Raw genomic sequence first — 144,179 nt, 5'->3', positions numbered from 1 at the left:
AAAATCGAAACATATGGCTTTGTTCAACTTTATGCAAATAAAGTTGAAACACTTAGGAAAATGAAATGGGTATTTTTTTTTTTTGAAATACATTGAATATCAAAATCGGCCTCACTAGAGTAGAAACTCTAACTAGACCACAAAAGAGACAGAACTAAATCCTCAGAAGAGCGGCAGGCCCATCCATAATGGAATGCAGAGGACTGCATATACTCTGCTAACTTGGAAAAGAGACGTGAGTCTCTGACCCATATAGAAGTACCTGCTGACCCCTGTGAGGAGGGCAATCTGGTGAACAGAGAAAGGAGGAAGAGTTTTCACAAAATCCCCTTTGGACCTGAAGAACTTCTTTTGCATGTGTAATCTGGCCAGTCGGGTGGTTTCCTTCTCACTCCTTCTGTACAACCGGGTGCTGTGCTGAGGGGATCTTATGCAGGATCTCTTTTAATCCCCACGTGACATTTAAAAGAAAAGGACTATGGTCATCTCAGCTGCATTCTCCCAACAGTTTACTCTCAAGTACACATTTATCAGAGAAGTATTAATTGACAAATCTCGAGGTATCTAATACACATTTCTAATACGTCTTATCACATATATATATATATATTTATATTTCTACGGAAATATAAATATATATATGTGATAAGACGTATTAGAAATGTGTATTTTATATATATATATATATATATATATATATATATACTGGAAATATAATATATATATTTCTACCGGAAAATTAATCTATATGCCAAAAATAAGCTGAGCTTTGAAAAAAGTAGATGTATTTCTTGAACTTGAAGTTCAGATAGTGTGAAGCAGATTATTCATGCTGGAGATCTTGAGTTAAAACTTACTCTGATTTCACAGCCCAAATATTCAGTAATAAATTTTATTTTTTTTAAAGATTTATTTATTTCTTTATTCATGAGAGACACGGAGAGACACAGAGAGGCAGAGACACAGGCAGAGGGAGAAGCAGGCTCCACACAGGGAGCCCGACGTGAGACTCGATCTCGGGTCTCCAGGATCAGGCCCTGGGCTGAAGGCAGGCGCTAAACTGCTGAGCCACCCAGGGATCCCATAAATTTTATTTTAATTTATATTGATGTTTTAGAAAATAAAGTAAACTGGGCTTTAGTTTTTGTTGTTCTTTTTTTCATTAGCAGACTTATTTTTAAGCAGTTTTAGTTTTTGAGAAAATTGAGAAGAAAATACAGATGGTTCTCCTAGAACCCCTATACTCCTAGTTTCTCCTATTATCAACATCTTGCATCAGCGTGGTACATTTGTTATAGTTGATGAACCAATATTGATACGTTAGTATGTTAAGTTTCACTCAGTATCGTATACTCTATGGGTTTTGACAAATTATAATGTCAGGTAGTCACCATTACAGTATCATACAGTATCATACAGAAAGATGGTTGCACTTCCTTAAAAATCCCTTCTATCCCACCTAGTCAACCTTCTCCTCTCCCCAAACCTCCGATAATCACCAATCTTTTTATTCTATCCATAGTGCTGCCGTTTCCAGAATGCCATAGAGTTGGACTCATATAATATGTGGCCTTTTAAGACTGACTTCTTTCACTTAGCAATATATATATATAATATATAGAAGTATATAATTATTATATTATATATAATATATATAAGTATTATATATAAGTATATAAGTATTATATTTATATATATATATATTTTTTTTTTTTTTTACCGTCTTTTCATAGCCTGATAGCTCGTTTCTTTTTATTCTTGAACTGGAGTCTGTTGTCTATGTGTACCTCAGTTTGTTTATCCATTCACCTACTGAAGGACATCTTGATTGCTTCCAGATTTTAGCAATTATGAATAAAGCTGCTATAAACATCTGTTTGCAGCTTTTTGTGCGGACACGTTCTTAACTCATTTGGACAGATATCAAGGAGTGTGTCGTGTCAGTCTCAGCCTATTGATAGTGATGCTGTTGCCTAGGAATGCCCCACAGACACTTCCTCCGCCAGTCAGTGTGGCAGCTAGACCGTCCTTGTGGTTCTTAATAAGATGGCAGGATGCGCTTTAGCAATTACCCTCAGGGAACTTTAAGATTCATCCCTCACAAGTCATAGGGGATACGTAGCACACCTTAGGGTCACACAGAGATGTCTCTGATTGAGAGAGAAGGTTGGAGAATAGACCGGGGTTCTGCTTTTATTATGGTCCAGGGGTAGGGTATGTAGTTTCCCAGGCTCACTATTGGCGAATTTAAAGCATATGAGTGGAATTAAAGTGTAGAAAGGGAGAAGCGGGGCCACTTAAGTAGTCAGTTATTTAGGTTGGCTTTCCTGAAAGGAAACTCCATGGGTGAAAGTGGCTTTATACCTTACCTAGTTGCCTTCCTAGTAGCTGTGTCTTACAGCTGGCAATGCATTTGTTTGAGAGGTTGCCTTTGAACCGGATGCTTCAGCCATCAGAACCTTAATGTCAGACACTTGCATTACAATAAAAAAAAAAAAAAAAAAAGCAATGCTGGGCATTTACACTGCAGAATGAGATCGCTGAACTGCAGGGTAAAATCATTTAGCTACTTCACTGTACCAGTTTGCATTTCCACCAACAACGCATGAGAGTTCCTTTTCCTGAACACCTTTCCCACTGTTTTGATTTTAGTTATTCTAACGAGGGTAGAGCGGTATCTCATTGTTTTAATTTGCATTTCCCTAGTGACAGATGATGTTGAGCATCTTTTCATATAATTATCTGCCATCTGTATATCTTCTTCAGTGGAGTTTTCTGTTCAGATCTTTTGCCCACTTTTTAATCAGGTTATTTTCTTATGGCTGAGCTTTAAGAATTCTTTGCATGTTATGAATGTCTATGCTTTTAATAGCCTCTTTTAAAGAGTGGAAATTTTTCATTTCAATGAAGTTCCACTAATAATTTTTTCTTTCACTAGTCAAGTTTTTGATGTCATATCTTTTTTTTTTGATGTCATATCTTTTTTAGATCTTGTTGCAACCCAATGTTACCTAAATTTTCTCCTTGTCATATTCTAAGATTTTTATAGTTTTGCATTTAACCTTCAGGTCTATAATTTGTTTTTAATTTTTGTAAAAGGAATGAGGCTGATATTTAGATCCTTTCTTTTTTTTTTCTTTCTTTTTTTTTGCATATGGATATCTAGTTGTCCCAGTACTGTTTGTTGAAAGACTGACTTTTCTCCATTGTATTACCTTTGCCTTTTTGTCAAAGATCAGTTGACCATATTTGTGTAAGTTTATTTCTAGGCTCTCTATCCTGTTCCATTGATCTATTTCTCTATTCCATCACCATAACACTGTCTTGATTCCTATGGCTTTACAGGTAAGTCTTAAAGTTGGGCAGCTAACTTAATTTGAAGAATTCATTTAAATTTTATTTTTTGCCTGTTGCTGATCATAACAGCCAGGGGCATAGGATAAATGAAAATATTCTTTTCACAAGGAGACAAATATACTTTATCCTCACAATTTTAGGGACACCTATTGTTAGAGAAACTACTTTACAAATCAACAAATGTAGGGGTGCCTGGGTGGCTCAGTTGGTTAATGTCTGACTTTCCGTTTTGGCTCAGGTCATGATCTCAGGGTCCTGGGACGGAGTCTTGCATGGCACTCTGCACTCAGTGTGGGAGTCTGCTAGAGATTCTCTCCCTCTCCCTCTACTCCTCCCCCTCCCCCCACCCTCACCTCTTTCTCTCACAAATAAAATCTTTAAGAAGAAAAACAACAAACGTATATTCTCTTTGAGTAATTACATGGAACTTAGAATGCTATTGTCTTTTGATTTTATCAAATCAAAATTTTAAAATGAAGTATCTCCTCAAAAAAAAAAAATATCTGTCATTTTTGATGTGGAGAACAAAAGTAAAAGAAATGTAAAAAAAAATTAAATTTCCTTACCACTTACAGACCATTGACAAGTACTTGAGATAGGCAGAATGACTTTCCTTCAGGAACTCAACTGCTTTGGTGTTAATATTTTGCTAGAGGCAAAAGGCAACTTTAGCTTGACATTAACAGACTTCCAGGATCCTGTAAGTCTTCTTTAGCATGAAAATCCCTTTGGAAACTTCCTTTATCATTACTTCCTAAGATATATGTTAGCAGTCATTCTCCAAACATAGAGCCCACTGATTTACATCTCAAGGGTCTCATTCATGACTAAGGGTTTACTGGACCATAGTAAATGACACCTCAATGTCTTGGAAACCTTAGAGACTTCCAAATTCCTTAGAGAATTAAACTAACTTTAACCCCCTCGCAACTTAAAAGTGTATATCCTCACAATCCCAGTGCAGCTCTTCTGCTCATGGGTCCTGTCCCTGTGCTTTAATAAAATGGTCTTTGCACCAAAGACATCTCAATAACTCTTTCTTGACCATTCACTCCTGAATCCCAACATCTTACTTCAATTTAAGTGTTGGCCCCTTAAAGGCTTAAAGTGTAAAGTGAGCACAATCTGATCCCATCTTAATTAATTAGAAGCCTAAGGCAGAGATTTTAGGTAGATCTGACTTTTTAATTACATTTTATATGTTAAGCAACTTAACACACATTGTGAATATGTATGATAATGAAGTATGAGATTTTTTTTTTAATTCAAGGAAAATCCAACTAATTGAAAATTATTCAATAAAATCAATTCAATTTAACTTGCACTATTAAGCCATATGTCAGTCATCATGTCAGTCTGTGTGGGAAATTAAGAGATGAATAAAATATAACATTTGCCTTCAGAAAACCTACAATCTAATGACCTAAATGATTCTACCCAATTTTCTAATTAAAATCTGAAAGCTAGTTGCTACTGTTTTGTTCCCCTCAAACATTAAATAAAAAATTAATGTGCATGTGGTACAAATCTCTGGAAAAGTTTATGGTATTAACGAATAGTTTATTAGTTAATAATAATATACTAGCTTATGGTCAGCCATAACCGAAGAATAGAAAGTTCTCATCTTAATCTTTTTTAAGACATATACATAGGAAAGTTTGGAAAATTGACAGCTGTCTTTTATAGCTACCACTTGGGAGTTCATTGTTTCATTTGTTCCTAAGTATGACATGTTTGGGAGCTCAGGGAGTGTCGGGAAACAATTGTGTTACTGGCTTTCATTCTGTAGAGATGCCTGCGGGAGGCTCACTTATCACAGGCTGGGATGGGTTCTGTTCCTGCTTTACTTGTCTTGTACTACTTGCTAGGAAAAAAAAAAAAAAAAAACCTCTTCCATTATGCTCTTACATTACCCTGACTCCAGTTCCCTGTGTCTACCCTCAGATTTCGGAAAACTTCTCCAGATAGAATCACTAACTCTTCCTTTGTCAGGAAGCCACCCAAATTCCATCTTTACCCTAAAGCCTGGTGAGAAAGTAGAAGCACCTCTCTATCTAAAATATTCTGCATTCTCTCAACATCCTACAATATATGCTTACTGTTTTCTTATACACAAAGTTCATATGTTTCAGTTTATTTAATATGGTTTGTATAAAAGAAAACAATAGCTCTGTGTTCTAAAGTAAGTAAAGAGAGGGAAATATCAGAAACCTTAAAGTTCTAGCAGGCTTATAGAAGAAACAAGTTCTGTTCCTAAATTGATCATGTCCTGGCCATGGGATGAATGAAAATATTCATTCACAGGGAAACGGTAATTCTTCATTTCCAAAAATCTTTGAGGACAGAGATTTTTAAGAAAAAATTACTTCTAAAAATAAGTTCATTGCATGAAGGAAACCTAGATGAATATTCTAATGAGGAAGATCTTAATTTTATATACATTTTGGTCATAGTTTTGAAGTTGAATGCAGATGTCCTTCTAAAAATACACATTAGGATTGAGTTTCACACTCTGGAATGATTAAGATTTTCGCCAAATACCCAACCATCTAAAAATCCCCCAATTTCACATCATTTCCTTCCCACTAAGCATACCAAAATACCAATGATCAAACTTTCAATGGTTAAACTTTTAAAATTTTATTTATTTTTAAAGATTTCATTTTTTATTTGAGAGGGAGAGAGAGAGCATGCACACAAGTGAAGGGGGAGGAGCAGAGGGAGAAAGAGAAGCAGATTTCCCACTGAGCAGGGAGACCAATGCAGGGCTTGATCCCAGGACCCAGAGACCACGACCTGAGCTGAAGGCAGGACGCTTTTCCAACTGAGCCACTCACACTCCTGGTTAAAGTTCTTTTAAAGTGTGATGAAACAGCATGAAGATTTTGAGCTTTAGAGTTAGGCACATCACCTGGAATTTAGACCCTTCTCTACTCTCTATAAACAATAATGCTGGGCACAAAAGTCTTCATCTTAATCAGCTTCATAGCTTGTATATGAAGGATGTTATGTTAGACAGCAGACATCCAAAAATGGAAAGCATAAGCTCAATCCTTGCATGAAAGAGTTTACAGTACAGTGGGGAAGAAAGGTGCAAAGCCAGTCTACAAAGGTAGTGGTCGTTACAAACGTAAGTGCTCTAAAATAGACGGCAGGGAATTTTATGTAACAGTAGCACTGGGTCAGAGAAGACTTGCCCCTATTAAAATTGCAGGATAATTGATAAAACCCAAAAAAGGACTTTTTCATGTGACACCATGGCCACATGACAAGATAGACCTTTTACCTCAATATACAATAGAGCTTGTAGGGGCCAGGACAGGTAAGGCTACTGATTTTGCATGTCTGGGCATCATGTCAGCAACAGACAGGTGGGCCTTTCACACACATACCTGAGGGTTAAGGGAAGTCACAAAGGCTTCCCCAGGCTTGTTTTGTTCAGGAAAACTCAGGTGATCCCAGACACTCATCCTGAGTATATCTGCCCTATTCTCATCAAACCATAGATTCCAAATCACTCTTACAGAAAATGCAAATTTATTAATAGCTTTGCAGCAATTTTCTTCCTCATGTTTTTTCCAATGTTTTCATAATTTACTCATTCTATTCTGGGCTGAATTATTCATATGGTGAATTCCCCTCAAATTCATATGGTGAAGCTCTAAGCCCCAGTATCTCAGAGTGTAACCTTATCTGGAGATAAGGTCTTTGAAGAGGTGGTTCAGTTAGAACGAGGTCATTCAAGTGGTCTCCTCTCCAATACGACTGGTCTCCTTATCGGAAAAGGAAATGAAGATACCAATATATGCACAAAGAAAGACCGTAGAGCAATAAGACAGCCGTCAATAACCCAAGGCCAGAAACCTCAGAAGAAATCAACACCTATCTTGGACTTCTAGCCTCCAGAATTGTGAGAAAATAAATTTCTGTTCATGCCACCTAGTCTGTGAGGCTTCTTATGGTAGCAAACTAATATATATTTCTTTTAAAAATGTGTTAAACAGACACTTACCTACCACCTACTAAATTAGCACAATTTGTACTCGTAAACACATAATTGCCTATCACTCTGGAGGGTATAATTTCTGCAACAGGCTTTACTAAATAGAAATCATATTTCATTTTGCTTCTAGATCAAATGTCACCTGAGCAGCTATCTCAAATAATTTTATCTGGGCATTCTGGGTTGAAATTGTATTATAATAACAGAAAAATATCTGTTATTCAGCAAGGCATCCCAAACTGGAAAAAAAAAACACTAATATGCTAATATAATTTTCTGTAAAATATTTTAAAGTTTATTGTATTCCTCTTTTTTATCTTAACATTGTTCTACAATGGAAGTGTATCTCTTTTTTTTAAACTTGAAGTGTGAAATGATTCTGCATGTGCAATGGTGCCATGTGACAGTATTTCCTGGTTATGAATATATATATAGTCCTTCGTAATTTTCTTCAATTAGACATTCGATAAATTTCAGTTGTTTTTAAACTCTTGGCTCTCAGGTATTCTTCTTCTACCTCACCAGCGTGGCCTTATTCTGTCTCATGTCTCTTATAATTAAGCCATCCAGCTTGGGTATATTATTTCCAGTTATAGAAAGCTTTATACTTAGAGACACATTTTTAATCAGTGATGCACAAGAAGTGTTAGCATTTTCTTTTCTGTTTTGACATTTTCTTATCATCCTGGCAGTTCTTTCCATATCCCCCGTAGATCTACTCTTTGCTGTCTTTGGAAACATTTGGAGGAGAAAAGAGACACTAAACTCAGCAAAACCAAGTTGAACGTTTGATGGCTCTTCCCCTCCCCTTCTAGGATCTTAAGACAACACCCAGCTCCAGCCTGAAGATCATACGGAGCCCTGCTTCCCCAAGCTTTGCTTGTTTGTTTTGTTTTTGTTTTTATTTTTTTGCATTGTACTGATTGACCATCATGAGCACTCTTTTCTTCTGGATTTCTCCTACCTTTTTTTTTTTTTTTTTTACATTTGTTTATTTTAGAGGGACAGAGAGCTTGAGGGGATGAAGGACAAAGAAAGAGGGAGATAAGCATACTCCCTGCTGAGCAGGGAGCACAATGTGCAGCTCTATCCCAAGATCCTGAGATCATGACTGAGCCAAAACCAAGAGTCAAACACTTAAACGACTGAGCCACCCAGACATCCCAACTACTCCTGCCTTCTAATGGAGTACTATCGTATCCTAGGACCAGCCTGGGGAGTAGAGGGGACCCTGCACGGCAGTCCAGTGACATGTCGGCGGCCCAGGGCACCTATGCTGCAAAGCAAGACAATAAATAGATCTGAAAATATTTTATCGCTGGCCTCACCCCATTTTCCGTAGTTTGGGTTGTTCTCCTGGAGGGTGGGTGGAGAATGAAGTGGTCATATAACATACAAAGACCAGGCCTGAGATAAATTCCCACCTCAACCTCTTCATTATTGTCTCTGATGCTTGCTTGCTGCCTCCACCCCAAAAACAAAACAAGAAAATTGTGTAAAAACCTTGCTTACTCCTCCTTCTGATAGGAAGGATTCTATCCTGTCTTGTTCACCTGTTTCTTTTCTCTTACTTCCATTGTTTTAGAGGATGTGCCCCACTGCATCAAGGATATACAGTTTTACAGAGAAGAGAGGACCTCAGAACACAAACTCTATTTATCTAAGGCGAGTTTTAGGTGCACAGTCTCCAATTACTTTCTTTGCTTGTCACGGTCTAAAGCACTAAATCATTCCTTAACAGTCCCCCACAGTTTGCCCTTCTCTCCTCTCACCTCCACCCATGGGACTCTGGAGTCTCAGACTCAGCTTCCCAGTCTCCGACCCTCTTTGTTCTTCAGGCTGTGTGAATTAAGTCAGCCTCTCCAGAGAAACACTCTGACCAACTTGGTCCTTTGCTCTGGATGTTCCAGGTCTCTCTCTTTTTCTTCTTCTTCTTTGTCTTTATCATTGTAGAAAGTGAATTTTACTTTATTCCTTTTTTGATGCTGTAACGCACTAGCTAGTTACAAGCTTCTAAGGGAACAAATATGTGAAAAGTATGTCTCCATGCATAGCTTTTCAGAACCACGTTGTTGTTCTGCTCCACTAGAGCATCCAGCTTCTTGTCTATTCTTCCAGAGATATTCCATGAACACGTAAACAGTGGTAGCTTCTTTTGATGGAACTGGAATTTTCATGTTCATTGCCATCTACAGGAGTCAGAAAGCTCTACGAACATGAAGCGTTAGGTGACAGTGTAACTGTTCATAGTAGGAACACAGGTTTTGTCTTACCATTTGGTCTCAGGCACGCACCATCAGCCTCGTGAACCTCATCAATAAAACAGATGGCTCCACTGACTTTCTTCATGCCACATTTCACTCTGTAGGGTGCCCAAGGGTATAGATTCCTGCATGTCCCTTGGCCACAAATATTAGATCTCGTATGGCTTGATTGCTCTCCATTCCTGGTGCACAGCAATCATTATTAGATACATATTCACCATTTTCTTCCACCACACTCTAGAACTAGATCTCCAGTTTTTTTTGAATCCAATTTATTTCTTTTTGTTTGTTTATTGGCTTTATTTGGATGCGGGGTGGGAGGGGACACATTTCCATTACTTCTTTTAAAAAGGGTGTTAAAGGATATCTTTCCTCTCCCACTGAATTGATAGTTTGGGAATAAAATTTTAGATTGAAAATCATTTTCCTTCAGATTTTTAAGAGTGTTGTTTCTTTGTAATCTTTTACCCAACATTGCTGTTGGGTAAAAAATTAAGCTGAAATCTAATTCCTATTCCTTCCTTCTAATTTATTGGTGGTGTTGCTGCTTTGTTTTGGTTTTCTTTCTGAAAGGTTTTAGGATATTTTGCCCTCATTGTTTTTAAATTTCAAAATGATTTGGCTTGACATAGCTCAATTTTCAGGAATTGTTTTGGCGCTGGTATTTTCTTCACCTAGAAACTTACGTACCTCAGTCGTAAGGAATTATCAAAATTCCTTTATTGATTTTCCTCCCCTTTATTTTTTCTGCTTTTTGGAAATTCTGTTATTTGAATGTTGGACATATAATCTTCATAAATTTTCTTTCATCATTTTATATATCTTTGTCACTTTGCTCTACTTTTGGTACATTTTGCTCTACATAACTTTATTTTTTAAGCTTTTTATTACTTTTTAAGTTTCATTATTTTACTAATTTTTTTTTTTTTAATTACAGGAATGCCTGGGTGGCTCAGTGGTTGAGCATCTGCCTTTGGCTTAGGGTATGATCCTGGAGGCCCAGGATCAAGTCCCACTTCGGGTTCCCTGCATGAAGCCTGCTTCTCCTCCCTCTGCCTATGCCTCTGCCTCTGCCTCTATCTATGTGTCTCTCATGAATAAATAAATAACATCTTTAATTTAATTATAAAATACATGTAACAAATTTTGTCACCATACCCATTTTTAAGTGTACAGTTCAGTGGTATTAAGTACATTCATATTGTTTTTGCAACTGTCACCACCATCCATCTCCAGAACTCTTTTTGTTGTGAAAGACAGAAATTCTATATTTATTGAATATGAACTCCCTATTTCATCTTTCCTCCAACTCCTGGAAACCCCCATTCTCCTTTTTCAATCTCAATGGATTTGACTACTCTGAGAACTTCGTATAAGTGGAATCATACAGTATTTGTTCTTTTTTTGACTGGGTTATTTCACTGAGCATAGTGTCCTCAAGTTTCATCTGTGTCATAGCATGTGTCAGAATTACCTTCTACTTTAAGGCTGAACAATGTTCTATTGTATGTAAACATCACATTTTGTTTATCCATCACCTATCAGTGGAGGCTTGGGTTACATCCACATTTTGGCAATTGTAAATAATGCTGCTATGGACACAGGTGTACAAATATCTCTTCAATAGTCTGCTTTCAATTCTTTTGGGTTTATACCCAAAAGTAGAATTGCTTAATTATAATGTAGTCGTATTTTTAATTTTTTGAGGAACCTCCATAGTTTCCATAGTGGCTAAACTATTTGCAACTCAGTGCGTAAAGATACTAATTTTTCTGTATCCTTATCAGTATTGTTGTTTTCTGATTTTTTTTGATAGTGGTAATTCTAGTTCCTTAAGTTCTCAAGTTAGCTTATTAATTTGAGTTTTTTCTTCTTTTTAAAATATCAACATTTATTGCTATAAATTTCCCTCTCGACACTGCTTTCACAGTGTCCCATAAGTTTTGATATGTTGTGATTTCATATTCATTTATCTTTAAGTATTATCTAATTTCCCTCATGATTTTTTTCCTTGATCCACCAATTTCTTAAGAGTATACTGATGAATTTCCACAAATCTATGATTTTTTTCCAGTTTTTCCATTATTAGTTTCTAAGTTTGTCCTGATATGACCAGAGAAGACACTTGGTGTGATATCTATCTTTTAAAACTATTTAAACTTAGTTTGTGGCCTAAGCTATGATCTATCCTGGAGAATGCCATGTGTGCTTGAGAAGAATGTCTCCATGGACTCGGCTGAGGTGTTTCAGTTGCTCAAGCAGCTTCAGTCACATGCATCTTTCAGCTGCAGGTAATTTCCACGGCACATAGAACTACCAGCCGTCAGTGCCAGTCCTGCCCCAGAATGGAACAGTTGCTGGGATGGTTGACCAGAAACTGTGGCCTGATCTCTAAGCTCCATTTCTCTTTGTGTATCCATCACTTTACACTTAGTGTGAGTATTCAAGTGCTTTAATGTTTTTCCAGTGTTTCATACCATTTCTCAAATGTTTTCAGTTTGGCCAAACCCCAAATGTATTTTTGCCAAACTTCTCCCTCTTCAATCTGTCTACATTTCAAAGAAAATTTGAGCCATCTGTTTCTGTTTCACTGGCTTCACTGTTCAGAATTCTCTTTGGTAGAAACTAAGTGCAAGAAGTCTTTTAAATCTTTGCTTAAGCCTTCCACGCCCTTCTCTGAAGCACTTCATAATAAAAGGGTCTGCAAAATCAAGTTCTTTTTTGAACCTCATTTTGACTAAATGTCTTCCTCATTTCTATTCACATCACACACCTGCTCACCAGTGAAATGTTAATTGGTAGATGAGTCCAGGAGGGCCAGGGCCCTTTTAGAATGGGTGAGTCACTGCTCTAGATTACCTACTTCTTTTTCCATGCTTAACCTACTCTGTGTTGCTTAGGGGATTTATTTCAGGATAACAGAGACAGCATTTCTTTCCTACATACTTTTCTGTGTTTGAATAAATGCTACAAAAACAGATGCCATTTATTATTATTATTATTAAAATGAAAAGCAGAAGAATATAATGATAGTGTAATTTAATTCTCATTTTAGGCAAAATAAGCACAAATATATAATGAGAAGTACTTTGTTTCCAATTGAGTTAATATCATTTATTAAATATAGAAGGAACTTGCAATAAAAAATGTACATATATTTTTATACCCTGAATTTTCTTTATTCAACATTGTATCATGAACATTTTTATTAAATCTAATCTTCAAAAACAGAATTTTATAACTCTGGTATTTAATTACACAATTATCCTTTTAACTGTTCCCAATTTTTTATCTTTATAAATCATACTCTGGAGGCATCCATGTGTATAATCCTAACCATATTTCTGATGATTTCCAGGGAATAGATTCTTAGAACTGGGATTCCCTGGATAAAGAATTTAAATTTTTATCAAATCGCTCTTCATAAGGCTCATTATCTGTTTTAAAGCTGTTACAATAGTTTATTTAACAATTTCTGTAAAGATTGGACATTTAAGTTTTTGTGAATTTATCCTACTACAAATAACAAGAACTAATTTTTAAAATACATTTATTTTAACCAGTGATACAGCATAAATTATGTCTATTTTCTTATTCTCTCTAGCATATATAAGGAAAAAATTAAAGAGAAACAATTATTTGCATTTAAAAAGATAACTGATGATCTCCAATGAGGAAATTGACCCTGTGATTAGGTGACAAAAAATAAATATGCCAGGGAAAAAATTAATGTCTTTATCTAGTAATATATTTCAAGATGGAGCTAGAAACAGGGTCCTGGGATTCATAGACTTAAGATTCAGAAGGGCTTGTGTGAGATAGAAAAGTTTACAATTACATGGAGACAAATGACACAGAAGAAAAGGAACAATCCATAAACCAAAGTAGTAGAATGCAGTTTTAGAAATACTACTAACAATAATAATGCCATAGTTGTTCATAAAATTTATTTGACAAAAAATAAAGAAGATAATGATAGAAAATGATAGAGTAAACAGAAATGAGCAAAAACCAGAATGTGAACTTCGTGTGTAAATACTTTTACATGTAAAATTCAGATTTTGGCAACGTATATCGTGAAACCTAGAGGGTAACAGGTAGCCAAACATTTTAATGACTGAAGATTCAGAACAAGGGTTCATACACAAAAGAAAAGCAGGGTGACTGTTTTCCTGAAAGCAAACCAACAAACACAAAGAGTTATAGCAGAGCAAGTCTGCCTTTAGATTCCAGCTATATAACAGCAAAGGAGGAAAAGGAGAAAGAAGGGATACTATGGAGCTAGCACTAAATTTTAAGTGAAAAGAACAAGATCACAGCCTTAAATCCTTTTTGGCACATGACTTAACTTTTCTGAATCTCCATTTTTAAGCTTGCAATGTGGAATTACTAAAATCTACCCCTTGTTTCACAGGGATTCTGTTAGGATGAAAGGATTTTGTAAGGATTTTAGTGCCACTTCAATATAAACTGTTTTCACGTCTCTCATCTGAAGACCAGGGACATCTTTGGGAGTTACTAACACTAAGAGTCTTTAGATGTGACCCAGAGCCCAGAGTTAGCTTTTTCAGTCTTTGAATTTTGTTGGCCCAGACATAAAACTCAACAACCTTTTAAATTCCCCTGAGTAACCCATTATTACAAGAGTATCAGTAAACCATGTCCCCTTATTGAAGATCCTTGATGCTGAAGATGAAGGTGAGCCATCCATCCCACATCAAACAGCCTCTCAAATCCTGCTGCAGTACTTCTGTCACCAGGTTCTGTCTCGCTACTCATAGTATTGTCCCTCCCTCTTCTTCCCTCATTGCCTGTCCTATTGGGTCTTCCTCTGGCTCTTATCCCCTTCTCCTCTCCCTGTGTCACCTAGAGCAACTCAGCTTTTTCCTTTACTGCTCCCAGGATGATATACTGAATCCCTGCAAGATGCTCTGGAGTATCACACCATTCCCATGAATGGGATGAACTTTCTTTAGAAAGCAATTGTTAATGAAGCAGAAACTAATAGCTAATAAAAAAAAAAACTTTTACACAGAAAACAAGACACTAGAAATTTTACTACTTTATCAGAACATTATACAAGTAAACAGCTTATTAAACAAACTCTCATTGATGTCCAGAGGAGGAGTAAAATAATCAAGTAACACAAGCAAGGGCATTAGAGGAATGACTCATGGCTGATCGAAAGATGAACCTTGACTATTTGAAACAAAAATCCCTGAATCTAAGAATCTCAAGGAGTTTTGTTTATGAATATATATTTTTGTGGGGAATAAAAACGTACATAGGTGAAAGTAAATGAACAAAACATGTGTGAAATAAGATTTTTCAAGGCAGAAAGTAAGAGATATCAAAAAGCAGTACCCAACTCTCTGCATGAGAGCCATGAATTAGGAGTATGAGGAGATTGTTATGAGCGGGGATCATGAGGAAGCTTCATGGGAGAGGTGAGTATAACCAGCACATGAGTGAGCAGTGAATGAAAATAGGGAGAAACAATTCTGTTAGGAGGCATGATGGGAGAGAAATCACAGACACAGGGAAAACCTGGGGCTAAAAAAAATGTGGGAATAGAGTTTTAGGTAAAGGTTTCACCTAGGGAGATGCAAGAGCTAAGATTAAAGTTTCACACTGGAAAGTCTTGAATGTCAAGCTGGAGCTTATCCCATAGGAGGCTCCAAGTCCTCACACAGTGGATTATCAAAATGACCACAAGGGCCTGAGGAAGGCTAGCCTGACAGAGGGGTGCAGAACGGATCTAAGCAGGGACCTTTTGGAAAACAGGGAGATGAGTCAGGAGGCAATTATAATGCTCCACGCATGAGATGAATAGGGCCTGGATCCAAGTGAGTGATGGCAGAGGAAATAGAAAATATAAAAGGAAAATTTGTGAGATTTGGCAATTGGTTCTTTGTGAATTTGGCGAGATAAAAAGTAAAGAAAAGTGTCAAAGATCACCCTGGGTGATGAAAAGTGACAGTATCATAATTAGAAATAGAGGTCTAGGAGAGGGATGGAGTTGGTAAAGAAAGCTGACGAACGAGGCAGTGGTTGTACACCCAATGCATACAGCAAAGTTTGAAAAGTAGGAAAAAAAAAATCAGGAAGAAAATCAGAAAAATATGTCCGGGCCAAAGATCATAGCATGTCTTCACAGCCCCGCCCTTCCTGAATGAACCATCTGAAGATTTTCTGCTAGAAAATACAGACATCCATGTGAGTCTGGGGTGCCCATACCAGCCTGAGACAGAGGCTCCTCGGAGACTCCACGTGGCTCATGGCTTGCGCGGTGACTCGAGGTCAGGGTGCGGTAGAGCCGGCGTGGTCTCTGTGACCTCAGGCATCCTGTGGGAACTGCCAGAGCCCGGGCCCTTGAACCTCCCAGTCAAGCTACTTGGAAACTTCTCCCCATGAATGCACTGTGGGTTCTGCAAGCCGAGGAGGCCAAAAAGGACAAGGAGCGAAAGGGGAGATCACCTGACAAGTTGAAGTATTGCGGCCCAGAACTCCAAGCCTTATGCCCAAACTTAGGAGGAGGGCAAAGGGATTAATCCATACGAGGGTCACTTGTGCTCAAAGCTGTTGCTTTTTCCTTTTACTGAAATGAGTCCAGAGGCTCTTCCCGGGCAATAGTATTGTGGTGAAACCTGTGGGGCTACAGTCCTGTGGAATACTTCAAAGGGACTTGAACCCAGGTCAATGGCCTTCTTAGAATGCCGTCACTTTGAGTCCATATCCTGGGAAAGCCACATGACTACGGCTGCCTCTTTTCAGTGGAAACAGAGTGAAATACCACTTGGTCAGCTAAATCATGCTGCCCTAAACCACCACGCCATCTCATGCAACCACTCTGGCATGCAAACCACATGGACAGTATTCTAGTTACTTCAAACATTGATTTTTTATGAACCAAAGAAAAATATCTAAGTTTGTAAATAAAACTAATCTGCTGCTATAACATGCCTATTCTATAACGAGAGTAGCTACTGTTTAATGGAGCATTTATGGTTGTTTTAATCATTAAAGCATGTCATTTCATGAAAGTGCTTTTGAAAGTAACAGCCCATCGCTGGATATTTTGACTCCTTTCTTTTTGACTTATCACGTTTACTAAACTGATATAATTTTTCCCTCCCCTTCTGTTTCAACTTAATGTTGTCTGGAAGGACTTAGGACACCCTTACGAGTTTGTCTTTAATAGAGGAAAAGAAGTTAAGGAGGAGCATTCTCTAGACGGCAGAGATGAACGATGATCACACAACTCACAAAGAACAAAGCAACAACTTGGCAAGATGAGTTGTTGGTCTGCACAAGCATGAAAACAAACTATTAGTGCTGTAACAAAAATAGCATCATATGTAAATGGCAAAAACACCCAATCTTGGCCACTCCGGGCATCTCGATGGGCACAAGAACATGGTCTTCAAGGATCTGTAACGCCCTGTCGCGGGGAGTTGTCAGAATGAAAAATCCAGCCTCACTTCTTCAGTTCAGAGAACGCTTGCCGTTCTACCCTGGGACACTGATGCAGAAAGGAGATACCCACCAGCTCCCAGGCAAACAAGACGGGATTATTTTTACAAGTCATTGCATGTGAGCATGTTTTAATGATTTGATAGGAGAAGAATTTTATAACTAATTATGTCTAACTGTTAAAAACCTAATTTTACATTTTAAACCTCTGCCAATTTACCAGTAGCTAAGAAGGCAAACATGAAGACAGATATATAATCATGTACTTTTAAATTATAATAGTATAGTATTAAGTTATACGCAGCATATATTATGATACATTCTCAGAGCTTTCTATTGCTTGTTCCTTACACACCATAATTGTAAATTAATCCCCCCTTTAGTTTATTAGCATTACTATCAATTAAGATTATTAAGCCTCATTTTTTCCAAAGAAAGTCACTCCCTGCTTGTAAAGAGAGCCCGTTTGGAAGGTGAATTAAATGTGTTTTGCCACCAGGGTATGATTTACAAGTGAGTGGTGCAAGTGAGTGAGTGATGGTTACCCTGAGTCAGATGGGGTTAAAAGAATCATTCTGATTTTTTCAGATGGCTGAAAAAACCAGAAAGAGTCTTTCATTTACTAAGAGACTCTAGATCTGTACTGTGTAACAGAAATAGAACAAGAGCAAAAATGCAAGTTACATGTGTAATTTCAAATTTTCTAGTTGCCACATTTTTAAAGACTAAAAGGGAAAAAAGTAAACTTAGCTTAAATAGTATGTTTTATTTAACCCAATATATCCAAAATACTATCATTTCAGCATATGATCAATTTAAAAATTATTGGTGTGCTTTACATTTAAAATCTGTATTTTAAACATATCTCAATTTGGACTAGCCACACGTAAGGGGCTCAATAGCTACATGTAGCTAAGTGGCTACCATAATGGACAAATTATCTCTAGATCAACCAATCTGCTCTCAAGAATAGACATAACATAAAAATTACATCAATCGTTAAAACTATTGATTATTATTTTTTTATTTATTCTAGGTAAACAATCAGAATAGAGTGATAAGATATAAGATTAAATATAGTTTAAATATTTTATTCAATTATTATATTAGAGGAAGGCCATACTTGGAAATACAGCATAGTGTTAAATTTCTTTTTTTAAATAAATAGAATGTTTATTTTTTAAAAAGATTTTATTTATTAATTTATGAGAGACCCACAGGGAGAGAGGCAGAGACACAGACAGAGGGAGAAGCAGGCTCCTCCCAGGGATCCTGATGCGGGACTCGATCCCAGGACCCGGGATTACACCTTGAGCTGAAGGCAGATGCTCAACCGCTGAGCCACCCAAGTGGCCCATAACATAGTGTTAAATTTCTAATAACAGAAACAACTTGTTGGAGGTAATGATTGCTGTCATATGGCTTTCATACACAAACAGAAAAACTATACGAGGAAGCATCTGATCAGAATGACTTGCACGCAATATTCTTTTAAAGTTTCAATTTAATCAATTTTTAGGATAGCTACAATTTAGTGGAAAATTTCTAAAGTCATAAGTATCAGCAAGATGTTTCTCATTCATGCCTTGAGACACAACCTTGAGAAGTACTGGATACCATCATATCTATAGGAAAAAAATTAGACTGTGATAAAAATGAAATAATAAATGAATAAAACATAATCTTAGGAATAGAGTTTGTGCAAGATGGTCCCTCATTTATATTTTACCATATTAAATGGTAAATTGGAAGGGTTTTATTCCTAGGCCTCTACTCAGCACAGCAATTGTCTAAAGGAGAACACATCAGCCACTGGATCAGAGGAGAACATCTTTACTCTATCTGATTTATAATCTCTTCACTTAAGGGGATGGCTTAGCGAGTTAGAACCAAAGATTGGGCCCCTGTAAGGTTGGCTCAGTTCTTATTCACCCCTCCCGTTTCCTATCGAAAGTCTTCCAGATGAGACGGAAAACTGGTCCCTAGTCCACTGCATGTTGTTAAAAGTCAGGTCTTACGCTGCTTGTAGTAGGAACAGAGTGAGTGAGTCTCTGGATGCTTGTGTACATTTCAAATTCTTATGTTTCTGGAGATCACTAGACCTAAAAGAAAAATCCGATCAATTATGTCATCACATTGGTATTCCAAAGGACAAGTAAGGAAAGGAAACTATTGCTCCAGGCCCCACAAAAACCCCAACCCTCAGTATAGGGTTCCTTCCCTTCAAAGGCAAAATGACTCATTTATAAAAAAGGCACTGTTAACAGTGAGACCAGCATAGTTTTGTCATTTAAACAGACTTAGGTTCACATCCTACATCTGTTATTCAAAACTTGCATGACTTTTAACTTTAGTGTGATCTGACCCTCAGTTTTCCAATCTGCATAACAAAAATAACACTGATATCACGGAATATTTAGAAGGACTAAATGAGATGACATAGGTAAAGCATCCAATATACCACGTAGCACACAGTAAGCAACTAATAAATGGCAGCAACTATTAATTATTCATTAATGAATCCAATGAACCTTAAAAAGTTATTTTCATACTTAAAAAGTGCAGTAAAGCTATATACCAAAAGACAAAATCCAGTTCTGAAAAAGCCAATCAGAACAGCTCATTTTGCCAGTATCTATATTCGATTTATTGTTAGTGTTCGCCTAGTTTAGTGTTTGGGCCTACCAAATATCTACACTCTGTGCAGCACAGTGCCATTCCCACATTTGGTCTGAATTCAGGTAATCTAATGTTAGTGCCTGGGGAGGATGTATGCAGGTATTTCCTGATACTAGATATTTGGAAAGCGGGTGCTTGTTTCTAGGGGCTACTCCATGAAAATAAGTTGACATCTACTAAGGATAGATGCACTGTTAGGCGTCAGATATGCGTTCCTCTAAGCCAGCGCGTTCGAACAAAAGCCATCGAGTTGTCTTGCTTTATAAAAAAGGTATCTTGGGGGGGAAGTTTGAATGCAGCAATGACTAAGGGATTGTGCCCCACTCTGCTTCCATTTTCTTTCTTAGATTGACTTGGAAAAAAAATAGCAAGGGGTTTGTTTTAGAAACGGTGTGCAATTTATTGATGATTATGATTACATATACCCTCAGATGAGGAAGCTGCAGTGAAGGTTTGGTTAGGAAAAGGCACATCGTGAGGTAGTGCTCTGTCTCTGCCAATTCATTGCATATTTGTAGAACTAGCACCAGCCACTGTTGCATGAGGTTTAGAGAGGAGGTCAAGAACCTGCCTGCATGCAAGAAGCCCTCTGCTTTGCTTGATTCTTGGCTGTACCACCAACTAAGCTTACAGCTTTGGGCAAATCCTTTAACCTTCCCTAACGTTTCCTTTTAGAATTATACAATGGGTAAATAAAAGAACTCACCTGTCACCATTGTGGAAAATTAGAAAAGGTTTATTATAATACCCGCCATACAACCAACAAACATTTTCTGTGAGCTATTTTCTAGAGATTGAGAGATTAAACAAATTTTTTTTTCAAATCTCCGAATGAATCTATAGCTATCCAATGTAATAATAATAACTCCCAATCTTTAGTTCCTATTACTTGAGTTCCATAAAAAGGAACTTAGAAATTAGTCCAAACCCAAACTCCTAGTTCATGACAGAGCCAAGGCTGGGACTCAGGGATTAAGTACCTTATATCTACTTGATATGTTTAATACAACCACTGATGGGAATTTCTCTCTTGCAGCTGAGGAAACTGAGGCTCAGTATATGGTAGTGTTGAGAGTAGATGGTTCAGCTGAGGTTGGAGGTTGACTCCAAAATCCACCTTTTAAATTTTTTTTTTTTTTGACACAGCTCCTCTTTATGACACTGATCTTTCTCCTAAAGAAATCCAAAAGATGTAGCTCAAAGGGACATGAACTGAAGATTGCATTGGCCAACATTTTATCCATATTGTGAGGGCTAAATCTTGCTATATTTTGAGTATCTTTTTTTTTCTTTTTTAAATATTTTGAGTATCTTTTTTTATAAAATTATCCAGAAAGTTCTCTCTCTGAGGACGTTTCAGTGGAGAAACTTTAATGTATAAATAGGAACTACAATAGATGTAATTTCTCTACTTCACAGTGTGATTGCTGTGGGTAATAAGTGTTCCTTCCTTCAAAGAAGCAAACTTTATAAGTTTTTTTTTTAAGGTTTTATTTATTTATTTGAGAAAGAGAGAGCAAGAGCAGGGAGAGGGCAGGGAGAGAGGGAGAAGCAGATCGCCCGCTCAGCAGGGAATCAGATGTGGGGGCTCAATCTCAGGACCCTGAGATCATGACCTGAGCCAAAGGCAGACACCTAACCCACTGAGCCACCCGGGTGCCCCCAAGCTTTATCAGTTTATAGAGAAAATAAAACTTATTGGCCTAAGAAAAATTAAAATGGTGAGTAAAAAAATAATCAGAAAAACACATATCATTTCCACCCTCCTAGAATCCTCCTAAAGACCAAAACATTTTCCTAGAAGAGACCAGGCAAACCTAGTTAGAGACCAGGTAAGCCTACTTCTAAAATTTCATCATATTTACCTACTATTAGTGGACAGCTTTTGAGGAAGATCCTAAAAAAGGCAGTTTCTACAATGTTCAGCTGGCGCAGACCTGAAATAGTGCTTTTACCCATGTGTTTCAGAAGCTGTGAGTCAGGTTATTATTTTAAATATTTTGTTTCTTTTTCTTGTTTTTTTTTTTTATTTTTTTATCTAAATTCAATCAGCCAGCATATAGTACATCATTAGTTTCAGATATAGCGTTCGATAATTTATCAGTTGCATACAACAGCCAGTGCTCATCACATCAAGTGCCCTCCTTAACGCCCATCACCCAGGTACCCCGTCCTCCCCCCCCCCCCCCAGCAACCCTCAGTTTGTTTCCTAGAGTCAAGAGTCCCTCATGGTTTGTCTCCCTCTCTGACGTCTCCCCCTTCAGTTTTCTCTCCCCTCCCCTCTGATACTCTGCAGTCTCATATTCCACATATGAGTGAAATCATACGATCCTTGTCTTTCCCTGTTTGACTTATTTTGGTCAGCATAAGTCCCTTCAATTCCTTCCACATCAACGTAAACGGTGAGTGTTCACTGTAATCATCAAGACAGTGTGGTACGGACACAAAACCAGACACAAAGATCAATGAGTCAGGTTATTAAAAGTGCCCTTAAAGAAGTAAATTTCTCACCCTTCTCAGGTAAGTTATTTCTTTAAGAGCACTTAACACTCATAAAAGATTCCTTTATTGATCAGCTCTAGTGATCCGCTCAGAAACCCATATGTCTGAAGCCTTCCTGGCCCTGTATTGGTTTTCTATTGCTGCTGCAAGGAATTAATCGCAAACGTGGTGGCTTAGGAACAGTCCACATTTATTGTCTAACAGTTCTGAAAGTCCAAAACCCAAAATGGGTTTCATTGGGTTAAAATCACAGTGTTACCCTGGCTGGCTCTCCTGAAGGCTTTTGGGGAGAATTCATTTACTTGCCTTCCCAGCACTTAGCAGCTGCCCGCGTTCCTTGGATGCCCCAACCTCTATTTTGGTCTGTATTATAGTCACATCTCTATCTGACCCTCCTGCTTCCCTCTTATAAGGACACCTGTGATTACATTGAAAGCCCATCTGGATACTCCAGGAGCATCTTCCCATATCAAAAAAATCCTTAAGCTGATTTGCCAGAAAAAGTGACAAGTCACAAGTTCTAAGGATTTGGATGTGGGCATCTTTGGAGACAATTGCTCAGCCAAACACAGAGCCTGGAGGAGAGGGACCAACAGGCTTCGGATAGTGAGGTCTTTCTGGACTTTAACCTTACCCTTCCTTGCAGTATTTGCCTTTCTGGTGGTCCCACATTTACCAGCAATCAGAGAAGCACGATGAAGATTTTGACTTTATGCAGAGGAGGAAATGAACAACTGACAGAAAGTCACTCACTTTTAAAAAGAATGCAGAATAAAGGATAGATATATAAACTATCTTGTGATTTCCAATGATTGAACATTGAATTCATTTTTATGTTCATATATAGGGGTTTCCATTAGGGGCATTTTGTTGACTCTGACATTTTCAGAATGATTAAGTTTGTTTCCACAGCTATTTTTCAAGGGCCAATAAGGAAAAGCAATAGAACTTAATTGAAAAATAAAACAGAATTGAGCCCAGAACATCTCAGTTAATGAGCAATAGAAATCATATTGATCTCATTTTATAAATAACATTAACCCTCAATAGCAATTAATGTGCGGACAGAATGTTTGTTCAAGTTATCTGATAAGGCAGGCTCATACACTTAGAGTATTAATCTAAAAAACGATACTAGTATCCAGGAAGTCATCGATTTGTTCACCAGAATTAGAGTTGATAAAAACCCTTTCCTGCCTGCACATTAAACCCCAAGCTGAAATCTGAAACCTTGTTGCAACTAAAGGAAAAAAATTCTGACCAAAAGGAAATATTTTAAATTGGTTTTCCTGTTGCAGAACCCATTAAACCTTTCATATTAGCATATCCATTCTAGAACATTTATGGTTATAATCAAAAAGAGAAGAAAAGAAAGACTGTTATAGTCAGCATTTGAAAAATAAGTTCAATCATAACAGCAAAACCACAATCAACCAATGTATGGATGACAGTTTGAAATTTACCATGGAATGATCTTCTCCAAAGACCACATAATATCCTACTAGTATAATGAAAACCATTCAATGGGTCGACTTGTAATCTTTATTACGAACCCAGAAGTCACTGTCATTTGCTACCTCTTGATATTTCCAGTTTCTCCGAAGGACTCATGGCTTAATCGCTTGTTTGTAAGAGTTGACCATTTTTAAGGATGAAGGGAAATACGCAATCAATTGACCATGCAAAATAACGAACCTTAGTTGTTTCTGTTCTTGGATCCTCTGAACAGAACATTTTCAAGCTTCTGCCCTTCCTGGCTACTAAAATGTTTTACATCTAAGCAATGGATCAGAAATGGGATGATATGGTTCTTCAGGCAACGTAAATATTCTGCTACAGATTAAATTTTATGGATAGCTTTAAAGGATGACCAATGAATTCACAGAAAGCCAATACAAATCATCACAACCTGAGCCAGGCAAATAAAATACTACTGAAAACAACACACAAGCATGTAGAACAACACAACAAACATGTTGAAGCCTGCATTGCATGCTGAAAAATTGGGTGTCGCTATCTTTTGGCTGGCAAAAGTGACATAAGGATGATCTATTCACAAATATTGACCTCAAAGAGCTCAAAGGAAAATATAATCACATCGACAAGTAGATATTAACAACATGGTGGCTACTTTAGCAAAAGGGAAGTCCAGTTAAGAATTTTTGTGGTCTAAGGAGTCGTATCAGCTGTGAAAAGTACTGACGTATGAACTGATGTTGAAAAACGAGTTTCCAATGAGGAAAAAGGAAAAAGAAGTCCATCAAGAGAAAAGGAATGAACACAATGAGAGGTCGTGGAAGAGACACAGTCTGTGGTTTGTGTGGCATAGGCATGAGGGATGGCTGGAAATAACTGTACATCGGGGGAGTTTAAGAAGGAAAGTTTGAAGGCAGGGACATTGGTGGTGGGAAACCAAGTTAGGAATGTGGGAGTACGGACAAGCTAGACTCCGGAAATGGAAGTGGAAAGAGTGTGATGCAAAAAACACTTTGGTGTTAGAGTAAACAAAGGTAGATGAAGGAAGGATGATTTTCAAGGATGATTCTGAAGTTCTGGCTTAGGAAAATTAGATGGATGGAAGCACCAATGGCCAGGGTAGGGAAGGCAAAGGGAAAAAACAGAAAAGAGATTTAGTTGTTTGCAGAAGGTGTGGGCCTGGATATATCAGCCAGAAGAAGTAGCCGTGGCCATGGGAGCAGAAGAAAACATATGAAAGAAATAACTGTTGAATTTAATAATCATTTACCTTATACTGGGAAGGAATATAGTATAGTGAAAAATACATCATCCTAGAATTCTTGTGGAAATACCTATAGGGAATTCTTAAGTACAAATTTCTAGAAAGTATGTTTTCAAGACGTATCAAGAATCTTCTAGGAATTTCATTTCTAAGAATTTATCCTAAAGAATAACCAAAAAAATATGATCAGAACTTTACTTTGAAAAAAAAAAAGACTATCACAAACATTTTAATAGCTAAATATCAGAAACCACGTAGATGGTCATAAAAGGGATGGCTAAACTTTATATACAGTAAAACATTATACCATAGCTAAAAATCATGCTTTAAAAAAAAAGATTTTATTTATTTATTCATGAGAGACACAGAGAGAGAGAGAGGCAGAGACACAGGCAGAGGGAGAAGCAGGCTCCATGCAGGGAGCCCGATGCGGGACTCAATCCCGGGTCTCCAGGATCACGCCTTGGGCTGAAGGCAGTGCTAAACCACTGAGCCACTGGGGCTGCCCAAAATCATGCTTTTTAAGTGATATTTGAGACCATGGAAAATCCTTATGATGATAATTGTGTGACGTGATATAGTTGACTTACTATGTAATATTATTCAAGCCTAGAAAAATTGTTAAAGTAGAGTCATGGGTAGCTTTCATTTCCTTCTTTACATTTTACATATTGACTACATTTTATAACAAAACCACAATTCTGTTCATGAACAGGGAAATAGTCTTTAAATAAATAGACATAAGTATATATGTAGTTACAAGATATGAAGAGGAGGAAGAAAAATGAAATGAATGCACTCAGAAGAAATGTGAAGATACCAACAGGCATAAAAAAAAAATAAAAAGGCAACAGAATGAAATTGGATCAACAAGCAGATAGAGGTCTAATTTTTTTCCCTGAGTTTTCAAATTTTAAAATGCACATATTATTGTAGAATAAAGACATCTATTCCAGTGAAGTTTAACATAGGAAGAAAATATGTTGGCTCTACCTACACACCTGAAGCAGTTATTTTATATTAAATAAGTACAAGTTGCCATTTTGAAATTTAATAAGAAAAAGAAAATAAAAAGAGGATAAAACCACCATCCTCAGATTCCTGACTAAATCTGATATCCTTTCATGGTAATTAATCAACACTGATTGCAAGACTGGTGAATATTTGCTGACTATATATTGGCAAATTCCCATTTACTATTTGCTAAGTCAACTGAGAATATTCCAGTGCCTAAATATCATAAAATGAAATGATCTGTGAAAATTTAACATTCAGATTTGGATAAAGTTTTCCCCTCCCTACCTTAAAAAAAAAAAAAAATCTGATTACCTTTATTATCAGTGGCGCCAGGCTACATTAGAAGGAACTGAGCCAGGACAGTGAAGAAAGTGGTTCATTTTTGCTGACAGCTTTCTTATGTTTCATAGTCTCATGTCCAAGAATACTTTCGATTTGTATCTCTTTTTTGATATTTCACATGCAATTGCTTCCTCTTAGATTTTATTTTCTTCTTATAATCCAACAAATAACTAATTTGCATGTGTTATAAGAATAGACGAACTAGTTAGGCAAGATGTGGATACTAAACAATTGGAGGACTATGTCAAACAGAACCAACCAAGTGCTTAGAAAAATCTTTCTTCTTCTACAGAAGACACCTCTGTGAACAAATGATTAAACGTAATACCATAATATGTGACCTGAAAATAGGTATCGTGTGTTCTGAATTAGAGGAGACAGGTAGAAATAGAGGATAAAGGAGTAATGGAAGTTCTTGGGCAGGATTTGCAAAAGTAAGATGTCACGCTAGGTGACAAAACAGTGTTGAGCAAAGCTCAGAGGCAGGTCATGTGGAGACTCCCTGGGACAGCGACTTATGGTGAAGAGTGGGAAAGGTGAACCTAAATAAATGAACTAGTTCTCCCTTTAAGGTAACCTAACCTGGGAGGCCAGGACTTTGCGGTTGAGAAGTAGGTCATTGGAAAGACACTGGAAGATCTTGAACAACAAGATAAGATGCTAAAGGCAGCATTTGGAGAAGGTAGATTGAATTGGAGCCAAAAAGAGGTGGAAGATAGAGACGGGAGTGAGAAGACTTACCTCCCCACCTAGGGCAGAGATGAGGAGAGCACAGGCTAGCACTGGGGTCCATGTGAATAAGGCAAAACACGGGGAGATGTTTAGAAAGGAGAATGAGCTGATTCTTTTATTTGGATATAGGGAATAAAGAGAACGTAATAGAGAAAATGCTTCCAATTTTCGGGTGGGATTTCCTAGAACAGTTATAATTTACTAAGTGAAGAAGTTGCATAAAGGCCGTATCAGGCTAATCATGAGTTCAAGGGTGCCAGCAAAGTGAAAGAACAATATTTTACAAAATAACACAACAGTTTAGAAGAAAACAGCCAAGGGGCTATGTGGGGAAATATTAGAACTTAGACTTTCTCATGACTACTTATGCTTAAGTATTTAAATCGTTTCCAATTGCAAAGGGTAGGTAGGGAGGAAGGGGTCAGTACTTCCTCATTTTTAAAAGATGCTATAAAGCCCCAGAGGAGCAAGTATGGCACAAGGTAACTGGACCTGAGACACAATGAGTTGAGATGAGAACACGGATATTCAGTTAGATCCAGCAGGCCATTGACCGTAGGGTTCTAACATGTGTCGGAGCTGGAGAATGTAAGATGGATAGACATTTTATTTTCAGAGATAATAACTCCATCATGAAGAAAATATTATTTTATATTTCACTTTACTCTTTGATTATATCTATTCATGTGTTTATGGTTGTAATAATTATTGCATAGAATATTGTGTAGGATTTTGTATTCTGCATTTTTTTTCTTTATGCTTTCTCAAGCACTTCCCCATAAGTCTATAGTCTTCACACAAAAAATTAATAGCTGCATAGTAGTCCATCAAGTTGGTGGATCGCATAAATAATATTTCACTTACCTGGTCTATGTCCAGTTTGTCTACACCATAGAGGATAATGCTACATGAAACGTCATCATGCATATTTCATTTTTTTCTATTGAGTTAGCATTTATGATAAGTTACCTGAATATCAAATGCAATTATATAAACAACCTGTAATTCTTGATTTCTATGTTGCTTTTTAAATTTTTTTTTCCTATTCATAAAATAGGTACATGGACTTTATTCAAATATACTTTCTAGCACTATACAGTGGAGAAAAACGTATTATTACCTTAACTCCCAAAAGTGATCACTGTCAAAAACTTGTACTTGTCTGCCAAATTACTTTTTCTTCTCTATACATATGTTAATGTATATTATAATTATTTATGTATATGAAATTTTGATCATGATCTATTCACATATCACTCCTTCATCTTCCTTAGTGGAGGCATAGGATGTCTCATCCATAATTTATTTATCCATTTCCCTCCTGATGGATAATTGTTTGTAATTCCTTGCCACCGGAAACAATGCTGTAATAGATGTATGTGCCCACACATGCATATGTGAGTGTTTAAATGGAATTCACAGATGTTGTATTAAAGGGTATGATGATATTTAAATTTAATAGACGATGTGAAATTGTGTTAAAAAACATGCTAGTTAAGAGAAAGGAGCCAGTCACAACAGACTATATATTGCATGATTCCATTTCTGTGAAATGTCCACAACAGGCAAATCCATAGTGATAGAAGTAGATTAGTGATTGCCTGGGGCTGAAGGCTGGTAGGAGGAAAGGCTACTGATGAATACAGGGTTTCTTGTTGGGAAGATGATTGCACAATTCGGTGGATTTACTCAAAAGCATTGAGTTGTAAAACACAAATGAAAAACTATATCGCTTTTCAAGTGATTTCCAAAACTATGACGAACACTTTTTTCACCATGTTCTCATGGAAGTCTGTCCCTTCCACAATGACTTTTTGTGGCCCTTTCAGAGGTGGCTTTTTTTTTCTTCCATTACCTCTAATATAATGGGACTGCAGATGTATGTCGTCTTTGCTTTTCACTCCATTCTAGTCCTTTCTTCCTCTTTCTTAAAAACAAACAAAGCAGAGGCACCTGGGTGGCTCAGCTCATTAAGAATCTGCCTTCATGATCCCAGGTTCCTGGGACCAAGTCCCACATCAGGCTCCCTGCTCCCAGAGAAACGGCTTCTCTCTCTGCCTCTGCCCCCCACCCCCACCCTTAGAATTTAAAAAAATAAAACAACACAAACCAACAAGCAAAAATAAGTCATCATCACTTTGTCCAGCACCACTTCTGTCCTTACTCTTTGTGATTTCTACATCCACGGAGAAGATCCTTCCAATGCCTTGGTTTCTCAGTTTTCTTCTTTAATGATTATGTCCTCAACTTTATCTCCTAATTATGTCCTAGACCTTGTCATATCAATAGTTGTTATCTCTATGTAATTTCAAGTTCAAATATCCCACTCTTTAAAGTGGGCTGTCTCCCTAACTCCCTCCAAAACCCATGATTTCAGTGACTTTCAACCTCAAAGGAAAAGAAAAAGAGCCTTTCTCCTTTCTCTACCCCTTGCCATTCCTGCCTTCCATCCTCTTTTCCCCAGTATAAATGCCTTGTTTCTAGCATTATAAGAATTGCAAAGCATTTCCTTAACCCTTAACATCTTTGTCCTCAGAAAAACCACAATTCTACTTAAATACAATTTACCGTCTGCTTCGAACTTTGTGCTCCCATCCCTTCCTGGGGCTGAAATGATGACTTTGCTATTACATTGAGAAAATAGAAGACCTCAGAAGAGAACTCCTTGGTGCTCTCATATAATCTCATGGCTTTAAAAACAAGCTTATGTCTTCCAAATGCCACCTCCCAATGAGTTCTTTCTGAATGTCCTATTTAAAAGTATAATCTCACTCCCTCCCACATCTTGGCACTCCCTACCCCCACTTCTTGCTTTAATTTTTGCCATATTTCCTATCACACAGACTTGTGTTATTTAGTTTATGTTCTATCCCTCACTTGACTCCATTGTAATGTAAACTAAATGAGAACAGGGATTTCTTATGTGTTCACTGATTTATCTCCAGTGCCTTGGAAAGTTTCTATTATAGTATGTTCTTAATAATTATATGCTAAATAAATGAATGGATGGATGGATGGATGGATGGATACTAAGAGCAATGTATAATTGTGCCAGTTTCACTATAATATTACCAATTCAGAGTGCTCCCAGTCTTAAAAAAAAACTTTATTTAATAAATTTTTAAAGATACCTCCAGTTTCCTAATTTGTATTTTTTTTAAAAACTGTCCGTTACTTAAACTGTTATTTGCTTACTGTGCCTATTTAGGTCTCAGATTTTGAAAAGCAGCAGGACCATTTTCCATTTGTTTGCCATGATCTCCTATAGCAATCTAAAACAGTAAATGTGTAGTGAAGAATCTGGTGTTCCTAAAATAGAAAACAGTGTACACAGGAATGTTCTATTATTAATAGCCTAGATCCAACAAAAGCTTTCTCAAATCTTGAAAATCAAGTATGATTTTCAGCTCTTTGACTAAAGGGAATGTTGACTTTGTTTTCAAAAATAAAATGCATAATATCAGCACTATTTAAAAGTTCCAGAGATTCAATTATGTTGGGAGGACTTACACTATCCGTATCTGTTGCTTTTCACCACATGCTGCTGATAGTAACTGAGATTTATAGCAAATGTTAAATATCAAATTTTGAAAACTTAGCATGAAAAAAGGTATGACTTTTTATTAATATGTTGATTTCTATTACATGTTGATATCATTATGATTGGAATACAGTGGATTAAATAAATACATGATTAAGATAATTTAAACTGTTTCTTTTTTATTTTTTAATGTAGCTACTAGAATATTTAAAATTACATACATATGTAGACAGTGCTGGTTCAGATATAAAAAGACTAAAGAGACATAACAGATTTTGATGATCCTAGATTGGATCCTTATTTAGAAAATAAACAACCTTAAAAACATTTTTAAATAATTGGAGAAATTTGAGTATGGACTAGTTACCAGATATAAAATTGATTTTCTTAGTTGTGATACTGATATTATAGTCACATGGAAGATTGCTTTCACTTTTAGGACAAACTTCTTGGAGTAGTTGAATGGCTAACTTATTTTCAAATATTTAGTGATACATATATGTTTATAATGTAATATTTTATAACCATAATATTTGTATTTTATTTACATATTTTATTTATATTATATTAAATAATATATTTATATCATAAATATAATTTTACACTTTAGGTTTACATTTACATATATTTATGTATTTACTATAATTATATGTATATGCATATCTATGTGTATACATAAAGTAACAGAGTAAAAACTATTGAACCTACACAAAAAGTAAATTGGTTTTTATTGTACAATTCTTTCAACACCCATTCTATAAGTTACAACTTTTTATAATAAAAAGTTTGTGAAAAGTTTATGACTCCCTTTGAAAAAATCTTTTGACTAAAACCAAATGACAAAATTATACCACAGTGACAACCATTTGGAAGACAGCTTGTATAAAGCAGCCACAATTCAGAGTAAGACTATAAGTGACTATTGTAAAATAATGTATGCATTTATATAAGCTTACAAAATAATTTATCTCTAAATATATCAAAACTCCCTTAGCTGCTTTCTTTGCTTTAAAGAAGCAACCCATTAAGGAATATTCTAAACTAAAGACAGAATTTTACCAATTGGAAATGGCTATCTGTCCCTTGGAGAACAGATGGGTGAGTTTTCACATTCTGTGGATGATGACCCTTGTCCAAGCTTCTGGTATCACATATACATCTTTGGAACCACACCCATGGGCTACATTCCCATCATGGTAATCTTTCTCAGTTTGATTGACAGCTCCAATTTTCACATTTACACCACTTCCAGAAAACATAATTGATGAGTTAGTCTTAAATGCCTGGAGGGTTTCTTTGGGATGGTTATTAGGATGACATGCAAAACAAGATTTACACAGTACAAAAGACTACTGACACTGTATTTGACAGGTTCAGAGATTGAGTAACAGTAGTTGTGAAACAGAAGTCAATTTTTTGGTAGCATCTTTATTTGGGAGCAAAGTTATGACATTACCATATTACCTGACTCAGAGAAAGACTCTCAACAACATTGCAAAACATAAAATGGCTAAAGAGAACACTGCATTCTTACAAGACATTTGTTTAAATTTCTTCAAGCACATGCAGATATTTGATGATCTTTTATAAGAAAAAATTTTTTAAAAAAGAAAAATTTAAGGTAGCCTCAAAAAATGTGTCTTTATGGTATCATAGTCATCAATTTAATTCCACGGTTCTAGCTCTTGGGCCTTCATGAGATCATACTGGAAGTCCACTCAAAGGGAATGGGATAAATCTGATGCCCTAAAGAAAATTCAAATGTAATCAGACTGTTTGGAAGGTAGTAAACATGTAAATCATATGTTCAGTATAAAATGTCAGCATTTTGTTAGGGTTACCCCAGCACTCCTATCCATCCTGAAGTACCCATCATTCTGTTCCTTGTGCCTCTGTGATGCTTTCCTCTTTCCCCAGTAGGACACTGGGCACTGGATGCATGTCAGTTCCTTCTGTCCACCAAGCTTGCCCTAGAGCAGAGCTGAGCTTTTAAAGCCCTGTTCTTTGCACAGAACATGACTCATCATAAGTTCTCAGCAAACGCTTAGAGAAGTGACTATCAATCTGTTTTGACTGAAATTCACAGTCTCAAATACATTTTAAGTACAACACAGTAGATGCACAGGGATGACTCTGTATAAATTGGAACAAAATTTTTGTGAAAAAAAAAAAAAAGTTAATCTTTCTATGTACCATCCATAGATATTTCCTAGTTTACTCTGTTTCATTTTTTAAAAATATTGGTCAAGACCATTAAATTGATTCCAAACTTACTAACTATGCTTTTAAATTGTAGAAATTACCCAGATTCCAATGATCAGTTAATTGGCTTACTTAGGATTGGTACAATACAAAAATAACCTTTCGAATATTGGTTTCCCTAGAATCTGTTATGGTTACTGTTGGTAGGTAAGAATTATTACTATGAATGTTCCATCAACTTCCTACCAGCCGATTGCCCACTTAAGAAGGCAGGACAGTGTCAGGCCCCACATTGTTTATTCCCTGCTGTCCTCTACAGTTACCTGTGTTAGTCCCTTGTACTCTCTGAAGATCCTTAGGCCAATTCTGAAGAACAAAATGAACAGAAACTTTAACCCTACCATTCAGTAGGACTGGAGACTAAATCCTCCACCTCAGATCCCAGATTAAGAGCCCCGGTCTCATCCCTCCCATGTCCTCTGGGCCCAAATAGCCATTCATTCCAAATGTTCACAGAATCCTGCCTCAGTACCTCCCTTGATCCTCTGTTCTTTAGATCTTGGGACCAGTCCTGGGGGCCAAAGAGTAGCTAGGAGCCCAGTTAAGTGCTTCCAGCCCTCCTGTTACATAGTGTTCAGTGTGTTTATGGCTTTCTGCTGCACGGGCAATGGAGTGAGGGTCAGAACCCTCCTACAGTGATTTCACTCATAGTAGGCATCTACTGGTCAGAATATGGAGCTCCTGGGGCTGACTGCCACTCAAGCTGGTTCCCATGTACACTGCTTCCTAGGGTCCTGAACGGGCACATTTCACTCAACCTGACCACTTTTGGCTGTTGCCTTGCCTGACTAATCCCTTGCCTGACTGTGGCTTGAAGAACCCAAGCTATCCTTGGACTCTGCCCATACAAAGCCCCAGGTGTGGATGTAGGGTCTTCCCAATTTTGTCCCGTGCCTACAGAATTTGTGTCGTAGGGTCTCAAGCCAGAGGCGTAGCCCCAGGACCAAGGGATGAGTGATAGAATTTCTCCTCCAAATCCTCTGGAGAAAGAAAAACAAGGAAAGGAGTGATTTCTGAAAAGGCCCATGGCTACATGTGTTTCTCCAAGAGAAACTGTAGGTGAAAATACCTTGCTTAGGGCAAGATCATGAAGTCAGTCCTTTCTGACTTCAGTTTTTTCCTTTTAATACTGGTTAAGTGATTAATGTGGAGGGGGACACAGCACAATGAGCGTAAACTCTGGATCTAGATTGTGTGGCCTGGATCCCACTCTGCCTCTTGCTCACTCTGTGACCTTGAGCACATTACTCAAACTCAGTTTCCTGACCCGTGATAAGGAGAAAAATGGTGATTACCTCATTGGCTGCTATCAGAATAAGTAAGTTAAAGAGCTAAAGGACTTAGAGCAGGACCTAGGCAGGGAAGCAAGTGACCATAGAAACCTCAAAGCAAAAGGCATGTCAGGGGCAGTTTCACATATGAGGATGCAGAGGCCCAGGGAGTAAATAAGCCCAAGGCTTTCCTCACAAAGAAAAATGAGAAACACCAGGAAATTTTGATCCTTTTCTAGCTGGGGTTTTTCCTTCACTCTCTTTTGTGTACTTTGGAAGCATTTACTAGGTAGGACATTCATTTAATCTGGTCTGCAAGGGACAGGGGAGAAGAGAATAAAAATATGCTAGAGGTGCAGGAGAGAGCCTCCTGTATTGACTGCTCTACCCTTCCTCACCATAGAGCAGCTGGGGTGTGTGTAGGTGAGGGTGGTGCCCCGTTCAGGTGTTCCATCTGGAACATGTTCAATAAAGAGGAGGGGAAAACTAATATTAATTGGGCACTTCTGGTTGGTCATCAGTCAAAATCTTCAAAGTAAGCCTTGTAAGAGAAATACTAGTTTCATTTTACAGATGAAGAAATTGAGGCTCACAGGGTTACAAAACTTGTCCAATACAGGCCTGCTTCATCCTTTACAAATAGATACTGTGTTTTCCATTCCATCTAGGACCATTTCAGAAATATGAGGGCACCGTCTCTCACTCATTTGAGCAGGAGAAGTTTATGATTTATCCTGTTAATAAGAAAAGGAGCAACAAGAAATTTTTCTATGTTTTTGTCATTCTTTTTTTTTTTTTTTTATTCCATGAGTGATTTTTGAGAAGCTTATATACTGTCACATCTGGAAACTATTAAAGATTTGGGAAAATCTAGCTGATGGCATTAGCTTTTGTCTTTAGGAATGAGCTCCTACTTGTGGCGTGAGATGATTCCTGGCATTATAGGAGAATTTTCTAGAAGGCAACCTTTAAACAGAAAGCTTACCCAGTGTGTTTGAAATATGGTTGAACTTCCAAAATCTGATTTCTTCACGTAGCTCTCCAGGGTCATCCCCTAGTTCTCCTAACTCCTCTGATGAGGAATCTGTACCAACCAGTGGCAATTGTGTCTCTTGATTTTCAAGGTGAGAAACAGGCCCTCTGGGCATAATGCAGCTATGAACTCAGGCATTGATGTTTGTGCCCAGGCACTGTCCATCTAACCACCTTCTGAAGCAGTGGATGAAGGCCCTTGAGGATTCAACTGCACCTTCTATCTTGAATTTAGCCTAGCCATAGACACAAGCCCCAAAGGGACCATCAGGATGCATCTCACCAGTGCAGACGAGGTGGTGGGGCTGAAGTCCTATCCAAGCTCCTCCTTCTATGCCTTGAACCTCTAGAACCATCTCAACGCAATCCAGCCTGTAGAGAATCTTAATTTTATGTACTAGTCCCCACATCCCCACACTACCTATCACTTTGGAAGAATGAGTTTATGCTATAAGTAATGGGTCTTTTGTTTTCCATTTCGTTCCTGCTGTCCCCATGTGGGGTATCTCCCCACACATTCCACGTAGCCCCATCTTTCTGGTCAGCACCAGGCTAGCCTCTGTTGTGAAGACACCATCGAGCCCCTGATGCGGCTGAGCAACTTAGGAGCCTTGACTACCCCTACCACTCACCCTGGGCTGGGGATGGGGTCGCACGTCACTTGCATCTACCATCCTCTCTTCTGAGATATGGCTGTCCTTGCCCATCCATCCTCATGAGATATCTTCTCAAATGAGACATGACTGAGTGGGTTAGGGTGAACTTTAGGTTGAATTAAGGCAAGGAAGGGTTTGAGAACCATTGAGACAATTTCTGTGATAAGCCCATGGCTGTGGGACACTGGAGCAGCTTTGGGACGCTTGTGGTTTCCAGACACCTCCTGGGGTCAGAGTGTGAAGACCCCTGCCCCACTCCTAGCCAGGCCTGAACTCCTCTCCCTCAGTGAGCTCATCGTAGAAGCAGTTACCTGAAGCAGCCCCCTTCTCCTCCTAGTACTGGGGAGGAAGACTAGAAAGAAACTACGAGGAGGAGGAATTGGCTCACCGAGTGTGACCACACCAGTGAGAGCAGCTTTGTTCCCAAAAAGCACTAGCAGCTGTTGCTTATGAATAAGCATAGCTCCCACTCCCGGCCGGTTCTCAGTAGCAATGGGTGCTGACCACGGTCTGGCATTATTCTAGACGCATGCTGCCGCGGTCATGAGGCAGGCCCCGGACACTTGGACACAGCAGGCTGCCTGGACGTACATCCCAACCACCTCACCTCATTTCTTCATCCATACCGTAGGGCCTACGTCACGCTTAACTGTCATTAAGTTAGTGGGTGATAGCATTTAAGATGATGGTACATTGAAATTGTTCAGTAAATGTTACTTCTTATTTTTTCCTTCTCATCTTACTGACAAAGGCGCTGAGGCCCAGGGAGGTTAAGTAATTTGCCTGAGAGCAAGCACGCAGCTAATAAGAGCAAGAGTGAGGCTCCGAAGCCAAGCTTGTCTGGCCCATTGCTTATGGTCTCCATTAACTTTCTTTTAGCTGCTCCGCCCATGGAGCCCATGCCTTCTCTTGCTCTACTCCCTTGTCCCCTGGCAAAGAATAAGCAGCAGCTTCACTCTCATTTGAACCCAGGTCAGTTCTGTCCCGAAGCCTCCTGTGCTCACAGCGGGGCAGCTGCCTGTTTAAGGTAATGGTGAGGGAAGAGATTATTCATGTCAGGCGCCTGAGTCCAGGGTGGAGACTGGATGACTCAGGTTCAGGATTGCAGCCCCCACCCAGCTCACATTAATCGAATGGAATTTAAATTAAGAGCCCAGGAGATTAAAGGTGGAAAAAGCTGATTTTGAAGTGACTTTTCTTTTCCCCCTTGCACCAGGACGTGGCTGATGTGTAAACGCCCTCCTTCAAGGAAAGCAGCTCTGGGTGCACGGCTAGAAGTGTGGCTCATCAGGTCCCCGTCAAATGCACCAGAGGAGAAACCTGCCTGGGAGCCATGGAATGGCCCAGGTGGGGCCTGGTCTGACACGTCGACTAATAAGTGTCAAGACAAAGTATTTGCCAATCTGGGCGTGTTCTCAAATACACTGTATTGGTAGGAAATTTGGGTACAGTAAGGCCAACAGGCAGGATGTGATCGTCGTTGAAAAGAGAGCATGTCAGTCTCGGGTCTCAGGAGGAGGGCCAAGCTGCATCAGGCGGGGCCCCCGGAAAGCACCAGCTTGTGGGGAGCTGCAGGAAGCAGGGGGAGCATCAGGCTTTATTGCAGCTTGTGAAGGGAGGAACGGGACAGCAAGAGTAAGCAGACTTATGGGCGGTGGCCTGAAGCATTGCAGCGGCTGGGGACGGGAGGGCAGCCCTGGCTGTGGGTAGGCCAGGCACAGGGGGACATAGGCCGTGAAGCCTGACAAGGTGGCAGGGCTCTGGCCCGGTTCCTTTCACTCAAGCAGGCACCGTGGTTTTGTCTCTAGGAACGGAGTAGCCCTGAGAGGGACGGAGCTTCCAGGGTGAGCTCGGCCCTGGCGGCAGAGCATCTGATGCAGATGATGAAAGACACGGTCAATACGTGGGCATTAGAACAGGGCGCCCGTGGCTTGGGGAGTGCTCTGGGGGGAGAGTGTGAGGCTGCAGTCTGCTGAACATGGACAGCTTCTTCAGAAAAAAGGCGAAGCCCGGGGGAGCACATTCCCTCCGGGTGCCTAATGCCTCTCATGTGGGGGAGGACAAATCCCAGGAAGCCCACTCTGGAAAGCTCATTTGTCCAGTGCCGTGGGCCATGGATGATGCCCTGTGCATGGAAACAGCCAGAATGTGCTTAACAGGTTGCACACATCTTCTCTGGAAGAGCAGCTCACATAATGTTTGCTATTCCAGCACTTTCCACCTCGTGTTGCTAACGACACAGGAAGGAAGCCAGCGAGCCGGGGCCTGCGCTGCGGACACACACGCACGCTGGTCGTGGCTGCCTTGAGAACAGACATCAACCATCACTAGCGATTCCTCCTTAAAAAACAGGGCAACATGACACGGGAGCAAGAGTCCTGGCCTGGACCCAGGAGACCGGACTCCAGCCGCAGGGCTGTGGTAATGGTGGACCTACAAGCTCTGGATCTATGTCCTTTTCTGCAAAATGAGCGCCCAGGCAGTCTCACTCTACACTCTTGAGCCTTCTGCTTGCAGAAATGTGGAGTGTTCTAGTGCAAAAGGTATTTAGAAAGACACAAAAGTAGCTTCAAACACCTACTTGGGAAACAAAAAGTTTTCCAACCTCCTTTTTCTGCAATGTACCAGCTCTTAACTCCTGCAGAGCTGATCGTAACTAGAGATTGTCACTAGCTGCTTTTATAAAATGTTGTTTCTTCAAATGAGAGCTCAAAGTCTTCCAAGGTTAAGTATTATCCCTTTAATGTGATCTCTCCCAGAATAAACTCATTAGGTTTTATGCATATGGGCAAAAATTTTTGTCGTTACTTATTGATATGATAGGATCTGAGCACAGGATCAAGTTCAGAAGGTTTTTAAAAAATATCCAAGGGTGATATGTCCTGAAAAGGCCTTTTCTCCACCAGACTTCGGAAACTTTCCACCCATTCTTAGCAGTAATCTGGTCTTCCTTCTACTTCAGCGTCAGGATGGTTTATTTGGGTTTGTTTGTTTTCTGGCTTTTGTCACTCATCTAGTCAGTGAAGATTCCTGAGATTTGATGTGCAGAAAAAGAGTCGTGGCTTTTTCCTCCTGATTTACATGCAACAAATGCTCTGGCAAGACAGCAGCTCGTTGCACGTGTGAGGAAGCTGGTCGGTGGGTCTGCATCTCCTGCACAGGCAGTGGGAAGCTCAGGATGGGACAAGTGTCTGACCGCCTCGTCCACAGCTCCCCACCTGGCACCTTTTCCAAAGTAATTTCAAAGAAAAGAGGATTTTGAGTAGGCTTGTGATAAGTAGGACCAGGGCTGTCCACTTCAGAATCGCGGTGGACTTTGAAAGCTCTCCAACAAGTTTCCGGAGCAAGTGACCCTGGTCTTTAAAACGTCACATGCCCTCCTGGCCCCCATGAGACCAAGCCGCGCACCCTCCCTACAGGCCCAGTGCCTGAAGGCCAAGTGAAAACATCTTGAAATTTCATAGAGAACATGTGAATCTGGAAACAGAACAAGCCAGAGAGAGAGAGAGCAGGAGAGAATGGTGAGGGCCCACCTGCCCGTATGCCAATTCCTGTCTCTCTTCCTCAAACCTGGAAATACTGTATATCTTGTTTCTTGAGTCGTTTCATTATTATTTACCATTAAAATGTAATTGCCTTCGGAAAAGGCGAAAGTATGAAGGCAGTGAAAAAAAAAAAGAGGTTGGTGGCTGCCAGAGTTTGGGGGGAGGGAAAGATGACAGACAAAGCGCAGAGGACTGTTAGGGCGGGGACACTGCTCTGCACGTACTGGGACGATGGGTACGTGTCATCATACGTTTATCACAGAATATCCTGGACACCGAGAGTGACCCCCAGCGTAGACTGATAACGACGCGTCCGCGTGGGTTCAACGCACCACTGTGGCGAGGGATGTTAATAGCGGGGAAGGCCACGTGTGTAGGGACAGGGGCTAAATGGGGAATCCGTGCTCGCCCCTCAATTTTGCTGTGAATCTAAGCTGCTCTTTAAAAAAAATTATTAAAAATCATTTAACTAATAATAGTTATTTTAATTGCCTAATAATGATGTCTTCTAATTCTGGGTAATCCCTATCCTACTATGAGTCCCCCAAGACCAGCAGACACACAGTGTTTCTCGTCTTTGCTCCGTCAGCCCCTAAGGAGCGTTGTCAGGGGCAGCAGAAGGAAGGTGCCAGGCACCGAATGTGTCCCCACAAATCTGTACGTGATGCCAACATGCTGGGATTAGAGAGGGCGGTCAGGGTTACACGGGGTCGTGGGGTCACAGTGTTGACACGCTCACAAGGAGATGAGGCGGCCAGAGCTCTTTCCCACTGTCACGCGGGGGCTCGGGCTGCAGGGAGGAAGAGGGTGCTCAGCAGGGTGCAGATGGGCGGCACCCACACCCCGGCGTCCAGCCTCTGGAACTCGGGGACGCCTTGTCCAGCTCCCGCGGTCCCTGGTACTTCTGTGCCCGCAGCCAGAGGGAGGCCGGAAGGAACCAGCACCCCCAGGACACCAGAGCAGAGCCCCGCTCCCCCTCCCAAGGGGACTGAGCTGCAGCACCTCTGAGGCCAGGAGCCCGGGGGACGGGGGAAGGCGCTGGGGCACACACCCAGACGGCAGAGAAGTAGGCCACGTTCACCACTGCCCGAGCACTGTCCAAGGAGCCCGTGCTTGGGTTGCCCGTGGGCTTGCACCGTGTGCGCCTGGACTAACAGGGCCGGGCTGGAGGCTGCCTGCCTCTGCTTCCCAGCCCGTGTGCTCTGGCGGGGCGGCTCTCCCAGCAGCGCAGGCCCACCTGTAGGGCAGGGGGCCTGCTCTCCTAGCTCCCTGCCTCAACCCCCCCCTCCTGTTTCGCTCCTCATCCCCCCAAAGCCTTTCCTGTGACAAGTCACAAACGCTCCACTAATGGAGGAATTCAGGGCATAGATTTGAGGCCCTACAGGTAATTTTCCTCTCGACGGCCTTGTACGTCGTAGGTGACCGTGCACACCCTAAATCCTCAATGTGGAGAGTAAGTTGTGGGGTCAGGGTGCCCCGTCCACCTGGCACAACCCTTGCCACCCAGAGGGGCCCCCTCAGTGCTGATGCCCAGCAGTCCGGACAGGGGTCTGTGTCCACAGTCTTCCCTGCCCCTACGGGTCTGTCGGGCCGGCACTCGCTCATCCTGTAGGATCGGGATCTCCCCAACCTCCCTGGGGACACCTCCCCTGCCAGCCCTGGACGAAGCTCCTGAGCTCTGACCCGCACTCCCGGATGGCTGCCACCCTGAGGGTCCCGCTTGTGTGCCGGCCAGACCCCAGGGATACAGATGACGACACCCTGACTTTCGAGCCTCGAGGCCCCAAGTACGACGTGGACTGCACAGAAACTGTTTTCAGAATAAATAACTGTTCCTAAGCTTTTGCTTTTGAAGATACTTCACTTCCTTAGTTATTAATCATAACAAACTACTTGCTTTGCATTTTTTTAAATTGTAAAATGTGAAAAAATTCACATTTTTTTGAATTGTGAGACATCTCAAACACAGAAAACCATAATAATGTAATGGGGCAACCACTGCCTTCCCCGGACATGGAGCAGAAGCTACCTGTTTCCCCACCTCCGTCCCCTGCTCCCTCGGTCAGCACCTGCTCCACACCTCCCGCGGGACACAGACGGACTCCACGGGGCCCCATTCTACTCTGCATTTGCTGAAACTTCTCATACATTCATTGGCTATTTGGACTTTGGACTCTGTGAATTCTCTTTTTATATCTTTTGCTCATTTTCCTATGTTTATTTTTCCCTTTCTTATCTTTTTGAGAGCTTTCTAATATTCTGGGCATTTGTCAGCTTTATTTATTACAAAGAACTTTGGCCACTTGTGGCTGGTGTTCCCGCTTTGCTCACGGAGTCTCTTATGTAGAGGCGTCATTTTTAATATAATCAATTTACCTATATTTCCTTTATGATTTATGCCATTTGTATCTTATTTAGGAAAACTTCTCCTAACGTGATATCAACAAATAAGTTTTGCGGTTCCATGCAAATTTTAGGATCATCTGTTCTAGTTCTGTGAAAAATACTGTTGGTATTTTGATAAGGATTGCATTAAATCTGTAGATTGCTTGGGGTAGTTTGGACATTTTAACAAGATACAGAAGCAAGTGCCCATCAATAGATAGATGGGTGAAGAAGATGTGGAATATACATACATATATGCACACATGCTGTGGAATATATATACACACACACAGACACACCATGGGATAGTACTGAGCCATCAAAAAGAATGAAATCTTGCCATTTGTAATGACATGGATGGACCTAGAGGGCATAATGCTAAATAAAATAAGACTCAGAGACTGAGTGCCGGCGTCGTGGATCTACTGGATCGGTTGGAAATGGCAGAGGCTGAGGAGACGCTGAAGGACTTCAGAGCCAGAAGGGAGTGCAGGGCATCATCGTGGGGAACACAGAAGGCATTGCCATCAAGAGCGCCATGGACAATCCCACTACCACACAGTATGCCAACCTCATGCACGACTCCATCTTGAAGGCCCGGAGCACCGTCCATGAAGTTGACCCACAGAATGACCTCACCTTTCTTCGAATTCACTCCAAGAAAATTGAAATCATGGTTGCACCAGATAAAGACTACTTCCCGATTGTGATTCAGAATCCAACTGAATAAGCCACTCTCTTGGCTTCCTGTGTCATCCCTTAATGTAACAGCACCTAAGAGTGATAATATTTATCAAGTCGACCAACTGGCAGGTGGAAATCACCTTAGAGCCTACATAGACTGATCCAGTGCCCAAAGTCATCAAAGTCATCCCTCTGCTGACCAGTCACGCTTGAATTCTTGGGGGGACCTCCTTTCCTCACCTCCAGATTTTGGAGCAAGAGCTTTGAGCAGCCCACACACCCTGCTTCCTTCCATCTGACCTTCAGTTCACTTTGTCACCCTTGGAAAAGTCTGTTTTTAACTAAAAATAACTAAAATGCTTTAAAAAAAATAAGTCACTCAGAGAAAGACAAATACTCCAGGATTTCACTCATATGTGGAGTTTAAGAAACAAAACAAATGAAGAAAAGAGAGAGAAACAAAAAAAAAGGATTCTTAAATACAGAGAACTGGTGGTTGTCAGAGAAAAAGCGGGGGATGAGTGAGTGAAACAAATACAGGAGATTAAGAGTGCACTTACCTTAATGAGCTTTGAGAAAAGTATAGAATTGCGGAATCATCAGGTTCTACACCTGAAAGTAATATAGCCCTGTATGTTAATTACGCTTGACTACAAATAAATCATCTCTCCATACTATCTGGATTTTTGCTTTCCCATGTTCATTTTAGGATGAGCTTATTCAGTTCTATGAAAATTTCTATTTTGCTGGAATTGCATTTAATTTGTTGATTGGCTTGAGAGAAATCACTTATATTTTGATAACGATTCTTCCCATTCATGAACATTTATCTTGGGCCTACTTCTATGTGCTTAAGCAATGATTTGCAATTTTCCCCCACAAAGGTGTTATATGTATTATACAACCAGAAGTGTATCCACAGAGGTGGGTACGTTATAATTTTTTATGGGATTACAGATGGAATATTTTTCCTGTTAGCTTTTCAAATTTTCTGATTGAAATTGGTGACATATGGGGATTATATTTGTTTTTTAATTCTGTTATATTCTCTAGCAAATTAGTGACCTCAGGGAATAATGTCTTATTGCTTTTCAGTTGTTATAATTCTTATTTTTTTTTCTTGTCTCATACATTGTGACAAGGACTTCAATATAATATGACACATGAGTTGTAACTGTGGACAGCCTTATACCATTCTTGACCTTAAGAGAGAAGATCCTAAAATTTCACCACTAACTATCATGTTTGCTACACTTTTGATAAAGACCACTTTCTAGTTTACTGTTATGTTGCTTTTTTTTTTTCTAGGAATTTTCTCATTTGTTTTTTGTTGTTGTTATCACAATAACTTCTATAAGATTTGTCTACGTTTGCTTATAATTTCAGGGTGCCTGGGTGGCTCAGTTGGTTAAGCATCCGACTCTTAATTTCAGCTCAAGTCATGATCTTAGGGCTGTGAGATCATGTCCCGCATCAGAGTCCCTGTTCAGTGTGGAATCTGCTTGGGATTCTCTCTCCCCCTCTGACTCTCCCCCTGCTCACTCTCCCTCTCTCTCTCTCTTATAAATAAATAAATAAATAAATAAATAAATAAATAAATAATATTTAAAGACATATATTTGCCCATAATTTCAATTTCAACCGTGTTTGCACTTCTCTTGCTCTTATTAATCCCAATATTTTTATATAGACCTTTGCTCTTCCATCTTGATCAGCTAATGGTTTGAACATATCAGGAGCCTATTCACTTTTTCTTTTTTTAAATTAATTTTTTAATTTAATTCAGTTTGCCAACATATAGTATCACACCCAGTGCTCATCCCATCCAGTGCCCCCCTCAGTGCCCATCACCCAGTCACCCCATCCCCCCCACCTCCCCTTCCACTACCCCTTACACATTTCCCAGAGTTAGGAGTCTCTCATGGTTTGTCTCCCTCTCTAATTTTTCCCACTCAGTTCCCCTCCTTCCCTTATAATCCCTTCCACTATTTCTTATGTTCAGGAGCTTATTCAAAACAACAGCTCTTCAGTTAATCTTTTATACTATCCTTTCTGCTTCTATTTCAATGATTTCTGTATTATTATGATTACTTTCCTTCTAGTTTTTTGGATTTGCTGCATTGTTCTTGTCCTGATTTCATTATTTTTTTCAAATATACTTATTTGAGATGATAAATATTCATTTAAGTATTGCATTAGCTTTATATCACAGGTTTGTTATGTAATACATTCATTGTGGATCAATGCTAAATACGTTAAAATTCCTCATGGCATTTCTTGTTTATTCTTCCTTTTTTTGTTTGTATTGAGTTAGATACATACATTGCTCATGTTGCATAAATTTTAATTATATAGCTTGATGGATTTTACTTTCGCACATACCTGTATAAAAACCGCTGAGGTCCGATGCACAATTTCCAGGGCTTCAGAAGTTTTCCTCATGTGTCTTCCATACCCACATCCTGATCCCCTAAGGAGACTACCATTCCAGTTCCTATCAAAAAGTATTAATTTTTGTCTGTTCTTTTCCATTTCTATATAAATTTGAGAATCTACTTTTAGTATCTAAAAAATAGCTGGACATTTGATTAGGAATTGTACTGAATATACAGATCAATTTGCAGAGATTGGATCTCTTAACAATAATGAGTTTTTCAAAGCAAATGTACTATATTGCCCCACTCATGCAGGTCTTGTTTAATTTCTCAGCAACCTTTTGTATTTTTCAGTATAGTAGTTATGAACATCCTAATCGTCAGTGTCCTTTTAAAAAAACATATACTGTAGGTCGGTAAGATAGCAACTGTATAAAATTGCTAAAATAGATTTTAGTAAAAGGCATAAGATTTATACGATCTGAAGAGAAACCAGAGTATAATAGTGAAAGGGAATATAAGGGAAGGGAGAAGAAATGTGTGGGAAATATCAGAAAGGGAGACAGAACATAAAGACTCCTGACTCTGGGAAACGAAGTAGGGGTGGTGGAAGGGGAGGAGGGTGGGGGGTGGGGGTGAATGGGTGACGGGCACTGAGGGGGACACTTGACGGGATGAGCACTGGGTGTTATTCTGTATGTTGGTAAATTGAACACCAATAAAAAATTAATTTATTAAAAATAAAAATAAATAAAATAGATTTTAGAATCATACAGTGTGTCTCTTGGTTCATGTTCCAGATCAGACTGATCTTTGAAACTAGCAGTTTTTAATCAAAGCTGGCTTTATAGGAGGAGTATAATGTATGCACTACTGTTTTAAAACAATTAGTGTGTGTGTGTTTTTGTATGATTGAGCCCATTCATCGTAAGTCTAAACTCGTTAGCATTAATGTACCCATGTAGACTAGCAAAATAGTATGTAGATGTGATCTCAGTTGTAAATAGAAAAATCTAATTCAATAAACTCTGTATCACCCCTGAAACAAAAATTTTTTTTGGATTTACCCCTATATATTTGATACTGTTGTAAAATCTACTTTTTAAATTTAATTTTCCTATTGTTTGTCACTAGAGTATAGAAATACAAATGAGTATTATATATTGGTTTTGTGTCCTGTAAGTTCTCTAATAAATGTATTCCATCAGAAGCTTTTTGTAAATCCTTCGTAATGTTTTATGCACATAATTTTGTTTTCTGTTAAAAGGCAGTTTTAGTTCTTCCAAAACTTATTTCTTTTATATCTTTTTTCTGCCTTAGAAATGATCATGGTAGACATCATTGCCTTTTCCTAATCTCAAGGAGAAAGTATTCAACATATACCTTAAATGATGGTAGCATAGAAGTAACCTTGCCCCTGGATTTGCTGGAAGTGTGTAGTATGAACACGTTTTTAATTCTGTCAAATGCTTTTTCTTTCCATCTACTGAGATGACCAAATGGTTTTCTCCTTTGTTCTGTTAATGTCTTGAGTTGTGTTAATAGATTTTTTAATATTAAACTTAGATTCACATTCATAGAATAACTCAACTTGATCATGTTGCACTATCTTTTTTAAAATATATGTTGCTGGATTTGATTCTGAGTTGACAGTTTGGTTTTTCTTTTTAGCACTTTAAAGATATGATTTCGCTGCTTTCTGAACTCCATTGATGCTGATGAGAAATCATTCATCATTTGGATCACTGTTCTTCTGTAGGAAATGTGTTTTTCTCTGGCTGCTTTTAGTATTTTCTCCTTGTATTACATTTTCAGAATTTGACTATTTATGTACGTAGGTGTGATTTTCTCATATTTACTCTGCTTCTTGTTTGAAGAGCTCCTCAGACCTAGAAAAATTGATGTTTGTTAAATAAAGTAGGGTAATTTCAGTCATTATTTCTTCAAATATTTTTTCACCCCCTTACCTCCCCTGTCCTTCCCGTATATGTTATACTACATGGTAGGTCTCCAACATCACAGAGGCTTGTTAGTTTTCTTAATCTTCCTTACATTTTGTTCCCCAGATGAGATCATTTGTATTGATTGTGTTCAAGTTCAGTAACCCTTTCTTCTATTCTTTTTGGTGTGCTGTTAGGACAGTCAGTGCTTTTTAATTTTCAAATATTGTACTTTTGAGCTCTAGAATTTCCTTTTAAAAAAAAAAAAAACTTTCCCTTCATCTGCTTTAAGTCCCCGAACATATTTGCAGTAGCTGCGTTCACGGTCTTGCCTAGAGTTGCATGTGTTTATTTCATGCTGGACATGGTAAATGATATGTTGCCAAGATTCTGGAATTCTGGATGATGTTGTTTCCTTAATGGGTATTATAACTTTATTCAGGCAGGTAGTTAAATTTCTGGTTGTGTCTCATGAATTTGTCAGGCTTTGTTTTTTTCTTTTTTAGAGTTGCATGATTCAGTTTTGCCCTTAATCTTGCCTGAAGCGTGGTCCTTGCTCCAGATGCTTCATATGAATGCCCAGCATGCTCAGTGTGGTCTCTGCCCTCTGGCTGGGCCCAAACTCTTGCATCTCCCACCCTGGTGGGCCCGTCAGCCCTTTGCCCCAAAGCAGCTGCTCACACTTGCTTGGAAGCCTCATGGAATCTCATCCTGTGTGAAGCACAACCCAGCTCTGACACAGTCAGCTTTGCACCTGGGCCTCCAGGCCCCTCCTCAGCCTGTGCCGAGTATCCCAGGCCATTTATCAGCTCTCCTTCCATGTCCTCGGGGCAGCAGGAAGCTGTGTTCTCTATGCTCATCTGCCCATGCTGCAACCCAGTAACAGCCAGGGTGTAAGACAGCCAGGGTGTCGGTGTGCTCACTGCATGTTCCCCTTCTTCTCAGAGTCATAGTCCTGCACTGCTTTGCTGTTCAGCAGCTCATGCATTTTTGTCTAGTTTTATGGTTTCTTACTGCATTCCCAGTAACAGTGACTCAGTCAAGGCCGAAAGTGCCAGACCTGAGTTTTTAACCACCAGGTCACACACTTCCTCCCCGCTGTCTCTCTTACAGTCAGACCGATCTACTCTCTCTGTTCCTGCTGGGGACGTCTCTTCTGCTTCCCTCCAAACATATGTCAAAGCTCAGCTCGTGTCTCATCCTCTCCATGAGGGTTTCACTCATTATCCAAGGCCGCAGCACTGCTCATCCTCTAAGCACTGGCCTCTCTGTCGGGGCACCTCATCTAGCACTTGATCACATGCTGAGAAATGGAGTGATGTAGGGAGCACATGTGCTGGGTTCTAAGCCTGCCTCCACCTAGGATGTCTTAGAGGTTGTAGTTGATTACTGCCTCAGTTTCTTGGGCTCTGAAATGAGGGTGGTAATAACATCTAACTCAGGATTGTTGCAGGCATTAAACAGATGAATTTTATAAGATCTTAGCACAGGGCCAGGTACAGAGCACCTTGCTAATTATTAGCTGTTACCATTTATACCGCCTTACACTCTTGTCCATATATCTGTTTTCATTTCAATTTTTAAAATAACATTTTTATTTTAGAATAGTTTTAGGCTTACCAAAAAACTGAAAATAGTACAGGGAATCCTCTCCAGAGACCTTACATCAGTATAGTTGGTTTGTTATAATCAACCAATATTGATGCTTTTTAAATGGCTCTTGCCCTGGCCTCTCCTCCCACCAACAAAAGGGGAAACGTAAAAGGTGAGAATGTACTAATTCATTATGACTTTCTCATGACCAGCATAGTGCTATGCACATTCAGTAAATACCTTTTACACTAATTAACAAGAATACAGAGGGGCAACTCCCTTCTATAGAGGAGAAAGAGATAGGCTGTCATTGGCGTCTGTCTCAGAGTGAGTTCCCCTTACAGTGTTCCTGCTCCCTGGTAGCCACTGAGTGAGAATTTATGAAACTGCCATTTCTTACCCTCCAGTTTTGAGATAAGACCTGCCAGTGACTATTTCCAGCTCTGAGTCTAACCCGATGCCAATCTCAGGCAGTTACTGTTGGATATAAGAAAAAGAAGGAAAGATAAAAATTAATAGGAGCTCATATAAGTCGCCACATCTTACTGGGTCATAGAATGTTGCTGGAATATTGCTGGAAAATATTTGAAATTTCTGTAATTCCATCTTGAAAATACCCCTCTATTTGCTGTTGTTGTTTCTTTTTTTTCCAACTAATCATCATCTTTAATGGACTCTCTAAAGAGCTTGAAATATCTGCTTCTCCTTGACCTTACTATGAGGGAAATTAGAACTGGAAACAATTATTAAATACCTGGAAAATTTCCATTGGGATTTGTACCCTTAAAGCAACTGATCACATTTAAATAGCTTCATCATAGTGAAATTTTGCTCCATGATCATGCATTTTAAAAAGTCCAGCCAGAGGCCCTGAAAGTAACTCTATAACCCATAATGGTCCTCTGCCCATTAAGTCACGAAAATGTGTTACGGAAAATGTTCAAGAGAAATTGCTCCATGTTTATTCTTATCTAAAAATAAGTTTATATAGCTAGTATTTTTAAACCCTTTTTAAATTCTTTTATTATCTTTAATATCATAATTATCATTATTATCATTATATCATATCAAACTATTTCCAGCTTTTATCCACTTAATAAAAGCTTAAAGATTATTTCTACTCAGGATAATTTCTATTTTTTGTCCTTGTAAAATAACCCAACTTGACCATTCCCTTTAAAACAGAAGAGATTTGTACTAAGGTGTGTGGCAGGTGGGGGAAGCCCTTGGTGGAACATAAACCTATTTCCCATCTTGTCAACGGTTTCCACTATTTCATTAGGCATAAAAAGTGGTGAAGACGATACTGCGATCTCTGAAGGACTCTGGTGCCATGGATTCCTTCACCTACAAGAGCCCTGCGAGTGGCCCTGAGAGGTAGAAAGGCGGCTTATCTGCAGAAATTTTTGGTCTTCTGGATCTCATTATGTAAATGAGCCATTTCAGGGTAATAAATGCCGTCCAAATGCCCTGCAAGAAGTACTGCAATGGAGAGAATGTTGTTTCATTTTGTTTTGCAAACCAACTTTAGAGAAAAAAAAAATGTGCTTTCATGTAAGAAAATGCTCTTTAGATAGAAAAGAAAGCTCTGGAGAGAAATCCATCAGTAGGAACAGTGATTAATTAGCAAACCCAACTTTCTCTGCTAATTTTTCAGCTCACTGCAAGACCTCTTCCTCCACTTGGGCCCCAGGTCCACTCATGGACCTAGATATTTTCCTTTAGTATGAATTAGTCTGCTATTTCAGAAATGAAATGTAATCTTGAGAAATGGAAGGAAAAGAAGCACAAAAAGCAATGTCCAGATTTTTTCCAAATTTAGGTAAATCAATAATTCTTTTTTAGAAAAAAAGGTGTTGAAACTCCACTCTCATTCCACTTTTATTATTATCAGGCTTAAAGTATCAACTTGAATGCTCTCTCCCCCTTGCCCAGCTTCCTTTCTCCCAGCATTTTGAGCACAATTTTGCTTCCTGGGCACCAGGGAAACTACTTCACTTGCATTTCTTAATTTATTCAAAGGAACATTTTGATTTTCCAAACCAGAACCTTTTCCTGTGTCTGAGGTGGGAACTCAACTTCACACTCATTTCCAATTGTCCTTATGGAAAAACAAACTTTCAATGCACCTCAGTTCCCTTTGTGATGACCCCCAGTGAGCAAGGTAGCTCTTCCTGGCTTGGGTGATCATCGACACACACACACACACACACACACACACACACACACACACAGGAGAGAAGGAGAACTGCAAATTCGACCCATTCCAGGTGCACAATTTAATAACATCTTAGCTACGTAATAAAAATAATATGCATACAATAAAAATTTGTACATATATAGCCACAGAAGATATTTCCTCTCACACCTGCCTCAACTGCAATAATGAATCTCACAGCGGCACCGTCTAGAAACAACGTAAAATACGGCCTGAGTAAAGTGAATAACAAGTGAAGTATTTAATTAGAAATTGGGCAGGCGGTTAATTTTGTTTAGCCTTAAGGTCTAAAAGACAGCGTAAAAATCTCATGACTAAGAAACTTTTTAAACTACACAATTCACTTACTTTTCACCTGTAGCGTCGGGCCTGTGGTCAGTCTCCGTGTGCCCCGCCGGCCTCCGGAGCCCTGGCAGGGGACAGCCGAGCCCCACTCGAGGTTGGCAGGCGGGCCTGGGGTCCTGGGGCCTCCTACCTTTCTCGGGCTAAAAATCTTGCAAAGGCGCATCCCTCCTTGTGATGTGCATATTCCCAAATGTTTCGCCCCAATCTTCCATCGGATTCTCACCTTCAGATTCCGATCTCTGTTGGCAGCCAAAGCGCGGAGATTGAGCAGGCCCGGGCCGGTGAGTAGCTCAAAGCCAGGAAGGTGAGGCCTCCTAGTCTTGACCTCTCCGCGCTGCTGGAGACCCTCTTTGGTCACCCTGGTTGCTGGATTTCCTGCCCCACCCGCCTCACCGCCGCCCACAGCCGGCCTTGCTCTGTCCCTTGCACACCCCACACCTTTCACGCTGGCGTCTGGCACACTGTGGGCCTGGCCCTCTAGGCTCTTCCACGGTGCCCCTGGCTTCCAGGCCGGGCCTCAGGGGCACTCTTGCTCCACCTGCTGCCTTCTCCCCCCCTTGCTGACGTGCTGCTCACCTCCAAGAATTCCCGGGAGCATCAGGTGCTTCACTTACCTGCCCAGCCTCCCAAGGCCCACGCTGCCGTCCCTAGTCTGTGCTCGGGGCCTCCCTGTGGCCCTGCGGTCCTTGGCCCGGGTCATCACGAGCCATAAACAGGCCACTGGTTGTCTGTGGCCCCTGCTGGGCAGGGGCCCCTGCCGCCACCCTTGACCCCCGTGGCTGCCAGAGCTCTCGCCAAGCCAGGTAAGCGCCCAGGTATTTGCTGAAGAAAAGAGCTGGAGAGGACAGAACCTGGGAGCTGATTTTTGGCAACGATGGGCCGAGTGGATTCCAGGAACACTGTGGGCTCTCAGGAGGCCCCTGGGAACTATGCGACACCTGGGAACAAGCAGCACTGCGGAGGGGGCCGACCGTCAGCGTCACAAAGAATATTTCCATAGGACTATGCACCTAAAACTCCCTGCCTCACCCTCGCAGGGACCCCAGAAGACAGACAGGGCGGACGTTATCCCCACTAGACAGGTGTAGACACCGCGGTTCTGGCTGCTTAAGTGACTGACAGGAGGTCATACGATATAAACAGCTCACAGGTGGATAAAGAACACAAGTTCTTACCCGTGATCTGGTTCTTTTTCCAAAATACCTTAAAGACAACTTTTTTTTCCTTGAGTAATCTGAATGGAAAAGAGAAAAAAATGCCAGAAGTGGTAAAGTTTTACGCACTAACGCAGAGTAACTTGACGTATTTCCTGTTAGAGGGTCCAACTTTCCACGACCGAGAAAGCTGGGCAAAACAGAAACATCATTATGGGCCTTAAGAATGTCTTTGTTTCACAAATTATTCATGACTCTAAAAGTCTGGGATATTATCACAACTGCCACCTTAAGCTTCTAGAAAGGTCGCATGCAACTTGGCCTGAGGTATTCAAACCTGGTCAAAGTGAGGGGCTCACGTGGTGAAACAGCAGGAAGTGGGTTGGGGGACGTAGCTGGGACGGGGCGGGGGCATGAGGAGGGCAAGTTACACGAGATCAGAGGTTTCTTGTAGCTGAGTTGTCGCCCAATTACCTGGCTGTGTTGCTGCCTCCTTGAAGGCGTTACCCTACTTTGGATCGTGGAGACCAGAAAACACTATAGGAAACACAGAAAAGTTCTGTGAGGTCGAATTATTTGGTTGAACCAGAGCATTGCATGGACGGTAGAGCTCAAACTAGGTCACTCCCCAACCTTCTTGCTTCATAGAATTGCTTTTCTGTCAAGGTAACTTGATATAACACAACAGTAAGAACTTTAGCATCATCAAAATCTCTTCCAGGTGAATAATTCAAAGCCAGTAAGATGAGGAAAGGAGCGTGTATAACTGAAGTACGATTTAGGGTATTGCATGGACAGAAGGCACACTTCAAAAAAAGCAATTAAATACCCAGGTGTCTTGGGTACGTTGCATGCGTGTGAGACGGTGCTGGCCTGGGAGTGTCCGAATGTGGTCTCTTTCTACTCATTTGTATTCAGAGACTACCGGACATTTTTAACTACCGGAGATTTGAACATAGAACTGTTTTTACATCTCGAGAGCGACCATGAAGAAGAATGGTTCCAAAGAACCTACCATAAAACAGTTTCCACGTCCTATAATTTGGTTTCTTTGAATTTAATAAAAATCCTGTCCAGAGAGATAACAAAGCATGAAGAACAAAGAATAAACGCAGCCCAAGAAATATGCATCATTTTTTTAAAAATTAAAAAAATAATAAAAAAAAGAAATACGCGGCATTGTCATGTGTTTGTAGACGATGGGTAACCGAACAGCTTTAAATGATGTAAATTAAAAAAAAAAAAAAAACTAAAAAAACTAAAAAATAAATAAATAATAAATAAATAAATAAATAAATAAATAAATAAATAAATATAAATAATGTAAACTTAAAATGTTCAATCTGATGAAATGGCAATTAAGAGATTATAGGTTGCTTACCTACGAAGAGTTACCGACAGAGAGATCATTTAGGAGGTTAGAAGACAAACCGGAAATTTTTGCTCTTAAATGAGCAGAATTTGTGTTCTTACAGTCTCTCATTTGTTTGAATGGGTTAATAATTATTGTTTTACCATTTTTCTCTTTTCCATTCAAATCACTCAAGGCCCTGTGCTTGGCACAAGGAATGTCACGATGGATGACACCACCTTTGCCTTAACTTAGCATCACTGACCAAAACCACTGTGGCAGGTAAGACCAGAGGTGTCACCAGCCGTGGCTGGAGCCTGTGGAATGGCCCCTAGGTCGAGGCCCCCACAGCCCGGCTGCCAGCACTCATCACTGGGGAAGGGGCTGCCCCTTTAGCTCAGGGACTCAGTGGGAAGATCCTGTTGCTTGACCTGGGAAAAGCCCAGACGGAGCCACCCCTGGGCCAGGAAGACGGCCCAGGGGGGTTATAGGAGTCAGGGAAAGCAGAGCAGGACCCCAGCAGAATTGGGAGAAGGTACAGGATAATGGTTAGCTCTGGCCTCTCACTCTCAAGACCTAGACTCGAACCTCAGCGGACCCACTCACTAGTTGTGACTTCGGGTGGTTTAATTTGCTTTTCTGAACCTTTGCTGTTCCAGCTAAGAAACACTGTGGTCCGGGATCCCTGGGTGGCGCAGCGGTTTGGCGCCTGCCTTTGACCCATTGCCCGCTCCTGGAGACCCGGGATCGAATCCCACGTCGGGCTCCCGGTGCATGGAGCCTGCTTCTCCTTCTGCCTATGTCTCTGCCTCTCTCTCTCTCTCTCTCTCTCTCTGTGACTATCATAAATAAATAAAAATTAAAAAAAAAAAAAAAGAAACACTGTGGTCCTAATTCCTCCCTCCCAATTTGCTATATCAGCAGACATCATCCGCCGCGGAAAGCAGTCGGCACAGTACTTGGCCCAGGATAAAATCTTGCTAAGTAGTAGCTGCTATTAGTGGAGAGCGGGTTTTTGAGGTGAGGACAGGTCTTAAATACTTTTTTTCCCCCAAGGCCTCATTCACCTGTTCACCATCTTACTCCCTGCAGCGTCTTCTGCTCGGTAGGGGGGCCCGTCTCTGTCCTCACACGCAGTCATTCTCTCCGGCCCCCGGACCTTTGCGTCACCTGCACTCAGCACCCCTCATGTCAGCTTTTGATTTTAGTTTAATCGCCGGTGTCTCGCCCACACCGCCCTGAGAACAGCCCCAGCGCAGAGCGGCCGATGGTCCACGTTTGCACTCTTAGCTCATGTCATATAGGCGCGTAGTAAGCAGTAAATGCTCTTGAGTGAAATATTTGTGTAGCAAAAAGAGTTTGTAAGAGTCATAAATTCTGTCGGATTGCTGAACGAGTGAAGCATTTGTCATCGAATATTAGCTACGGCAATAATTGTGTGGTATCGGGCGTCATCAGTCAAAGGCGCTACCCCCTCTGGATCACGTAGACCAGAAGACACGCAGGGACGCCTCCTGTTTTGCCTTTTAGGGAAGTCAATTCATCTATTTTCCCAGCGAGACCCTGCGATAATAGAGACGAACGGTGATATCCTGGGAGAACAGAAAACGCCGTGTAATTTAGCTTGGAACGCTGAAATCAGGCTGAGTTGTCTTTTTTTCTTTTTCCCCTGCCCATTTTAACAAGTGAGTGACTCTTCAAATTCGAATCCTGGAACAAGACAACCAAGTCTCTAAGTCCTGCAGGTAACACAGCGATGCCGACCCAGAGTGGGTAACAGCGACCTGGATCTCAAACCGCTGCTGTCCTCTTGTGGCCTGGCGGATGCTCTGCCTTCAGGTTGCAGACCCGCCTGGGCAGGGACAAAGCTTGCGGGGCCACCTGCGGGTTCTCCGAAAGGCACCGCAGGAGTTGGGCCCGGGGTTACGCGTCACTGAGACTGGGTCGTGGAAAGGAAACAGCTGCTGGGATGAAATCAGCCGCATTCAGGAGGCTCGGGGTCCCCGTACAGCAGGGTTCTTGGACGGATGCATGGACACTGGCAGTAAGCGGGGCTGGTAGCATGTGTGGCCGCTCAGCTGGGGGCGACACGGCGCGTCTTGGCCCCCAGCACCACCGGATAGAAGCAAGGAGCTGAGCGTCTTCGGTCCGAATGCCCCCTGCCCTGAAACTCCGGGATGCAGAGAAGGGACCATATCCTGCCGTTTCTTCAGAAGCCACAACTGCGGCTGACTGGGCCTCCCTTGTTTGGGGCGCAGCAGAGCACACCGCGGTCATCCCCTCCTCGCTCAACAGGTGCGCTGAGCGGCCACGCAGCCTGTGCCGTTCACTTTGCAGGCGGCTGGAGGCCGGGGCGGGCACATTCACCCCGTCCTGGGGCTGACAGTCCAGGTAGCAGGTCTGTCTTCTCGTCACCTGCCTCTGGTCCCGCGCGGGGAGCACAGCGGAGCTCCCCGCAGAGACCCGCCAAGAGCTCGCTTCTGTCTGGGCCAGGCTGAAATGCCGGCACATACCATGGACACATGACTTTTACAAGGAAGCCTCAAGTCTCAGAGAGTCTCCACTTTGGGCAAAAGAGGGAAGAGACCCTCTTAAGCCAGAGGGAAGAGGCACTCGGGCTCTGCTGGATGCTGTGCGGGAGCCTGTTTCCCTAGAAGTGAAAAAGAGCAGTTGCAGCGCAGAGGGGCCCTGTGCGTGGGGGGCTCATCTCTCCTCGGGGGATGGGGAGGGCCGAAGGGTCAGTCCACCGAGCTCCTGGCAGTGTTATGTGGCTCAAGCCCTCGGGGGCCATCTATTCCTTCAAACTATTTTCTTTGCTTTTATTTTCTGATTTGCAAAATGATAACGGCTGGATATAGAGCTCATAGAGTGAGCTGTGAGTTTTCTAAAACATCTAGCCCCAGGCTTGCCCACAGTGGCTCTACTGGGACTATGTGGCTGCGGCATAGGTGGCCCTGAGACCCAGGAGAAAGGTCACTCCCCAGAGGGCTGCTAACGAACGTGATGAGGACAGAAGTGCTCAGCATGCGGGGGCCAAAGAACATGTGGCTTTTCTAGGGCCCTTCCTGTTAGATTACTTGTTTTCTCCTCCGGAGTATACTGAGCGTTCGTTTAATGACCTTCCAACGTGGAGGACAATGATCCAGGAAAGTGCTTGGGCAGGGTCCCAGGGAAAAGAAGTGCATGCAAAGTGGAGATAGAAGGTATGAATCCCCTTCCATCAGGGCCTGTCCTCGGGAAGCAGTTTATCTCTTCTAATGGAAAAGCCAACCTGACCCTGGTCCAATCCCAGTAGTACCATCTAGCTGTGACCCTGTATGTTCCCTATCATAAAAGGAGTATAATAAACCCCATAGGATGGTAGTGAGACTTAAGTTAACTTCCACAAAGTGTCCTGAACAGTGTCTGCTGCATCGTAAGTATTTGGTAAACAGCAATAGTAGTGCACATTGTGTTTTTGCCCAGGAAATAGGAGACTTTAGGGTCCTTAGGGTCAACAAAGAGGAAAAGAGAATGCCATCTTTATTTAGAAAAGAAAGAAAAGAAAGAAAAGAAAAGAGGCATCTGAGGATATAGTCAAACTGTCCACTAAAACGTGCGAGTAGAATTCAGTAAAACCCAATAAATGATGAGTGAGGTGCGGTAGGCACAACTTCTTCCACGCACTCAATGTGCCAGATTGAATGAAGGAAAGAAATACATGGATTTGTGAACACATCAAACACTGTCTTTGCAAGAGGGAAGAAAAAGAATTCATAAAACCTAATCTTACTGTGTGTCGCATAAAGGAGAAAGTGCTCCGCTATCCGTGCGGGCCCTAGGCGCACACTAGGGCCTTGTGGAGAGGCAGGCTGCATCGTGGTAGCGTGATGGGTTCAGCCCAGGAGGAGCATCCCTACCTGAAAGGTGCAAGTTCCAACACTCACTTGGCCCTTACAATAGTCCAACTGCTCGTAATTAATCAACATTTATAAAAAGCCATCTGGAAAATGTCCACTTTTATCCTTTCCCTTTATAATTTACTACCCAAAACGCTGATTCTTTGCAGAAGAGGTGTTCGTGGTTGTATCCCCACCAAAGACTTTCTCAAGGTACAGGAATATTCACCTTCCTCCAACCTCACTGACCTCTGGACCCTTGGGATATCACTGATCCACACACAGATGGAAAAGAGCTGCAGACGACCACTGCCGGCGGGGTTCAGGCGGCTCCCGGGAGCTGCTGGCAGGTGTAGACGAGAGTGGCTTCAATGCTCCTGAAGATCGTCTACGTTCTGTTAAGCAGATTGTGAAGGACTAGCCAAGGGAGGCCTTACCTTCCAACCTACTGCTCCCTGATCCAAAGTGGACCCTGTCTCTTGGGAAGGCACGACCCCTTCTCGGGATCTGGGCTTTTTGGAGTCCCACCCCGGTTTAACATGTGCTTAACTTCGCAGAGGCGCTCAGAAGGCTGCCTCCCCCGGTGTGCTAAGACAAAAGCTTATTAGACAATCTCCTTTTTTTCTTATTTTAATATTGACCCACCCAACAAGGCAAGGTAAGGAAGTAGGGCAGGTAATATTTGCCCATTTGCAGAGTTATCTGTCCAAGTCCGTGGAAGGAATGAGTTGGGGGCTAAGGGGGGTTGTCAGAACCACTGCCCACTTGCCCCTCAGAGGCGTGGGAGCTGCGTGAAGCACATCATTATGGTAGAAAGCATTACGTGAAGAGCAAGGATTTCAGTGCTAAGTCTTTCAAGTAGATTGGCCAACTCAGAGGAACGTCTTCGGCTGCCCCAAGCACCAGTCGTTGTGTGTGTGTTGGTGGGGGGAGGAATTTGCTTCACTTTTATTTTTTTGTTTGTTTCTGGCTTCTTTAAGAGTCACGTAAGATGTGAGGGAAACACGACTTGATCCTCAGTTTTCAGAACTCTTTGAGGGTGTATGACGAATAGCACACCTAAAGAAGTGAATGAATAGATTTGATAAGATGAGGAGGCCATAAACGTGGTCAAGGTCACACTGTCATCCCCAGGGACGTGGGTGGCTGGGGGGCCCTGTGTGACGCTCGGGGCCCTCGCCCCCCATTCTCGGGCCAGCGCCAGGGTAGCATCGTGAAGCAGGATGAGGTGCTTGGCATGGAGACCAAGGTCCCCCCCGCGGGCATTTCTGTATCCACCTGCATACTGCATACCGGGGCTAGCACCCACCGCTGGCCTGCATTTGGGGGGTTGGCAGATTGTTTGAAAGATGCTATTCAAAGGCGGTCCCCTTGTGTGGTGTCTCAAAGGAAGTCACAGGGGCACAGGGAGGGGTGACTCATGGCTTTGGCTTGGGCGGATCTGAGAGACCGATCAGTTATTTTGTCTACACTGTGCAGAGGTTACAATAAGCTGATGTCATTGTGACGGGCATCGGTCTACTCCTGTCTGAAGGAATTCATTTTCAGCGGTGGGGGGTATGCGTTAGATCTTTGTTTATCTTACAGTGGAATTCGCAGCCATGTTCGTGCTTTACATCAACACATTTTGTAAAATAATCCAGAGGATTAAAGAAATTTCTTTTTTTTTCTTTCTGATACAAAAAAAAAAGAAAGTCAGGCTTTTATTCACAGAAGAGAAAAATGATTTGTTCCCTGAATATGTTCTTTAATATTTTCAAATATATCTGAAAGAGGGAGAGCTTTAGTGGCTTCAACAATTGAAAGAAATAAATGGTATTTCCCATATCAAAAATATTTCACAAAAGGTAAGCACAGTGCTAAAAGGGATACTATAACTTATTCTAGTTGAAGAATTAGCCTGTTTACTAAAACTATGCATGAACTATATATAAATTAATGAGATTTTAAAAATAAAGTGCAGCAAAATAAACATACAAGTGGAAAAATGAGAAATGATAATAATATAATATACCTTGAATGTACATTTTACCTTTCTGATCCTTTTGATTTCTATGTAAATAGGAGTTTAATGTATCAGTAATATAAATAAATCAACAAATATAGTCAAATTAATATACCTCAAATATACTCAAAAATAAGTAAAATGAAATGTAGTCAAGTTAATGCTCTGATAACAGAGAAATTAAAATAAAAACACATCTCAGAGGCTTAAGGCCAAAAGAATTATTTTCCACCATATTTGTTGAGCAGAATCAATGACTTGCCCCCATAATAAATCTGTATCTATCAATACGAGCCTAAATAATTTTTTACAATTTTAGAATTATAACTATGTTTCAGCTTTCTTATTCAGAAACAGCAAAATTAGCCTGGCAGAGATTGCTAATTGCCAATTCATTACCCATTGTTCTCTTTCTTACTAAATGAGGTCTTGTCAGTAAGTAGACGACGGTCTACTCAGCCTCATTTCCCAGCCTCCTTTGCAGCTCATAGTGGCCACAGGACGTAGTTCTGGCCGGTGAGGGGTAAGCAAAAGTCCCTGCGTGAAACTGCCAGGAAAGTTCTTTGAAAGTAAGCAGATTTGGCTAGCTTCTCTCTGTCGCTCTTCGCTCTTTGTTCTTTTTTTTTTTTTTTTTTTTGAGCCAGGAACATGGATGTGATGGCTTGAGTGCCAGCAACCATCTTGTGAGCATGACAAAAAGGCTCCAATCTGATGTATAAACCCCTTACGGAGCTTCAGTTAAAGACAACCAAACAAAAAACAAAAAAACAAAAAAACAAAAAAATAAAATAATAAAATAATAAATAAATAAATAAATAAATAAATAAATAAATAAATAAATAAATAAAATAAAAATAAATTTAAAAAAAGACAACCAAACAAAATTTCTAAACAATTCAGTTATGTAAGTTAAGGAATAAACTGCCAAGACGATAAGAATATTAATATCATGTTCTTATGGCACATTTTGTGTTCATGATTATTAGATATATCCAGAAAAGGACATACATAAACTCTTGGGAGAGGTGGCTCCAAAAAAAATTTGTAGATGCCATCTTGAGCCAACGTCTTTCACATTTACTTTTTCTCCACACTTTTCATGAATGTCTATCACTAAGAAAAAAAGAGATAGCTAGATGATGGAGAGATGGATGGATGCTTGCTCAGGCACAAGCAATATGATAGATAAATCATAAACCATGGAGAATAATCCAACCAGTGGCTTAAGAAGGAATAATTATGGGACCAGAATCTTAAGAAATGAAACCTTACTGCTCCCCTAGGTGTTCTGAGTGGCCCTTTACCACCTCTCATGCTCAGTCTCCTCCTCCAAAAACCGCCCGACGTCATGGATTTTATGTTCATCATTTCCATGATATTCTTTTTTTTTTTAACCTAAATCCTACAATAACTAAGTTTTTTTTTAATTTTTATTTATTTATGATAGTCACACAGAGAGAGAGAGAGAGAGAGGGAGAGACACAGGCAGAGGGAGAAGCAGGCTCCATGCACCGGGAGCCCGACGTGGGATTCGATCCCAGATCTCCAGGATCACACCCTGGGCCAAAGGCAGGCGCCAAACCGCTGCGCCACCCAAGGATCCCTCCCTGATATTCTTTATACATACATTCCCATCGCAGTATTGTTTAGTTTTACAGACATTTTATACAGGTGATATCATGCTCTTTGAATTTTTCGTGACCTCTTTTTTACCCAACGTGCCTCTGAAACGCGTCCACATCAATGTGTCCAGCTGTAATCCATTCTTTCTCACTGCTGTGTGGCCTTCAGGGGTAAGAATATACCAAATACACGTATCCATTCTCTGTATATATTTGCATCGTTATTTTCAGTTTAGGATTTTTGCAAATACTACTATGGTCATTTTTAAAGTGCCTCCCAGAGCCCATCTCCACGACCTTATCTGGGGTAAATATTTAGAAATTGAATTGCTAAGTTGCCAAGTTGTAACTGGTTTCTGGAAAACTACGTAGGCTTCCACCAGCAATATATATAAAACTTTCTAATGTCCCACATGGTCACCAATGCTCACTTCCCTTTACCATACAGAACCTACCATGGGGAACTAGAACTTGAAAAAGCTGGAGATGCCAACTTATGATGCTTCTAGACTAATTTGCTATGGACACCCGGTCAGGCCATCTGTCAACCTTAATTTGTCAACCATTCAACAGATTTATTTTTTTCCTATGAAATCCCGTACCTGTCTCATGACGGAAAAATATAGATACAATTTTTTTTTTTTTTTTTTTTTTTTTACAAATTGAATACAGTAAAAAAAGAACCTGGTATTGGGTCACAAGTGGCAGATGCAAATTCCTGGTCACTTTCTTTTCATGGGTCTGAGTATCTTAACCTGCACAATAGGATGTCAGACTTCAGCAGACTTCAGACAGCTTCTAAGGACTCTGCGAGCTCTCAAATCTTGAACGACCGTAATTCTACTTTATAAAGGAGGAGGGAGGTTTATATTTGACAAGCTGCGAAACTTATTAAGATTCCAAGAACTTCTTACCACATAATCCTTTGATTCAAACTGTGAAGTCTTACTTCCAACTACTGGTTTAAAAATAATATTAACTTTTACTTGAACTTGGCTACAGGCTGAAATTAAAATTTGTACTCAGCGGTGACTCGGTCATTGACCATTATTTACTATGAAAACATTCAGCTTTTTAACTTACTCTGCGTTTGAGGCTCACAGTTAAAATAATTAGGTTTTTAGAGTACGGCTTCATGTGCGCGGGACCTGGGCAGCAGCAGGTGCCCCAGGCTTGTGTTAATGGTGGTGTCCCTGTTTGAAATTCTTAATTGTTTGAACAAGGACCCTGAATTTTCATTTTGCTCTGGGCCTGCAATCATGTAGGTGGTCCTGGGTATTTTGTGTGTGAATTGTCACGAAATTCTCCACAATATGCAATCACAGCAAGACCAAAAGATAGCAGGAGTTTAAGACAATGTGAGCAATATTTCCATTCTCCTTTTTTTTCTTCTCCTCCCTTTTTTTTAAAAAAAATATTTTATCTATTTATTCATGAGAGACACACAGAGAGAGAGAGAGAGAGAGAGAGGCAGAGACCCAGGCAGAGGGAGAAGCAGGCTCCGTGCAGGGAGCCCGACGTGGGACTCGATCCCGGGTCTCCAGGATCACACCCTGGGCCCAAGGCAGAGACCCAACCCCTGCGCCACTGAGGCGTCCCTCTCCCCTTTTCTTCAATTGCAAGCCACATGCAGAAATATTTCTTTGCAAGATTTGGGAAAGAAATTTAGCCTTTCCCTCATCTGCACCCCAGAGAAAGCCTTCCTTTCCCGAGGGTCTGCCCCGAGACCCTTCAGACAGCAGTTTGTCCATCCACCTCCCGTGTGTGTGCTCAGGAGAAGGAGAGGACAGAGGGGAGGACAGGTGAGCTAGGGAGCCCACATCCGGAGCCACCTGCACCCCCACGCACCCCCACGCACACACAAACATCCCACACACCAAGAGCTTTCTAGCTGCAGCATGCTTAGGAGTTTTTAATGTGATCCTCAATATCTTATGGACAGTTTATGGAAAGAGGGATTTTGTTACCTCTTTTATAGAGCATTAAAGACTCTTTTTAAAAAAAAATGTTGCTGTATATACTGGGCAAGAAATTCCAGTAATTCCGAATTTGTTTCTGCTTCAATTTAAGATGATCCATTAAATAGAATTTCTTAAAAGCTGCACGTCAATGTGTTTGACTTAAAATTAAAAGAACACCGTAATTCTTTTGATTTTGTTAATATTCCAAAAATAAATATTTGACTCATAAAGGTTAAGGAAAATTCATTCCTGTTTACAGTCTCTGCACGTGTCCTGCACTGGTTCCAACTCTGTCAGCCAAACAGCTGTCCCTTTCCACCGGGGCCCCGGGGCCAGCTGCACGCCCAGGGTTGCTTGAAGACCCGTTAAAAAGCGTTTAAGGACTTTCATATAGACAGGTGTCCTTGCACAAAGCAAGGCTGCCTCCTAAAGAATGTTATAAGGATCATGCATCTACCGCCATAAAATATCTTAAATTGATTTCAGGTAATGAAACAAAAGGAGAGGCCAGGCAACTCGAACAATAGGTGACTTCTCTGCCAAGTTGCCTTTTGCCTTTGGGGGGAGGGTGCCTGACTCGCTGGGGTCCCGCCTCTGGGCGCTCGCCGGATCAGCTGTCCAAGCCGGGAGAACCTGAGGCCTGGTCCTCCCTGCAGAAGCATCTGCGGTGGGTGTTCGGGGCTCACCTGCACCTACTCGGAGCCACACGGAGCAGCTCCCACCTGGACAGGCCTTCGATGCCCATCCGTCTTGATAAAAGTATTTAATGGGAATTTCTCCCACGACAGTGTTTAAATCATAGAAAATAGCTGTTGCTCCTTCCCCGCCAGGACCAGGCGCCTGTCGCCTTGGCACAGGACAGTCCTGGCTGGGGGCGGCCAGCGTGTCGGAAGCAGGCAGGCGTGTCCATCGGTTGCGGTGCTGGGCCTCGGCGGTGCAGATGCCTCTGCGCACACCACCGGCTGCCCACCCTGGCCAACCAGGCAGGGGCGCAGAGCAGGTATGCAGAGGCTTCTCTCGGCCTTCTTGACTTTTATGTTGAAATAATTGCAATACGGAAAAGCTGCAAGAAAGACCTTCCATCTACCCTTCGCGCAGACTCCCCAGCTGCTGCCTGTTGTCACGGCCTTAACATTCAGGTGTGTGCGAGCACGTCCCGGAGTCGCCTGGGATATGATGCCCCGTCACTGAGCGCTTCGTTGTGCACGTCCCACAATAACGTTCTTCTATAAAACCACAGTACAGGGGCGCCTGGTGGCTCAGTTGGTGGAGCATCTGCCTTGGGCTCAGGTCGTGGTCCTGGGGTCCTGGGATGGAGTCCCGCTTTGGGCTCCCTGCTCAGCGTGGAGTCTACTTCTCCCTCTCCTTCCACCTTTCCCCTCTGCTTTTGCTCTCTCTCTTTCTCTCTCTCTCAAATAAACAAATAATCTCTTTAAAAAAAAAATACAACCACAGTACAACTGTCAAGAAATTCACACTGATCTAACAGTACCACCAGGTCCCCAGTCCTTCTGAAACTCCTCTGATCACTCCACCAATGTCCTTTCCAGGACCAGGACCCAACCCACATCATCCCTTGCATATAGTTTCACATTTCTAGTCCTGTCCAATAAAAAACATTCCCTTAGCCTCTTGTTGTCTTTTATGATCTTGACTTTTTCTTGAAAAATACAGATCTTGGTAAAAATGTTCCTTGCCTTGTGTTTGTCCGATGTTTCCTTGTTTTTGTGCACTGGGGACAAGACCCCAAGGAAGGGATGCTCTCTCTGTTCTTCTCTGTGTACCATGTCTGGGGCCACACAACCTTATTACTAGTGATGTGAATTTATCACTAGTGAGGATGGTATCTGCCAGATTTACTAGCTAGCCAGTAAAGTTACCTAAGTTTCTTATATTCATTCACTGATAAGTGATCAATGGGGATTTTGTGGGGAGAAACTTTCAGCCTTCTACTAGAAGGTCGGACCTTTCCTTTCTCTCCCATTTATTTATTTATATCACTATGAATTCGTGAATTCCTACTTTGTCCAAAGAACTACAAACCATCATTATTTACTTTGATGCTTCGATGCTCCATGTGGCCGGTGGGAGGGCCTTTGTACTGGCTCCTATCTTGGCTTCACACATTCGCATCATTTGTTTGTCATTTCTCTATTGTGTGGCCCCAAATAAGTGCTCCAGGCTTAGCTTGTATCCTCTTTGACCAAACACGGAGTCAGACATTTCTCTAAAAAGGAGAGGGTAGTAGCATTTGGAATTCAAGCTCTGGACACTAGATGTGCTTACTGTTCCCAGAGTATCCTTGTTCCCAGGCCCTTCTAGCATAGATGAGTCAGGAAATATGCATACCTACATAGGTTACATCTACGTATGCCCATGTTATCATTCATGCACGTACTATGATATGTATTAGATATATATATCTATGTATATGAAAGACTGAATTCACAAAAATACCTCCCATTCCAATCTAATAGCATCGGGGTTATTTTTAACCATTCCTTTTTGCATGTTATTTCCTTTTCCAATAGTGCGGCCTCCCACTATCCTCAATGGACTTGTTTACTGGCGTGATTTCACCTGTGGGGCCAGTTTTTCAGCTAAACTGGCTAAAAGTTACATCCACCAACCAGATCCTCTTCCTGGCAAGACATAGAGACAGAAGGTTGAGCCAGTGAAGGGAAAGGGGAAGGGAAAGGAAGGGGAAGAACAAAGGGAAGAGTGAAGGAGAAAGCGAAGGATGAGGGTGGAAGAGAACACAACGAAGAGCCGAGAGGAGGGAGCAAGGCCGTGCTCCTCACCGAGCAGTGTCTGTCTGTTGAATCCAGTGATAAACCCGTGGGCTGGTATTTTGTACGTCGTCCTTTCGTCTTATTTCCTAGTAACACCCTTGATTGTATTTTAAAAATTTTTGGTCTACAAAGATTTGAGGAGGAACAAGAACACAAGTCTGTCACCACGAGTAGTGCTCTGACCACATTTCCTTCTTCAAGGGTGGAGGTTGGCAAAGCAGGGCGGGGGCCGATGCAGCCTTCCCAGCAGTTTATGCGTCCTCTCTAGCTGCTTTAGCCACGAGGCACAGTGGCACAGACTGCGAGGCCTGTAAAGTCTAACATGTTCATTAGTTGGCCTTGATCTGATATTAATATATCACTTCTTTGTGACATACATAGTTCATTCTCTCTTCCTACCCCCTCCCCCAACTCTAAAAGGTGACTCCATGAGGACGGGTACCTCATCATTATTTCCAGATGTGCCCCAGCACCTGGCAGAGTGCCTGGTGATAGAAGTTACACAGTAAATACTTCCCAAATCCCAATTATCCAAAGAACCTTGAGGATCATCAAAGGCGCTAGAACTCAGGTAGGTTGAACGAAGGTGATGACATTTAATGATGGATCCTGGAAGGGACTGTTAGCTCTGCTGTGTAAGTGCCCGGACGGGTCCACTGTCTACTTGCTGTCCCAGGCTAATATGGAGTCAATTCATCCCACAGGCTTCCTGCATAAATGCAAAGATGGTTCAACTACCTGTAGTTGTTTGAAGTCATTCCTCCATTTCTGTGGCTGTGATGTAATATCTTAAAAGTGAGTAACACTGACTTATCAGAATCCCTAAGGGAAAAAAGAAAGGCTAACGTTGGTGACAATGTGGCTAATGTTGGTGACATCCATGAAACCACACTGACACCGGTCCTGCGTATGTGCTTATATGCAGAGCTGTGACCAGGTTCTCAAGATCCAAACGTACAAACCCAGCCGAGACTGACCTTAAAACACCCCGTCCTGGAGTAGACCTAGAGGACCCTGCCCCAGGGACCGTGCAGCACCTTCCAGAGGTGTGTGACTTTGCTTCCTGTGAACACAGCAAGACTATTTTTCCAAATGTACCAAAGCCTAACGAAATGAGATGTGTCGACCCTGGCTGCTGTTCATTCATCTTCATGGGAGAGAACAGCTGAGGGAGCCCAGGTGAGACTACCACCTCCTCCCAAGGTATTGAAGATGACATGAGAAAAGCTTTCCTTGATTCTAAGTAGTGCCAAGTGTAAAATGCATCATTGATCTAATAGCTTTTTTAGAAAAAAGGACTCCTACATTGTGCACATTAATTACAGAACAGGTTCAATTACAGAGAGATTAAGATGGAGAACAGGAGAGAGAGAGACAGAGAGAGAGGAGAAACTGTATCTCCAGGAGAAGAAAAACCTTACAATTCTCCTTGGGGTCTCCTCATTATCCAGACGCCCACTAGCCACCCTGTGCTCCCTCTAGCCCCAGACCCTGCCCTGAACAACAGAGCCCCGCCTGGTGCAGCTGCAATGTGGGTAACAGAAATGGGAAAGTTGACTGGCCTAATCTGCCATATTTTCCTCTCTCCATTTTTCTCCCTCTGGGGCTCAACATCTATGCAGTTCTTGGGGGACAGTGTGGGAGAAGGTCCAAGAACTGGGGCACAGATGCAATCTCAGGTGCTTTCAGCCTCCACTTATTGACAAATGCCTGCAACACTTAGACACTTACTGAGTGTACACATCAGTATGCTTCGCGCCCTACAAGACGCAGCAACTGGCCTCAGACATGTGGGTGTGGAGCTACCGACAGCCTGGGTTTGTTTCCCTAAATGCCAAGAAGGGGGAAGACTTTACAGCTCTCTCATGTATTGGATTGCTAAATGCAGGAGAGACTGCAGCAAAGGAAACAGATACAAACCCTGCCCTGCCTGAATGCTATATATTTTTTAAGATTTTATTTATTTACTCATGAGAGACACAAAGAGAGAGAGAGGCAGAGGGAGAAGCAGGGGAGCCTGATTCGGTACTCGATCCTGGGACCCTGGGGTCACGCCGTGAGCTGAAGGCAGACACTCAACCAATGAGCCACCTGGGCGCTCCAGTGTTTGTCCATTTTAATCTTAAAATTTATTTTTAAATAATGTTTTTTTTTAAGATTTTATTTATTTATTCATGAGACAGAGAGAGAGAGGCAGAGACCCAGGCAGAGGGAGAAGCAGGCTCCACGTAGGGAGCCCGACGCAGGACTCGATCCCGGGACCCCAGGGTCATGCCCTGGGCTGAAGGCAGCCGCTCAGCCGCTGAGCTCCCCGAGGGCCCTGAATGTCACCTTAGAGTGGAGGAGGAAGTTGATCACAGGAGTCGTGAAGATGCTGGGAAGCCACACTGGAGAGGATAAAGCATTCACGACATTTGCAAAAACAGCAAGTGGCTAACAGCCATCGGGCTAAGGGAACAACCGGCAGACGTGGCAGGAGGTGACATTTCCAGAAAGCCGAAACAGAGACTAACTAGGACTACACCAGAGTCAGGCTGCCAGGGTGACACTGGACTGTGGCAGGAGAGAAGCCGTGACAAAGACACAGGGCAAGATCCCCCAGGGGGGAGGTGGGAGACCCACTAGTCCCAGCCGGAGTCCTCCTACCTGGGGGCCAAAGGACAAGACGGGCTTTCCCTGAACACAGTGGAGTGTGGGGGGGCGGGGGAGCTGGGGGAAGAACCTGGGCCCAGGTAAAGGCAGGAGAGGAGGCATCCACTCCCGAGCCGTCGGTCCCCCAGAGCATCTGGAACTCAGGGTGTGCAGGAAGGGGGTGAGCTGGATGCTAACAATCCCCAGTTACGGGATGGAGAAGTCAGCAGAACGACAGGCACAGCACAGCGAGCACAGCCAATGGCCTTGCAGCGGCAGTGAACAGAACAGATGGCAGCTGCTTGCGGAGGACACAGGATCACGCATGGAGCTGTCAAAGCACTAAGCTGCACACCTGGAACTAATGTGACATCGTGTGTCAGCCGTCCTCAAATTAAAAAAAAAGAAAGTTGAAAGAAAAAAAAATTATGGTTCACACGTGAAATAAGGTAGACTGAGGCCAGATCCCATCAGCATGTTCTTTGCCAAGGTCTGCATTAGGGCAAAATAATCCCAGACTTAAGCGGTGCCAGGTTTCCAAATACTTTCTTCAGATAATTCGGTGTAAACACCTCTAAAAATCTTTGCAGAAAATGTCAAAGCCTGGCCTTGGAGAAGCACTTCCTGCTGCACCTCACACCCGCCGAGCGGGACCTGGGGAGCAGAGGCAGGGCCATCGGGGTCAGCCAGGCCTGGGAGCCCGGAGCAGCCTGCCCGGGCGCGCACAGCAACAGGCAGGCCACGCTTCACGGCGGGCCCGCAGGTGGGAGCCGGGCGCCAAGGCCTGGGTCAGCTGCACCCGCCGCTGCCCGCACGGTCCCGGGCAGAGCAGCAGAGCGGCCCCCAGGCCCCGAGCTGCTGCACCCTCCGCCCCTCACTGGGAAGCCCGGCGCCCCGTTGCTTGGGTTCGCCCAACACTTCTGCATGGATGTCCCTGGAGGAAGGAGGCGTTTTGATGAGAGCGTTTGTTAAAGCTCGTGTAGGGAACGACGGAGTCCCGGGGCCCAGGGGACGGGGGTGCTCTGTGCTTCCAAAGTGCTTTCCAAGCCCTCCGCAAGCCTCGGTCCGTTAATAATGACTATCTGCCGGAGCCCTGCGAGGAGGGGAGGAAAACACCTCTTTGTACACATATCCACAGTCCTAAGTTGGACAATGAGCCGGGATTTGAACCCGGGCAACGATGCTTCATCTGTTCAAGTCTTTTCCTACAACAGTGCCAGCAACGCTGTGGCAGCAGGAGGCTGGGGACCCCTGGGCCTGTCGGCGCCCTCAGCCTCCAGGGACTCTGCTCGCACCTTCTCGGGCCTGCAGGGGGGCACCCAGGCTCAATGTTGATCAACAGAGGAGGTGACGGTGACGACAGTGATTATTTTCTGGGCGATGACGCCGACGGAGCCGTGATGATGGCGATGAAGGACTGAGGTCGGCTTCCCCGAGACAACCTCAGGGCAGCGCTGCAGGATTGTTTGGTGCTGAGGCCCCTTCACTGACTCTCCATAAAGAGGCGAGGCAGGACGGGTCTCTGGGTGGCCCTGGCAGGGCCTTGCATTGCCCTCCTTGGGAGTCCCCCGTGTGTCCGTCACATTTATCTGCAGCTAATCGGCTCTCACTCAGCAATGGTGTCGTCGGGCGGTCCTGGGAGGCTGCTCAACTTCCGTCATCATCTAGATTGCAGCGTGTACAAGCATTATGTGCCCGACGGAGCCGCCAATATTTTGAGGACAGGGAGCAGGTCTATTTTTCTCACCATCAGCTGTGCCCTGGCTGTGCCCTGGCTGTGCCCTGGCTGGCAGCTGACCTTGCAAGTGGTCACCGAATCCTGGCCTAATGGAAACCGACTGGCTAGAGGGCCACAGTCCAGCCCTCTGATGAGAAGAGCTCCCGGGGCACTGGGGGCGGGGGGGGAGCTGGGCCAGGAAGCTGGTAGCCCTGGCCTGGAGCCGTGTCCTGTCTGGAACATGGACAATGCTGGGACCGAGGGCTGTGGCCAGGTCTCACCAGCTTCGGGGCACCGCCTGCGGGGCCCAAAGGGAAGGGACTTGCACCGCCTCGCTTTACCCTGGGCTTCCCCACCTCTGCTGGGACCCAGCTCAAGGGGCGGGGGGGCACGCGTGCAGGCACCGAGAGACGAGCTCGAGAGCGTCCCATGCAGGGAGCCGCACATTGCTTCCAACTGCTTCCCCAGGCAGGTTTCTATGAAAACATCTTAGGATTTTCACAGCTTTTTTTTTTCCCCCTAGAAATGTCTTTCTTCTCATTTCTGTTAACTTTGCTAGTTAAACTGTCAGGCCAATTTTGAAAGGGAATAAAATCTTTGTCCCTGCTCCCATCCTGAAGCCAAAATCTATTTTGGTTCATATAAAAATGATCAAATTACAGCTTTTGGCATGTTCCTTAACTAGGAAAAAATAACTTGGATTAACTAGTGCCAATAAACTAACTATTTCAATTAAATTCCAACATTAGTAAAAATATCAGTGATGCCAGTCTAAATCTCAACCATCCTTAAAACAGTATGCGTAACCCTCAAAGCAGCTATCTGCAAAAACAGTTTCTACTACTAATGAAACTTTAGGCAATAAAAGGAGTTGTTTTGGGACTCAGAGAAAGGGCAAATGTCTTAGGCTCAAAAACAGAGGCTGGGTAGGACTGGACTTTCCATCACAGATCATTTACTTGGAAAGAAAGAGAAAAACATCCTTTCCCCCAGTCTCTGTCTGTCACACAGACTCCTGCTGGGCTCCCAGCGACCTGCAGACAGGCGGGTCCTACAACTGGTGGAGGCAGCGAAAGCAGCCCTTTGGATCTTTTTCAGTTTGCTGGGAAAAGAGGGCTTAGGCAACACATTCTAGCTGCACAAACACCACCCATCAGCACTCACCCACGTTCAAATCCCAACACAAGGGCGCAGAAAGGCCCTGGTGTGTTTATGTTCACACGCTAGGTGCTGCAATGCATTCACCTCGTCCTCTGGCTACTGCCGGGCTGCGGTGGCACAGGAGGTCCAGGGCATGGAAGGCCACATGATTTAGAACCTACCAGGTCTCCACTGTGGGGTGTGCACCTGCCACCTCTTGGTTTGTGAGCACTAAGCTAGAGGTCTTACTCTTCTCATGGAAGTGAGGGACCTGCTAATGACCATGCAGGGTTCCATTCAACAGACCTTCACTGAGCATCTGAGGGGCCAGGAGACATGCCACAATTTACAAGGATTATTGAAGCCAACCTAGATCCAAAGAAGTTCATGGTCTAATAGGGTAGACATTCCTTAACAGATTATCCCAGTGCAGCCTGGTAAGGATTCCAACGGCTGTGTGAGTGTCATGCTCATGAGACTAAGAGGGGTACTTAGCCCCGGAAGAGGAAGGGAGGATTTGCAGACAAAAGGCACAGTAGCTGCCAACAGGAACTAAGGGAAAGGGAGCATGCAAGTGGGGCAAACTACATATATGCACATAGATGGGGGAAGGGGGGTGTCTCCACACCAGACTTTGATAGTGCAAAGTAAAAAAAAATTAACATGCAAACTGCATTAATCACGATCTGTTTAAATTTTAGAATAAAGTTACTGGGTTAAGATCTCATTAGTTTATGAAGGCCACTAATATAAGATTACTTGCACTGAATCCGATTTTAGTTTTCGAGCCAAAAAGGGGGGAGGGGATATGCAAATTTACGTTTGACATTTCTAAACTATGCAGGAGATATTTTCTGCAGTAAGTAGTTAACCTTAAGTTTATGAGTATATGCATTTCAGTGAATCCTTCTTAATCAGTTGCTGAATTTTTTATTCTAATAAATCAATTTCAGATGCTAAAATAAAGGAAAATACATTTGCTTAGAAACAATTTTCAGAACTGATCCACATTTTGCAAGATGACTACCAACCCGGGTCACTCAAATGGTCTTGAATGGCTAATAAAATGCAAGAGTCACCACTTAATGTGTACTTTTAGTGGTAATATGATTGTATCAGTCAGGGTCCAGTCAAGGAAACTGAAATCACACTATTGAATTTGACAAAGGGAATTTAATCCAGGAACTTTGTTCCATAGGTATCTAGACTCAACCGGCAAAAATGGAGCACTTTGGTAACTCAGAGGCAGTAACTGCAGCTACTACCTCCTGGGCTGCGGACACAGAGAAAAGAGTTTGGAGTCCTCAGTACTTCAGAAGCTCAAAGGAAGGAGCCCTACTGAGTTGGGACTTAGATCAAGAAGAGAACACTGCGGGATCCCTGGATGGCTCAGCTCAGGACATGATCCTGGAGACCTGGGATCAAGTCCCACACCAGGCTCCCTGCATGGAGCCTGCTTCTCCCTCTGCCTGGGTCTCTGCTTCTTTCTCTCTCTCTCTCTCTCCCTTCCTCTTTGTCTCTCATAAATAAATAAACAAAATCTTAAAAAAAAAAAAAAAAAGAACACTGCCTGGAAGGGGTTGGGGTTAGTCTACCTGACAGACATAATGAAGTCAGTCTGAAAATACAACAGAAAAGCCATAGGATGCAACTGGCCACCACAGTCAGGGCTGGTGGGAGTGGTAACAAAAAGAATAATTGATCACAGAAAAGAAAAAATCCTATTGCCCTCTTCCAGTCTTACAGTTTCGTTTAAGCACTCCTCGTTGTTAGGACCCACCAGGCAAATAGGAAATGTAGTACCAGCCCTAGTAATACCGAGGGGGGAACAAAAGTAGATTTGAGGTTGAAAGACATGAGCTTAGTAAGGGACACAATGGCTTGAGATGAAATAGCAATTAAGATCTACAGAGAAACAAAAGAATCATTACCAATCCGTTGCAACATGGACTGCAACCTTCCCAACGATGAACTTCTAAATTGTTTACAGACAATTCACTTCAGAGTCAGAAACAAATTATGGCAAGAGACAGAACTTAACTCCTGTTTTCTGCTGGAGACTCCTGATTCTAGATGAATATTCATAAGAATCCCATCTGGTTCATGTCTATAAACTCTTCAACATCTGGTATCAGTTGGGCACAGAGCAGGTATGGCAGGTCCTGCCCAGCTTTCCCCTCTGGTTGTGGGCTCACAGCTGAGCTCCTCTCATACCCTCTGTACTTTGTTTGGGGCTGTGTGACATGAAACCAGAGCATGTATAGAAGGATGTGGGGTACATCATTTCTGGACTTGTGCATACACTCTCCCATGTGCAATCCCCTTCTCCTTTCACAAGGGTTGGTGGTGATGTCACAAGGCAGGAGGGGGCCAAATGAGGAGGCCACGCCTTCCCCTCCCCACTAATAGCGCCAGCAGATGCAGAAAAATTTGGATTTATTTACATGTGGCATAGGCCAAACTAAGTAAAGCAGTGGGTATCTAAAAGGTGCTCACTAAATAGTGTAAAACTTTTAATTGTGAAATGAAGGTATACTTTCACTCATAAATATTCATAGAAGACTTCCAGGGAAGATGGTGGAGTGGGAGGATCCTAAACTCACTTCATCCCACAGATACAATTAGATAGCAATCCCATCAGAGCAAACCACCCAGAAAAGGACCCAAAGACTGATCTAACAAAATCCACAACTAAATATGGAGAAGAGGCCACATCAAAGAGGGTAGGAAGGGTGAGGGCTCAGTGGGAACCTAAATTCCACCCGTCTGACCACCAGAGGGAGGGAGCCACAGGTATGGAGAGGGGCAAGAAATGGACTAGCACCATGAGGAGCTTACATGGAGAAAAGAAATCCCTATAGCATTTGGCTTTGAAAATCAGAGGGGCTGAATTTCATGAGTGCTTACCATCACCAGGACTTAAAGCCTGGAACTTTAAAAATCAGTGGTCTTGACTCTGAGAGAGACTGAATGACAATAGGAAGATGAGCCTCTGCCTTTAAAAGAGATAGTACAGCAAACAGCCTGCGGAGATACAGCTTGGAAGCAGCAGTTTGAAAGGTAGCTGGGCTTATAGGAGGGAGAGTAGTTACATTTCAGGATTGCTAAGGAACTACTCCAAGAATAATGGAATTGGAAGATGCCATTTCCTTTCCCCACCCTTCATTAAAATTACACAGCCACTCGTAGGAGCTAGCATGGCACTGGCACTCACTAACTAACTTGCTTACACCGTGCTCTACCCCCTCCAGACAGACCTGCCTCAGCCCCAGTGCTGTGGATCCCCTCTCCTAGAAGACTCACACAGACTTTACCAACACTGCATCTCTGACTTCCCACAAGGGATATATGCACCTTGTTAAAATCGCACATCCTACTCACTTGAGCTTTACAGAGCTCCCTAGTGGACCCCATTCCCCTCCATCACTGCATGATCAAGGAAGAGGAGGACCAGTGCCACATAATTAAAAGAGCACATCCTGTCTACTACTTTCAACAGTAAGAGATATAGCTGACTTTCCTAACACAGAGAAACAGACATAGTTAGGTAAAATGAGGAAACAGAGGGATATGTCGCAAATGAAAGAACAGAACAAAACCATAGCAAGACACCTAGGTGAAACGGATATATCTAACACATCTGTTAGGGAATTTAAAGTAATGATCATAAAGGTATTGACTGGACTTAAGAAAAAAGTAGAGGACATAAATTAGACCCTTAGGAAAGGTAGAAAACATAAGAGATGAAGAATATAATATATAAAATTGAAAATACATTTGATGGAACAAATAAGCTGGGGGCTGGAAGAAATAGAAAAATTAATTAATGAATTAGAAGACAGAGTAATGGAAAGTAATCAAGCTGAAAAAATAAGAGGAAATGGAATTATGCAAAATGTGAATAGACTTAGGGAACTCAATGACTCCATCAAGGGTCATAGTATTCATGTTATAGGTGTTCCAGAAAGAGACAAGAGAGAAAAGAGGGACAGAACATTTATTTGAAGAAATGACAGCTGAAATCTTCTCTAATCTGGGGAGGGAAACAGATCTTTGGATTCAGGAGGCATAGAAATTCCCCCAACAAGTCAAATAAAGTCCACACCAAGATGCATAGTAATCCAAACAACAAAAATTAGAGAAAAGGAGAGAATTTTAAAAGCAACAAAAGAAAAGAAGACAATTACATACAAGGGAAACCCCATAAAGCTGTAAGCAGATTTTTCAGCAGAAACTTTGCAGGTCAAAAGAGAGTCACATGATACATTCAACATGCTAAATAGGAAAAATCTCCGAACAAGAATTTTCTATCCATAAAGGCTATCTTTTCAGAATAGAAGGAGAGATAAAGAGTTTCCAGACAAACAAAAACTAAAGGAGTTCATGACCACTAAATTAGCTCTGCAGGAAATATTAAAGGAGACCTTTTGAGTGGAAAGGAAAGACCATAAGTGAGAGTATAAAAAATAGGAAACACTAAAGCAATAAGAATGAATATTTCTGTAAAAAAAACAGTCTAAGAATTCACAAAACAAAAGGACGTAATATATGACACCATATATCTAAAACATGGGGAAGAAGAGGAGTAAAGAATAATTTTGAACCTAAGTGACCATCAACTCAACATATACTATATTAGATGTCATATACAAATCAAATAGTAACTGCAAATCAAAAATCACTAATGTATAATGCAAAGAATAAAGAGAAAATAATTCAAGTATAGCACTAAAGACTAAAGAAAACCAGCAAACAATGAGAGAAGGCAAGAGAAGAAAAGATCAGAGAAAAACTAGCAAAACAAGTAACAAAATGTCAATAAATACATATCTATCAATAATTACTTTGGATGTAAATGAACTAAATGTTACAATCAAAAGATACAGGGTGACAGAGTGAATTAAAAAATAAGGCTTATGTATGTGCTGCTTCCAAGAGACTCATTTCAGGCACTTGGAATATTCTCCCAATAGATCACATATTTACCCATGAAACAAGTCTCAACAAATTCAACAAGATTGGAAACCATACCATGCATCTTTTCTGATCATAACACTATGAAACTAGAAATCAACCACAAGAAAAAATCTGGAAAGACCACAAATATGTGGATATTAAATAACATCTACAAAACAACTAATGGATCAACCAAGAAATCAAAGAAGAAATAAAAAACAAGGAAACAAATGAAAATAAATGCACAACAGTCCAAGAACCTTTGAAATGTAGTAAATGTTGTTCTAACAGGGAAGTTTATAGAAATACAAGACTACCTCAAGAAATAAGAAAAATATCAAATAAACAATCTAAACGTACATCTAAAGCAGCTAGAAAAAGAACAAAGAAAACCGAAAACCAGGCTAAGGAAGGAAATAGTAAAGCTTAGAGAAGAAATAAATAGATAAAAAAAAAAGAAAATAATAGAACAGATCAATGAAACCAGGAGCTGATTCTTTGAAAAATCAACAAAATTGATAAACCTCTAGCCAGACTCATCAGAGAGAGAGAGGGGGAGAGATAAATGACCCAAATAAAAATCACAAATGAAAGGAAAAATAACAACCAACACTGCAGAAACAAAAAAAATAAAAACAATTGTAAGAGAATATTGTGAAAAGTTATATGCCAAGAAATTAGACAACCAAGAAGAAACGAATAAATTCCTAGAAACATATAAACTGTCAAATTTGAAATAGGAAGAAATAGAAAACTTGAACAGACCAACAACCAGCAAGGAATTTGAATCGGGAATCAAAAAACTCCCAAAAACAAAAGTCCAGGACCAGATGGCTTCCCAGGGGAATGCTACTAAACATTTAAAGAAGAGTTAATACCTATTCTTCTCAAACTATTCCAAATTCATTCTATGAGGCCAGAATTACACTGATACAAAACCAGATAAACACACCACAAAACACACACACACACACACACACACACACAAACAGAACTATCAGCCAATATCTCTGACGAACATAGGTACAAAAATCCTGAACAAAATACTAGCAAACCAAATCCAACAATATGTTAAAAAAAATCATACACCATGATCAAGTGAGATTTATCCCTGGGATGCAAGAGTGGTTCAATATTCAGAAATCAATCAACATAATAGATAACATCGTTAAGAGAAAGGATAAGAGCCATGTGATCATTTTAATAGACACAGAAAAAGTTTGACCAAGTACCATATCCATTCATGGTAAAAGTCCTCAAAAATGTAGATTTAGAGGGAACATACCTCAACATGAGAAGGCCCATATATGAAAAATCCATAGCTAGAATCATCTTCAATGGAGAAAACTGAGAGCTTGTCCTCTAAGGTTAGGAAAAAGACAAAGATTCCATTCTCACCACTTTTATTCAACAGAGTACTAGAAGTCATAGCCTCAGCAATCAAACAACAACAAAAAAGAAATAAAAGGCATCCAAATCAGTAGGAAAGAAATAAGACTTTCATTAGTTGTAGATGACATGATATTATATATAGAAAACCCAAAATACTCCAACAAAAAATAGCTAGAACTGATACACAATTTTAATAAAGTTGCAAGATACAAAATCAAAGTATAAAAATCTATTGCATAAAATTTAAAAAATATCTATTGCATATCTATATACAAATAATGAAGCAGTAGAAAGAAAAACTAGAGTCAGTCCCATTCATAATTGCACCAAAAACAATAAGATATCTAAGAGTAAACCTAACCAAGAGTATGAAAGACCTATATTCTGAAAACTATAAAACACTGATGAAAGAAATTGAGAATGACACCAAGAAATGGAAAGACATTCGGTCTCTTCAGTTCAGAAAGCAAATATTGTTAAAATATCTATACTACTCAAACAAATCTACACATTTAATACAATTCCTATCAAAATACCAACAGTATTATTTTTCACAGAACTAGAACAAGCAATCTTAAAATTTGTATGGAACCACAAAACAAACAAAACAAAACAAATAGCCAAATTAATCTTGAAAAAAAAAAAGAAACAAAGCTGAAGACATCATAATTCCAAATTTCAAGCTACACTACAAAGCTGTAATCAAAACAGTGTGACGCTGGCACAAAACTAGACATATAGATCAATGGAATAGAATAGAAAGCCCAGAAATAACCCCGACAACTATAATGGTCATTTAATCTTCAACAAAGCTGGAAAGAATATACAATGGGAAAAAGACCGTCTCTTCAATAAACAGTGTTAGGAAAACGAGTCAATGACACGCAAAAGAGTGAAACTAGATTGCTTTCTTACATTACACAAAAAATTAAAAATAAAAAAACAAAACCTCCAAATGGATTAAAGGCCTAAATGTGAGACCTGAAATCATAAAAATCCTAGAAGAGAGCGCAAGCAGTCATGACTCTGACATGAGCCCCAACAACACTTTCCTAGATATGTTTCCTGAAGCAAGGGAAACAAAAGCAAAAATAAACCATTGGGACTACATCAAAATAAAAACGTCTGCACAGTGAAAGAAACAATCATCAAAAATAAAAGACAGCCTACTGAATGGGAGAAGCTATTTGCGAATGACATAACTGAGAAAGAGTTAATGTCCAAAATACATAAAGAACACTCATGAAACAAATAATCCAATTAAAAATGGTCAGAAGACATGAACAGACATTTCTCCAAAGAAGACATGTAGGTGGCCAAAGATGCATGAAAAGATGCTAAGTATCATTGATCTCAGGGGAAGGCAAATCAAAACCACAATGAGATATCACTTCACACCTCTCAGATTGGCTAAAATAAAAAACCCAAGAAACAACAAGTGTTGGTGAGAATGTAGAGAAAAAGGAAACCTGGTGCACCGTTGGTGGGAATGCAAACTGGTGTAGCCATTGCAGAAAGCGTTATGGAGATTCCTCAGAAAGTTAGAAAATGGAACTACCACCCCCGCCCAAAGAAGAAGAAGAAGAAGAAGAAGAAGAAGAAGAAGAAGAAGAAGAAGAAGAAGAAGAAGAAGAAGAAGAAGAAGAAGAGAAAAGAGAAAAAGAAAATGGACCTGCCTTAAAATCCAGTAATCGTGCTAATGTGTATTTACCCAAAAAATATAAAAACTAACTTGGAGGGTACATGCACCTCTATGTGTATTGCAGCATTATTTATAATAGCCAGATTATGGAAACAACTTGAGTGTCCAACAGTAGATGAGTGGATAAAGACGAAGTGCTGCATATACACAAGGAATAGTATTCAGCCATAAAAAAAGAATGAAATCCTGCCATTTGCAATGACATGGATGGAGCTGGAGAGTATAATGCTAAGCAAAATCAGTCAGTCAGAGAAAGACAAACACCATATGATTTCACTTATATGTGGAATTTAAGAGACAGAGCGATGGAGCAAAGGAAAAGAAATATAGAAGGAGGCAAAACAAGAAAGAGCCTCTTAGCTATAGGGAATGAACTACTGGTTACCAGAGGGGAGGCAGGAGGAGGTGGAAGGGTGAAATAGGTGATGGGGACTGAGGAGGACACTTAGGATGAGCACCAGGTAGTGTATGGAATTGTCGAATCACTACATTGTACACCTGAAACTAATATATGTATGTAATATAAATAATATAATAACAATATGTATATTATTAATATGTATAATATAATACAAATAATATAATGTAATATAAATAATATATATACTATATAAATATATATAAATATAAATATGTTAACTATACTGGAATTTAAAATTTTTAAAAATCAATATTCATAGAAATAGAATCACAGTTCAGGAATTTACTCTTTCTTTTTTTTCTACAGAAAGAATGATACAAACGCACTAGCTTTCACTTTGTCTTATGCTTTGGAACCTAGAATATTGCTTTGGTTTGAAAATCATTATAACCCTTCCTAATAAAACTGGACTGGGTCACACTGCTAGTTAGTGACAGTGAAACCTGGATCGAGGTCTCCTACCTCAAAGTTGAATGCTCTGTAAGCAAAATACCTGTAACTGCCGTCAGACTTAGATAGAAGGAGTACGAATAATTGCATTCGTCGAAGTAAGACAGATAAGGATTAGAAAACATTGTATAGATATTGCATGTATATTTCCTTTTAACTCACTTCATCAAATAATTTTCTTTCCCAGGAATGCTCTAGTAGGCGCAGCCGTTGTGTATGAACTGGGGAGACCTCTACGTGGTACCTCTGACCTTTTACATATGGCACCAGCTGACCTTGGGTTACTCTTCCGGCATTCGCCTCGATCAGAGATTGATAAACTATTTCTGTAAAAGGCCCAAAAATAAATATTCTGGGTGTTGCAAGACATGGGTGTCTACGGCAGCTCCTCGAGTTTGCCATGTAGCAGGAAAGCAGCACAGCGTCGTAGGCCATGTGCGTGTGGCTGCGTTCCAGCACAGCTTTATTTACAAAGCAGGCAGCAAGATGGATTTGGCCTGAGAGGCAGTTGGCCAACCCCTAGTCTAACTCATGAATTTGATAAAACCCTGGAGTCTCTGAGGTACTTGCTGTGGGCCCAGGCATGAAGACACACAAGACAAAGTCCTACCTTCTCTTGCCGACCACACCACTGGGCAGGGCCCCTGGAGCTCAGAGAGCATGAAAGACCCACACGACACCCCAGTCCTCTGGGGACAGTAGTGCCACTCAAGCAGGCGAGTCCTCTCAAGTGGAAGCTGACTGGCTGGAAGTGGGAAGTGTTCATTTTTTAAGTCGAAAAAGAGAAGAAGGAGGGTACTTCTTACTGGAATTAACTATCCCCCCCCCTTTTTTTTAATTGGAGATCAATTTGCCAACATATATAGCAGATCACCCAGTGCTCATCCCGTCAAGTGCCCCCCCCCAGTGCCCGTCACCCAGTCACCCCCACCCCTGCCCGCCTCCCCTTCCACCACCCCTGTTCGTTTCCCAGAGTTAGGAGTCTCTCATTTTGCTCCATCACTGCACATTAGTAGCTCCAGCAGTGGAGTCACCGTCTTTGCACGTTGATCCTACAACACCCAGCCGTGGCTTCCAGTTGGGCGTGCTCTGGGTGGCCTCACGTTCCCGTCGGGAGCCCTACTCATTAGCCTACTGGGTGAGGGAATCAGGGAACCTGGTGCTTCTGCTTTCACTCGCTTTCACAAAGTTCACACATAGCAAAACTACAACGAGAACAAACGTTTAAAAACAAGTGCAGACTATAAAGGAGGATCCTCCATCTCAGGCCCTCAGACATTCAGTGACTGCGGCCGGGACGGGGACATCAAGGTGGGTAAGCGAGTTTTCTCACTTGGGGTATAAAACTGATGCTATTTTATAGAGCACTCGTTTGTCATTAAGGAAACAGCTATTTACAGAAATGATTAATGATAAAAGTGAAGCCATCATAGGGAATTTAGCATGTTTCCAACAACCAATCCCAGCATAAGGGCATTTTCTCAAACAAAGACTATTTCGCTAAGAATGTCCTTGCAACAGTGTTCATCTGGCCTTCAAATTTCAGTTCAAGTTTTTCCCTAATGTAGGAAATGTCCTATATGCTGATTTGGAAGGAAATTTCACCCAAAGTTCCTGACCCATGAATTGAATCTTAAAAATGCACTTTTTAAGTAAATTTTCCTTAAGGCAGTCTGTGCTGAAATTTCTTTTGCAGGGTTCTTTCAGCAGCATAAATGGGACCTATGTAGACTTGGGAATATCGGTCACAAATGGCCTAGAATTTTTTATCCCATTGTCCAGTCAAGCATCCTCTAAGAGGATGTGAACACAGCGGCAAGCTGGTTTCAGGCCACTGCCCCACCCCCACCTCCCAGCCCCCCAGTGACCCCCTCCCCCCCAAGCCAACAGACTCCCTGCTCACTCACAGCCAGGAAGGATCAACCTTGTCACACAGGGAGCTCAGTGCACAGTGAAGGCAAATGTTTTCATCTCCCACACACCTTACAGCTGCCCTTGGTTCTGCATCCAGGTCCTCAGAGCGTCGCTGGCAGGGATGCAGGTGTGGTAGGCATAGAGCAAAGACAGATGTGAAGGAACATGCTGGGGAGCAAAGCAGACTCCAGCCACTTCAGTTCCTTGCCCTCCAGTTACTATGTTTCCTGCAGGACTGTATAACAAGCCACCCAGACACTCATGTGGCCACGGAAAAAGCAAGAGGGGACACACTGGGGTCAGAGGAAGCCTGCAAAGAACTACTCAAGCTACTACAAACAGGCAGCTGCTGCCTGTACCCCAACTTGGAAGTTACCCTGGGTTCTACTGTGAGAGGGACAGACTCCAGGTCAAATGTAAAGAATGGCAGGGGCACTTGGTGGCTTGGTCACTCAAGACTTTGAATCTTGGTTTGGGCTCAGGTCATGATTTTAGGGTGAGTTGTGAGATGAAGCCCTGTGTTGGGCTTGTGCTGAGCATGGAGCCTGCCTAAGATTCTTTCTTTCTCCTTCTCCCTCTGCCCCTCCCCACCATGCACATGTGTTCTCTCTCTCTCTCTCTCTCTCTCTCTCAAAATAAAAAAAAAGAAAGCAAAGGAAAGGGAAGGAAAAAGGAAAAAAGTCACTGGGTTGAGCTGGTGGATGCAGAAAGCAGTGTTGAGAGGGATAGACTTTGTGTGAGGTCTTTAAAATGTTTTTCCTCTATGTCAGCCTGAACAATTTCTTATTCTAGAGTTGTCTATAACAGAGATATGCATTTTTCCCTATAAAAAGGAAAAGAGTAAATAGTTTTGGCTTTGTGGCTCATAAAGTGCTGTCACAATTACTCAGCTCTGCCTACCAGAGTAACAGCCATCGCTACAGATAATGTGTAAACCAACGGGCATAGCTGTTTGCCCGGAAGAACTGAAGAACTTTATTTATAAAAACAGGCAGTGGACAGATGAACAGAAAAACAAAATATGGCATATGCATAGATGGAATATTATTCGGCCTTAAAAAAGAAGGAAATTCTGATGCATGCTACAACATGGAAGAACCTTGAAGACATTATGCTGAGTGAAATAAGCCAGGCACAAAGGACAAATACTATATAATTCCATTTATATGAGGTCCCCAGAGTAGTCAAATTCAGATACAGAAAATAAAATGAGAGTTGCCAAGGGCTGCAAGGAGGGGGAATGGGGAGTTATTATTTAATGGGTACAGAGTTTCAGTTTTTCAACATAAAGAGTTCTGGATCCTCAACTCTATGGTCAACTAATCTTCAACAAAGCAGAAAGACTCTCCACTGGAAAAAGGACAGTCTCTTCAATAAATGGTGCTGGGAAAATTGGACAGTCACATGCAGAAGAATGAAACTAGACCATTGTCTTAGACCAGACACAAAGATAAACTCAAAATGGATGAAAGATCTAAATGTGAGACAGGAATCCATCAAAATCCTAGAGGGGGGATCCCTGGGTGGCTCAGGGGTTTAGCATCTGCCTTCGGCCAGGGCATGATCCTGCAGACCCGGGATCGAGTCCTATGTCGGGCTCCCTGCATGGAGCCTGCTTCTCCCTCTGCCTGTGTCTCTGCCTCTCTCTCTCTCTCTCTCTCTCTCTCTCTCTCTCTGTGTGTGTGTGTGTGTGTCTCATGAATAAATAAATAAAATCTTAAAAAAAAATCCTAGAGGAGAGCACAGGCAGTAACCTCTTTGACCTTGGCTGCAGGAACTTCTCGCTAAGACACATCTCAAAGGCAAGGGAAGAAAAGGCAAAAATGAACTATTGAGACTTTATTAGGATAAAAGCTTTTGCAGAGCAAAAGAATCAACAAAACTAAGAGGCAATCTTCAGAATGAAAGAGGATATTCACAAACATCTTATCAGATAAAGGACTAGTATCCAAAATCTACAAAGAACTTATCAAAATCAACACCCAAAACCCAAATAATCCAGTCAAGAAATGGACAGAAGACATGAACAGACATTTCTCCAAAGAGAACATACACATGGCCAACAGACACCTGAAAAAAAGCTCCACATCACTCAGCATCAGGGAAACACAAATCAAAACCACCATGAGATCCCACCTCATGCCTGTCAGAATGGCTAAAATTAACCAGTCAGGAAATACCAAATGTTGGAGAGGATGTGGAGCAAAGGGAACCCTCTCGCACTGTTGGTGGGAATGTGAACTGGGGCAGCCACTCTGGAAAACTGTGTGGAGGTTCCTCAAAGACTCAAAAATAGAGCTGCCCTATGGCCCAGCAATTGCACTGCTAGATATTTGTTCAAAGGATACAGTGATTTGAAGAGGCACCTGCACCTCAATATTTATTGCAATAATGTCCACAATAGCCAAACTATGGAAAAAGCCCAAATGTCCATCAAAAAGTGAATGGATAAAGAAGATGTGGTATATATATATATATATATATATATATATATATATATATATATTTAAATATATATATGTATTTAAATATATATATAAATATTCCTCAGCTATCAAAAAGAATGAAATCTTGCCATTATAATGATGTGGATGGGACTAGAGGGTGTCATGCTATAAGAAAAATAAATCAGAGAAATACAAATACCATATGATTTTATTCATATGTGGAATTTAAGAAACAAAACAGATGAACATAGGGAAATGAAAGGGAAAACAGAATAAGATAAAAACAGAGGAGACAAATCATAAAAGACTCAACTCTAGGAAACAGACTAAGGGCTGCTGGAGGGGCGGTGGATAGAGGGATGTGGTCATTGGAATATGGGCATTAAGGAGGGCACTTGACGTAATAAGAATTGGGTGTTGTAAGCAAATGATAAATCACTAAATTCTACCCTTGAAACTAAGAACACACTATAGGTTAAGTCTAAATTAGATTTTAAAATCTAAAAAAAAAGTTCTGGAAACGAATAGTATTGATGGTTGCACAGCACTATGAGTGCATTTAATGCTATTGACCTACACACATAAAAATGGTCAAAATGGTAAAATTTTTGTTATATGTATCATATATGTGATGTCACATGTGTGTGTGTGTGAACATGAACAGGTGATGGGTTGTCCCTTCTCTATATTCCTGAAAAATAATGCACGTAGTGTACAGAGAAGTATTAAATTTTTTGCTTAGCAAATAGTCCTGGTGCTTCCTCAGGACCGGTCCTCTGGGTAATAGAGTTTGGGGACGGGCAGAAAACTATGCCATGTCTTTCCTGCATCACTAGGGACACAAGAAATGCATTCGCGAAAACATTTTCAAGGAGTTCAGAGAAGAAGAGAAAGAGAGATTGCTTTGGTGGGGGAGGGGGTTATTGTTCCATTCTCAAGGATAGTCCATGCTGAGTCTATTTAAACTCATAAAGCTAATTATTTACTCTCATTTCCTAGAAATATTTCCCAAGGAACTAATGTATTAGAAAACCGAGTAAGATTCAGGTAACGATGTGATGTGAGACTACAGCACTCGGGTGAATGTGCTCAGGCAGTGCACAGGGTGTGTGTGTGTGTGAGAGAGAGAGAGAGAGAGAGAGACAGAGGCATCACAGGTCTGTGCATGTGTACATACAAGCACACTCGTGCCCATGTCGCTAAATGGCATCGAACCAGTCTATGTGCACGTGCAGGGGTGGAGAGAGTGAAGGAGCTCACGTCCAAGGCCGTTTTATTGATATGAAACTTTACTTAAGTAATTTTAATCATTCTCGTGGAGTAAGAGATTTATAACTTCAGAGCAGGAAACTCTCTGTCAGTTCAGGAAAAGAATAGAACAGGGAGCGGCCCGACAATCATACCTTTTCTTTGCCCTTCTAGGGCATGGGCTGAAGTTTGATTTGGTTAAGGAACACCCACAAGTAAATGGCAGGAGTTGGCTAAGTCAACACAATTTCATTTCCTCTCCTTATATAAACTCATTAACAAGAACACTGATTAGAGTTTTTGCTCACCAGCTGAACTTAGATTTCCTTTGGTTTCTGTTCTCCAACCAGACTTGATTTCAGGACAGCTCAGTGAACATTGTGCTGGGAGTCAGTCCCAGTTTAGAACCTTCTGAAAATATTCCACCTCTACCCCTTGGGACTCGCTTTGAACCTGTGTCCTTGAGACCAAAGACCTGGAGTCAGTCAACAGCCCAGCTTCATCATCTTATGCAAAGCCCCCCAGTCACACCAACCTCCGTTTCCCCCAAACTTTTCATTTTTAAAAGGTTTATGTTCCATCCAGATTCTACTGTATGTCTGTGGATATTGCTAGGCTCGTAGTTCTTTTCTTCCCTAATAGCTTTATGATGTTTACTTAACCTTGCTTTGATACTGCTATTGACTTTGGAGTTATAATTACTACTACTAATCAAGAAAGCTTGATGATAGATTGAGGCAAATTGACCAACCACTATGTGGGAAACAATGCAATGCCAGTCATTAGAAACTAAATGGCACAGAACCATTTTAATTAGACATGACTAACATCAGCTGCCTCTATTCTCAGGGCGATTAAGGCGTGGAGTTCAAAAATACTAAATCACATTACCTTGTTTGATCTCCAGAAGGGAGGGGCTGTCAACTTGGTTTCTGGGATAGTTTTTCCCTCTCATTTTCAAATGAATTTGGCTTGCAGCTGGATGTTTTTTGCTTATTTGGAGAAGCCATTCTGTGAGGTTTATGATCAACAGTATGGGGGGGGGGAGTAAAAAGGACCATGTGCACGTTCAAAAGCATGGGATAGTTATTTGCTTTATGGTTAAAGGCTAAATCTTTCTTAATGAAAAATAAGCAGGAAGGAAACGGTGTTCCAGGCTTCTTATCCTTTCACAGACACAAAATGTGCTTTAATGAGGAGCCATGTGCATATTAAGTGTGATCCAAATGATGATTTTTTTAACATGCTAATTTGTAACAAAGTCATTGCACTAAAATAAACCTCACCGTGAAGAGCCATACCGCAGAGAAACTCTGCTAAAATTTTTAAAGGAATCTAGAATTATTTTCTCCTATATCCCATCCCCGAGCAATTATATTCACAACTGGATATTTAGCTACCATCCCTATACAGATTTCTACCCAACTGAACATGGCACCCTTCTTCCCCCAGCTCGTCAGTTTCAACATCATATTGAACATCTTCATCTGGGTCCTTGCTTGTGCCCCAACCTCGGTGGCCAGAGCCAGTCACTGTGTTCCTGGCCCTTTCTGTTTATGGCATCTCCTTTTAGGTTATCCAGGATTGAAATGTCCATCAACTTTGACTCCTCTCTTTCCCATCTCCTACAGCTCATCACTGTGGTGATGTTTGAGTTTTATCTTGTCTGGTTTTTCCATTCCTATTGTTGCTCTCTGAGTTTGGGATGTGTCTCCCAAACTTTCTAAATACTGGAATTACCGACTAGGTTGTGTAGCTGTGTCCAGTTTCCCCATGTAATATGCTCCAAGCCCCCTCGGGGTGACCATAATCAATAGCAATGTTAATTATGCTTCTCTGATGGTGAAGAGCTTCAGTACCCCCACTCCCCTGCAAGATAAGGTTTGAATAGAACAGGCCCCCACAAACATTCCGATCTCAAGTCCCTTTAACACCTCTGCACTTTTATATCAAGCTGGACTACAGCTTTGCCTCACCTTACAGCAGCACAGCCTGCAGAGGTTCCTAGTGCTCAGAGGTAAAGCTCCTCCCAGTTAAAAGCAGTATAAAAGCTTGCAGTTGGCTCCTTTCATTTTGGGCTAAAGAGAAATAAATAATGATTCCAGAGAGGAGTGAAAGCCATTAGGCAAAACCGTAACTGACAACAGTGAAGTGTGGAGGCATGCATTAACGGTGTTTCATCCTAAGCACCCCAAGTGTTGGGTTTTTGGGGGAAACCTCATACTATAAGAAGAGGCTAGAAAGGGATGGGGAGGCTCTAAAGCGGCCAAGTGTGAGAGATCTTCTGGACTGCAATCTTAGGCTTGCCAGAAAGGGCTAACATCTTGGCTATCACCTCATCAAACAAGCATCCTACTAGGAATGAGGCCTGGGTCTAATTCTGATGATCTGAGGGTCCCTGAAAGGCTACCTATCACTGGCTTTGAGTCAGACACATGTAGGTTCAAATTCCTGCAACCTAACACTTCTAATTCTCATTTTCCTCTTCTTAGAGCAGCCACCTACATCGTAGGGCTCTTATGCGATGACGTGAGATCAGGTATATAAAGGGCTTAGCCAGATACCCTGCCAATGGCAAGTATTCAATGCAAAATACCTCAACTGAGGACATTGAGGAAAATGGCCAAGTCAGTTGCTATCTTTAAATGAGTACAAAACTGGGAAGATCTATATTTGTGTTCTGGAGAACCTCAAGAATAATGGTATAACTGAAAGGAAGAAAAACCATGAACGGGTTCTACTTAGCGCAGGTGAGAAGCTAAGAAGGACAGAATTTGGAATAAGAACTATGCTCCAAACCTATTTCGCCACTTTCTAGCTTTGAGATTCAAACGTCAGCAAACTTTCCCACATCTCTGAAACTGCTTCCTCAAAAATATGATCCTTCATAATTTGTATGCATTTTTTAGCTCATTGTAAAACTAAAACAAAGTGCTTGAAAATTATACAGCAATTTACTAGTGGAAACAAAGGCAGAGTTGTTTTGAGTAAGTTGAGAAAGCCCTTAACTATAAGCAAACTTTAGATGAAAGAACAGTCTCAATATGGGAATTAAAGTACAAAAGAAAATCTGATAAAACAAATTTAGATAGAAGGTTCCCCCTGCTAAGGTAAAGCTTGTGATTAGAAGTCAAATTTTCCACCTGATGAAGAATCTCATCTCTAAAAAGTGTTTCATATATCAAATGCCTGAATATCTACATGTATCTTCATGTTTTACTCACTGTAGTGTGTGCGACTTAACAATTTATGGACTTTAAAGTCCTTGGAGAATCTCAGAGATTCAGGGCATTCAACTGAAATAATTATGAGTATGGACTGTGGAAGGAAAAAGGAAAGCCAATACTCGATTGCTCTCCTCCTCTCTGACAGACTTTCTTACAGCAGGGCTCCTCTCCTCCCTACAAGCCATGGTGAGTGGGGATGAACACCACCATCTTCAAGGGCAGGCGGCGACCAGTGATGCTGGGCCTCTTTGAGGTGGCACCCTGTATCCTTAGCTTCAGAATATTGTAGTCGTTTGGTTCTGGTTCTTTTTTTAGCAATTACCTTAATCAAATCTCCACTCCTTCTTACTGAATTACTCTGATGAAATGGAAGGAAGCCCTTCTTCTGTTGGAACTTGGGGTGGCAGTTGTCTAGACCATGATAAAAGAGGACTACCTCATTATGGTTTTCTTTTAATTTGCAAATTATATCCACAAATGTGCATAAAGGAACAGATTAATGGTGCTGGAGCAGAGCCTTCTGAGCTAGAAGCAATCTTTAACCCTTGCCTGATGAAACCGTTCCCATTAATCTTGCAGAAGCTGGTGCGGGGAGCCGGGGGGGAGGCAGCTGCTGCCCAAGCCCAGATGTTGCCATGCTCTTCACTCAGCAGCCCCACACGTTGGTATTAATGTTCCCGCTTGTCCTGTCCTTGGCAGCCCAGAACTAGAGGTTCCAGATAGTTAACTGGATTGGCCACAAGGGCCCCATGAGGCAAAGCATCTGGGACCAGTGGATGGCAGAAGTTATAACCCACATGGGCTCACCTGGCACGGCCACCAGCTCCACTATGGAGATGATAACCGCAAATCCTGACCAAGGCTTTCTGTCTGAGTAACAGTAAGACTAAAGAAAAGTGCTCTCACACTAGCTGTGTTTGGTGGCAAGACTATTTCAATTTTACGTTTCTGTAATTTCTAAAGTAAGCATTCCAAAATCCTCATTGTAAGAAGAAATAATCTTTAGCAAAATCTTACCTCTTCTTTAGCATCTAGTTTATGCACTATCCCGTCCATGAAATCTTAATGGCTGCGTGAGTACAGTACTTTCAAGAGCACTTATGTAGTATATTATGCACTTTCATAAACACTTCTGTTTTAAAAATCTACTGTATTACTAAAAGAAGAAGGCCATGTATTATTTCTCCCATATTAATGACAGGACAACGAATCAGAGACATGATATCCACAGAAGAAGCTAGAATTCACATCTTCTGGCCATTAATCCACTGTCTGGCCAGGATAGATAATGCCTTTCTTGGTTTTCTTTGGCAAAATAAATCACTCTTTCCTCTATATGAAGACAGTCCAAAAAAACAAAGAAGCAAGCAAAAATGAGTAAATGATTGGCTAAGTCCAGTTGTTTGAGAAAATTGTATGGGTGAGATAAATAATAACAAGTCTCAGGGATCCCTGGGTGGCGCAGTGGTTTGGCGCCTGCCTTTGGCCCAGGGCGTGATCCTGGAGACCCGGGATCGAGTCCCACATTGGGCTCCCGGTGCATGGGGCCTGCTTCTCCCTCTGCCTGTGTCTCCGCCTCTCTCTCTCTCTCTCTCTGTGACTATCATAAATAAATAAAAATTTAAAAAAAAATTAAAAAAAAAAACAAATCTCAGAAAGATGACCCTTTTCCCAAGGGGCTCAGCAGCTGCTCAGAGCTCAGTGCTGGTGAGGCCCGAACTGCTCCGTGTACCACTGTAACTCCAGAACTGAGCAAGGCACCTGGCCCACAGTGGGACTTAAATAGACATTTTTTGAATGAATGAATGAATGAATGAATGAATGAATGAATGATTTAGGAATAGAAAAAGTAAGTGTGTTTGTCTAAAATATGTAGACCTAACCAAGTTCTGGCTTAGTGTTTTTCACAAACATATTCTTATCTTCTGTGAGCTCTCCATGAGAATTTGTAACTCACTGCTTTCTTTCATAATCTGAAAAGTTTATTGCAAGCAATGTGAGTGACCTTTTCGAATGACCAACTCACCCCAATTTGCCTGGAACTCTTCCTGTTTTAGCACTGGAACTCCTTCATCCCTTGGAAATCCCTCAGGCCAGGGCAAACTGGGACGGTTGGTCATCGTATGTCTAGTTGACTTCCTTAGGACAAAATGTGTTAAGAATTCATGGCCTGAATTTGTCTCTATGTTTAAGATCCCATGATCGCCTAAAATGAACCTTTGAGTACAGTGCTTTTTCCAACCCTACGTCATCAGAACATCAAAATAGACCTGGTTTTGACAATTTCTTCCCCATTTACCCAGGGTTGAAGTTGGCATCTTAAGGACACTTAGAACTCTTCCAGACACTTCCACAACATGACACACTCCCATTGTCAGTTGCGCCAGTCCCACCATCGATTATATCATTTTTTTTAAGTTTTTTTAAAGTTTTTATTTATTTATGATAGTCACACACAGAGACAGAGAGGCAGAGACATAGGCAGAGGGAGAAGCAGGCTCCATGCACTGGGAGCCCGACGTGGGATTTGATCCCGGGTCTCCAGGATCCCGCCCTGGGCCAAAGGCAGGCACCAAACTGCTGCGCCACCCAGGGATCCCCATTATATCATTCTTTCTAGAGGAATAATTTTGAGTCAGCAATGGTATCTGCTTTGGTGAGTAGAATACATCCACTCAGAATAGTGAGAAACCCTTTCTTTAGATTCTCTGCAGTTTAGGTAAAAAAAATTTTAAATCAATAACTATATGAAATTTCCATTATCCTGAAAGCTTCTTAATTTGTATTTTTTTCCTAGAGGAATGTAAAACATTTTTGCTTTTGCAGAATTGCATAATCAGTATACTTTGTGATATTTCCTTTCTTTTCTCTCTCTTTTTAAGGTTGGGGTGGGTGGGGAAAGGCATAAAGAAAAACAGAAATTTGCTTCAGAGAACATTCTTTCAGCAAGTGTTTCTCCGAAGCTTATCTCTTGCCTGTGACAATGGCCCTCTGATTTACTTCCTCTGCACCTGTAGCTCCATTGATATGGTTTTACAAGCAATAAAACCACTCATAACCATTAGTGATATTCCTACAGCAATGATCTAGGAGTTATAAATTCAGTTATAATCCTAAAACCAATTAGCAAGAGTAAGTATGCTGTTCCATGGCCAACCAGTTTATCTAGTTGAGCAAACTTTACCTTGAACATATAGTCCAACAAGGAATATGAATATCAGCAAGCACATTCTTACAGTGATTAGATCTGAGTCGCAGTTAGAAGGCATGCTAAGACATGCATTGGTTTTCCTATGGCTCTTTTCCAATTTTAAAGTGCATATGGAGCATTTGAGCAGAAGAATAATCTTGCTTGGCTGTAGGGATGTTTATCTACATTTGCTTTAGTTTTTCCACCAACCTGAATGATGATAACTTCTTTTTGGAAAGGGTTAGGAAATTCTGAAAGTCTACTATTGAATTCCCTAAATTGTACAGATTTCATGTTGTTGTGCATCATGTTATGACCATAAATATACAAAGTCCACAATGCCCAACTGTGGGGTCTCAGGATAACTTGCAGCTTCTCTTCTAAAAACTGGCTTTAATTTATAATTAAATTATAGGGAAGGAGCAGGTAGGAGAGAGAAGATAAGCAATGTAGATAATTGTCTTCATCTTGTCCAATTCCAAGTTAAATGGTGTTTTGCAAACCTATCTTTGTAGATTCTCAAATTTTCAACTGTATTCTGAACACTCAAAAATCCAAGACACTTACTTGGAGAAGAAGGGTGCTCTCAGGTTAGGGAAAGGCAAACTTCTTTAATTTCACACAATAGAAATTGCATTCTAAATCAAAGACAGAGGGAGATTCCTTTTCTCCCGAACTACTGTGTATAAACCAATTAAGATTAAGCTAGAAGCTTTATGCTTAGAACATTGTTACAGAGCAATATAGTTTAGCAAAGCATGTTGATAGCACCTGAATGTGGGCTTTCAGACCCACCGTAACTTGTGGCTTGTGCCAGAGAAAGTCAAAGAAATACAGCTATCCCTGAAGGGAGGGACGGAAGCTGAGGAGTCATTTGCTTCTTCAAGGGTGGTGTTGAAATAATGTTACAGAGAAGACCTCACAATGAATGAAGTGGGGAAAAGTGGGATTCCTTTATAGAGAATTGTTTAAATGAAAAAGTATTAACCATTGAGAAAATGTGCTTGAAAGGTTAAGAATTGACGCTTAGGATACTGAGAACAACTGCCTGTAAGTTTGGATGCTGAATGAAGACAGGTATCCCCTTTGAGTCTGCCTTGACTACTTAGCCACCACCAATGAACAGCCCTATCCACTGCAGGAACTAGGGATGTTGGAAGACTGAGAAGCAATAAAACTGCCCTATCAGCTACAGAAGCTGCTCGTCATGGAAGTTAACAATGATCACATCTTTGAATTGCCTGCTCGGCCAGCTCTGTGTGGTGGGTGCAGCTTCCATTCACACTCTGAATTCCCTGATTGCTGAGCATCTCCTCCAAGCCCACCAGGTCACAGTGAGCCCACATTATAGCTTCTGTCCCCAGAGACAGTTTGGGTGAGGGCCTCACTGACCTTAAAAAGACGATTGATACTTTGAGTGGTGTTTAATATGATCATAATATTAATTATATCACATAATAACTAATATGTCATAATATTTTTAACAGCAATTTAGAACTTTATAGGATTCTTCAACATCCCTTTTGAATAAACTATAGGAGGAAAGCCTCAGCTATCCAGAGATATTCCAGCAGAAAGTCCACGGGGCACCTGAATAGCCAGATTGGGAAGTGACAGTTTGGCTAGAGAAGGATCATGGACTCCTCACAGGAGCAAAGACTTTATGAAAATATCCTGCTTCCCACCCCTAGGAGAGGATTGGGGTGAATGGAAGGGTCAGGAGAAAGAAAGATCATCAAAGAAGAAAGCTAACTGAAAATTGGAAAAAGTGGACCCATCCCATTGTTTCCACTGATTCCATGTCATGAGAACAGACTCCTAAGGTCCCATTTCCTGTCTCTCCTGCACTTTTTCTCATGAGAATCCCATCTCAGACTGTGGGCCTATTAAAGTTTCTGACAGTCAAGGGTACCAGGCTATCAGCTGAGAATAAGATGCAGGGAAAAGATAATTTCACTGGCAATCAAATTATTAAAACAAAAAGACCAAACATTAGCCTTTAATTAAACTCTCAGGCTAACGAAATATTCATCTCCTGAAACATCGCATCTAGACCAGAAAAACAATGTAAAATGGGAATGACAATCTAATTTGTTGACATTAGAAGTTCAATTCAGTATGACACCTCTTCCTGGCTTGTCAGCACTAAAAGGCAAACACACAAAACATACTAAATATGAACCTCAGCAAAGGAAAAGCTACAACACCACTGAAGAAGATTACCTTCCTTGGGAAATTTTGAGGAGAAAACAATGGGTACTCATCTATTACGGGTTGTCTGGCCTCATTTTCCACAGAGAAGCTAGAGTTGAATTGAACAATCTCATAGGATGTCTCGCATAGAACAGTCTCATATTCTTTCCTCCTTTTTAGGACCCACCTCCCTTTTCCATCAGAGCTACAGAAAATAAGATCCAACTATTTGTCTCAGGCCCAAAGATCAAAAGGTCAATGCAGTGAGATTTTCACAGCAAGCAAAGAGACACGTTTTCCCACTGAAAATGTGGGGGTGTGAGACGTCCATGCCTCTCTGGTTTCCTCTGAAATTTAGCCAGATGGAAAAATAGATAGATGATAGATAAGGAGACAGAGAACGAGGGAGAGCGAGATGGGAGGTAGATTGAGCAGATAAAAGAGGAGAAGAGGGGGAAACTTAGAAAAATCCCTGAATAGTTTTAAGGTAGTCTGTACTGCTTTTTAGAGGTTTTTGTTTTGTTTATATTTAAGATGGAGTAAAAAAAATAGTAAAGACTGTGACTGAGCGAGCAACTTGTCACCAAGCCCTATGTTTCTCTTCTAGCTTGACTATTATAAGATTTCTCAGCAGGACAAAAAAAAAGGTGACATGACAAATCACCTTTCTATTTGATCACATTTCCTAAATGGGTATCAATCCTACATTCCTCATTACAGGGCCCAAAGGACTGCTGGAGCTCCTTGGAAAAACTGGTCACCATAATGGGAAGTCGTTTGCAGATCCCGACTCGGGCCATGCTCTACACACACACCTACACACTCATCAACCCTCTAAAAATAACAATGACCATCCTTCCTTCCAGCTGCAGGCTCAGGACAAGGACTTTCTCAAAAACAAAACAAAACAATACTTCCTGCTTGATGAGCACTAGACACAGATGGCCAAAGACTCCCTACACAGATGCTCTAAATCTCATATCCAATGTGACCAAGAGGACTTGAAAGAGGAAAAACAAGCTACGACTCACGCTTGTTAAATAATCGGAAACTAGGCAGTCATGGGCTGCTTTGGATGGGACCCTGGTCATTAGGGCTCCAAGAAACCAGTTCACTGATTACGCCTCTGTACCTGTGCTCTCTACAAAGCAGAAATAGTTTTCAGGGAGGCTTTGATTTGGAGTTGGGTGTTTCATCCTCATCCAGAGGGGTCTCACTGCAAACACAAGCGCCTTCCAAGCCCTGCCTTTTTTTTTTTTTTTGCCATTAACTAGCTGAGCACTTGTTTTCTAGAAACAGCTTTCAATAACAAAGCAGCCTGAGTCTGCTGCTGATCCTTTGGCTAACACTGAGAGCACAGGACAGATAAGGCTTCCCTCTACAAACAAGAGTTCAACTGTAAATCCCCACGTGCAATTCTGCCCACAGTGTTACAACAGTCCACACACACACCCCAGCCATCACATCACACCTGCCTTCCACGGAGCCCTGATGAGAATACACAATGTCCTAGTGCCAGACTCAGACAACATTCCCTACCCCTTAGAGCTTCTCTCCCATTGGTCATTGTAGCCTTCAGCCTCAAGTAAAACCTCTGGAAACCAGGAATCTCCAGCTGTATCCACAAAACCTCTAGCCCTTCATCCCATTCTGCATAGGCCTTCCCCTGGGATTATATTAAAAATGAAATTAAGTTTTACAAGAGCAGATATTATGGTCCTATTTTCACTGTATACTGTCTAGGTACATAACGTAGACTTGATCACGTATCATATTTTTGTTCCTTTTGTAATAATTTGAAAAATCAAGCACTTGGTCTATATTATAACCTCAATTATAATATTAAAAATATTAAAATATATATACATAAAAATTAGATTAGACTTACATCATTTCAACTTGTAGTGCCTTTCCCAGAAACATAACCAGCCATAAGTTCCAGGAATACATTTTTGACCTGAGGGAAAAGGGGTTCAAGTCCAAAGAACTGGGTGCAAGCCCTTTTTCTACTACTTACTGGCTGAATTTCTTAGGGAAGTTGCTCAGCTTCTTCCTGTGCAAGCTACAGCTAATAATAATAACTACCTCACTTGCTTTTAGAGATCGACTGTGAAGATAGAAATAAAAGGACTTTATAAACGCTACACCAATGTTAGCCAAAAAGATAGCTTTGCTTGAGGACTAAGTAGTGGTCACATCCATACAAGCTAATTTTCATTCTCTATAGTATGTATTTTCTTCATATCTAAGAGGGAAAAAAAAATCTCCTTTTCACAAAAGTTGGTGAAAATCAATGGTGCATTAGTTTGCTAGTGCTGCCAAAGCAAGTGCCAAGGACCGGGTGGCTTAAACAATAGAAATTTATTTTCTTATGGTTCTGGAGGCTAGACGTCTGAGATCATGATGTTGGCAGGGTTGCTTCTCGAGGCCTTTCTCGTTGACTTGCCGATGACCTTCTCTCTGTGTCTTCATATGGTCCTCCCTCTGTATGTGTCTGTCCTAATTTCCTTTTCTTGTAAGAACATACATCATTTGGGATTAGGACCCACCCCAATGACCTCATTTTTCACTTTAATTACCTCTTTAAAGACCCTATCTCCAAATACTCACTTTTCGAGGTGCTGGGGGTGAGGACTTCCACATACGAGTTTAGAGGGTCACAATCCAGCCCGTAACAGATGGATAGGACAGAACCATTCCTCAAAAATTGTAACTCATTCATTTCTTTTTTTCACTTTTTAATTTCAGTAATCAAGTCCAGAAAAATTGACCTCTAATATAGTGGATCTAGAAAATTTGGGCTGGTCTAACTTGTTCTACTGCTTGGTTTATGGCCACAATTACCAAACATTGATAACTTGGATACCAGACATTGCAGAGAGAGAAAAGAAACCACACCCCAGAGTCGCAGGCACACCTGTGCCCCCTGCCCGAGAGCAGACCTATTTCTCTACCAGGAGAGCTCTTGACTGTCCAGAGCTGACAGGACTTTATGATTTTCTTTTCCTCCACAGGTTTTCCAAGTTTGCTATACCTTACTCTCATTGGTCAATCCAGAGAAGGAAAACTGACTTCCTGAATGCTTCTCACAAACAGTCTCCTAATAATGCAAGAAAGCTTTCTTCCTCCATTCCCAAGACCCTGGCCCCACTCTCCAAGGATCAGGTCAGACTATAACAATGTGTACCATAGCCAGCATTTTCCTGCATGATAATTTGGCAGAAATATTCTAACATGAATGCTCCTATGTTGTCATAAAAGTTTTTTTTTTTTTTATAAAAGATTCCTTCAATGAAGGTGGGTCTAATATTTAGTGGGTAAACAGCTATCACTTTGCACCAATAATGTCGTAAAACATTCTATTTCCAAATAACCATAGCCATTTACCTCTAAGCTAAGAAATTTAAAAGTGCTTTCATATTCAATACCATATTTCAAGCATCTTAATATCAACTCTCCGGAGATAACTGTCCTTCAAGAGGTTTATTTAAGATGAAAAAGCTATGCCCTGAAGGCACAAAAGAAAAAAAAACATATAAATGAGACTTGATTAAAATTTAAAATCTATGTGTTTCAAATATACCTACAAAGTGAAAGAATATATTCATAAATCAAGGGCACTTGTGGGACTTGCACCTAGAATATGTGAGAAACACTTACAACTCCACACAGGCGTATCTTAGCGATACTAAGGGTTCTGTTCCAGACTACCCCAATGAAGCAAATAACATAATAAAGCAAGTAAAATAACTTTCTGGTTTTTCGATGCATAGAAAAGTTCACTGACACTATCTTACAACCTATTAAGTGTGCAGTGAAATTATGCCTTTAAAGGCAATGTATGTACCTTAATTAAGATACTTTATTGCTAGAAATACCATCATTTAGGCTTTCAGCAAGTTGTAATCTTGTCTCCATGTTCCTGGCTGCTGACTGATAAGAGTGGTGGTTGCTGAAGGTTGGGGTGGCAGTGGCGATTTCTTAAAATAAAACATCAATGAAGTTTCCCATATCAAATGACTCCTCCTTTCATGAACAATTTCTCTGTAACATGTAATGTCATTTGATAACATTTCATCCACAGTAGAACCCCTTCCAAAATTGGAGCCAATCTTCTCAAACCCTGCACCTGCTTTAGCAACTAAGTGTATGTAGTTTTCCAAATCCTTTGCTTTCATTTCATCCATCTTCACAGCACCTTCACCAGGAGTAGGTGCCGTCTCACAAAAAATCTTTGCTCATCCATAAGCAGCAATTTCTCATCCGTTCTTTTTTTATCATAAGATTGCAGCAATTCCATCACATCTTCAGACTTCACTTTGAATTCTAGTTCTCCTGCTATGTTCACCACATTCGCAGTTTTCCCCCAAGTCTTGAACCCTCAGAGTCATCCATGGGAGTTGGAATCAACCAGTCCCAAACTCTTGCTAATGTTGACATTTTGACCTCTTCACATGAGTCATGAACGTCCTTAATGGCGTGTGATGGTGAATCCTTTCCAGGAGGTTTTTAGTTGACTTTGCTCAGATCCGGCAGAGCCATCACTGTCTTTGGCAGCTACAGCCTCACAGAATGTATTTCTCAAATAATAAGACTTGAGGGCACCTGCGGGGCTCAAGTGGTTGAGCATCTGCCTTTGGCTCAGGTTGTGATCCTTGGGTCCTAGGATCGAGTCTCACATCGTGCTCCTCACAGGGAGCCTGCTTCTCCCTCTCCCTCTGCCTCTCTCTCTCTGTCTCTCTCTGTCTCTCATGAATAAATAAACACAATCTTTTAAAAATAATAAGACCTGAAAGTTGAAAGGACTCCTTGATCCGTGGGCTGCAGAATGGATGTCGTGGTGGCAGGCGTGAAAGCAATGTTAGTCTCATTGTACATGTCCATCAGAGCTCTTGGTGACCAGGTGCCTTGTCAATGAGCAGTAACGTGATGAAGGAAGTCTTTGTTTCTGGCACTAGGTCTCAACAGTGAGCTGAAAATATTCAATAAGCCGAGTTATAAATAGATGTCGTCCAGGCTTTGTCCTTCCTTTTAGAAAGCGTAGGCTTAGCATAGCTAGCATCATTCTTAAGGGCCCTAGGAGTTTGAGAATGGCAAATGCGCATTGGTTTCAACTTCAAGTCACCAGCTGCATTAGCCCCTAGGGAGAGTGTCAGCCTGTCCTTTGAAGCTTTGAAGGCTGGCATTGACTTCTCCTGTGTGGCCAGGAGAGTCCTAGATGGCATCTACTTCCAGTGGAAGGCTGTTTCATCTACACCGACAATCTGTTGTTCAGTGCAGCCACTCTCGTGAATCATCTTAGCTGGATCTTCTGGATGGTTTGCCGAAGCTTCTACATCAGCGCTTTCTGCTTCACCTTGCATTTGGATGTCATGGAGATGGCTTCTTGCCCTTAACCTCATGAACCAACCTCTGCTAGCTTCACACTCTTCTTCTGTAGCTTCTTCACCTCTCTCAGCCTTCATAGAATGAAGACGGTTAAGGCTTTGCTGTGGATTAGGTTTTGGCTTAAGGGAGTGTTGTGGTTTGTTTGATCTTCTATCCAGACCACTAATACTTTCTCCATATCAGCAATAAAGCTGCTTCACATTATCATCTGTGTTCACCAGAGTAGCACTTTTAATTTCCTTTAAGTATTTTTTCCTTTAAAAAAAAAAAAGAATTATTTTCCTTTGCATCACAATCTGACTAATTGGGGAAAGAGACCAGCTTTCAGTTTACTTCAGCTTTTTGACATGCCCTCCTCACTAAAGTTAGTCATTTCTAGCTTTGATTTTAAGTGAGAGACATGACTCTTCCTGACACTTAACATTTATAGGCCATTATAGGGTTATTAATTGGCCAATTTTAATGTTGTTCTGTCTCAGGGAATAAGGAGGCCCGAGGAGAGGGAGAGAAATGGGAGAACAGACATCATTGGAGCATTCAGAACACCCAGGGTATTTATTAAGTTTGCCATCTTGTATGGGTGCTATTCATCATACCCTAAAACAATTACATTGGTAACATGAAAGATCACTGATCACAGATCATTACAGCAAATATACTGACATGTAATAGTTTAAAGTACTGAAGGAATTACCAAGTGTGATAGAGGAAACACACAAAGTGAGCAAATGCTTTTGGAAATACAGTCTAGATAGTCTTGTTAAATGCAGAGTTGCTACAAATCTTTTTTTTTTTTTTTGTATTTAAATTCTAGTTATTTAATATAACATGTAGTGTAGTACTGGTTTCAGGAGTAGAATGTAGTGATTCATCACTTACATATAACTCCGAGTTATCATCACAGCAGGTTCCCTTCTTAATAATCATCATCCATTAAGCCCATCCCCTGCCCACTCCCCTCCATCAACCTTCAGTTTGTTCTTTTTCTTACGGTTTGGTTTTTTCTCTCTCTCTCTCTTTTTTTTTATTTCCTCTATATTCATCTGTTTTGTTTCTTAAATTCCACAGATGAGTGAAATCATATGGTATTTGTTTCTGACTGATTTATTTTGTTTACCGTAATACACTCTAGATCCATCTGGGTCATTGCAAATGGTAATTTTATTCTTTTAATAGCTGAGTGATATTCCAGTGTGTGTGTGTGTGTGTGTGTGTGTGTGTGTGTGTATCTACATCTTCTTTATCCATTCATCATTCAATGGCACTTGGCTCTTTCCATAATTTGATTATTGTTGACAACGCTGCTATAAACATCAGGGCATATGCCCTTTAAACTCTGCATGGTTTAATCCTTTGGGTAAATACCTAGTGTTGCAATTGCTGGGTCATAGCATCATTCTATTTTTAACTTTTTGAGGGAACTCTATACTGTTTTCCAGAGTGGTTACACCAGTTTACATTCCCACCAATGGTGTAAGAGAGTTCCCCTTTCCTCACATTCTCATCAACACCTGTTGTTTCCTGTGTTGTTAATTTTAGCCATTGTAACAGGTGTGAGATGATACCTCATCATGGTTTTTATTTATGTTTCCCTGATGGTGAGTGACGTTGAGGATCCTTTCATGTATCTGTTGACCATCTAGATGTCTTCTTTGGAAAAATGTCTATTCGTTCAATTCATGTCTTTTGCCCATTTCTTAACTGGGTTATTTGTGTTTTCTTGTGTTGAGTTTTATAACTTCTTTATAGACACTGGATACTAACCCTTTATCATAAACGTCATTTGGAAATATCTTTGGCCATTCTGTAAGCTGCATTTTAGTTTTGTTGATTGTTTCCTTTGCTGTGCTGAAGCTTATTATCTTAATGAAGTTCCAACAGTTCATTTTCCTTTTCTTTCTCAGATACAAACATTAAGTTATAAAAAATGAAGTAATATCTGTAAAGCACAATAAAATGAAGTATGCTGATAATAAAAAGATAAATAATCCAACTTAAAAATGACCAAAGCATATAAGTGGACAATTCTCTGATGTTATGCAAATAGCCAATAAACATAGTAAAAGATGTTCACCATAATTAGCCAAATCAAAACCATATGAGCTATCACTTTACACCCAATAGGATAACTATAATTGGAAAGACAATATCAAATGTTAGCAAGGATGTGGAAAAACTGGAACCTTTGTAGATTGCTCTTGGGACTGAAAAATGGTGGGTCTACTTTGAAAAATAATCTGGACAGTCCTCAAAAGGCTAAATATATAGTTACCATATAACTCCACAAAATTCATAGGTATATACCCCAGAATTTTGGAAATGAATGTTCATGGCAGCCTTATTCATAAAAGCTGATAAATGGAATCAATGCAGATGTCCACCACCCAATGAATGCTTAAGTAAAATGTGGTAAATCCATTACAATGTAATACTATTTAGCCATAAAAAGGAATAATGATACATGCTACAACATGGATTAACTTTGAAAATATTGTGCTAAGTGAAATAAGCCTGTCCCAAACACCCATTTGTATGATTCTATTTATATGAAATACCCAGAATACACAAATCTATATTCATGATCGTCAAGGGGCAGATGTGTGGGAGAAAATGATAGTGAATGCTAATGAGTACAGTGAGTTATTTTAGAGGGGAGTGATGAATATGTTCTAAAATCAATTGTGGGGCAGCCTGGGTGGCTCAGCGGTTTAGCACTGCCTTCAGCCCAGGACATGATCCTGGAGTCCTGGGATCGAGTCCCACATCAGGCTCCCTGCATGGAGCCTGCTTCTCTCTCTGCCTGTGTCTCTGCCACTCTCTCTCTGTGTCTCCCATGAATAAATAAATAAAATCTTTAAAAAAAAAATAAAATAAAAAATAAAAAAATAAAAAAAATAAAATCAATTGTGATGATGGCTGCACAACTCCATGAATACACTAAAAAGAATTGAATTGTACACTTCAAAAAAGTGAATAGAGGGCATATGAATTATATGTCAAAGAAAATGTTTTTAAAGACAGTACCAACTGTACCCTACCACACCTAACAAAATGTTAATTTATCATGTCACTGTATCTATTCCACAGTTTAAAAAAATATTGGTGATATATACTTTAGTCTTACTCGTGATTGTTAATGCTTTTTTAAAAAATTTGACTGGAAATATGACACACCTTTAGAAAATCTATGGCAGGGACTATATAAGAAAATCTCTTAGAATACCAAGTATGATTTGAGATCCAACCCATTCATTAAGAATGATGGATGTGGGCACACCCAAAGGGAAAGGTCAATGGTAAATACAAATAAATACAAAGAGAAACATTTAGACCTATTCTCCTTGGCGACACTGGCCATGCATTCTACGTGGAATTTCGTCCTAAGGATGTGGTTATAGACCGAAAAGATGAAATTTCAGTGCAATTGTTAGTGAACAACCTTTTCTATTTTATTAATCACTGTATTTCCAGGCAAACTAAATGCTCCATTGAATAAATGAATGGATGAATGGAAAGTTTATGTATTTTTTCCCAATTTTTTATTATGGTAGTATTTATGCTGAAATAGGGGACATGGCCAATTGAAAAATGGGCTTACTGCATGTTACGTAGTTTCACGATGACATTTTTCATCTTGATCCTACCCACAATGAACATTTTAACTCAAAACAAGAAGTTATTTATTACTAAATACATGGTGGGCATTATTCTCAATTTATAAACTCAAGTGTGCAAGAAACCACTTTAAAGTCATGTGAGTGAGCTGACATCAATTGGAAGCCCACATTCTAGAGAGGTGGGAATACATTTCACCAACTCAAGGTCTCCCCATAATCCCATAGGGATATATGAGAGATTACCAAGGGATGCTTGGCATCATGGTCCATCCATGCCAGGTTCTCCTCCTCCTCCTTTTCTTCTTCTTTCTTCTTCTTCTTCTTCTTCTTCTTCTTCTTCTTCTTCTTCTTCTTCTTCTTTCTCCTTCTCCTTCTCCTTCTTCTCCTTCTTCTTCTTCTTCTTTTTCTTTTCTTCTTCTTTCTTCTTCTTCCTCTTCTTCTTTTTAAGATTTTACTTATTTATTTGACACAGAGAAAGAATGTGCTAGAGAGCACAAGCAGAGGAAGCAGCAGAGGCAGAGAGATGCCAGGCTCATGACCTGAGCTGAAGGCAGATGTTTAACTGACTGAGCCACCTAGGCACCCCCTTGCTGGGTCCTTCCGAGACACTCTCCTTACCTTTCTGGTAACTGATCTAGGTAGGTCATAAGTGTCTTCTCAGTCTTCCCTGATTATGACCTCTCCTCACATCTGCCTTCTAAGACATACCACTCTCAAGTGCCCAGGAAATGTTCCCTCACTCAAGGACAGACACATCTATAAGGATCTCCATCAGGTCTTCCTGGACAAAACAAGTGGTCTTCTCTTCTGTTTTTCCAATTCTGAGATCCTTTACCAGGACTTTCCTTATAACCCTCTATCACTACCCCTCCTACCTCTACTACCAGCAGTCCAGGAAGTAAGGAACAGAATATAGAGCCCCTGAGAAGGGATCCACTTCTCCTCTGGTCTTCTATCTCTCAAAGCTTAAGAAGTCCAGCTTGGAGCCTATCAATTAGTCTTAGGCCAGAGTCCAGGAATTTGAAATTCAAGAGCCAAAAATTTAACTTGCTTATTATGTGTGATCCCCTTAACTAGGAGATTAAAAGCAGGGATCCCTGAGTGGCGCAGCGGTTTAGTGCCTGCCTTTGGCCCAGGGAGCGATCCTGGAGACCCAGGATCGACTCCCACATCGGGCTCCCGGTGCATGAAGCCTGCTTCTGCCTCTCTCTCTCTCTCTCTGTGTGACTATCATAAATAAATAAAAATTTTTAAAAAAAGCAGAGTGCGTAAGGTACCTAGTAATGGAAAAGTAGAAGTCACCAAAAACACTGAGAAAGAAACCCTCAACTGGTTCAAGTTCTGTTGATTCCACAGTAGGATTTTTCAAAAGTAAGAAGTGTGAAATGAAGTAAAGAAGTGAAGCTCCTGCTCAAACACAACTGCAGCCACAAACCCCTGAGCACTATAGCACAGCCTGGGGTGTGTGAAAGATGAAATGAAACAGAGGAGAGTAGGAAAAATAGCTAGTCTTTCTCAAAGTTTTAAGGTGATATTATTTCAACCTTTTGTTTTCATACATTCTATCCCAACCTTTTCTCAGGATGTCAGTCTTCACCCAGACAGCAGATTTCAATTCAGGAGATAAGGGAGAGTGTGGCTCTGGTTTTCTCTTTGTGGGCCAAACTAGATCTAGAGGCCATCACTCCTGGAGGTCTCCTGGGAACACACTTCTGGGGCCATTCCTGAGTTGGCCAACCTCAGATCCTTTCCTTAATGACTTCAGAGTGACCAAAGGGTCACCTTGCAGGAAGGGCTGATCTTGGTCTTCACAAAGTTTAGGTCCCCTGGTGCATGAGGAGTGGTCCAGGTATAGACCTCCATGGAGGTCCAGAGACCTCTGTCTAACGTATCTCTACCTCATGTCCAATTTACTTACTCTCCAGGCTTCAGTTTGTCATATCACCTCTTGCTGGATGTGAAGGTCTCTGGGTGTTGGACAATCCCTTAGGCTTGCCCTGTTGGGACTAAACTAAGATTGTTTCTTTGAAGTCTCTGACTCCTTCATGTGCCAGTGAGCAACTGGAGCTTAAGAATTGCTTTAAGCATTGCTCCGTCTCCGGTATTTAGTACAATGCTCGGCATATAGAAGATGCTTAAAACAGAGGCCTACATTCCCACTCACTTCACTGTCTGCAGCGCTCTCATCAAAACCTGGTAAATTAGAGCCAAAACGCTAAAGTACCAAGGCAAGTAGCTAACACTCCTTTCTAAACATGTGGTTTTAGAACAGGGCCACTTAACAAGGTTGGAACTACTAGCAGTAAAATCCTAGAGAAAATATAGAACTGGCCCCAAACATGTTCCATTGGCATTTGGCTACTACACACAATCTTGTAAACAGCAACAAGTGGTGTGCAAATAAGAAATTTCACTTATGCTCTCCCACAAAGAAACTCAATAAATACATGAGCTCTTTCCCTGCTATTTTCCCATTAGCTGTGTTTTCTCTTAAAGAGCAAAAAAATAAATGTTTCTAGGCACTGGAATGACTTTGAAAATAAAATAAAAGCTAGGTTGTGCTATGCAAGATATAAACTGTTACTGAAAGCTCAGACAATCTCGTATGTTCTTGACAAGACCTTATCTTGAGGATTTTTTTTTTTCCTAAAAAAGTTCAGGAAAACATAGAAGTTCAATAAATGATGTCTTAGAATTACAAATGCTTACTCAACAAGGTTCCAGGTTACTTCTAATACTCTGAAAGTGTTCTGAGCTTTACTTACATGTCCTCTCAATTAACATTTTATTGAACTTGTGTACAGTGAATATATTTACAGATATGATTTCTATTTCTAGAATTAAATAAATTGATCCTACAGATTCATAAGAGAGGGTGGGGAAAGGAAAGATACAGCTGTAGAGGATTCCCAACTTGTACATAAAAGTAGATACCTCACTACATTTTACCTGGAAATAATTTTGAATGCTCCACTGGAAATAAAGGAATTTTACTAATTTTGATTATCTTTTAAATAACCCTACAATTTAATTTACATTTGCCACTTTACCACACTTCTCTCTGACTACAAATATTTGTGTATGTTCCGAAATACATACATGGATCACCTTTTAAATTGTAAGATAAAATGTCATCTTATGTTATTTAAATAAAATGAATTAGCATTTAATATTCTGTGAACTTGAAATTTTATTTATTTTGTTTGCAATGAGAGACCTTTAATTGGATCTTGGATTTTTTTAAGTTTTTATTTTAATTCCAGTTAGTTAATGTACAGTGTTATATTGATTTCAGATGTACAATAAGATATACTTCCAAAATAATAACACAAATTAGTTACCACTAGATATAGAAGTGATATGAAGGGATTGTACTGAAGTAGGGGGGAAGCTAGTTATGGACAATTATTTCTCTTCTTGGATATGACTGCATTAACTCTCCAAGGTAAAAAGAGACCTTTTCCTGTACCCTCCCTTATGCGAACTATCTGCTAAAGACACTTTTGAAAGGTATTTGCAGTTTTTAATATGGTTTTACAACCATCGTGTTCTTCTGATCCCATGAGCAAAATCCTATTTTAACATATCCAAAGGACCATCCAAATTATTTCATGGTACTAGAACATTCCGATTTATTTAAATATTACTTTGAATAAGTAGACGACTGCCTGAAGCAAAGACTGATAATAGGAGAGTTCAATACCAAGTTGCTTACTATAATGAGATTTAATCTGTAACCAGACTCAGTTAATTGAGAGCCATTGCCAGCTGTCGCTTATCCAAGATGCATGGCATGCTAGTCTCCCTGCCATTAACATCCCCTTTTAATAAAGTGGCTGCTTTCCAACTACACACTGCACTGTCAGAAGTTCTGTTTCCAGATACAGAAATAGTAGGACACAGGAAGAAATGTGCTCCACATGTGGGCTCTCTTCCTGCTCCTCTTGGAGACTTGCTCTCTTCCTTCTTTTCTTCTCTTCCGCCCTCAGCGGTGGCATTCAGGGCGCTGAGCCTCGCTGAGGGATCCATCCAGGTGGCCTCGGAGGCCCACGACCCATCTCTCATAGGCGAGGCCTGCCTCAACCACTCAGACAGCGGCTGGTCCCTGAGCCCAGCCTTCGACTATTGAACCGGGCGACCTAGAGAGACTGTGACATTCGGAGGGAGGCCAGCATAGTGCGAGAGGATTACGAGGCTGGCGTGGGCTCAGTCTGCACAGTGAGCAGCGTGAGCAGAGTCACAGAGGAGCAGCAACAGAAATGCAGACCACGCTTCGGCCAAACACAGGGAGAACAGAGGAGCTCCACGGGGACGGAGGAAAGTAGCTAAAGGAAGGTGTGCAAACCTGGGAAGGCCTACTAGGGAACCCCTACTAGGGGTTCTACTGGGGGTGCCCCCAGCCACATCTGCCCTCGGTTGCCTTTTCTGTGTTTTCCCAACCTCATGATGTGGTCCTCAAGCCCATGTGGACACTGGGATCCCAAAGGCTGCATTAGAATGTGCTTGGCAGAAGAACCAAGAAACAAAAAAATGAAAAAAAAGAGTGTGCTTGGCTCTGGGTGATAGAACTGGCTCAGTATTCCCTGGGGTCTCCTTGGCCCTGCTGCCTGGCTTCCCCAAAGTGTGTCCCGTAGAGCACCAGCCATAAATTCACCCATGTGATTCTCTCTCTCTTCCTCTTCCTCACACACGTACACACATGCTCGTACACACAGATCCCACATTCTATGGTTAAAAATGTTTGTAAAGTGCCACATATTCTGAGAGTTGCAAGGACATTGGTATAGAATCTTACCAAAGGCTTCCACCAATCCCACAGCAATGAACTTGCTCATTTACTTCAACCCCATGTTTCCTCAATTTGTTTTCTCCACAGAACCTTTTTTGGTAGAATATCTACTCTTAGACCATTTGTGATGCATGGAACACACTCTAGAGATTGCTGATGTGACGACAATGTCCCTCCTCTACTGTTGAAACCATGAAACAATCTCATGGTATAGGTCTTAAGCCAAGTAGAATGGATGAAGACAAGCCAGGAGAGAGAGTCCAGGGAACTAGAGGAGCCCTGTCCTGCCATATTACAACTCAATAACATTTGTGATGCATCCCCAAAACTGTCCTCCAGCTCTTGCATCCCCATAAAGTAGCTTTGCTTTTACCCCAAAACCAATCTGGACATAGACCGGAGAGCCTTGAGGCTTTCCAAAGCCCTAAGATTTCATTAAAAAGCCAGAGAAAGATTTGCATGCTCCACTCAAAACCCAATACCCACAAATTCCTATGCTAACTTTAAGATGATTCCTCTCCCCTTTTCCTACCCCAGAACTGACATCCCCAGGTACCTCTTCCATTTTATGCACAGCAGTTCATCTCTGACTTAGTCTAATGCTCAACAAATCAAAATTCCCTCTCATCACTCATCTCCACCCTTAGAAGACAATTTAGAGACTATCTTTTGTCCTTGAATATGCCGTTAGGGGTCTTACCCTCAATTTGCTAAAATATTTCCTCTAAAAAAGTGCAATCCTTTCCCTGAGAGACATTATCATTATTTTTATTTTCTCCATCATTAGCATCTGGAAGTAGCCTTTGCCAGGCCTCCAGGAGGTGCCATGCCTCAGTACTTTGTACACAATGGCACTTAGGTTTTACTTAATAGGATTTTCTGGTTGTACTTCTGTATCCATTCTCCCCTCCTCACAAAGTAATAGACTTTCGGGTTGAGCACACAGTCACCTACATAAAAGACTATTTATCTAAACCTTTTTGTCCTTCTAAACTCCACTCAACGTACAGTCTCTGATCATATACTCTGTGCTAGGTGATGGGGCCACAGCGCTGACTATGACACAGCCCCTACTATGACACAGCCCTACTCAAAAACAGCTATTTCTATATAATGTAATAAAGATGATGACAGAGTCATGAAGATTCAGCCCTGGGAACACAGGGCAAGAAATGCAGGAAAGCAGGGCGGAGCCTTGGAGCACAGAAGGCCTAAACCACTTTGCAAGGATAAAAAAAGAGTCAGCCAGACAAAGAAATGTGGAGGTGAGCTCGGAAAATTTGCAAAATGAGCAAAGGGCAAAGTCACAGAGGAGTGAAAAATCACAGGCACACTAGGGGTGGCAAGAAGCCTTGTGCTCAAGCCACGTAGAGATGGAGAGGAGAAGAAGCTGGGAGAGAAAGACATGGCCAAGTTATGAGGCTGCCCACACCGTGCCCTGCAGTTTGCCTTTTATTCTGAAGGACTGGGGCCCATAGAAGATCCAACCCTTACAAAATAAGCTATCATTACCAAATTATAAAGCAATCAAGCAGCGAATGCCAGTTGAGATCACCAAGAAGCCCCATTCTCTCACTTTAAAAATTTAAAATTATAGCCTTGGGAGGGAAAGGCCACAAGCCAGGACAGAGTTAGGACGGGAGTCCCAAGGCCCTCTCTAGCACAGGGTTCTTCTACTGCACTCCACTGCCTTCTCCATTTCTAGCAAGTCTGAAAGTTACCCCTTGAAAACTGACTGCCCTGCCAAGGACTTTTTACTGACCCTACTCCTCAGCAACATACAGGCTTTGCAAGCCAGGCTTTTCCACCAAAGCCACAGAAAGAATATTTCTCCTTCACTCTTGATCTTGTGACAATTCTTCCAGAGTGCACGTCTATTCTAGGCCAAAGAGTATTTGAATTGCAATTAGCCAGGAATGCAATATAATGCAAATGAATTCAAAGAACTTCCAAAAGACAACTTAAGAAAGAAAAAGAAGAGGAAGTACAGGATAAACTTCACTCTGGTTACTCATCAGAACGATGTCTGAAAAGTAGGGGGAAAAGATCTTTTAGGTCTTTTAAAAATCAAGAAACTATTGCTATATGTTTATTCCTTCACTAGTTCACAAAAAATTAATTGATCATCTGTTACGCGCCAGGCTATGAGCTATGTACTGACAAAACGTATGATGGAGCAAAAATAAAGATGAATTAGACTTGGCCAAAAAATTTGAGGAGGAATTCAGGGAGACATAATCCATCTAGAAAAAGATTAAAACAAATTACACATGATGGCATTTAACCTGCATTTAACCTGGCACAATGACTTTACCCAGATTAGGAGATAAAACGATGGCAAAAAGCACAGACAAGTGAGCATCTGACAGGGAAGGCTATGGAATAGGCACCATAGAAACCTAGAAACCCTCTAGGAGTTAAAGGCTTCTTGGGAATTGAGTCTGAGCTGAAAGCTGTTCTTTTTAATTAAGAGTTTACCTCATGTCTTTAGTGAGAATGCTATAACTTGCAAAGCACAATACAACTCTCTGTTCTTTTTTGCAATTTAAGGGATGCCATGATTTTTCCTAATTCCTTTAATATTCTTGCTTCCAAGAAAAAAAAAAAGATCAACTGAGCCGGTGATGAAAATTGTACTTTCTTGATGTGCGCCCAGGACATAGGACCACCCTAGACGTTTTATGACACATGAGCCTGTCAGACACTGACCACTTGGGGGAAGTGCAGGGATCTACCAAATGCCCCTCACGTAGGAGAAGGTTTCCGTTTACATCAGTCTCAACTAGAAGAGGCTCTAAGCAGAGAAGTAGCCTATTTTATTCAGTTCTGTTACCAAGTTCCAAAGCCAGTTCTGGGCACAAAGCAAGTATTATGTAACTATTAGTTAAGTGAATGAATGAATGAATGAATGAATGACAGTGATGCTGGACTTTGCATTGAGCTGGCGTTCTCACGTGTACATTTCATAGTCTTCATCATCTGACTTCCCAGCATATTGAATTTTGAGGTTTAGGCTTCACTAGCACAATGACCATATTTTTTAATTTTTATCATCCGAAGACATCAACCTGAAGAAAAACTGCAGCAATGGTGCAATCAGCCTAAATATCTGACCACATTTTAAGGTAATTGATCTAAGAGGGATAGAATACCTTACACAGGCTCTGTGCATTTTGTGGCAATATTATCATTTTTTCTATAAGGCTCCTGTTGGCATTTTCACCTGTGGAAATAAGAAATTTCTCTACCCTTCTATTTTTTTAAATAAATTTTTAAAAAGCTAGAATTTGATTGGCATTTTTCCAGAGGGCTAGCAAGCTTCCAGTTTTCAACCCCATGCTTTTCTGCAGCTAAAAGATTTTTAGAATTTCTGACTCAGCGGCCACCTACCTCTTCACTTTTTAGTCTTTACGCACTGATATTTACTACAACAATTTCTGATTTCCAAAGAGATCAGAAAAACAGACATCTGCTACTCAATAGGCACAGCTATGGTTGAAGCCTGACACACGCTGTTGACAGACATCCTAGATGCCTGGCTGGCCGGCGCCATAAGTGGGTAGTAAGTACCAAGACAGGGAGGTCCTCTCACTGGCTCCTGACACCAGCAATTGGACTCCTATGGCCTTGGGACTAGATTATGAAACGGCTTGACAGATGAATCAAACTACCATGGAAAGGAAATAATTCTTGTTTCTATTCCATAGAGTAGACTTTAAACTTTTTTTAACATTTTATTTATTTATCCACAGAGAGAGGCAGAGACACAGGCAGAGGGAGAAGCAGGCTCCCCGCAGGGAGCCAGATGTGGGACTCGATCTCGGGTCTCCAGGATCACACCCTAAGCCAAAGGCAGAGGCTCAACCTCTGAGCCATCCAGGTGTTCCAAGTAGACTTTAATTTGAATTCCAATCTGTAAAACTCTTTAGATTCAGAAACTGAAAGGCCCCTGGTTCAGTTTTCCTCTTTGCAAAGAGCCACAATCTGCATTCAAAAGGCTCCATTCATGCGGGAACCTGTGATTCATTTGCTGTACGGTTTTCTATGTGTCATTTATCTTCTCTGCACCTTATTTTCTTCATCCAAAAAGAGGTGAAGTGGCTTGCTAACATGTTATGTGTCCTATGTGCAAAGAGTCTTTGTGACTATAAACTCTTCCCTTCCTAAAGTTCTAATCTCCTAAAGGGGGTTATATTATGGAGTTGGAAAGAAGCAGAAACAGAGTGCAAAAGTGGACAGACAATAGGAAGGGCAAGAAACCTGCAGACCCTGCAACAGTGGGCCCTGGGAGGTGGCCGGTCCTAAAAGGAGCATGCCAGATGGTGTACCTAGGGAGGCAGGACCCCCGACATTAGGGACACTGGGCAAAGAGTCCTGAGCTCACACATAGCAAAGACCCATGGGCCTGCAAGGGACCAGGCAAATGGGGGCAGTATTTCAGCAGCAACTATGGAGGCCAAAGGCTGGAGAAAATCCCCCCAAAGACTTGCTCTATATGAATCCTCTGGGAATCTCAGGACTTTCCCTTGCATCTGGGAGGGAATAATTAGGTAATAACTGAGAAATAATGTTCACTCACACTATAGAAAAGGAAATAGGGTAAATCAAATATGACAGAAAAGGAACTGATTTAAAGAAAATGATGGTGTGGACCATTCTGTAAATGCTGTAGTTATTGAAACAGTATGGTACTGGCATAAAAACAGACACATAGATCTGTGAATAGAGAGCCTAGAAATAGGCCCATGCACGTACGATCAATTGCTTTACAACAAAAGAGCCAAGAATATACAGTGGGGGAAGGACAGTCTTTGCAACAAATGGTGTTGGAAAACCTGGACAGTCGTATGCAAAAGAATAAAACTGGGCCACTATCTTATACGTGTACAAAAATAAAACCCAAAAGGTATGTAAGACTTGAATGTAAGATCTGAAGCCATATATCTCCTAGAAGAAAACACAGGTGGTAAACTCCTTGACCTCAATCTTGGTGATGTTTTTTTTTTTTTGGGGGGGGGGGGGTGGAGTTAAGGATACAAAAGGAAAAATAAACAACTGGGACTACATCAAACTCAAAAGCTTCTGCACAACCAAGGACACCATTAATAATATGAAAAGTCAATTACATAACGGGAGAAAATATTTGCAAATATATATATAGATATATAAAAGATATAAATATATATATATAAAGAACTTAGACAACCTGATAGCATTAAAACAATCAGATTTTTAAAATGGTTGGAGGAACATTATTCCAAAGATGACATATACATGAAAATGTGGCCAATATCACTAATCATTAAGGAAATGCAAGTTAAAACCACAGGGAGACATCCCTTCGCATCTGAAAGACAAGAGAAGACAAGTTTTGGCATGGGATGCGAAGACAGGAACCCTTGTGCACTGTTGGTGGAAATGAAAACTGGTGCAACCACTATGGAAAACAGTACGGAGTCTCCTCAAAAAATTAAAAATAAGACTACCATATGACTCAGCAGGCTGACTTTGGGGCATGCATTCAAAGGAAATGAAAAGAGGATATTTTTGTTTTGTTTTGTTTTATATAAATTTATTTTTTATTGGTGTTCAATTTGCCAACATACAGAATAACACCCAGTGCTCATCCCGTCAAGTGCCCCCCTCAGTGCCCGTCACCCAGTCACCCCCACCCACCTCCCCTTCCACCACCCCTAGTTCGTTTCCCAGAGTTCGGGGTCGAAAAGAGGATATTGAGGGAGGAGATTATCTACACTCCCATGTTCATTGTAGCATTATTATTCACAATAGACAAGATGTGGGAACAACCTAATAAGTGTCCATCAACAGATGAATGGAGAAAGAAATGGTCTGTAACAGTAAAATATCATTCAGCTATGAGAAGGAACAAAAATCCTCCACAGGAGACTACAGAGGCAGGACTGGCGGCGTCGTGCCAAGTGAGTTAGGACAGAGAAAGGCAAGTACGCGTGGTACCTCTCCTACGTGGAATCTAAGAAAAAGTCTTTAAGTAAAGTTAAGCTCATAGAAACAGAGTAGAAGGGTGGTTGCCAGGGCCAGGGGGTTGGAGGAAATATAAATAGATTTAGTAAGAAGGTGCTAACTTTCCCCTGCAAGGTGACTGAGGTCCGAGGATCTAATGTAGAACACGGCGGCCCTAGTCAGGAACAGGGTGTCGCAGAACGGAGTGGAATCTTAATGTTCTCACCCAGACAAAAAGCAAAGAGAAATATGTGAGATGATGGGTGCGTTAACTACCGAGGTGGGGGAGGGCCCTTTCACGATGTGTGCATACGTCAAATGTGCAATGTACAAAACAAGACAAGACAAAGACAAACAGAGGGACTGACAGCAGAGGGACTGGACTTAAGGAAACATGAAACCCTGGGGTGGGCCGTCCATTCAGAGCGTAGTGGCCGTCCCTGCTGCACGGCCTGGTGGATCGACACGCAGATTTTCGGGGCCTGTTGGGAGATAATTTAAGTGGCAGCCAGATGCAGACTGTGGGGTGTCAGGCAAGTACCTTCACTCTACGGTGTGAAAACAGCCGGACACATGCAAGTTTTTAGCCTTTTGTGCTCAGCAGCCTCTATCAAGGGAAGGAAGGCATTAACCTGCCCAGGGACATAACCTTTCCCACTTTTCTCCTGGAGGGACTTTAAAACGAAATCTACTTTAAAATAGAGTAGGGAAGTTTGAGGTTACTTGACATTTTGAGATTAAATTGTCTCTACTCAAGGAAAAAAAAAAAAAAAACTCAAACAAAAATCAAGCAAAGTATTAAGGCTTTAATTCAAAGGAGCAAAAACTTTCTGTTCTGCATTACAGGATTATGCTCTTAGAAAGAAAATTGGCATCAGCCTAAAGAGTATCACTGCCTGTTGGCCTAATTTACAGCAACGGATAGAGCTCTCGGGCATTTGCTCATCTTACAAGCAAACCTCTCCACATAAAATAATGCCAGCAACTGCTTGCAGGAAATAAGAAATCAGATCCAAAACGTTTGAAATGTTTTTATTTGGGCAGGGGGTGAGGGGAGTGGTTCGATGGTGTGCGTGTGTGTGTGTGTGTGTGTGCGCGCACGCTAATGTGTTCTTTTGTAGATACAGTTTAGTTTTAGTTTAAAAAAATATATAGATCATCAGGAACTGTTTAGACTTGCAAAACTCCTGCAATCTAGTGCCACAGGCTTTTTCCAAGGGGCTTGGGGTCTGGAACGGTCATGTGAAACATGCAGCCGCCCCTCCCCCGACGCAGACCTCCCACACACACAGGACTTTAATGATCTGGGGCAGATTCCTTTACTGCTCTGTCTCAGAAAATGTACAAGATGCCTTGCAGATGATAGATCTACAGCAGTTAAAGCCAGTGATTGCACCTGGCAAGGAGCCCATACGCCACATTTGCCGCAAACCATGTCCACGTGGCTCACCTTGCTCAGCCTTCAAAGGGCACAGGCTGGAGAGTGCCTTCCCAGGCAAGGGGGAAGGCCCGTGGACCTCCCATTGCAGGAGGGGGCTCAGCTGACAAAGGCAGAGCTGAAGCTAAATCGAAACTTCCCTCTGTCAGAACCAGGCTCAACACGTTCTCCTGATGGACACAGAACCTGCTGTGATTCCTCTCACTGTCCCATTTTATAAATCTCCTTCCCAGGCAGGCATACAATCCGGCCTCGAAATCAGAAAGCAGACCCTCCCAGTCAGAAGGCGGGAAGTGAGATGTGTCAAACAGTCCCTTTTCTATTTAAAATAGAGCTCTCTCCGTCTCATTGGATAGTAGCCAGTGTAGCATTCTCAAAGTGGGAAGGTCACAAGGACAATTTATGAAACCAATTAAGAAAAAAAGAAGAATGACTACTATCCTCCTGTAGGATCCTCAATGCGGCCACCAAAGATAGAGAAGGATGGTGGGCCCCAGCCCCCCATACAGAATGGCTCCGGACCAACAGCCATTGGATCTGCTTGTTTTTTGAGGAACAATAGGGGTGGGGGAAGGGAAGCAGAGGACAAAATCTCCTTTTGCCATGTTAGTCAAATAATTAGAAAAATAATTCAATATTAGGCAGACAGAATTTAACTAATTCACTTTTCAACCCTGTTTTTATTCTTCTGTGTCTTCCTGACCTGGAAGCGTAGGGTTGAGGGATAAAGCGTAGCTGGGGGTGAATTATCTGCAGTTGTCCACAGAAGCCCTGGGTGGGCTCCAAGGAAGTGTGCGCAGCCCTTTAAAGGCCAGCCTTGGATTTGGCACGTTTTATTGGGTAGAGCAAATTGACAAAGTCAAACCATAGGCAACAACTTTGACCTCCCAAGCTGCAAAGTCATAATACAAAGGAGATAACTACAGGGAGGGAAATAACTTCGGACCGTTTTTTTGCAATTACCATACAAGAATGGTAAACGCCATCTGCACTAGTCTGTTCATGCTCTCCTGACAAGGTAACACAGACTGGGTGACGGGAACAACAGAAATTTATTTTCTCACAGTTTGGAGGCTGTAAGTCCAAGATCAAGGTGCTGGCACAGTTGATTTATTCTGAGGCCATTTTCCTTGGTTTGTAGATGGTGGTCTTCCCTCTGTGTCTTCGCATGGTCCTTCCTCTGTGCACACACTTCCCTGGTGTCTCTCTGTATGTTCTAACCATCTCTTCTTAATAGAACACCAGGTAGGTTGCATTAGAGCCCACTTACTGGCCTCATTTAAAACCAATCACCTTGGGGAACATGGGTGGCTCAGTGGTTTTTTGTTTTGTTTTGTTTTGTTTTTTGGCTCAGTGGTTGAGCGCCTGCCTTCAGCTCAGTTCGTGATCCTGGGGTCCTGGGATCGAGTCCCACGTCGGGCTCCCTGCAAGGAGCCTGCTTCTCCCTCTGCCTGTGTCTCTGCCTCTCTCTCTCTCTCTCTTTGTGTGTGTCTCATGAATAAATAAAATCTTTATAAAAATAAAATAAAACTAATCACCTCTTTGAAGGTCTTATTTCCAAAAACAGCCACATTCTGAGGTCCAGAGGGTTACGACATTACTATATGAATTTGGGGAGGACATTATCAATCTCATACCACCTCTGAAATAACAATCAAAGATCGTTATATTGGTGATAGGAGATAAAAATGAAATCTTACCAGCGAAGGACAGAAGCCACCCCCCTCGGTACTGCCTTTATCACCTGCCTCTTGGATACACCGGAAACTTTAGTTGCCAGTTTCCTGCCTCCTGAATCCCTTGCAACCATTTAGTCTGCCATCTGCTGCAATGTGCATCCATCTAAATTCACCCTTTTTGTGCAAATAAAGTTTACCTCTTCCCCTGAAAAATAACACTCACCAAAGCAGACTTTAAATCAGAGGACCCTGGGGAATCAGAATGCTGTAAGTCTGGTATGTCTTTGAGGAATCAGGGGCGTTCAGGCATATTCCGTGTCCACTGTGCTCAAGGCCAGTGATAGAATGATGTGGGAATCAAAGCAGTGAAGAGATAAACCTTCCCAGTCCTCAAAGCACGGACAGGGTAGTTGAGTCATGGGGTCCCTAGTACAATAGGGCTTCCTAGGTAGGAAACCACTGGAATGGTCTCTTCTTTAATGACAAAATTGCATCTTTACTGCTAAAGATCAAAATGAACAGAGTGAGGAAGTTCTGACCAGCTCTGAGAATTAATTCATTTTTTATTCAAAAGTTATTTTGCAAAGGCCCTTTAGCACCTCTGAGTGTGTCCTTTGCCCCCTAGTTGTCCAGGACAGAGCACCCCTTCCTGGCAAGCACATTTGTGACAAGCACAGGCAAGGAATCGGATATACTTTTATCCCTTTAAATTAAAAAAAAAAAAAAAATCTGCTTCTTTAAGAACTAGGCTTGTGAGTTCCCAAAGCAAAATATATTAAGAGCACAAGAGAGTTCAGGTTTGTCCAAAATCTGACTTTCAGTTTTTATAGCAACGCCAATCTTGTTTGATCAGCACAGGAGAGCTGTTGCTGACTCCCGTACCTGGCTGTCCCCCACCTCTGCTTGGACAGAACCGAAGTCAGTGCCTTACTCCTGTGGACCTGAGTGCTAACAATGGAGAAAACAGTCTGTAGGTCATATCATAATAAACATTAGAATAAAATTAATACTTCTTTTCTCTTGCAAAATTTTAACCTATGGCTCAATAAGCTTCACAGAGATGTGAAAATCCACTGAAGAGGGTTTTTTCTTTTCTTTCTTTTCTTTTCTTTTATTTTCCTCTTTGTCTTTCAGGGAAGCACAGTGGCATCCGCCAGTTACACACAATGACAACAGAGAGAATCTGTTTATAATCAGTAAAGCTCAGGAACCTGGAATATAATACAGATCCATTCCGAACTTGAGTGCTGAGAAAATTCAGAAATATATAGAGCATACTTCCAATGACTGAATTTCGTGCTTAACTTTTTAAAGATGTTTCCTTATTTCTGAATTTTATATGCACATTTAAACTATGAAAAAAAGACTAAATATATATCTAAAAGGGTTCTCTGTGTCAGTCATTCTTTGTCTATTATTAAGGAACCAGATGTTAGGTGCATCATTTCATAAGACTATGATATTTAATCTTCTACTTTCAGTAGGATCCCCATATTTGCATGAAAATGTATTTCAAAGTACTTGAGGTTAATGTGACTTATAAATTAATCTTTTATTAAAATTATACCAATGGAATAGCTATAGAGGGTATTTTGCCAACATGCAAACCTAGCCATAAAATTCTACTCATTTTATTGGCTTATTATAATTAATTACTTTTGTGGATTTGGGGAGGAAGGGGGCACTCAGCAAGACATTCTAAAGTGTGCCTGGTCCCATTGTCTCTACAGCATGGCCTCCAAGGAATGTTGCTGCTCATGATCTTGCCCAGCTTTGCACGTGACTTCCCAAAACCAGAAAGAGACTGGAATTAGACCTGGGAAAAAAGTGCCGCTGATAACCATTTATATCCATTTTTGAATGGAGGACACAATGTTGAAAGTTGCCTGCATTTATTTACTTCTTCCTGACTTTATGTAATGGAACTTCAAAATGACTGATATTCTTTTAATCTCTTACTCCATTTTCTAAAATTATGAATGTTTAATTTGTCCGGTAACAAGAAATAACATCTGAGATGGGTTACTGAAAACACATATCCATATATAGGATATTAAGTCCTTTGGAGAAAAGACTTCCTCAGCAAAGATCTGACCAGATAGAAAGTAGTAACAGCAACAACTGCTTTCAGCAGTAGAATGGACACATATATAATCACATTCCCGATGCAGTAATACATGTCTCATAAGCCTGGCCTCATGGGGTTATTCTGAAGACTCCCAGCCTCACCCACACTACAATGAATCCTGAATCCTTTCTCCTTGCCTCCTTGACTAGCTGGTATGTTGCAGATTTTCATTTCAACATTCCATCTGAACACATTATCAAGTCTCTCAATATCTCATCTCAGCTGCCCTCCCAGCCTCATGTTTATCTCTCTTTGGTTCTTGAATAAATATGAGTAACCCTTAGGGTTCCAGCTCTTCAGACCTATATCCTACACCAGGAAAGCCCCTGGCATGTTAAGGTAAGCATAAAAGTGCTATAGAACCACAGTCTTAGTTGGGAGGAACCATAGGAATCACTTTGTCTAAGCTTTCACATAAGAATGGTATGGTGGCTCAGCGGTTTAGTACCAACTTTGGTCCAGGGCCTGATCCTGGAGACCTGGGATCGAGTCCCACGTCAGGTTCCCTGTGTGGAGCCTGCTTCTCCCTCTACCTGTGTCTCTGCCTCTCTCTCTCTGGGTCTCTCATGAATGAATAAATAAAATCTTAAAAAAAAAAAGAATGGTATGTTGCCACAAGTTATTAGATGAGAAGATGAATTAAAGTAATAAAAATAACAGTTTTTAAAGGTTTATTTCTTGTGTGAAAGATCTCAAACACCAGTATACCAGGCACTCGCTAAGATGGCTCCCATGATCCTTGCCTCCTGGAGTGGTTGCCCTCCACACTGTACAAAGGTTGATATGTGCAACCAATATATAGTTAAAATGATGCTACATTACTTCTGAGATATAAGAAATAGACTGTGATTCCTGTAACAGTTTGTCCTTCTCTTTTGTCCGTCTCTCTCATCTCTTATTCTGGGAGAATCCAGCTGACATGTTGGGAAGACACTCCTAGAAGCCTATGGAGAGGCCAACATGATGAGGAACTTAAGTCTCCATCCAACAGCCAGCAAGAAATGAAGGCCTTCAAACACATAATTGAACTCAGAAGCCCAGCCTTCAGAAGAGACTAGAGTACTGGCTGACAGCATGACTGTGACCTCCCAATAGGCTTAATTTAGAACCATCCAACTAAAATGCTCCCAAATTCCCAGCCCACAGAAGTGGGAGATAACACATATTTGTTGATTTATACACTAGGTTTAAGACAGAAATACATTCCTCAACATAATAAAGGCCATATACAACAAGCCCACAGCTAACATTCCCCTCACTGGTGAAAGGCAGAAAGTTTTTCCTATAAAATCAGGAGCAAGACAAGGCTTCTCACTCTTACCACTCCCATTCAACATAGCCCTGGAAGTCCTAGGCAAAATAATTAGGCAAGAAAAAGAAATGAAAAGAATCAGAAAAAAAACTCAATCTAATCAAATTTAGTAAATTTGCAGGACACAAAATCAATATACAAATATCAGTAGCATCTTTATACACTGACAGTGAATTATCCAAAAAGAAATGAAAAAAATCCTATATGCAATAGCATCAAAATCAATAACATACTTAGGAAGAAACTTAATGAAGGAGATGAAAGATTGCTGCACTGAAAACTATAGAACCTTGATGAAAGAAATTTAAGAAGATATGAATAAGTGGAAAAGTATACCATGTCCATGGATTGGACAGATTAATATTGTCCATACTATCCAAAGCCATCTATAGATTCAATGCAATATTTATCAAGATTCCAATGGCATTTTTTATGGAAATAGAAAAAAAATCCTAAAATTCATATGAAACCACAAAAGACCCTGGATAGCCAAAGTATTCCCAAGAAAGAACAAAGTAAGAGACATCACGCTTTCGATTTCAACATATATCACAAAATTATGGTAATCAAAAACAGTATAGCACTGGCAGTAAAACAGATATATGGAACAGAATCAAGAGTCAAGAAATAAAGCTGGTCAACCAACATGTGGTAACAGAGCCAAGAATATCTGATGGAGAGAAAATAATCTCCCTGATAAATATCGCTAGGAAGATTGGACATTCATGTGCAAAATATGAAAGTAGATTCCTATCCTATGCTATTCATAAAGATTTACTCAAAGTGGATTAAAAACTTAAGTGTAAGACTGAAACCACAAAATACCTAGAAGAAAATATAGGGAGAAACTTCTTAATAAGGCTCCTGGAAATGATTTTTGGTTCTGACACCTAAACCACAAGCAACAACAACAAAAAAAAGATACTACATTAAATTTTAAAAATTCCGCGTAGCAAATGATCAGCAAAATGAAAATGCAACCCATGGAATGGGAGACTATTTGCAAACCACACAACAGGGTGATTAATATCCAAAATATGTAAGGAATTCCTAACACTCAATAGTAAATCATCATCATCATCATCATCATCATCATCATCCAATTAAAAAGTGGACAAAGTACTTCTAAATAGACATTTTTTTTCCAAAGAAGGTATTTAAATGGCCAGCCAACAGGCACATGAAAAGGTGCTCAACATCACTAATTATTAGGGACATGCAAATCAAAGCCACAGTGAGACACTTCACAACTCGTAAAATGGTTATCATTAAAAAGATGAGAGATAACAAATGTTGTCAAGGATGTAGAGAAAGGGGAAGGCTGGTGCACTGTTGGTGGGAATGTAGATTGGTGCAGCCACTATGGAAAATAGTATGGAGATTTCTCAAAAAACTAAAAGTAGAATTTCCATCTGATCTGGCAATTCCACTTCTGTGTGTCTACCCAATGGAAACAAAATCACTCTCTCAAGAGGTATCTGTACCCCCCTATTCATTGCAGCATTATTTACAATACCCAAGACATGGAAACAACCTAAGTGTCCATCTGCAGATGAATGCATAAAGAAGATGTGGTATACAATAGAATATTACCCAGCCATCAAAAATTGAAATCTTATCATTTACAATAATGTAGATAGAACTAAAGAGTATTACATTAAGTGAAATGAGTCAGTCAGACAAAGACAATTATCGCATGATTTTACTCATATGTGGAAATTAAGGAACAAGACAGGATCACAGAAGGGAGGAAAAAATAAAATAAGATGAAATCAGAGAGGGACTAAAACCTAAGAGACTCTTAGCTGTAGGAAACAAACTGAAGGTTGCTGGAGGAGAGGTGGGTAGAGGGATGGGGTGACTGGGGGTGGTGGGCATTAAGGAGGGCATGTGATGAGCACTGGGTGTTGTATGCAGCAGATGAATAACTGAACTCTACCCCTGAAACTAGTAATACACTATATGTTAATTAATTGTATTTAAATATACTAAAAATTTTTTAAAAGAAAATATGGCATATAAATATAATGGAATATTATCCAGCCATAAAAAAGAAGGAATTCTGACATTTGTGGCAATGTAGATGCACCTCGAGGGCATCATGCTAAGTGAGATAAGTCAGACGGAGAAAGACAAGTACTGTGTGATCTCACTTATACATAGAATCTAAAAAACCCAAACTCACAGAAACAGAGAAGAGATCTGTGGCTGCCAGAGACGAGGAGTAGAGAGAATTGGGTAAGGGTGGTCAAAAGGCACAAACTCCCGGTTGTAAGATAAGTAAGTTCTGGAAATGTGATGTACAGCATAAGGGTTATAATGAGTAATACTGCGTTGTATACTTAAAAGTTGCTAAGAGAGTAAATCTCAAAAGTTCTAATCACAAGGAAAAAATGTATAACTATGTGAGGTGATGGATGTTACTAGACTCACTGTGGTAGCCGGTATACACACATAACAAATCATTCTGTTCTACAGCTTAAATTCATGCAACGTTTTATGTCAATGTATCTTAATAAAACTGGAAAACAGTAAAATAAATAAAATGGAGGAAAAGTAAAAAAAAAATGAAACATAAACACCAATGATTTGTTACACAGCAATAGATCACGAATACAATCAATGTCAGCCTTCTAATTGTTTCGGGCAACTCATCGCCATGTCATACCAATGCTTAATGTCACCGCTGATAAATTGTTTTATGTCTCATCTGTCCAAACAGATCATTTCGATCTTCTGAGCAAGCACAACTGCTTAACCACAAGTCAGATGGATGTACCACACAACACGAATGCTGATAAATATTTGTTGCTTTGCAAGATGACTTATAGAACCCCGGTGTAAATTCAAGCCAGTACGATGTGGCCACACAGGGGATACCTGGCGGTGTGTCCCCACTCCTTCCCTTTCCTCACACCAACGCTTGCTCTTCCCATGCCCCTTTTCTTCTGCTAAGGCCCTGTGAGCCCAGCCAGCCCCTCCATACGATGGAGCACGCGCCGATTCACTCACTCAAGTGAAATGTAGGCTAAGGAGAAGGAGGACTTGCTTGGGAGCTTCTGTGAAAATCTCTTCCCTTCTTCCGGACCCGGAAAGCAAGACGCTGCTGAAAACCACCGTGGGCCCCAAGAGTGAAGAGGAGGACAGAACAAAGACAGAGCAGCCTATGGACTAAATTCTGTTCCCCCCAAACTCATATCTTGAAACTCTAACATCCAACATAACTGTACTTAGCTATGGGGCCCTTAGGGAGGTAAATAATATTTAATGCACTCAAAGAGTGAGGCCCTAATCCGATAGTCCTGGTGTCCTTATATAAAGAGGAAGAGACTACCAGGGCTCTCCCTCTGTCTACAAGGAGCAACAGAAATAAAACTGGATGAGGACACAGAGAGAAGCCTGTAAACCAAAAAACAGAGATCTCATGAGAAAAACCTGCTGGCACCTTAATCACTGACTTGCAAGCACCAGAACTGAGAAAATAAATTTCCATTGGTTAAGCCACCCAGGCTGTGCTATTTTGTTGTGACAGCCCACAAGCAATACATATGGAACTACCATGTTCTTACTTTACTAAACAATTTTGCATTTCTGCCAGCAGTGAATGAGTTTCTACTATTCTACATCCTCACCAGCATTTGGATTTTTACCATTTTAATACGTGTATAGTGTACATTGTTGTCTTCATTGGCAACTCCCTGATGACATATAATGTTAAACATCTTTTCACTTGTTTATTTGCCGTCTATATATCCTCTTTGATGAGGTATCTATTCCAATCTCTTGCTCATTTTAAGAATCTAGTTGTTTGGTTTTTTGCTGTTGTTGAGGGTTTTTTTCAAAGATTATTTATTTATTTATTCATGAAAGAGAGAGAGGCAGAGACCCAGGAAGAGGGAGAAGCAGGCTCCAAGCAGGGAGCCTGACGTGGGACTCGATCCCAGGTCTCCAGGATCATACCCTGGGCTGAAGGCAGCGCTAAACCTCTGAGCCACCCGGGCTACCAATCTATTGTTGAGTTTTAAGAATTATTTGTATATTTTATAACAATCTTTCATCTGATGTCTTTTGTAACTATTTTCTCTGAATCTGTGGCTTAAGGGGGGGTACTTTTACAATTTCTTTATTCCTCTCATATAGGCTTTTTAAATTGGGATATAATTCACATAGCATAAAAGTCACCCTTGTAAAATACACGGTTTCAATGGTTTTTAGAATATTCACAATGTTACGTAATCATCACTATGAATTCCAGGATATTTTCATCACTCCAAAACAAACCCCATATGCTTTAGCAGTCACTCTTCATTTCCCTCTTCCAAATCCTCTGATAATCACTCACCTACTTTCTAACATTATGAGTTTATATTCTGGACAGTTCTTTTGGCTAGAATCACACAGTATGTGACCTTTTGTGACTGACTTCTTTCACTTAGCATATGTGTTCAAAGTACACCCACACTGTAGCATAAATTAGTACCTTTTCCTTTCTATTTTATTGTATTGATATATTGCATTTTATTTATCTATCCATCAGTTGATGGACATTTAGGTTGTTTCCACTTTTTAGCTATCATGAATAATGTTGCTATGAACATTCATGTACAAGTTTTTGTGCCGGCCTATTTTCAAATCTCTTATGTATCCATCTACCTAAGTAGGAGTGGAATTGCTATTATCATTCACCTTTGTTATTATGACTATCCCAGGGGTTGGGAAGTAATACCTTATTGTGTTTTTGATTTGTATTCCTAATAGGCTAATATGTTGAACATCATTATCTTTTTATGTACTTTTGGGTCATTTTTACATAATTCTTGAAAAACTGTCTATTCAAATACCTTACCTGTTTTTAATTGGGTTACCTTTTCAACATTGACCTGTAGAATGTATTTATGTGTTTTAGATACATATCTTTTATCACATATATGATTTACAAATATTTTGTCCCATTTAGTGAGTTGTCCACTTTGCAAGCACAAAGTTTTGATTTTAATGAAGTTCATCTATTTTTTTCTGTTGTCATTTGTGATGTTTTTAAAGTGAAATTAATCTTTTTTACTTAATTTTCCTAATCTTCAGATCTTTTTCTTCTTTCCTTTCTTGTCCATCATGGGTGTCATGAGTTGCTTAATGTTTCTGCCCATCTCACCTACCAAGTCCGTGTGCCATTGGAAGTGTAGTTTTTAATCAAACAATTAACTTCACCTTCACTGAAAATAAATAAAGACATTTCTTTCTTTGACAGTAGTCAAAATTCCCAAGCTGTGGGGTAGTCCAGGTCCCTACAGTATATGGAAGCTACATCTGTGAGAAACTATGTCCTCCTGTCAGTGGCATTTTCAGAAGAAGGGGTATGTTTCCTGTCTAGTGAAGCTCTCGTCAAGTTTCAGTCCAAATAAAGCTGCAAGAGTTTGCAGATTGGGAGGATGGAGGGCAGGGAACTTCTGGTGAGAGTTGCTCCATACATTTGTTTTTACTAGTACTAGGCTTGCCAATCAAAGGAATAAGTAAGTCCATGCTTAACCCCATATAGACTAAACAGCCAGGGGACTGGGAATGGGAATTTGCTTACAAAGGGATTTCCTGCATGGTCTGGAGGTCAGGGGCAATGAAAAAAAAGTTAGTTGAGGGGCTTAATCCATGACTTAACATATGTTCATGAATGTAAAGCCCACCTTTGCACCTAAAGCTTATAAGCAGGTTGACAAGAAGGGGAGCGTTCACTCAAGTCCACTTGTAAAAGGCAGATCCCAAGAAACTATCACTTTACGTGAAATACTTTACACCAGTCTTCCTGCAGATCAATGAAACTAGGTCATTATTTTTCAAAATTGAACTGCTTTGCAGCAGAACTTTTAACTAGAATTCAATTCTTAAGACTATCTTGTCAGAGAATATCATCAAAATTCATTTCTCAAAGTGCTAAAATAAACTGCCACAGAAAATAGTCCAAAATCAGCAAAGGTATTCTAGATTTAAAGCATATAAAATTTAAAAAATAATAAAATTTAAAAAAATAAGGCATATAAAATATTGGGAGAACAAACATTGAAAATTGGAGTTCTACCTTTGAGAGATGTAGTAGTAACCCCCAAGAGTAATTAATTAGAATATATCACTGTATTTTATCAATACTAGAATGAAGGAGAATGATGCTTAAATAATCCTAGGGATTTTCAAGTATGATGAAACCAATATGATACCATAAAGTAAACCACAAGAGAAAATGAAAGTTTGGGTTATGAAGCAATAATAATGACTATCAAAAGAAAGTAGAGTGAAAACATGTCATGCGGTAGGAGGATAGGCTGCCATGACAAGTCTTAGACTTCAGTCTTTCCCACCCTCCTGGCCTCTCACCTTGTCCCCTAGGTTCAAACTTTCTACCTGGGTCATATTGTATGTCTTTAAAACATCTTTCTCTGGAAAACCTTTTCCAGCTCTTCCAAGCTGAAGTAGTTATTTCCCTCTCGCATCTGGAAGCATCCTGAACATATTCATAATGGAAGTTGGCCACATTATGTAGTGACCTTTAGGCATCTGGTCTGCCTCCCCTATGATAGACTGAGCTCCTAAAAGACAAGATCAGTGACTTGTTCATCTCTGTATTCCAATGACCTGGAAAGGAACCTAGTAGATAATTGTTATTGAAAGAATGAATGCATTTCATTTAAATACAAAAATATAGTTCTACTGTTAATATTATAATTACATTTTCCTTAATTAATCCAGAAAACCCAATGCTGCCTCATATATGACTGAAATAAGTGTGTGTGTATACATATATATACATAGAAATATATAAAGCAATTTCTTTTATTATAGACTTCAGTAAACATCTTCTATTTTGAACTAATCAGAGAGAAAACAGTGGATTTGAGTGAATATATCATAGAATGTAATGTAAAATATTAAAAATTACCTTTTTATACCTTTATTACAATAACAATTATTTTAATAAATTTGAGTGTACAGCCATCAGTTACTGTGTATAGGTTCTGCAGAGTCAATGCTGAATCCTTTGTAATTACTCTTACGTAGAAGACCTTGTGGAAGCCTGCATTTTTTTCACCAAAGCTCTTTATGTCACCAATCTGCTAAGCAAATAGTTTCCTAGTATGTAATTCAGAGGCAAATTTCAATCTGGTTCTAATAAAATTATCACAAATTAAGGTGGGCTAAATTATTTAGTACTAAGAAAATATTAGAAAGACATGGTTTATAAGAAATCATTCATGACAGGAACTAATTTCACATAAATAATTTTCTAGTATGCTTTTGTGTATTGATTTATTTTACTGATTTATGTTTGGTTAGCTTTACTTTAAAAAAAAGACAAACACATTTACGTATCTTTTATCTTTTTAAATAACATATACCCTTCTTAGGAGAGAAAACTATTTTAACTGAGGCAGCTCTCCCTGAATTCATAGTCAAGTTCCAATAGATTCAATTTAGCTTGATTTGCTCTCAACACTTGTCGATCACAACCTTAAAAAACTATGGACATCTGAAATAATGCAATCTAAAAAAAAAAAGAAGTCCAATAAAGAAAAGTTAATTCGAAAAAGAAAGAAGGAAAGAAAGAAAGAAAGAAAGAAAGAAAGAAAGAAAGAAAGAAAGAAAGAAGGTTAATTCCCAAGTCCTAACATAGAACACAATCAGATCTTATCATTTTAATGTCTATCATTCAATCATTCAATTTATAATGTAGTGGAACACAGAAACTTTCCATTCAAGGCCAGGTCATTCCATTGCTAATGATGTGTTCTTATTTATATAAGTGATTCTCTATGACTTTAACTAATCTGTGAAATATACATAATCATCATCATTTTTGTCATCATTATGCTTACTTTGGATGCTACAGATGGAAGTATTTGTTTATGGCCTAATATCCGGTAATATGCTAAGTGCTCTGTGTTTCCCAAAGTAGCCTGACCATAAGAAATGCCTGGAGCACTCTTGAAAAAAAATATTTTATTTATTTTATTTGAGAGAGAGTGAGCACAAGAGAGAGCATGAGCTGGGGAAGAGGCAAATGGAAAAGGAGAGGCAGACTTTCTCCATCAAGCAGGGATCTCGATGTGAGGCTCAATCCCAGGACTGTGGGAGCATGACCTGAACTGGAGGCAGATACTTATCCAACTAAGCCACCCAGGCCCCAGAGGATTTTTTTTTAATATTTTATTTATTATTCATGAGAGACACAGAGAGAGAGAGAGAGAGAGGCAGAGACCCAGGCAGAGGGAGAAGCAGGCTCCATGCACCGGGAGCCTGACGTGGGATTCGATCCCGGGTCTCCAGGACCAGGACCCTGGGCCAAAGCCAGGCGCCAAACCCCTGAGCCACCCAGGCTGCCCCAGAGGACTTATTTGTTAAAAAGCACCCATGGCCCTCCTTCAGACAGACTCAATGAGTTAGAATTTCCAGGGAAAAGATCTTATAATCTGTTTAATTAACAAGCACCCTGATTGATTCTTATGGTTGTAGTTTGGGAAACTGTGCTAAAGGATCTCAAAGTTATATATACATACATAAAGGGTGCCTAAACATGTATAGAATCTCACAGATCAAATTCTAAGTCCATATAAGGAAAAGATCAATGTCATTCCAATTTCTTCTTACAGATCACATTGTTTTCATTTCCCCACTTTTATATTTACCTCACTACCATAGTAAAACCATCAGATCTAATCCTAATGCAGTAGCCCAGGAGTCTGGGTAAAAAATCCTTACAACAGGAAGATACTGTTATTTATGCCCCAGAAATTCTTATGGACAGAGCAGCGATGGTACAAGGCAGAGCAAAGACTCGGGAAAGACGTTCTGTTACTAAGTGGCATGTGTCACCACATAACAGTCAAACTCCAAAGCCCAAGTAACAGGAGGAGAATGCCCGTTCAATCAAGTCACCATAGGCAACATAGGCTGCTCTTGATTACTTGTAATCTCTTGTCATCTTCAGCCTCCTGCTTCACATTCCAGGCTCTTCTTTTGGCCAGAGATGCTCTTTCTTACCCTCATTACACAGAACCACTGTGACTTTTAAAGTGCAACTGACATTTCACATCTTCCATTAAGTTTTCCTGAACTTTTTTTAAGTTTTCATTCCAATTCCAGTCAGTTAACATCCAGTGTAGTATTACTTTCAGGTGTACAATATACTGATTCAATACTTCCATACAACACCCAGGGCTCATCATGACAAGTGCACTCTTTAATCCTCATCATCCATTTAACCCATCCCCCCACCTACCATACCATCCATTTAACCCATCCCCCAACTACCATATTAGTTGCCCTGTCTTCTTTCTCATTGTAGAAAGAAATAAGAAAGAATAAGGCAAGGAAGAAAGGAAAGAAAGAAAGAGAAAGAAAGAAAGAAGAAAGAAGAAAGAAAGAAAGAAAGAAAGAAGAAAGAAAGAAAGAAGAAAGAAAGAAAGAAAAAAAGAAAAAGAAAGGAAGGAAGGAAGGAAGGAAGGAAGGAAGGAAGGAAGAAGAAAGAAAGAAAGAAAGAAAGAAAGAAAGAAAGAAAGAAAGAAAGAAAGAAGAAAGAAAGAAAGAAAGAAAGAAAGAAAGAAAGAAAGAAAGAAAGAAAGAAAGAAAGAAAGAAGAAAGAAAGAAAGAAGGAAGGAAGGAAGGAAGGAAGGAAGGAAGGAAGGAAGGAAGGGTTAGGAGGCCAATTTGAACTTAAAATTTCCTAAATGTAGATGGTCTTCTCAGGCTGTTAAAATCCTATCCTGTTTTGAGGAAATCTGAACATTTAGAAAACTTGTTTCCAGGTCTAGGGAAAAAGTACTGGCAAACCTCATTGTATTCATTTTATTGTACTTTACAGATACTGCATTTTTTTACAAATTGAAAATTTGTGGCAATCCTGGGTCCAGCAAATCTTTCTGCAGGATTTTTCCAAAAGCATGTGATCCTTTTGTGTCTCTGTGTCACAATTTTTGCAATATTACACGTTTTTTTCATTACAGTTATATTTGTAATGGTAATCTGTGCATGGTGATCCTGGATGTTATGACTGCAATTATTTGGGGGCATCACAAGTCGTACCCATATGACAACAAGCTAGATCAATGCTGTATGTGTTCTGACTGCTTCACTGCATAGTAGTTGCCCTGTCTCTGTCCTTCTTCTCATTCCTCCCTATTACATGAGACACAACAATAGTCAAGGGAGGCCAATACAATGGCTTCTAAGCATTCAATTAAAAAGGAGAGTCACACCTCTTTCACTTTAAATCAAAAGCTATAAATGATTACGTTTAGTGCAGAAGGCATGTCAAAGGGCTGAAGGAAACTGAGACACAGGCCTATTCCACCAAATAGCCACGTTGTGAATGCAAATCAAAGGAAACTGAAGTTTCCTTCAGTTCTTTGACATGTTCTTGAAGGAAACTGAATGTGCTACTCCAGTGATCACATGAATGATTAGGATATGAAACAGCCTAGTGGTGTAAAGAAAGTGTTAGTGGCTTTGATAGATCAATCAGCCACATTCCCTTAAGCCAAAGCCTAATCCACAGCAAAGCCTTAACCGTCTTCATTCTATGAAGGCTGAGAGAGGTGAAGAAGCTACAGAAGAAGAGTGTGAAGCTAGCAGAGGTTGGTTCATGAGGTTAAGGGCAAGAAGCCATCTCCATGACATCCAAATGCAAGGTGAAGCAGAAAGCGCTGATGTAGAAGCTTCGGCAAACCATCCAGAAGATCCAGCTAAGATGATTCACGAGAGGGGCTGCACTGAACAACAGATTGTCGGTGTAGATGAAACAGCCTTCCACTGGAAGTAGATGCCATCTAGGACTCTCCTGGCCACACAGGAGAAGTCAATGCCAGCCTTCAAAGCTTCAAAGGACAGGCTGACACTCTCCCTAGGGGCTAATGCAGCTGGTGACTTGAAGTTGAAACCAATGCGCATTTGCCATTCTCAAACTCCTAGGGCCCTTAAGAATGATGCTAGCTATGCTAAGCCTACGCTTTCTAAAAGGAAGGACAAAGCCTGGACAACATCTATTTATAACTCGGCTTACTGAATATTTTCAGCTCACTGTTGAGACCTACTGCTCAGAAACAAAGACTTCCTTCATCACGTTACTGCTCATTGACAAGGCACCTGGTCACCAAGAGCTCTGATGGACATGTACAATGAGACTAACATTGCTTTCACGCCTGCCACCACGACATCCATTCTGCAGCCTACGGATCAAGGAGTCCTTTCAACTTTCAGGTCTTATTATTTTTAAAAGATTGTGTTTATTTATTCATGAGAGACAGAGAGAGAGAGAGGCAGAGGGAGAGGGAGAAGCAGGCTCCCTGTGAGGAGCACGATGTGAGACTCGATCCTAGGACCCAAGGATCACAACCTGAGCCAAAGGCAGATGCTCAACCACTTGAGCCCCGCAGGTGCCCTCAAGTCTTATTATTTGAGAAATACATTCTGTGAGGCTGTAGCTGCCAAAGACAGTGATGGCTCTGAGCAAAGTCAACTAAAAACCTCCTGGAAAGGATTCACCATCACATGCCATTAAGGACGTTCATGACTCATGTGAAGAGGTCAAAATGTCAACATTAGCAAGAGTTTGGGACTGGTTGATTCCAACTCCGATGGATGACTCTGAGGGTTCAAGACTTGGGGGAAAACTGCGAATGTGGTGGACATAGCAGGAGAACTAGAATTCAAAGTGAAGTCTGAAGATGTGATGGAATTGCTGCAATCTTATGATAAAAAAAAACAGATGAGAAATTGCTGCTTATGGATGAGCAAAGATTTTTTGTGAGACGGCACCTACTCCTGGTGAAGGTGCTGTGAAGATGGATGAAATGAAAGCAGGTGCAGGGTTTGAGAAGATTGGCTCCAATTTTGGAAGGGGTTCTACTGTGGATGAAATGCCATCAAAGGACATCTCATGCTACAAAGAAACTGTTCACAAAATGAGTCATTTGATACGGGAAACTTCATCGTTGTCTTATTTTAAGAAATCGCCACTGCCACCCCAACCTTCAGCAACCACAACCCTGATCATTAAGTAGCCATCGACATGGAGAAATGACTCTACACCAGCAAAGAGGTTATGACTCATTGAAAGCTCGGATGATGGTTAGCATATTTTAGCAGTGAAGTATTTTTTTTCGTAAGGTATGGACATTGATTTTTAGCCATAATGTTATTTCAGTAGGCTACAGTACAGTGTAAATATAACTTCTACATACACTAGGAAACAAAAAAAATTTTTTACTTGCTTTATTGTGATGGTCTAGAACCAAGCAAGCAATATGGTTGAGATATGCCTGTAATTGTGGTGAACACATCAAACTCAAACAGAGGCATACATCTCCCAGAATTAAATATATTGGAATGATAGCACTTACAAAATTTTTCAGTAAGTATGTATGTTTTTTTTAAAACAGCCCATATTCAAAGGACAATAGTTTTCAAATTCTATTCCAACTCTCCATTTTTTTCCCAATAAGTGTCCATTCAGAAAAATCAGTTCAAAAATAATATGAACAAATATTGGAAATTTACTAAGTGATTGGTGTTGTGCTAACTACTCTGAATATATTCATTGACATAATCCTCACAACAATTTTATGAGGTGAATTTTATTATTTTCCCAGTTTTATGAATGCGATACCTGAAACTCAAAAATGTTAAGTAACTTACCAACGCACAGAACTAGAAAGTAACAAACATGAGTTAAACTCATATAATATGGTTCTAGAACCCATATTCCTAATACTTCATAACTGTTTTTGAGAAATCATCTCTGTGCTGAAGTCAAAATGTGTATGTGAGCATGTGGACGGTCCTTCCTGGGCTCACCTACATTCAGTTCCCCTAAATTATATAGGTTTCCACTCTCAGGCAGGTACATCTGAATAGTATAGTTCAATGAGCGGTGAGTAGAAGTGATGTGCATAGTGAATTGTGGCTGTGAAATCCCACATGAATCTCTTCTCTTGCTTCAGTAGTTGAGGAGGAAGTCTTAAACTACGATGATGAAGTCGCATGACAAAAGCAGTTTAGGACACTAACATTTGAGAAGAGTGTCCCATGCCTCTTCCCCCAACCTACTTATCGTAATCTTACCAAGATGTTCTTTCCACATCTCTTACCAGCCAGCTAATCTATTATCCACTCCACATAAATCTGGTCCTTGAGTAAATAGAAAATCAGATACATTAGTCAAAATTTGACCCAGTGACATTCACAACATACTTTCAGGACCACTTGAATAGGATTATGATACAGTTGCTGTTACTACTTCTGGCTGGTTCTGTGCTGAAGGCTTCTGCTATCCATTCTTCTTCTTTACTTCTCAGTTCTGTTGTCCACTTTTCTTCATGTTCAAGGGGTCAGATCCCCATAAAATGCATTGAATAGACCCCCTGGTTCTCTGGCTTCCAATTAAATTTGTCCAATTTGGAGCTGTTATCTAAATAGTCAAAAGTGGTCTCCGTGTATTTGCTCTTAGCCTATTTATTTCTTCACTGCAGGCTGAGACCCATTGACTCAAAAGCCAAAAGGTGCCATATTACCATTTTTGCAAATCCAGTTATTCAAAAAATAACCTAAACCAGCACACATTTTTATCTATTTAGAGTCTGCCTGCTTTGAATCATTGAGGAAACCTCATCCCACATCTGCTTATCATTGATAAGATAAGACCACCATGCTGCTGGGCCCATCAGAGCTCTCAAAACAGACTCCCCCTCCTGCTGCTGAGCAACGTCCCCTAGACATGTGATCTTCTCCCCAGGAGTTCCCTTGTCCTCCTCTCTTTCTGGATAGTGACTCCCTCTCAATAAGCTTCTGGACAGACTAATGCTGTGAGGGACTTTCCCTCCCATATAACCCTGTCCATATTCCAAAAAACCTGTTGAGTGTTACAGCCTCTCATGGTCATATCTTTCCTAGATAAGCCCTAAATCCCTTGTACTCTTTATAGAGGCAGCAGAAGGGAATTTGAGTTTGGAAGATGAGAGAGGCCAAGGTATTTATTCTCTGAATCATCTCTCTCCAGGATTATAGTACAGCAGTGGTGGTAACTTGACCCAAATCCACAGATCTTGGGGGCGGGGGGGGGGGGCAGCCTTCTCTGTCAACTTCAGATCTCTTAATATTCACATGGGCATCCCTTTTCTTCCCCTTTCAGGCCTAGAATGTTATCAGCTTCGCAAGGTTGTTAGCCCTAGGCTGCCAACTAGTCCTTATTTCCCTTAATTCTTCCTACTGATTTGTAAACTCATGCTACCTTCAGAGAGGGTCTATTTCATGCTAAAGTCTATACTTTTCTCTTTACAAGATGCATCCATTAACCAAGTCTCTGCTTTTTCCATTAATTTCATATGAGCAACTCCCAATGGAGACATAGGTTCAGCCTGCAAGAGAGGTAGTGAGGCAGTAGGAGAAAGTACCATGGGTACCTGCACACCTATCCATGGATACCTCGTACCAATGCTGTTTGGACCTGTTCAGATACAGTCTCATACATACCAATTCATTTAATCATTGAATGAAATACTGTGCAGCCTAATTTTACGATTTAACTAGTGATGTAATACCCAGTTCTCAATTGGCATCTTGGGCCTACCACAGTATCACTTGGTTTCTCATGGTTAGGTGTTTGGTGTCCACAAAGAACCAGTAGCAAAAGAGTTGCTGCTTTTCAAATAGAAAATAACTTTAGCCAGAACAGGACAAAGCCAAACTCTAAGACCTTAGGCATCTGCCCTGTGATTCTTATACTGTTCTTTTCCAGGCCTTCATTCAGTACCCTTATCTTTCACAGAGTGACATTGTATTTGCTGGCTTATATGACTTAAGAATTAGGACAGCTCATATAGAAGCTAAAGTCATACACAATTTTTTCTTATGATGAGCTCCACTCAGCAGACTTACAGAGCAGCATGCTCAAATGTAATATATGTTGTCTATAAAATTCAGAGGCCCATTCAGCATTGTGCCTCTTCGTGATAAGCAGAACAAATTTTTGTGAGCTGTCTTTCACTTCTACGTTCTGCTATTTATATTCTACATGTCATATTTTCTTTTGTTCTTTAGTTACTCTATTACTGCTTTTTTATGTTTCATTAATGTTTGTAGTGCATTATTCTGATTCCTTTATTTCCTTTTTAATTCATTTTTATGAGCATTATCTAATTTCACTAAAACTTTTTTTTGTCCAGAAATAGATTTGTTTTAACAAAACTTTAACTAATACTTTATAATGTTTTACAGTTTAAAAAAATGTTTTTGCATATGTTTTCATATGTGATTTCATTTAAATAATGTCTAACATGCATTCTAAATTAGGATCCACCAGAGTGAGATGACTGTGGCTTTCTATACTTAAAAAAAGGACAGCTCCTTTTTCTTCTGTAGGGGTTTAATTTTGTATTACTCATAAAACTTTATTTTAAAAAAGTACATTTTAAACCATTTTCTTGGTGGTTACCTTGGGGAATAGAATCAACATCTTAACTTATAACAACCTAGTTTGATTTAATATCAACCTTGTCTCAAGAGTATACAGAATTGTACTTCCATACAGCGGTCCCTCTTCTTTTACATTGCTATTGTCACAGATTACATCTTTGTACAACTAACATTTCATACATTTGTCTTCTAAATCCTATAGAAAAAAAGACTTAAAAACCAAAATGTAATTAGATTGGCTTGTACCAATTTTTTTGTTTCTTCCTATGGCTTCAAGCTACTGCCTAGTGTCCTTTCCTGAAGGATTGCCTTTAGCATTTCTTATAGAGCAAGTATACTAGAAATGATCTCCATCAGTTTTTGATTACCTAGGAATGGTTTGCTTTCCCCTTTTTTTTCTAAAAGCATAGTGTTGCTGAATATAGAATTTTTGGCTGAACTCTTTTCTTCTTTCTAGCACACTAAATATGCATCTCACTACATTCTGATCTTCGTGGTTTATGCAGAGCTATTAATCTAATTGAGGATCTCTTGTAGATAATAAGTCAATTCTCTTTTTATTTTCAAAATTCCCTTTTTTATCCTTGGCTTCTGATTGATTATAAGGTACTCAGTGCAGATCTCTTTAATCAATTGGATACTCTCAAGATCCTTGGAAGCTTCGTATATTTTATGAAATTGGTAAGTTTTCAACAATTAGTTATTCATATTTTCTCTGCTTTTGTATTTCTCTAGCAACTTCTGGAACTCCCATTATGCATATGTTGGTATTTTTATGTATCCTATAGGTTTCAGTAGGCTTCATTTATTTTTCTTTATTATTTTTCTTTTTGCCCTCAGAGTAATTCATTTGACCTACCTTCAAATTCACCAATTCTTTTGTGAATCTGTTCAAATCTGCTTTTGAACATCTTTAGTCAATATTTCATTTCAAAAGGACTGTACTTTTCAGTCCTATGATTTCTATTTAATTCCTTTGATAATTCTATTTTTTTATATTCTCTACTTGTCAAGACATTGTTCTCCTGGTTTTCTTTGTTCTTTGCCCATGATTTTCTTTAGCTTCTTGAGCATATTTAAGACAGTAGGTTGAAACATGTCTTAAATCATTGTCTAAAGTTGTTCAACATCATTAAACATCAGAGAAATGCCAATTAAAATCACAATAAGATATAATTTCACACATCTTGCAGTGGCTATCATTAAAAAGACAGAGATAACGGATGTTGGAGGAGATGTGGGAAAAAAGGAACTCTGGTGCACTATTTATTGGTAATATAAATGGTGTAGCCACTGTGGAAAACAGTGTGGAAATTGCTCAAAACAATTAAAAATAAAACTATCATATGATCCAGCAATTCTGTTTCTGAGTATTTATCTAAAAGAAACAAAAACGCTAACTCAAAAAGATATCTACATTTCCATGTTTATCACAGCATCATTTATAATAGGCAAGACACAGAAGCAAACTAAGTGTCCATTGATAAATTAATAAAGAAGATGTGGTATTTATTTGTATATAATGGAAACTATAATATATATAATGGAAAATATCCAGCCATACAAAGAAGGAAATCTTGCCATTGCAACTACATGGAGGGACTTTAAGAGTGTTATGCTAAATAAAATAAGTCAGCAGAGAAAGAAAAAAAAAATATGATCTCACTTGTACGTGGAACTAATTTTAAAAACTGGCTCAGAGGGATCCCTGGGTGGCGCAGCAGTTTGACGCCTGCCTTTGGCCCAGGGCGCGATCCTGGAGACCCGGGATCGAATCCCACGTCGGGCTCCCGGGGCATGGAGCCTGCTTCTCCCTCTGCCTGTGTCTCTGCCTCTCTCGTTCTCACTGTGTGCCTATCATAAAAAAAAAAAAAAAAAAAAAAAAAAAAAAAAAAACTGGCTCAGAAGATGGCAGAAGAGTAGGGATCGTTCAGCTGGGCCCTAGAATTCAGCTAGATGGCTATCTATTCTGATCACCTGCAAATTCAATGGGAGATCTAAGAAAAGAATGATGCAATTCTACAAAAGCAAAGTGACCACTTTTTGCAAGAATGAGTAGGCAGAGAAACTCACAGCCTCAAAAGATAACAAAAGGAAGTACTGACTGCCAGGGACCTAATCAGTATGGATATAAGTAAGATATCAACAAGAATTCAGAATAACAATCATAAAGATACTAGCTGGGATTGAAAAAAAAGGAGAGAAGACACTAAAGAATCCCTTTCTAGAGAAATAAAAGAACTAAAAGCTAATCAGGTAAAAAAAATGTGATTAATGAGATACAATAAAAAATGGAGGCCATAGCTACTAGGATAAATTAGAAGACAGAATGACTAAAAAAAAAAGGACAGAATGACTGATATAGAAAACAAAATGATGGAGAATAAAGAAAATGAAAAAAGGGAGATAAACAACTGGATCATGGAGGGAGAATTCAAGAGATAAGTGATACCATAAAGAAAAATAACATTAGAAAAACTGGGGTCAGAGGAAGAGAAAAGGGAAAGAGAGGGGTAGAAGGTATATTTCAGTAAATTATACCTGAGAAATTACCTAGTCTGGAGGAGAAATGAGACATTAAAGTCCAGGTAGCACAAAGAACTCCCCTCAAAATTGATAAGAAATAGGTCAATACCTCGACATATAATAGTGAAGCTTGAAAACTTCAAAGAAAAAGAGAAAATCCTAAAAGCAGCTTGGGACAAGAGCTCTGTAACCTATAAGGGTAACCTATAAGTGTAAAATCATAAGCTTGCAGGAACACTATCCACAGAGACCTGGTAGGCCAGAAAGGACTGGCCAGATATATTCAGGCTATATGAGAAAAATATTTAGCCAAGAATACTTTATCTAAAAGGCTTTCATTCAAAATAGAAGGAGAGATAAGGAGATCTCAGGACAAACAGAAACTAAAGGAATTTCTGATCAGTACACCAGTCCTGCAAGAAATATTAAAGAGGATCCTTCAAGTGAATAGATAGCCCCAAAGTAACAGAGATCAGAAAGGAACAGAGACAATATACAGAAACAGTGACTATACAGGGATTACAATGGCAATAAGTTCATATATTTCAATAATTACTCTGAATGCAAATGGGCCAAATGCCCAATCAAAAGACATAAGATATCAGATTGGATAAAAAAAAAAAAGCAAGACCCAGGAGGAGGCAAGATAGTGGAACAGTAGGGGGTCCTCCACTCATCTTGTCCCCCAAATGTACCTAGATAACTTTCTTTTTTAAAAAAGATTTTATTTATTTATTCATGAGAGATGGAGATTGAGAAAGAGAGAGAGAGAGAGAGAGAGAGAAGCAGGGAGCTCAATGTGGGACTTGATCCCAGTCCTCCAGGATCATAACCTGGGCTGAAGGCAGGCGCTAAACCACTGAGCCACCCAGGGATCCCCTCCCCCAGATAACTTTCTAAACACCCTGAACAGCCAGGACCTGAGATGTGAAGAGAAAACAGCTGGAATGTTACAGAGAGAAAAGTGTTGGCTTCTGACAAGGTAGGAAGGTGAAGTAGAAGAGGTGGGACAGGGGAGCTGCGATGAGCAGGAGGAAGTGGAGCCCAGACAAGCCAGCAGGAAATTCCAGCCTTGGAAAGTCCAGGCATGAAAGCCCAGCCCTGGACAAGCGGGAACTTTAAAAATCCGCACCTGAGTCTTCCCTGACTGGAAAGTGCTTGGCAGGGAAATAGCGCAGAATCCCAGGAGGGGCAGTGAAGCCTCAATATTCTCAGAGACATTGCAAGAGGAGGGGTGCAGCGGTGGGGGGGGAAGCTCAAAGAAAACCATGGTCAGATCTTGGTAAAGGGCTGGAATGCTGCAGCCCTCGGGGCATTTGGGGAAAGCCAGCAGGTTATGCAGCCAGGCTCCAGGGCTCCTTTTACCCCAGAGCCTGGCAACAGATGGAGGCAGCTGTTCCTTGAGGAAAGGCAATCCCCAGGAGGGCACAGGACAGCGAGAACAATCCTGCTGCAGGACGCCCTTCAATTTGTGCAGATCAGTGGACCCACACCTGCCCCCAGGAGCGCCCAGGATGGTGTGGATTGAGAGACTGAGGTTCAGGGCTCTCGGGGAGTTTTTGGCTCCAGAGCTGGAGACCTGGACACCATCATTTTTGTTTTCTTTTTTCTCTTCTTTTTGCCTTTCACCTGAGAGAGGCAGGGCTGCCAAGGAACAAAGGCCTCATGGGATAAACAGTTCTTACTAAGCCAGCACCTGGCAAAGGGCAGAGCATCCTGCCCAGGCACAGACACCTGAGAATCAGCACAGCAGGCCCCTTCCCCAGAAGACCAGCTGGAAGAACAGGGGAAGAGCAAGTTTACTGAGCAAGCAGCACTGGAAAGCTCCAGGACTGAGGGAAAATAGTATACAGAACTAGAAGGATTTTGTTTTTCTTTTCATTCTGATTCATTTTTATTTCAGGTTAAAAATTTCCAATATTTTTCTCTTTACCTGCCTTAACTACAATATTTTACTAACTCTTCATTTTTAAGCTTTTTCCTTTTTTTAATTTCTACAATTACATATCTTATATTCTTCATTTTGGATTCCCTTCAATTTATTCAATTTAATTGTGGTAAATATATGAGTATGGGTTTTTCTTTTTGTTTTTTCAGTCTCATTTTGGTTTTCAATGGTGGAAGTTAGTACCATATAACATACAGACCAAAATACATGCAGAATCATGTGGAACAACATCATGGTTCATTCTCTGAGACTATATTCTCACTACTTTCTCATTCTGCTCCTCTCTTTTATCTCATTTATGTTTTTGTGGTGAATGTTGGGGTTTTATATAAGTTTTGCTGGTTTATATAAATTTTTAATTGAGCATATTCTAACATACAGAACGAAATACACTCAGAACCAAGAGGATCACCCTCTAGGTCACCTCAGGGAGACCATATTCTCTCTCCACCACCACTTCCTCACCACCACCCCTTTTTTCCCCTTCATCTTTGTTTTTTGTTTCTCTTTTTTTATTCTTACTATTTTGTTTTAAAATTTGTTTTTCATTTTAGTGGCTCTTTTCTTTTGTTCTGTTCATCTTTTCCTTCTATTTTCTGGCTTCTGATCTCTTCAAAATTGTCTAGGGTGTATTTTACTTAGGTCATGCTTGATATTTTTGACTCCGCTCACTCATACAGCCACTCTGCACTGGACAAAGTAACTAGAAGGAAGAATGCACCACAAAAGAAGGAACCAAAAGCAATACTCTCTGCCACAGAATTGCTGAAAGTGGATTTAAATACAATGTTGGAAATTCAATTCAGAAGTATAATTATAAAGTTACTGGTGGCGTTGGAAAAAAGCATCAAGGAATCTAGAGACTCTCTTACTGCAGAATTGAGATCTAATCAGGCCAAAATTAAAAATGCTTTAGCTGAGATGCAGTCCAAACTGGATGCTTTAACTGCTCGGGTTGATAAGGTGGAAGAGAGAGTGCAGGACAAAGAAAACAAGGTGATGGAAAGTAAGGGAGCTGAGGAAAAAAAGAGAAAAACAATTAAGACCCCATGAGGAAAAGCTTAGGTAAATAAATGATAGCTTGAGAAAGAAGACTATATGTCTTATTGGGATTCCAGAAGAGGCTGAGAGAGAGTGAGAGGACCAAAAGTATACTTGAACAAGTCATAGCTGAAAAATGCCTAAATCTGGGGAAGGAAACAGGCATTCAGATCCAACAGATAGGGATCCCCCAAAATCAATAAAAAAACATTCAACACCGTGACATTTAATAGTGAAACTTGCAAATTTCAAATATAAAGAGAAAATTCTTAAAGTAGCTCGAGACGAGATTCCTAACTTATATGGGGAGAAATAACAGATTAACAGCAGACCTCTCCACAGAGACCTGGCAGGCCAGAAAGGGCTTGCAGGATATATTCAGGGTCCTAAATGGGAAGAACATGCAGCCGAGAATACTATACACAGCAAGGCTCTCATTCAGAATAGAAGGAGAGATAAAGAGCTTCCAAGATAGGCAGAAACTGAAAGAATATGTAACCACCAAACCAGCCCTGCAAGAAATATTAAGAGGGACCCTGTAAAAGAAAGAGGGAGCACAAGGAAACAATCCACACAGACAGGGACTGAATAGGTATTATGATGACACTAAATTCATCTTTCAACAGTTACTCTGAACATGAATGGGCTTAATGATCCCATCAAAAGACACAGGGTTTCAGACTGGATAAGAAAGCAAGACCTATCTACACGCCGTCTACAAGAGACTCATTTTAGACCGAAGGACACCTACAGCCTGAAAATGAAGGAGTGGAGAACCATTGACCATTCAAATGGTCCTCCAAAGAAAGCAGGGGTAGCCATCCTCATATCAGATAAATTAGAGTTTATCCCAAAGACTGTAGTAGTAGATGAAGAGGGACACTACATCATACTTAAAGGATCTCTCGAACAAGACAACCTAACAATCATGAATATTTATGCCCCTAAATGTGGGAGCTGCCAAGTATATCAATCAATTAACCAAAGACATACTTAGATAATGATACACTAATAGTAGGAGACTTCAACATGGCACTATCAGCAAAAGAAAGATCTTCTAAGCAGAACATCACAAGAAACAAGGGCCTTCAATGATACACTGAACCAAATAGATTTCACAGATATTTACAGAACTTTCCATCTGATGCAAATTAATACACATTCTTCTCAAGTGCCCATGGAACTTTCTCCAGAATAGACCACATACTGGGTCACAAATCAGGTCTCAACTGATACCAAAAGATTGGGATTGTCCCCCTGCATATTTTCAGACCGTAATGCTCTGAAACTAGAACTCAATCACAAAAAGAAATTTGGAAGAAACTCAAACACATGGAGGTTAAAGAGCATCCTACTAAAAGATGAATGGGTCAACCAGGAAATTAGAGAAGAATTAAAAGATTCATAGAAACTAATGAAAATGAAAATGCGATTGTTCAAAATCTTTGGACTGCAATAAAAGCAGTCCTAAGAGAGAAATACATCGCAATACAAAAAAAATTGGAAAAAGCTCAAATACACAAGCTAATCTCACACTTTAAGGAATTGGAGAAAGAACAGCAAATAAAGTCTAAACCAAGCAGGAGAAGAGAAACAATAAAGATTAGAGCAGAAATCAATGAAATAAAGACCAGAAGAACTGTAGGACAGATCAATAAATCCAGGAGCTGGTTCTTTGAAAGATTAATAAGATTGATAAACCCCAAGACAGTCTTATTAAAAAGAAAAAAGACTCAAATTAATAAAATCACAAACAAAAGAGGAGAGATCCCAACCAATACCAAGGAAATGCAAAAGATTTTAAAAACATATTACGAACAGCTATACACCAATAAATTAGGCAATCTAGAAGAAATGGACGCATTTCTGGAAAATCACAAATTACCAAAACTGGAACAGGAAGAAATAGAAAACCTGAACAGGCTGATAACTGGGAGGAAATTGAAGCAATCATCAAAAACCTCCCAAGACACAAAAGTCCAGGGCCAGATGGCTTCCCAGGGGAATTCTATCAAAAGTTTAAAGAAGAAACAATACCTATTCTACTAAAGCTGTTTCAAAGGATAGAAAGGGAAGGAGTATTTCCAAACTCATTCTTTGAAGCCAGCATTACCTTGATCTCAAAACCAGACAAAGACCCCACCAAAAAGGAGAATTATAGACCAATATCCCTGATGAACACAGATGCAAAAATTCTCAACAAGATACTAGCCAATAGGATCCAACCGTACATTAAGAGGATTAATCACCATGACCAAGTGGGATTTATCCCCGGGATGCAAGGCTGGTTCAACATTCGTAAAGCAATCGACGTGATGGATCACATCAAGAAGAGAAAAAACAAGAACCATAAGACCCTCTCATTACATGCAGAGAAAGCATTTGACAAAATACAGTCTCCATTCCTGATCAAAACTCTTCAGAGTGTAGGGATAGAGGGAACATTCCTCAGCATCTTAAAAGCCATCTACGAAAAACCCACAGCAAATATAATTCTCAATGGGGAAGCACTGGGAGCCTTTCCCCTAAGAGCA

General features: G+C 40.7%; 1 pseudogene; it reads left to right on the top strand.

Annotated features, from left to right (window-relative positions):
- Positions 1-42,241: 42,241 nt before the first annotated feature.
- On the top strand, positions 42,242-42,531 carry LOC112659992 (dynein light chain roadblock-type 1-like; annotated as a pseudogene).
- Positions 42,532-144,179: the final 101,648 nt, after the last annotated feature.

The sequence above is a fragment of the Canis lupus genome, chromosome 35 (assembly GCF_003254725.2).
Source record: "Canis lupus dingo isolate Sandy chromosome 35, ASM325472v2, whole genome shotgun sequence".
Lineage (NCBI taxonomy): Eukaryota > Metazoa > Chordata > Mammalia > Carnivora > Canidae > Canis > Canis lupus.
Note: the sequence above shows the minus strand (reverse complement) of the source record. Positions and strands in the feature narration are given on the sequence as shown.